The sequence below is a fragment of the Dermacentor albipictus genome, chromosome 5 (genome assembly GCF_038994185.2).
Source record: "Dermacentor albipictus isolate Rhodes 1998 colony chromosome 5, USDA_Dalb.pri_finalv2, whole genome shotgun sequence".
NCBI classification, from domain to species: Eukaryota; Metazoa; Arthropoda; class Arachnida; order Ixodida; family Ixodidae; genus Dermacentor; species Dermacentor albipictus.
This window is the reverse complement of record NC_091825.1, coordinates 65981145-66125323: the sequence shown is the minus strand read 5'-3', so window position 1 is coordinate 66125323 and position 144179 is coordinate 65981145. Positions and strand designations below refer to the sequence as shown.

The following is a 144179-nucleotide window of genomic DNA, read 5'->3' as shown; positions in this document are numbered from 1 at the left end:
ATATTAAATTTTAGAAGAGAGGGCTGCCATTTTTCTTACAATTGTTTTAAAAGTAGAAAATGTATAGCCTGAACGCTACTATAACAACCGACGCTAAGATTGATATTTGAAACATGGCAAAGACGAGATACCTTCAACGTGTTTGTCCTTTATAGCACCTGTTAACTTACTTCTAAGGAACACGCTGTTACACCCAGCGTGAAAAACAAAAGAGGTTACCTTTGCTGGCAAACACAAACTGCGCGATGAAGTTGTCTTTTCGAGTGAGGTATACGCAATATAACGCATATTTAATACCTCTCTTTTATTACGTTTCAAAAGAAAGTCATGTCTCCGACGCAGGCAATGGTACTGGCATTACTTTGACCGATGGTTAACAGCAAGCACACTGGCACACACCATCATCGGCTATCACGACCTGACAGTTTTCATCATCGCCACCCGAAAACCATAAAGCTGCCCCTAAGAGCTTCGATGTAATACACCGCAGTCCAACTCAAAGCGAATTTCTGCAGATGCACCGGCCGCTCGTGTCAGTCGGTTTCCTTCAAGTAACAGGGAAGGCGAGCTTCTTTCGAGTAAGCTTGTCTCGGAAACTACGCATTGTAGTGTGGATTTGCAGAAGTTAGATGCAGTGTAGTTTTGTGGGAAGCAAAAAATGGGCTACGCGCGGCGGAAGCGCCACCTCATTCATATCAATCAAGCTAGCCAGTGAAAACAGTCAAACGTGGGTCTCGAACCTCATTTATGGTTCTTTCCTGAGCGAGAGAGAGAGAGAGAGAGAGAAAGCAAGGACAGGAAGGGCAGGGAGGTCAACCAGAAGAGTATCCGGTTTGCTACCCTACACTGGGGGTGGGGGAAAGGGGAATAGAAAGAAGAAGAAAGGGAGAGAGTAAGCACAGAGTACGTGTGGGAGGGACACTATGCTCAGAGACACTATAAACGGTCTCTTAAACCGGTGTACCTCAAGTATTGCAGTAATGCACGATTCGCTTTTCTTGCCAGTGACGGGTGTGGCCACGGTCCGAGGATCTTTGACTCGGTGAAAGGTCGTAAGTCTAATCGGTGTAAAGTTTCCTGCAGAGAGAGGCGTTGTACATCGTAGTGGGGGCAAGTACACAATAGGTGCTCGATGGTCTCCTCGCACCCACAGGAATCGCACATCGGGCTCCCGGCCATTCCCAAACGAAAGGAATATGAGTGTGTGAATGCTACTCCCAGCCACAAGCGGTACAGCAAGGTTGCTTCACCGCGGGAAAGGCTAGATGGCACTTGAGCAATGGACGACATTAGAAAGGGGCCGATACCCTCAAGCGGCCGCCGGTTGCGCATTACGGGAACCTTGAGGGAAATGCGCTCCAAAGTCTGCTTCACTCGCACCCCCCCCCCCCCCGCATACTGTGTGCCTCGTCTAAATGAAGTCGACCCTTTCGTATCCCGCTTTAACTAAAAACAGCACAGCAGGGCACGTAGGAGAACAAAGATAAGCGCGATGCAAATGGCCACACAATGCAGTCCCGGTAGCGCAGCCATCACGTGTCCGCGCACTCGGTGCATCTAGTGCGTCCGCTTTCCGGCGCCCGCTTTTTGCCTGACGGGTAAATGCGTCGAAGTTTCGTTTACGAAAATGCAATTACGAAAACTTAATTACGAAAACTGCGGTAGCTCTCGATCTGATATGACGTGTGCACACTGATTATGCATAATTGGATTGAACAAACGAAAAATAGTTGCTTCTGACTCGACGCGTTTTCGGCATTAGCATTCCGATATTAGTCATAAGCTTTCGGGCTGCAACCACTTCACCTGCCTTTCACGCGACGTCACAAAACAGCGAAAACTCACCGCGTCAAAGTTACGTGTCCGCGTTAAACATGCATTATTATGCCGAACAAAACTGATTTTTTTGTATGAATAGCCGCAGGTTGCCCCGTTCCGAAAGGAACAAAATATGGCTGCCGCCAATCGCTCCGGCACTGGCTACTCGCACCTGCCGGAGAGCTTGGGTTTATTTGCGTACATTAAACCTTGTTGCGTGGCCGTGAGACGTCTTCAAGCACTTTCGCCACGTTTACGACCTCGCTCTGCCAACTCTTCTTTACTGAGGATCCGTTTTAGCGGCATTCTTAACCTTCCGTTGAACGCCGGCATGATTTTCGAACAGCCATGGCAAGCTAAGTAAGGGAAATATGACCAATCGCAGACGCCGGCATCACCTTCTGCATCTGGTTATCGTTTTTCAGTGCGCTGGCTTGGCCACATCGATATGCGTTCTACTTGAGCATGCTCCTCGCCTCCTGGCAGCCAATTCCAAGCGAAAAATCCCTCAATGTAAGCAATGTTATTGTGACCTGCATCAGGCACTGCTGCAGGTCACCGCCTGATGCTTGCAGTGGCGGCTATGCAAATTTGACGTCACGAGATTGGAATAAAAACACACTGGTATAGTTTTATGTTACAGGGCTCAAGAACTATGTTATGTTGGTAGCTAATGCTATTTCAGGGTTTTTGTTGTTTTAATTGGATGGTGATTTATATCATTGTTAGCGTTAACAATAATCTTTATACGTACCTAGTTAGTGCTAACAACTCCTGCTATAAGGAATTTTCTGAGCGGAAAATCCTGAAGTTATCCAAGCACGCTGAGCACTGATTAAATGACATGGTGCATTGATCATCATCCGCGTAATATTTTGTTCTGTGGGGAACACCCACGGAAACGACTTTTTATAACCTGTTCCTATTATAGACATGAAATATGCGCCAATGAAACACGACGCCTTCTTTCGACACGTGTAGTTAAGAGGCTGTCTGCACATATAGCTATGGTTTCCTTACTCCTAAATTTAATTACAATAGCCTATCTTTCTAACAGTTAGTAATTATCTAAGCCACCACGTATTTACTTGAAATGATCATGAGCCGTGAACCTTCACTGAATAGGGCAACGCCATTAACAGCAACACGAACATGAAGAAATATTGCAGGCTGAAAACTTATTTACAATACAGCGTAGACGGAGGTACAAAAATATTCGTCCTCAGATAAAAGTTTGCAATTATTGGGCTCCTTGCCATTCTTATTTCTTCCTAGTATGCAGCACTATACTATTTCTCAAGATTCGGGGTCACATGTCGGCGGCTATGCTTATTTTATGCACCGATCTTTCCTTAGACGTCTGCGTGGCCTAAAATGTATTGTCCTATAAAACCGTTTGTAGCTTTAGTCTGCGCTACCACAAGAGCAAGAAGCTACAAAAGATGGGAGGTACAAATGTGCGTGCTCTGCTTGTTTTCAATCTCCCACACACCTGTGAGGGGCAACAGCTGCTGCAGGCGTCCGAGGAACACTGGGTCCTATTCTCTCGTTGTGAACACAAGCGAAACGTACTGTCCGAAAGCGATCGAGCGTTGGTGCGCAAAATGGCCGAAAGCCTCTTCCGCGAGAATTTCCAAATCCTATTTCGGCCTTGGGGTAGTGGCCGTTTTCAAGAGAAAAAAAAAGCCGAAATAAGGTTTCTGCTACCAAACATCAATGTTTATCGGCAACGAAATACTTATTCAGCCCACTTTGCACCAGAAGGCACAAAACGCCTTTCAACGTCGCCTTCCATTCGTAAATGTGCTGCATGCGGCGGTGCTCTGATGGCCATGTACGCATCAATACCTCACGCACAAGTCATACATATGTGGCTAAATTACACTTGATTGATTCGCAACGTTTACTCCTATAGCACCAAATGTGTCTGGAATTTTCTCTTGAAGCCTCTATTCAGTAGGCCAGCAAAGAAACATTAAAGTTAGAGGTATTCAAAATAGTATTCCTGTTTTTTACTTATAACACTTCTCGCTTCTGATAGTGCCAGAACAACGAAATCACTCACATGCAGCTCCGTAGTCTCATGTTGAGCAAAAGCTTTAATATTAGTAAATCAGATTGCTCCATAGGTCTAAAACTGATCGAGCCCTCGTATGGTTCAAAAGTCGGGAACAATATTGTTTTGTCCGTACAACGAGAAATATGCTGTTCCTACATAACTTGTGTGCCTCCGGTGTATTGCGCTGTCATTTACACGACTGTCCAGTCTGTTCAAAAGAGCTCGTTCAATGTCGAATGGCAATTATTCCGTACCTTCAAATTTTGCACTTCAAAACTGGTTACAATAATCGTCGCTTCAGGTATGTTTCCCGGCTGGTTACTCGACCAGCAACTTCGGCATCCTTAGGCGGCGGCTACGGATTTCACGGAGACGCAGTCACTCGTAAACCATGGTCGAACAACCACCTTCACCCAAAGCAGTATTGAATGCTAAAGAGCAGTATAATGGATCTGCGTTAATATGAACGCTTTTCTACAGTCACCACCAACCCCGATAGGGGTTTGTAAGTACGGAACGAAGTAAAGCAATACGCATCATATCAATGGTGACCTCAATGACCGTGTTAAAAAAATAAAATATAAAAATAATCGGAGTCTGGTTAGGCCTGCCGGCTTGCCTTCAATTTTAAAGCAAGATTTTACTTGCCTCTTCCTCCCGCTTGTTGTATGCTGTCTCCTGGCTGATGAACCTGCCGCGGTGGTTTAGCGGCTTCGGTGGCGCACGGCTAGCCACGACGTTGGGGGTTCAAATTTCGGGTGAGGGCGAAATGCGGAAACGCCCGAGTCTCGTGCATTGGGTGCAGGTTAGAGATCCCTTGATAATCAAAAATTAATCCGGAATCCCCACTACGGCATGCCCCATAATCATATCGTGGTTTTGTCACGCAAAACCCCAGTATTCAACTATTCATTCCCTGACTGTTGGATTGCAGAAGCGACACATGCCTATTACCAATTTGCACAATGCCACCAAAAACTGTCAAAGTCCTAACTAGGACACTACCAAGTCAACCACTATCAACTGGGACACTGCTTACTGCACGTTTCCTGTGTGGCCTGTGGAAAGGCAAGACAAGAAGTGAATAAGTCAGCAACAGACGCAGGAGTATGCGCTACCCATAGTGGGAAAGCAATCAACTTGTTGCAGACGTCAACTGCAAAACTTGAAATCAAGACAGGTGCATTCTATCCATTGAGCGACCACAGTGTTCACGCTCAAGACATCAAACCGTGCGTCCTAGCACTGTCGATGACACACAGGAGGGATACGTGGTACGACTGCTGGGTTCCATGAAGTGGACGTGCACGTCTATTTCATGGATGCACGTCCCTTAATTGGACGAGCATAACATACCCGCTCTCGCTAATGTAGTGATCTGAAGAATGCCGACGATTTCCACAGGGTGTACCAGCTAACGTTAACGAACCTGTTATAAACAATTCTAGAAACGTGGTGCAAGATGGGATATTGAGACTTATGATGTTCGGTCTGACGGCCGAGCAACGTAAGTCTTATATTGATACCTTGCGCCGCACTTTTAACGTATTTTTGTTTTCTTGTTGTTGCTGTTTGTTTGAACAGCTTGCCTAACGTTAGCTGCAACATGCGGTTTACGGTACATCTACTTTGTTGCGAGAGTGCTTTGATATAAGATGTATCTACGAGAGACACTCATGACCTGCAAGCATGAGTTCCCAAGATGAAACCTCTGAATATGCTCTGAATATGAGTGCTGCTTATTCCTCTAAAATTGAAAGTAAACTTTTGTTGTTTCTACCACCTTCCACCACGCTTACCTTTTCACCAGGAAGCAACTATCGGCACGAACTGACGTACGACGGCCTGCATCGACTTAGCTACCTTGGTGTGACGCCTTAGAAGCATAGGCCAGCTGCTCCTTATAAGACTCTTAAGAGAGCGTACGATGAAGTCAACGGCGCGCAACAATGCAGCCGATCAACCAAGCCAGCCTAACTGAAAGGAAACATTTTACCCAATGTATAGTTCTTGTTCCGCATTCGTGTTTTATTCGTAAGTGTTATGCAATAGAAAGCAAGCGCTGACACATGTTATATCACACCATTAGATCAAGTTGGCCACCGGTGCACATGAAGTCTGTTTTACGGTAGATAAAACATGGCGCTTTGCTGAATCAAAAGGGGACACGTATACTATTATCACGTGCAACCTATTCAAGTCCCTCATTTGCTTAGAGCTTCTTCGGTGTATATTGTTTCAACAGATCCCAACAAATCATTGCTGTCTCCGCCAAACTACGATGGAGTGGAGGCAGCACAGGGTGCATACTATTCGAGGTATGGCACACTACTTCGCCCACTGTGACAAAGAGCGTTTGTAGTGGCGCTATAACAATATTTACTGTAGAATAAATATATATGATTCTTCTTTATACATTATTTTTCATTCGTCTCATGCCCTCCTTCGTTAACTTTTTGAAATCACTTATGATATTGGTATAATGAAGCCCCGCTAAGCATAAGCGCCGCCTTCGGATACAGTGATTTGAAGCCCTGACGTTTCAGTGGTTTTGTTGTGAGGCCGCTGGCTACAACACCAATTTTTTTCAGTTGTGTTACAGGCTGAGCTCCGTATTCTTCAATCTTTTGTCAATAATTTGTGTTTTGTTGTTACGATGTGGTGTGACTACTGGATATATATTACGCTCATTTTGCTCATGATGCTGTATATTCCGGGTTACATAACCAGCTCGGTAAGAACAGCAGCGACACCCCGTCACTCTTTCTTTGTCGACTGACTCTTCTTTAGCAATGGGCGTTGACTAGAAGCCTTATTGATTGTTAGAGGACAAAGTCAGCCAGCTCTTCCAGTTTCTCTCCTGCGCTTCGGCTGCGTGTCCTTGTCCCATTAGTTTTCCCGAAGTTTCTGCGCTTGATCGAAGACTAATGGCAAAATTTCTCCCAGGGTACACGATAGCAGGCGTCATCTGGCGGCGATTTTCGGTGTTCGTTGTAAAGAGCACCATCTGCGATGGGCGAGCCTAGCGTGTCGTTGTCCCAAGAAGTTTTGGTTCCTTAATGAAAACTGTCGTGACACGAACTGCACATGGCGATGCCTTCTTGGGCTCCCTCGTTTGAGCCTCCAAGAAAAAGCGAACATATATGTTGACTTTCTGGGTTCGGCCAGGGCACTCGCAAATATTGATGCGTGCTATGAATTCAGCTCTTCAACGTCTGCCAAACTAAATCTCGAGAAGGAAATGGCTGCAAGAAAAAAAAGAAGGTATTGTAGAGATCATTCCACCTTTTTACATCAAGCTCCCTGGATCCAACATTTTTCTTTAAAAAATTGGCCGCCGCAGCTTGTAAGCAGCTTGCAAGAACAAAGGCTGCCAAGTAGACTAAATGTCGACGCGAGCTATGCGTTTCATTATCGCACTGGCATGGAACAAAGGCTAGTGCGTCCGTCTCAGAAGAGAATATAAATCTGGAGTATATTTTCTTTTAACTGAATTTTTATTAAAGGCTAGTATGTTACGAGCATGTGAGACCTTCTTTTATTGTTTAAACACTTTGGTTAGATGAGAAAGAGTGTATCTGCACGTACGCACAGAAAGTGGCCAGCTAGCTGTGTTTATTGTAGTGTTACTTGTGCTTAACACAGAGGCTGTGTTCTAGTTGTGGCGAGTATTGGAGACCGTCTCAATTGACAGCTTTAGTAGACAGCTTCAAGCCCAAGTAAAGGAACGATTCAGGAACTCGTATTTACGACTTGACACCTCCTCCCGTCGACGAAAAAAGAAGCTAAGAAAAGCATATAACAACATGTCTTAGGTCTTTGTTTTTCTTTTTTTTTCATGTGCGAATCTTCGGAAAACGCCAGATATAATCCTCTAATGCCATAGAAAGCATGACCACAATTTATGGCGCACAGACAACCTTCTAAGCATTCCGCTGAGTCGGCATTTTGTTCTGACAGCAAAGCGGCCAGCACCAATTTTGACTGCCATGTTCTCTTCGCGAAGCTGTCTTCGCGAAGCTTCCCTTCTTACCAGCTTTGTTAAAATTATAATGATACTTAACATGGCCGCTCTCCACTTAGCCCTCTATTTAGGCGTCTACGGCTAGTATTTCTGCCCAACATGAAGCTGTACGATCCCGCGTTGATGCAACATCCTCGATATTTATTTAGGCTCGTTGTTTTCGAAGCAAATGCTGCGAGTCGCCTTTAGCGTCTGTGACGATTCAACGGTCAAGATAAAATCAGAGCCGACACTCTCAAAAGCTGCCGACTAGAAATAGTTGCCCCTTCGTTAAAGCTATATTGGATACGGCATGCGGCAGCACGTCGGCGAAAAGCTTTTATGCGTTGCATATTGCAATCACTCAGTTCACCCCTTGGGCGCGGCCGGGAAGCCACCATTGACCTTGAGCGCAACCACGTGACGTGACGTCACGACAGCCGGAGGAAAAGCTGCGCCCCAACTCGCGTGGCCGCAGCCACCACCTGACTCCCTCTACTCCCGCTAGGGGCGCTGCGCCGGCGCGTGACGTTACGGAGGAAAAGCTGGGCCCCCACTCGCGCGGTCGCGCGTTGCCGCAGCCACCACCTGACTCCCGCTCCTCCCGCTAGGGGCGCTGCGCCGGCGCGTGACGTCATGGAGGAAAAGCTGGGCCCCAACTGGCGCGGTCGCGCGCGGCCGCGTATTGCGCGGCCGCGCAATATGCAACGCATTCTTGGCTTAACCAAGCTAAGCCTGGCCATTTTTATTTCATTTTTCTAATTTACAAAAGCCAGTGGAAAAGACACACCTAATGGGATCATGAAACGATTTTGATAATATTGTACAAACGCACTGTGTTGGAATGGTAGGTACTTCTTATCCTTAAGTGACACATTTAAGCGCTCCATGTAAAGCGTGCAATTTATTTTAATGTTTTAAAAACTACATCGCTACCAATCACAGTGGTACCGCTAGTTTTCAGCATCCCCACCGGTGGGGCAGCTGAAAACTCAGCGGCCTTTTGACGCACGTTGTCCATGTGGCGTCAGTAGGGCGCACCTTATGCGATTGGCTTTCCAGGTTGCGTCTCGATAATTTTCGCAACTTTACAGTGAACAAATGCTGTTTGTAATGGTTGGAATGTTCGTTAACTTGTTTCTATCGAAAGCAACAGAAGGAGAATACTCAACGACAATTTGTACTACACTTTAAGCGCATCCGGCACACAGCAATTGTCGACTCCTTGGCTTACAACGGGCTCCGTGTACACGTGAGGTGCGCGGTCAATGTTGCTCTCGATCTTTCTTTTCGCGAGCACTATGGTTCGCCCTTGTTGCCTTGTGCGCTGCAAACATAGCGATCGGCGATACGTCAAGCTGTGACAACGTGTCCCTCTGCAAGCCAGCAGACGAGCTGAATAACTGCAGCTCACCGTACTGTCGCTATCCGATCGCCACCAGCGTCTGTACGCGTCTGCGCCGTCGGTTCACGTGGAAGGATTACCGCAACAACAAAGTGCCCGGTATTCAGATGAAGCGAGAAAAAGTGGACTGGGCGTCCTACGGGATGAGCGGAGGTGCAGACGGGAACAGCTTGCATGGTGCGGCCACCTGGGGGCGCAGAGCTGAACCAAACACAGAGCTGAGATAGCAGTAACTAAGTGTACTCAACTTCGCTGCCAGCGAAAATTTTGCTGAGGTTGCGTAATCCTCAACACGTTGTCTTTTTAAATGTTCAAAATGTTTTACGCTTCATTACAGGAACATTGGTGGTTCGTTCAGTTGTTTAAGCTTTGCGTTGGTCAGGCCGCTCACTTACGCCTACGCTAGCGCCTCTTGAACACAGCGGTAGTAGTACGCAGGGGCTTTAGTTAACTACTCCGCTCATTCACTAAAACGCCGCGGTCGCATATGATGACCGAAACACTGGACGCGCTCGTCGGTGTGGCAGAATGCTCGCAAGGCACGCTGCTTGAGTAGCTGTCACCGGGAATCGCCAGTCTGGCGGCTAGCGAAGAGATGAAGAGGATTCGCGCGCAGGCTCAGAAACAGCCAGAAGTAGCAGACACGACATCGCGTCATGACGCCAAGCCAGTGAAGGCGGAGCTTAGCCTGGATCACTCGGTCAACGAGTTGATGAAAAAAAGCATAACTGGAGAGGGGTGTGACAGGTAATCGTGTAATCATCCGTAGTTCTCTCGATATGATGCACTTCACTTAAATTGTAGCGCAAATGTTTGAGTGTTGCTGTACCCTGCGCGCCTACAAAATTTGTCCGATCCATTTGAGGGACCATTAAATTACTTCCGTAGATATCCTCACGCCTTCGCACTTATATAGCAGGCAAACAGTCTACCTAATCACTTCTAAAAAAATTGTCGGAATGATTCAAGGCAATTGACATAATAATGTGCCGCTCCTCTGAGTGCAATACATAGTGGCCGCATCGCTCTTAAAAATCCAAACGACGGATCAAGCTAGTATGGGTTGGCGGGAGTTCTGCGGATTACAAGCTCAGCGAGTTGATGTCGGAATAGAGTTCATATTTTCTTTTTGTACCTGAATCAGGGTGAACAGAATAATAGGAAATGAAGGAAGCGAGGCGTACTGCTCCGTGGAACAAAAATAATTACAGCAGCACTCAGCTCACGTTGGCAGTTGGCCGTAACGCCAAAAACATAGGAGCAATGTAGCGACATACTGTATTCCTGAAATGACGTTTAGTTAAGGTATGTACTGGTAATTATGAGACATTAGTTACTTCATGTATATCCCACAGGCTCTGATATCGTCACGATTTGCTATTGAAATCGCCTGCCAAGATCACCCATGAGCACGGCGGCATGCCGACGACTGTATGACGCCAACGCATTGACGATGGAATGACGAAAAAGTAATGATACCGATGGAACGACACCGGCGGTATAACGACACTGTTATGCCGACAGTGGGCGGTCGATTCTTACATTTTTACCGTGGTGTAACGACACAGGCACGATGACGTGAGTTGAGGACAGTGAATGGTGACGATGGCATGACGACAACAGGATGACAAAGCTGAATGCCAAAGATGGCCCGCCCATGGCGTCATGAAGGCGACGGTGGGAGAACGAATACATTGTGGCATCTGTCCGACAACGACACAATGACGACGATCGCATAACGATGGTATAATTACGATTGAAAGAAACCTGCATGATTACTATAGAACGATGAAGAAGGAATGACGCCGATGGATCAACGAAGGCTGTATGACGATGGCAGGATGGCGGCAATGGGCTGACTTCAATTAAATGATAACTACAGTGAAATGACTGTGACCAGAATGACATGACGACGACTGTGTGACGACGACGGCGTAAGACGATGGCACGACGAGAGTCGGATGTTCAAGTTCGAATACGATGCAGTGACCTCGATGGCATGATATCGGGTGGCATAAATCTGAAAACTTGACGACGACTGCGTTACGACCAAGGTGTGACAAAGGTGTGAGGACTACAGGATGATGGCTTGTGCGTGATGACGATGGAGGAATGATGTACGTATCGTGAAACCTGCATGACTGTGACCTGCGTGACCACGATGACATGACAATGATATGAGGACGACTGTGTGACAAGGATGGCTCACGACCATGGCCTGAGGAGAGTCACATGTCGAAGTCACGATGACAGTGATATAGCGACTAGACGACATCACTTTTTGACTTTAGACAAGAGGTTGCCATGACGACGACTGAAGGACCATGGTAACATTACGATGGTGGTATGACAAAGAATACACGTCGACTGTATGGCGACGATGATATGGCGACAACGGCATGACGAGAGTGTGATGACAAAGCTGGATTAACTAAAATACAGCAATAAAACTACCACGACGGCGTCACAGCCACGAACCCATACCTAGTTGCCCAAGGTACTAGACAACTTGCACCACTAGGTGCGGTGTAGAACGCGTGGCGAAGACGGCATGACGAGATGAAGATGACGAAGCTGGAACGACAATGATAGAGAGATCATGACGGCATAAGGACACATACCTAGGCACATACCTAGGCATGGAACATTACCTTATGTGCTGTACTCTGTATAATGCGGAAAGGAGTGTGTTATTCGGGTCCCTCGGAAAGATAGGAATTCCTCACAGTTCTCTTCGGGACATTGTTTTACCGTGCGGGAACCAGTTGTGTAGGAAGGAGGTTTCTCGCCTTCTTTTACATTACCTGCAGGACGCGGATTTGGCCTACACATGGTTACCTTTGGAGTGGCTATGTGTAGTTGTGAGGTCTGTGTCTAAATATATGATTTCTATATTTTAAGTGTCGCTACGGTGGAGCAATTGCCGGAAGCAACTGCAAGGCTAATCCCACCAGTAACCTACAACCACTCAAGTCAGCTCAACTCAACTAAGCCCCACGCACATGGATAATTTGGATGAGTGGGTCCGCGTAAGAGGCTAAACAGACAGAGCGCCAGACAGATCCACCCTCATGACTTTTACGATTAACTCATGGTCATCAGTGTACAGCGGCTGCGAAGCGCCTGATCGAGGCGGCGGTCAGAGTTGCGACGCAGCAGAGGATAAGAATCTCTGGATCTGGACAGGCCGCCTGTGTAAGCTGAACCTCGCAAGCATCAACACGTGACTCCTCTCGAGTGAGGCTTGCTTCGCAGAGCTCATTGAAGAATTATCACGCATTCCCATAAATATTATTAGCCTTAGTGAGGTTAGAAGAACTGGTGAGGCATATACAATGCTGTTTAACGGCCACGTCCTATGCTACAAGGTCTTCTGGATAAGAGAGAATGCGGGGTACTATTTTTAATCCATGAGGACAAAGTGAGGAACATAGATGGATTCTACAGCAATAATGAAAGTGTACCAGTCATCATAACAACGTTCAATAGGACGTAAAGAATAAAGGTTGTAGAAGTATACTCTCCAACCTGCAGTCACGATGATCAAGAAATAGAACAGTTTTATGAAGGTGTTTAATTAGCAATGGAAAATGTGTAAACTTGGTATAATGAAGTAATGCGTGATTTCAATGCAGAAGTGGGGAAGAAGCCGGCGGGAAAAAAAGCAATTGGCAAATACGGCATTGATTCTAGGAACACTTGTGAAATGTTGGTCGAATTTTCGGAAAAGAATAGGCTCCGAATAATTATTACCTTCTTCTTTAAGCTCCGTAACAGGAGGTGGACCTGGAAAAACGCCAATGGAGAAACAATTCATGAAATAGAAAACATACTCTTTGCCGAACCCAGCATGTGCAGGATGTAGAAGTGCTAGATAGGGTTAAGTGGAACGGCCGTGGGTTAGTGAGATGTAAAATTTATCTCAATCTGAAGAGAGAAAGAGTAAAATTAGTCAAGAAGAAACAAGCCTATCTAGATGCAGTATAGTAAAGCAGATAAATTCAGGTTGGTGCTCGCAAACAAATCTGCAGCTTTAGAACTTCAAGATAAACATAACATAGAGGTAATGAATGAAACCATAACTACCTTGATTTCAGACGAAGCAAATGAAGTGCGAGATAAAGCACAAAGACATCATGGTCCACATCATGGCGCTTTATACGCAATGTTTCGCGACTGCATGTGTGACAGAGAGCTGGAAGAATGATAACAATGTACTAATTTATAAGAAAGGAGACGTTAAATAACTGCGGAACTATATGCCCATGAGCTTGTTTTCAATATTGTATACAATATTTACTATAAAAATTCCTGATAGAAGCTACCAAGTTTAATCAACCAAGAAAGCAAGCTGGCGCCGGAAAGGGTTTACTAGAGTCAATCACACGTATATCATCAGCAAGGTAACTGAAGAATTTGCAGGGAACTCTTAATCTCTCTATGTGGCTTCCATAAATTAATAAAAGACATTTGATTCAGTTGAGATACCACTAGTCATAGAGGCATTACATAGTCAATGAGTACAGAAGGCATACGTGAGTACTTTGGGAAATCTCTAGAAAGATTTCCCGGCTACGTTGGTTCTCCACAAAAAAAGTAGAGTTGTCTATAGAAAAACGGTCAGTAAAGGAAGCACAATCTCTCCAATGCTATTCATTGCATGCTTGGAAGAAATATTCAAGCTATTGATCTAGGAAGGCTTAGGAGTGATGATCAACGACGAATATCTCAGCAACCTTCGCTTGCAGGTGGAATTGCCCAGTTCATCAAAACTAGGAACGAGTTACGACAAATGATTAAGGAACTTAACAGTGAGAGTGTAACAGTAGGGCAAAATATTAATATGCAGAAGATTAAATTAACGATCAATATCTTTTAAAGGGAACAATATTTCAGGATCACCAGTCATCCTCTAGAGTCTGTGAAGGAGTGCCTTTACATAGGTGAATTCCTCACAAACAACCCTGGTCATGAGAAGGAAGTTTACATAAGAATAAAAATTGGCTGGAGTGTATACGGCAGACATTGTCCAATCGTGACTGGAAGCTTACTTCTAGCATTGAAAAGAAAGGCGTACAATCAATTCATTCTACCGGTGCTAACATATGGGCAGAAACGTGTAGGTTCCCGTGCAAAGAGCGATGAAACGAAGAATGTTAGGCGTAACGTTAACAGACAGGAAGAGGTCGGTGTGAATCAGAGAGCAAACGGGTATATTCGATATTCTAATTGACATTAAGAGAAAATAATGGAGCTGGGCAGGCCATTTAATGCGTTAATTCGATAACCGTTGGAGCACTAAATTTATTGAATGGGTGCCAATAGAAGCGAAGCGCAGTCGAGGATGGCGGAAGACTAGGTGGAGTGATGAAATTAGGAAATACGCCGGCGCAAGTCGGAATCGGATGGCGCGGGGCAGGGGTGATTTTAGATCGCAGGAAGAGGCCTTTGTCCTACAGTGAACATGATATATACTGATGTTGATGATGACAACGATGTTGATGATTCAGCAAAGCTTATTATATGAATGTTTCAAAATATAGTGGCAGAAACCATCTCAAGAGGACTGTCGACGGTAATTCGTTAGCATTGAATCAATAGGGACTTTTAGCTTGTCTGCTATTCTAGCAAACGGGGGTTGTTTGGGCGGATTGCCGGATGAGCAGGGGCGTTAACGTGAGCGGCCGGAGTAGTGCAGTGGCCTGCTGACGTAGGGTTCAATCAGACAAGCACAGTGCTGAAATTTCAGTAACCTACTCTATTCTGCTTCGCTGGTGGTGTAAATTTGCGGCAGCAGAGTAATTGTGAACACGATTACGCCGCTGTAAAACATTTACACCAGCAGCTAACCAGAATATAGCAATTGGCTCTGTGTTTGTGTGGTTCAGCTTTGCACCACAAGTTGGCGCCTCCAATCTGGCCGCTCACGTTTACGCCTCCGCTCATCCGGCGAACCGCCCGCGCTTGCTTGAACACCTTTTTCGTGCTTCCCGAATAGCACTCGGCGCCATCTAGCGCTGCTATCGCGAAGCCTGAGCGTGGCCTCCGAAAGGCGCGTTGAACCAGTGCGTGCGAACGCTGAGAAACGTCTCGTGCGGGAACCGAGCTCCTGTCTCCCACTTCTTCCTAGACACCCTGCGCCCTCTAGTGGCAGTGCCGAAAAGTCTGCATGTGGGCTCTAAGAAGAGAAGCGTGGCGAACCGATGCGTGCGAACGCTGAGGAATATCACCTTGCTTGCCACATAGTCGGTGTAACATACTCAATCACTCAAGTTGAAGGGAAGTTCATTGAAGAGCGGCACATGCCCACTGTATTCATCGTACAACTAGCTAAAGTGCTGGATTGAAAGGAGCTCTTTGAGAATTGGTACAAAGCCAGTGCATTTGTAAAGCAGCCTGATAATGCGTGAGGTTCATGTTTTGAGGAACTTTTGTTAAATGGGTTCGATTTCGCTCGGCATCAGAGAAAATAAAGTGATCTTTTTCGTCATTGCAGAGTTGCACTTTAGAAGTGGTACAAAGCTGGTTGCCCAATTTTGCATCAAACACGTTCAGTGAAGCATGGCACAGAACATGCGGCACATAGCCAGGGCTCCTAATCACTGTCAAGGAGTTTCTTCAAACAGCGGTAGCAACCGAGTCCCGCATCTACAGTGGCCAATTTCGGCGGGAAAAGGCATTGTTTAAGAGAGGCACGTATGTTCACATAGGTGCCTCCTCAAGGACCCAAACTGGTCTGATTATTGGTTCCGAAACTTGTTAACACAGCATGGTAGCCCGACGGGATACCTATATAACCACGCACCATCCAGTATTCAAGGCAGGCAGGAAATGGCTTTGTTATGAACCATATATACTGCGGGGACGGTGGCTGCATGTCGGCACCACTGTGTCGTTATCATCACCATCTAGGCCTGGCTCGTCAGCCCCTGCCACGTGCAGGCAGCTTGGGGCCGGAGCGTGGGGAGCGGTGACCAGGAAGCACTGCAGTTGGTCCAGGATTTCGCGCAGTAAAGCTTCTCTCCTGAGCGGCTCTTGCATTGTGCGTCGTCTCCGATAGCCTCAGCAGGCAACTCGTTCTGAAGCCACAACTCTGAGCCCACAATCATCATCATCATCATCATCATCATCATCATCATCCACCTGGTCACGCGCACTGCAGGGCAAAGGCCTCTCCCATATTTCTCCAACAACCCCGGTCATCTACTAATTGTGGCCTTGCCGTCCCTGCAAACTTCTTAATCTCATCCGCCCACCTAACTTTCTGTCGCCCCCTGCTACGCTTCCCTTCCGTTGGAATCCAGTCCGTAACCCTTAATGACCAGCGGTTATCTTCCCTCCTCATTACATGTCCTGCCCATGCCCATTTCTTTTTCTTGATTTCAACTAAGATGTCATTAACTCGCGTTTGTTTCCTCACCCAATCTGCTCTTTTCCTATCCCTTAACGTTACACCTATCATTCTTCTTTCCATAGCTCGTTGCGTCGTCCTCAATTTGAGTAGAACTCTTTTCGTAAGCCTCCAGGTTTCTGCCCCGTAGGTGAGTACTGGTAAGACACACCTATTATAGACTTTTTTTCTTGAGGGATAATGTTAACCTGCTGTTCATGATCTGAGAATGCCTGCTAAACGCACCCCAGCCCATTCTTATTCTTCTGATTATTTCAGTCTCATGGTCCGGATCTGCCGTCACTACCTGCCCTAAGTAGATGTATTCCCTTACCACTTTCAGTGCCTCGCTACCTATTGTAAATTGCTGGTCTCTTCCGAGACTGTTAAACATTATTTTAGTTTTCTGCAGATTAACTTTTAGACCCACTCTTCTGCTTTGCCTCTCCAGGTCATTGAGCATGCTTTGCAATTGGTCCCCTGAGCTACTAAGCAAGGCAATATCATCAGCGAATCGCAAGTTACTAAGGTATTCTCCATAAACTTTTATCCCCAATTCTTCCCTATCCAGGTCTCTGAATACCTCCTGTAAACATGCTGTGAATAGCATTGGAGAGGTCATATCTCCCTGTCTGACGCCTTTCTTTATTGGAATTTTGTTGCTTTCTTTGTGGAGGACTACGGTGGCTATGGAGCCGCTATAGATATCTTTCAGTATTTTTACATACGGCTCATCTACACCCTGGTTCCGTAATGCCTCCATGACTGCTGAGGTTTCGACTGAATCAAACGCTTTCTCATAATCAATGAAAGCTATATATAAGGGTGGGTTATATTCCGCGCATTTCTCTATCACCTGATTGATAGTGTGAATATAATCTATTGTTGAGTAGGCTTTACGGAATTCTGCCTGTTCCTTTGCTTGACAGAAGTCTAAGGTGTTCCTGATTCTATTTGCGACTACCTTAGTAAATAGTTTGTAGGCAACGGACAGTAAGCTGATCGGTCTATAATTTTTCAAGTCTTTGGCGTCCCCTTTCTTATGGATTAGGATTATATTAGCGTTTTTCCAAGATTCTGGTACGCTCTACGTCACGAGGCATTGCATAGGTACATAGGTACATAGGCATAGGTACACCCGGCCGCAAAATAATACGGACCATGAAATGTGAGAAAAAGCTGAGTATCTCCGCAACCTCGCAACGTAGCCTGGTATTTGCATTTCAGGCCTCGACTATAATATGCTAACAACATTATCTTATACAGTTTTACTGGCTATTCTCGCACGTTGCTTTGTAATTAAACGTTTTCTGAGATGCTGTGGTCCGTAAACTTCTGTGGCCGGGTGTACATATCCACCAGGCGCGTATCCAGGATTCCCATGTTTGCTGCACAATAATACAACTATTACCTTGAGCATGCCCTTGGTCTGCCTGAAGGCGTGTATCACCTTGTACTTATTTGGGGCGGGTGCTCGAAGGACGTGCACCTGTGTTCATAGGCGACGTGCCAGGCATAAAAGGGAGCAGGGCGCCGGCTGGGAAAACTTCCGGGGGTACTGAAGCCTGGTTTCCCCTCCCACATTTGCCTACTCAACTGATATCCGCTAAAAGTGCGCGAAGTACCCTAAGATTGCTCGCACATTAAAAAGACGTGCTAGCAACGTCAGATATGATCAGGTTCAACAGCTGTCAGTCAACACTCCCGCGTAACCACGCCTTACTGCCGCTTCCACAACTTCGAAAGGATCCAGTGTCTTTCCCATTAAAAAAAAGGCGCAGACGTCGCCGATGTTTCTTCCAGTGCAAACAAAGCTCATGGGCACTCCGAAAGCTTTAATAAGCACTCAAACCGAACTGGCGACGTTAGCAAGCCCATTTTACTCAAGGGAATAAAACGACGTGCTTGGCACAACCATCCAGCCCACGCATTAGGGAGGAGCGTAAAGGTGTCTAAGAGAACGGTATAGTCAGTGGCAGTGCCTTCAGAAAAAGGGCGGATCAGAGAGAATGAACGGCATCAACGAGGAAGCTTTAACGACTTCCTTCGCCTCAAAAACGAGCATGCGTGTTGAAACGTTCCGCTGTAAGTATACGCTTTTTAACTCAAACACGAAGCTTTTATGGCGTCATATAGCGGTGATGAGTTTGTGTAATGAGGGCATACATTTAGCCATTCGGCTGGGCACTTAGGCGCTAGACTCTTGCCTTATTACGCCACCCGCGTCCTAAAGATCAACTAAATGAATCCTTCCATTTGCCGTGGGGCTTGTTTTGCAGATAGAGGGCTCCATTTTGCCATGTGGCGTTGGGCTCAGACGTCTTTTTTCGCAGAGATAACCAAACAAACAAGTGAAAAAGAAACATTGCGTGATTCTACTTGCTGTGGTAAACTATGGTGCCATTTATTCATGTTGCAATTCCATTTTGCCATATTTTCCTTTCTTTTCGCAACAATGCATTTTTTAAACAACCTGCCCCTTTAGCACACTCCTCAAGCCTCAGTATTAAAAACGCTGATTGCCACGGGATACACGCTTATTTTAGTTGGCGCCTTTCAGTTCTCCGACCTAATTACTACCTTCCTTGCATACATATAGAGCTGAGACAAAGCAAAGGAAATACAGTAGTAACGAATGTTATTTTGCAGTCTATGGTTGTTGAGAGAGACATGAAATACCTGTGCTATATTGCAGGACTTGATGAAATGTATTCTTTTGTGATCCCCCTTTCGGAGGAAAGGACATAAGCCATGCTTGTACTCTAATTAGTGCTAGCGGCAGAAGCTTATATGAATACAGCATGCATATACATTTAAATTGATCTGTATAGACAAATTTTGTCACGTAACTTGTGGCAATATTTAAGATGAGCAAGTACCACGTATTTGGACAGAACCAAGCAAGTGTAGTTTGCCGTCTCTTGGAGCAAGTCAGAATATTGTTATGCTTCGCGGCGGAGCCGAAGAATACGCTGCAGAAAATGCCTGACTGGCCATAGTGGGTAAGCACCAGTGTTTGAAAACACGACAAAAGGCTGTCTGCCTGCGCTCTCGTCTCTACCTCGCCTTGATCTCGTTTTAAATATATCCATCTCACAAGTAACAACTTTGGTGGACAGTGCTGCGTAATCTCTCTGGACAACCTTTTCCTACGTACCCTGCGATGAAGTCGGCGCTTCGCCGGACTACCGCCTGGAGACACGGACATGAACCAGCTGCAAGCAGCTGAAGGCAGCCACGGCAAAAGCATCCAAGATTACAGTGATCATCCAAGGCAAGTCATCTGCTGGATCCCTCAAAAAGAATCGCGCACCTTTTCTGGCAAAGCTGATGAAGATGTCAATGAGTGGCTGAAGTATTTATCAAAGGCTAAGCGGTCACAATTGGTGGATCTCAACGGTGCGACTTGCTGACGTCCTTTTGTTTCTCAAGGGAACCGCAATACTCTAGTTCGATAATAACGAGAGCACGATGACAACGTGGCAAAGCTTCGTTGAGGAAATCAGGAACTATTTCGGGGACTCACTTTCAAAAAAAAAAAGAATGCTGAGCATACGCTTTCGTCAGGAGTGCAGTTGCCTGCGGAAACATGCACAATTCACATCGAAGAGGTATGGAAATGGTGTAGGGTCTTGAACACAGGCATGTCGTATGAGCATAAGGTTGGACATCTCTGAAAGGCATCACTGAAAATGTCTATTATTTTCTTACTGTCACTGTCGTGCGTCACTGTCGGCGTCAATCTCGTGCTTTTGAAGTGCTGAAGGTACGAAGAGTATTGTCAAAGTTCGGTACACTCGACAACGTGACCACCGTCGCAAGCGTGGACATATCCACCTCCCACAACGTCGCCTTTTAGTACGTCAACTCGTTAAAGAAGAATTGGCGCACTTTCAAGCATAAGGTGGAAGAAGTGGAAGCGGAAGCTAGTACCACCAGTGCACAGTTGATGCGGGCTGTCCAGAACAGCTGGTACTTTGCCCATTACAAACTGACAACGAAAATTCGCCCTTCCATGATGAACGCTTATGCGTCGACACGGCAGAGTTCCAGCATCCTTCGTGTACCTCCGACCGCCGTCAGGCTACACCACCCCACTGCCTTTCTCTCTGATACAGCCAGACTCGGACCCTATTTTATGACTACGCTGTTTACCGCGAGCCACCTATTTGCTTTAGCTGCAGAAGTTGTGGAGATATCTCCAGGTATTGTCGCCGACGGCTCAGCAAGTTTAGGCCATTCCCGATTATCATTCTGGGTGCCAAGACAGCGGGCCGTGGCAGACCTCTGAGCCTCTTCGATGATATCAGTGTGAACGTGTATTGCGGCGTGAATCTCCAGCTTCCCACCACAGCGTTAATCCGCCTGCGACCGGCTATTGCCGCTCACCATCGCCTCGCTTAGAAACTAGCTAATGCGACCGATGCAGGTGAGGTCACGGAACGGTCCTCCGCCTGGCAGCATGCTAAAAAATAAAGTGTTCATTGCTTAAACATTATTACCTTAGTGAACACCGGTGCTACAGTTTTAGTAATGAGTGTTTTGTTTAAAAATCGTCTTGAACCTAAAGTAATGCTCGCGTGGGACCAAAGCACAACTTTTCTTGGAGTGGTACTCTCCCCGGCGCGTTGGTCTTTGCTCTGCTATTCGAAGTGTCGGTGGACAAGATTTTCATGCTGAATATGTTTTTTTGGAAAACACGACTGACATCATCATCCACTGGCAATCACGTGTTGTGGCGACGTAGCGCACAACACATGATTATCGGCATGTCACTGTCACTCGAAAGGCGTCGATGCGCCCGTGTCGACGACGGTGCTGAGGAGCGCGTAGTCCAACGACAAAGTATCGCAGCTGTCGTTTTAGATGGCTGCTGTGTCATCGATGATGTATCGAAGCCGCGGTTTCGCAAACGCGGTCGCCATCGAGAATCGCTAGAACACGTACTGTACCGCCATTTTGCAGCGACAGAAGCTGCTCCAGTCTCGAGTCTCTTGTTGGTAAAGCCTGAAAAAGGCGTGGCAAGTGACTCAAGGAAAGTGCGTAGTTAGACACCCGGCCAGTCATAGTATTGCTCAGCTGCGATAATATTTTGACAATAATACGCGGTTATGGCACATTTTCTCGCGCTGCCATGCATGCTTGAAACGCGGAAGCAGTGTGGCGGGCTAGGTGAGCTCATGTTGTCATACGCAGCTTTTTCTGTGTGTTTATTTGTCACCTACTCTTTTGGCACGTTCCATGCTATCCCCTTCACTGACTGCCACCGAGCAACCTCGGGTAAAGCTCATACGAACGTGCAACAGGGCGCATCCTGCATAGCACCCCAGGAATCATGCAGCCCCTGGGCAGCTCCAGTGATACTAGATGAGAAAAAGGTCAATTCTAGGTTCTGTGTGGATTATCGAAAACTTAACGCAGCCACAAAGAAGGACGAATACCCTCTGCCACGCATCGACGATGCTGTCGATTGCGTTCACGAAGCCTCCTACTGTATTATCTGGCAAGTTTTAAAGTGTAGAGTGCAGTGCCAGGCGCTTACGCAATCCTTGAAGTTATTTATTAATGTCATTCTTTTTCACTCTGAGCCGACAGGCGATATCGCAAGCGTAAATGAGTTGGCAGAGCGCAGTGCTATGTCGTCAGCTACCAAGATAGAGATAGAGAGAAGAATACAGGAAGGCATGGATGTTAACCAGTCAATAGTCTGGTTGGCTACCCTAAACTGGGGGAAGGGAGAACGGGAAGAGAAAGAAGGGAGAGAGAAGGTGTAGGTACGTGTATGGACAGCACTGCAGTTAAAGTCGCTCGAGCAAACCAGAAGTTCTGAGAAAACACAAAAGTGCCTTCACTGCCCTCCGAGCCGATGATCGGTCGGGACGGTGCTCTAATATTGTCTGTTCGCTCAGAGGACGATCGTCTAGTTTTCTCAATGTGTCGGACAAATACTGTCTTTGGGCTTGAAATATGTGGTCAATGTTCTCCTCGCATGCGCAAACATCACATGCAGGACTATCAGCCATTCCAATTAGTGCTGAGTAGGCATTCGTGAAGGCCACTCCAAGCCATAACCGACACAGAAGAGACGCTTCACGCCGGTGCACACCGGCTGGAGGTCTGAGTTGAAGTGATGGGTTTAGTCGGTGCAGTCTTGTGCGCCTTGTCAGCTACCTAGTCAGCTACCAAGACTTGGCACAATGCACGCACCATGAATGCGCTACCAGGGCTTCCTAAGTAGCGAGTGCAACGAAACCGTGAACTGGTTTTTAGGGCCACGTTTACTAACCGGCTGTATCGCCTTTCCTTCTTTTTTTCGCCCTTCGTCATCGGCTCGGACATCCATCACTCGCCGCTGCGCTGCCGCTATCGCTGCTATCTCCGTCGTAAAATAGAAAAAAAATAAAATAGGAAATCGAAGATTACAATATACGGGCCCTGCATTGCTTGCGCCAAGTAAAATCGAAAAGCCTTGTTCTGATGGTGCGCGCTGTACTGTGCCATTGAGGACGAAAGTGCGGAAGTCCTCGAAGTAGAGCAAAAATGACAGCCAAATAAGAGATCTCCACAATGTTCCCGTTCTGACTCCGCAGTTTTATAAGCCGAACAAAGGAACGCTGAAGCTTCCTGTGTTCAGGCCATCTGTTTACTGAATGGTGATGTGCGAGCTATGAACGCTGGCGACAGCACAGGTACTTCAAATTCGCCAGGTAAATACCTCTTTGGCGTTGGCTTTGACAGCGGGTGTCACAGCAAAACTGAACCAACCCTTCTACCCACCAACATAGTAAATACGAGAGAAACTTTGTGGACAGTGTCGGCAACAGAAACCTAGGCCATTCCCATTTTTACTTTCCTTCCAAAATACCTGCAGGCCAGTGGAGATAAATCGCAGCGCGCAATTATTTTGACCAGTGGTACGCTTACACCCGAGTCTCCTCCAGTTCTCAGCGTAGCCTGCGAAAGGTCTGCTTAGAAAGCCGACAGGGGTAGCGCAAATAATTTTTCGTCATCTCTTCTAACGCGTATCGTACTTCCAGCCGTGGTTGACACTCAAAGGGAAACGCCAAGCAAACAAGGGAAAGTAATCGCCTCCGAAGCAACCAATGGCACGGCACCGTGACACCCACGTGTCTCCGGTGTCGCGCTGCAGGCACGTGTGGCCAGGGTCGAAAGCCAACAGCCAATCCACGGCAACAGAACCCAAAGCGAACTACGTCTTCGCAGGTTCTGCTTTTAGCCGAAGATGGGTTCAGCCTTGACAATGACTCACAGATACGTGACGTGTTCATAATTTGCCGTATCGTACCACGGTCTCTGACAGCTCGTAACCAAACACTATTCTGACCAATCACATGAGTCCAAGTGAACCGTTCGCTTTCCTACATTTATAAGATTGCGGCCCTGGGGGCGAGGACGCGTTCCGTCAGCTTAAGTATCTGCTCACTTTTGGGCCAGTCTTGCGCCATTTCGGTCCTGCCGCCATGACTGAGCTACACACTGATGCTAGCGGAGCAAGTGTTAGTGCCGTCTTCGTTCTGCCTCATCATAGGCGCCATGACGTCGTTGCGTACACAAGTGGGACACCGACGAGAGCGGAGCGAAATTACACTGTCATTGAATTCCAATTCCTGGCGGTGGTCTTCCCCATTCAGAAGTTTAAGCCATATCTGTATGGTCGAAATTCCAAGACAGTGACGGATCTTTATTCCCTTTGCTGGCTTGTTGGACTGCGGGATCATTCTGGACGGCTGGCACGTTAGGCGTTACACCTTCATGAATACAACTATTTTGTCTGCTACAAGAGCGGTCGGTGTCATACCGATGCCGACTGCCCCTTGTCACCTCTCCCGTCGCCACACTCTAATGCTAACGAAGACGACGAGGACGACTATCGTGCCAGCATTAGCGAGTTTTCTGATGTCAGTTCCTTTTAATGTGAACAGCATGGCAATCCTAGACCGATACCGCTATTGGAGGCTGCCCGCACGTCAGGTCAGACCACGCCGTTCACGCTGTGTGACGGCCTGCTGACGGCGCTTCCTTGCTCCTAGTCGTTCCCGAACGCCTGCCTACTGCGATTATTCGTGCCATGCATGATGATATCGAACCACCTCGGCCTTGCTCGCAGGCTCCGCGGATTACACCGGCGCTTTTATTGGCCAACGCTACGGAAGCGCACAATGCAATGCCAGTTTCCCAGGTTGCGAATGTAATAAGAAGCTGGCGACGCGTCCTGCAGGCTTCTTGCAATCAGTGAAACTACCTACTTTATCACTTGAAAAAGTTTGCATCGACTTGCTCAGCCTTTTTGAAGAATTCTATCTGCCGTCGCTGGATTATTGTGTGCGCCGACTACTTGACGCGCTATACTGAGACTGCGGCCCTTTCCTCTACTACCGCCGCCAATGTGTCGTGCTTCCGGCTTCATTCTGTCGTCCTGCGCTACGGCACTCCATGCGTTCCTATAAGTGACCGTGAATGGCAATTCACCGTCGGTGTTGTTGAAGAACTGCTGCGCCTTTGCAGCTCTACTTATCACCAATTAACGCCGTACACGAACAAACAAACGGCCTCCCCAAGCGCACACATCGTACGCATACTAACGTGCTGTCACTGTGCCTCTCAGTTGATCAAAAGATTTGGGATGTCGTGCTATCCTTCGTCACGTACGCATACAATACAGCCAGGCACGAAGTAACCAGGACACAGAGGCGCTTCTATCACGCACAACGAACTTGCTAAATTCTTTTACCCATAGTGAAGGGATTTCCCGCCGCCTCACTCCAAGCTAAGCAGGCCGCAGGCGGTCACGCTCAGACTCTTGCAAAGGAACTCATACCGAAATCCGGCATCCCTTAACAGCATATGTCCCAAGACTTATCCGAAATAATTTCGGATAAGTCTTGGTAATTTCGGATAAGTCTTGGGATTTCGGATAAGTCTTTCGGTAATGAGTCGGATAAGCACGCTCCAACACGTCATTGGAGTATGCAATTTCATCAAGGCGATCCCCCCACCTCCTAACTGCCCCGCTACCCTACCCCATGCCTCATCCACCCTTACCGAGCGATGGGAGACCTTGCTAACCAGCACCGCCCTGGAAGACCAGCTCGTCCTGATCTCCAGGGGCCAGGCGGCTAGGGAAGCATATGGGTCCCGTGAAGAGGGAACCACTTCCATCGACGGCGTCTAAGAAGATGTCGAGCTCGGCTCAATAAAGTTGTTTCTCTCTCTCTCTCTCTTATCCGAAATGTTCTTGTGTGGCCTGGGGTGAGGTTGCTACTTTGCCTCATATGCTCTGGAAGGGAGGGTCGCTGGGCCTGAAGTTTACCAGAGAAGAGTGGCACGCGTTCCTGCGAAATCCCGTCTCTGGGAACCCATATCTGGCCCTTCAGCGCACCCGCGATCGGGCCGGCAGACTAGATCTGTCAGTCCCGTCATGGGATTAGCCGGGTGCGTGTTTTACCGCGTTTTGCTGGACCCAAAAAAAGTTTGTTCACTCACTCACTCACTCACTCACTCACTCACTCACTCACTCACTCACTCACTCACTCACTCACTCACTCACTCACTCACTCACTCACTCACTCACCAGGCATGAGCTTTCTATCTGTTGCACGCTTGCAGTTTCCAAACGTTCTTGGACACAATTTTGCCTTCACGTTAAACGTAGACACATCCATTTCACAGACACTACGTCGTACCTAACTACCACGTCGGCTTGCTCGCCTAAAAATGCTCTTTTCCCAAGTTTCAACAAAGGAACGTTATGAAGCCTGGCATATACATGTCACTTTAGCTCAGAGCGATCACATTTTACTGTAGACACCTCTAGGGAAGAAAGGTTTGTATCGCAAGTTTATCTCTACGTACAGCGGTCCATTCGTGATACCTAACCGAATAAGTGACATCAACTACGTCATAGTAAAACTGCCCTCCAATCATCACCGGTCGCGAAAGACTGAAATGGTTCATGTGGCCCTCTTGAAGCAGTCCCGTGACAGGATTCCCAAATTAATCGCCACCAATGATGTGGCTCCCTTACTCGTTCAGCCAGCTTCGTCCGCGTCGGAGGAACATGTTACACTGCGTGGTGGAGCGGAAGAGGAGGCAATTGAACACAGTGCGTGTTGAAAAAAATGCCTTGCTGACTGCGATCCCACGATTACTCCAGCCCCCACGATTACATTGTAAATAAATCAATTTCATCTATAACAATATATTCAATGCGAATAGCATTTTATGCCTACTTAAACCGTTTTGAGTTTATCTATCTATCTATCTATCTATCTATCTATCTATCTATCTATCTATCTATCTATCTATCTATCTATCTATCTATCTATCTATCTTTCACGCTGGCCAAATGGCCTATGTAGTCTGCGTGCTTGCATCATTAGGTATGTGCTCCTCGCCCTGATGCTGTCGCGGTCGTTCCATCGCCGTCATTCCAGCTGAGTGAACTTACGCTCATCATCACGTCGTCGCCGTGCGTTAAAACCTTGCACCCGGTGGTCGAACTTGTCTAGTAGCTTGGGCCACCAGGTATTGGCTCGTGGCCGTGATGCCATCGTTGTCATTGTATTGCCGTCATTTGAGCTTTGTCATAAGAATTTCATGACGCCATCGTCGTCCTACAGTTTTCATGTAATATTTGCCACACCGCTATCGCGATGTCGTCGTGGTCATTCAAACGTCATCAATCCAGCTTCCTGATCTTTCTCTCATCCTGATGTCGTCGTCATCCCAAAGCTCTAACCCATTGGTACAGGTTGTCTAATAGCTTTGGCTACAAAATGTGTGGCTGTGGCTGTGATGCCACCGTGGTTGTTGCGTCGTCCTCATTCCAGCTTTATCTTTCGACTTTCAATGTGCACCGTCATGGCATGACGGCACATCCCGGCATGACCACATCATCATGGCACCACAACGGCATGCGACACAGTCGTCGTCAAGCCGTCATTGTCACTCTGTCGTTTTATGATTGCCACCATTTGAATAACGTCATCACATTGTCGTTTTCCTGTGATAATATACCTCCATCATTGCATTGACGTGCATCTGTCTTCGTCACTATGTCGTAATTATAGCGTCGCCATTCAATCATGATTATGCCGCCCTTGCCATACAGTCATCTTCAGACTGTCGCTACTATGCATGCGTAGTAAGACCGTCGTCGTCATGGCGGCGCGTTGATTCCATAGAAGTCATACCAGCCTCATCATCCCACCATCGGAGTGCTGTCGTTATCATGCAAACGTCGTCATGCAGGTCATTATTATGCCATTGTCACCCTACGCAGCGTTATCATACCACTGTCGTCATGTCATTGTCAAACTATCGTCGACATTCCATCGTCGTCATACAGTCCCCTTCATGCATTGTTTGTCATATAGCCGCCGTGATGCCGTCGCAGTCATTACATGACTATCATCGTGACTTCGGCACAAGACTTTCGTCATGTCGCCGCCATGAACCATCGTCATCCTACAGCCATACAAGTTTCATGATGCCGTCTTCATTACTATTACTGCCATCGTCATCACACACGCGTCATCATTATTGTCCTCATACCGTTGTCACACCTTCGTCATCATTCAAGCGTCTTCATACAGTCGTCATCATGCATCATACTGCCGACATGCTGCCGTCGTCAATCGTCGTCAATCTAATTTTGACCTGCGGCTCCCGTCATTCCGTAGTCGTGAGCCATGGTCGTCACTGAGTCGTCGTCCTACCATTCTCACGCTGTCATTTTAGCATAGTTATCACTTCAGTGACGTCATCTTATTGTCGTCATCCTATCGTAGTCATACCACCTTCATTGATCCGTCCAGCTCGTTCATTGTCCGTCGTTTTAGTGTAATCACGAGGTCGTCATTCAATCATAACTATATCGCCGTTTCCATGTCATCGTCTTCGTTGTGTCGTTGGAGGGAGACGCTAGTGCGCATTTTTGTAACACGGTCGTCGTCATGCCACCGTCATTGTGCCATCGTCGTCATTTGGTTACTTCACTCGGCTCTCGCCACGCCATCGTCGTCATGTCATTGTCGTCATCTTGTCGTCGTCACGCTTTTTTGGCCGCCGTGGATGCTTGGTGGCTATGCTGTTGGGCTACTAAGCCCGAGGTCACGAGATCAAATCCCGGTCAAGGTGGCCGCATTTCGATGGGGGACAAGTGCGAAAACACCCATGTACTTAGATTTAGGTGCATGTTCTGTAGCTTCATGTCGCCCAGTTTTCCGGAGTCTCCAACTACGGCATGCCTCATAATCAGATCGTGGTTTTGTCATGTAAGGCATCATAGTTTAGTTTATTTCACGCTTTTATCTTTCACCATAATGATGGTAAAAGGGTCGAAATCTCATTGTCGTCATGTCCGTGAGGTCTTATGCAACAATTCCCATTGGGCACTATGGCGCTAGTGTCTACAGGAGCTGCCATCGGGGTGGTTCAGCCAGCATGGGAATGATGGTAAGTATGTGGTTCTGCCTAAGCTTGGTCCTTCTGGCTTGAAGCGGCTTTCTGACTTTGTAAATTTGTCATTTTCATCAAGGTACTGCATAATAAATGACTACATAAACATTACTAAAACTGTCGAATGACAGGATTCGAACACAGGACTTGTAGCACAGAAGCCCGATATCGAAACCATTACACCACGGATGCATGCATCTAAAAGCAACATAACGCCCTTAAGAATGTATGGTGGGCACACCATTTCCCTGCGGCGCATGGCGCGTTTCGATTTGACCACCTCGACAAGGTGACCCGTTGCAAATACTAGCGCTTGTGCGTGTTCGCAGCCTCTGCTCCACTTAAAAAAGTAGAGATTGCTATGAAATATACGGCAATGAAGATATGTAAAGCGCAATGAATAAAGTCACAAGAACATCTGAATCCGCAAGCATGAAGGTCGGACAAGTGCATGTATTTCCCATCATTCCCATGGTGGCCCTCTAACAATTATTATATAAAATTCTACAGTTATACCTTTGTCGTTTTAGCGCTTTTGTCGTCCGAACAATGTCATTCCTGTTTCCTCATTCCATCGGGGCTGCGTCGGTGTCATACAGTCGTCATGATGCCGCCATGCTCATAAGTGATCTTTTCAAGCCAGTGCCATAGCAAAGTATGATAACATTGCAGCATGCGGCCTATACAAGACACAACTAAAGTCTCATAATTACCACTACCGTGTTAAACGTGTAGTGGTAAACGTGATTCGGTGTGTCACTTCATTGTTCGAATGCTATTCGTATTACTGTCGACACTCATTGCGGGACGAGTTCTGCCGTACTTCATTTTATATTTCACCTAATTACATGAATGGGTACTAATGATTATTCAACTTCATTAAATTACATATTTAAGAACAAAATTATCAATGAAAGAATTGTAAATCAGTCCGCAATATACCGGATCCAGCTTTCTTCCACTCAAACCCGCGAAACACAAAAAAGCACCACGAGACTTGTTGCGCGGCACTTTTCACATGCTATAGCGGGCTTGTATTATGCTTCAAAAAACCTTTATCTAACATGTGCTGAAGAGGAAGATGGATCTGTAATTTGTGAGGATGGTCTTCAATTTTCTTGATAGTGTTGCTCTCCATATAATATTTAATGTAGTTGATGCATATTATTAAGTAATTATTTATTTAGGAGAACGACAAATATAGCCTGACTTTCTCGAACAAATGGCAAAGAATATTATCTTGAACTGCTATTCAGCCACCAACCATTTGGTTTAAGAAAAATAGACCCATTGAGCTATGACCTTATTCATTCCCCAGTGACCGTTGACTAGCAACGAGGTGATCTAGGGTCTATGAGTTCAACTGCCTTTTGAACAGATGCAAAAGTGTTGTCGTTAAAGGACGACAAAACCACTCTTAGCTCAAAATGTTGGTGCAATGTGGCAGCTGCGTACATTTCTATCGCAAACACACAGCCGCCGGAATTTTTTTGTGTGTGTGGGTTGCTGTAATAGCAATGCTACAGGTCAACGACTATGCCGCAACAGTAGCTTCTCGCTACCCTTCGACAGACTCCTCATCCGTGTCACTCGCCGCGTGCTCTCAGCAACTCCACGTTCTGCACCGAACGGCACGAGTCACAATAATACACCAGGATAAATTGTTCTGTATTAATCCCAGCGCAGGCCTTCTACATGACACCGATTAGGCCTTTACCCAAACATCTGAGAACAACAAAAATCTCTCTAAAGCTAGGCGTCTTAACTACACCTCCGTGCCTTGGGCGAGTTTGGTTCGTCCACGCCTATCAGATAAAAACGGCCAAGGACGAGGAATGCTCATCGATGGTACATTTCATTTCGCAGCGCTGCCTTGGACGAGTTGATTTCGTCGAAGTGATTTGTCGTTCTTCTGGTATTGCTGCGATTCTTTGGGGTGGTGTCGTCGTGCCATGTACCATTCGCCGTGCTTCTCGTAGGTGGCAAAACACAATTCGTTGAGCAGCGCAGGCAGTTTATTGTTGCTGAGGAAAAGAACCAATATTTGGGGTCTATAGAAATGGCATCAACACCAGCTCGCCATTGCTTGGCTTCGTCGCGAAAAAGAAAAGCTCACTTTAGCTAGGGCTCGAATTCCGGCGATGACGCGCATTTATCTTCCAGTGAAAGCAGACACCCAGGTTCTCCATGCACTAAGTTCGTCTTCAGAGAGCGAGTGTCATACGGTATACGGTATAGCGCCGTTTCAATCGGAGTATTACAATAACGCTTGAGATTTTGAATAAATAAGCCCTTAAAACATTGTCTGCAGTGTTTGACGCCAAAAAAAAGCCTGTATAGAAAGAATTTCTATTTTTCTTCATAATTCGTCATAATAGCATGGCACGGAAAGACCTAAGTATGTCTAGCTGGCTTAGACCGGCAGAGTTCCTGATGCTAAAGTCGGGGCATTTGCGTAGTTCAAGTTCCCCAACATCCTTTACTATGATGTACATAAAGGAAGTTGCGTACATCACAATAAAGAAAAAGGCACAACTTATTTGCGCACTTCCCAGTATTATAATACATATTTCATTGTTTTCATATTGTTACTTTCAATTATTAAGTTTTTATACGACCCTTACGACCCTCCCCTTTTATACGACCCTCCCCCTTACAAACCGCCCTATAACCACTGTGTGCAGTAAGGCCTGTTCGTTATCGGTGAACCAAATTATTAGAGGAAAAACAGGCAGCCGAACATAAAATTGTTCTATGCATAGCGAGAGAATGCTGCTGTCGCAATGAATTGACAATCACTGCATCATATGCCAAAGAGGGCGAAGGCGAAAGCCTTCGCGCTCTATAGACATTCACTAAATTACTTGACATTCTCATTCGAATGCGCTGTTACTTCTTATTACTTGTTTCCTCTCCACTAAGGTCGTGTGCTCGAGTGCCTTAACTGATGCTACACCAATTAATTGTGCCTAAGTTAACTTTGCCCTAATCAACACCAAATTTCGTGGGTGCGACTCCCACATAAGCATGAGGGTTCGACTCCCACCGAAGGTCATGCGTTCGAGTGCCTGAATTAACTGTACCCTAATTTACTTTATGGAGGAGGAGGAGGAGGAGGAGGAAAAACTTTAATCTGGTCCTGTACAAGGTGTTGCCACCTGCCTGGCTAGTTCCATGTTGGGACCGGGAGGTCAAGCCTCCTAGCCCTATCACGGGCGTACTGGACAGCCAGGACTTGAGAGATATGATCAGGAGATCTGATCATTCCTAAAAACCGATTCCGGGAAATGCCAGGGCCGAGCGACCCACACTCCCAGAGCAGATGTTCAAGCGTGCATATCTCCTGTTTGCATGCTTTGCATATAATATTCATGTCTGCAATGTTATACCATTTCTTTATTTGTGCAGGTGAATAATAAGACTCTGTCTGTAATTGTCTAAGTGTAACTGCTTGTGCTCTGTTTAGCCTATAGTGAGGGGGTGGAAACTCCCTCCTTCCCATGTAGTAATGTTTTGTAATTTCATTGTATGTAATGAGCGTATCTCTATGTAAGTTCTCCAATCCAGCAGAATCAAAACCATATGTAAAAGCGGCCCGGTCTGTAAGGTCGCGGGCGACGCTGTTGGCCGATTCATTTGGATTGACGGGAATGCCATCAAGTGAACCAAGGTGCGCCGGGAACCAATAAATGTAACGTGTAACATTTGTTTGCCTTTTGGTAATTATTCTCGCAGCCTGCGGGGCAATCTTTCCCCTATTGAAAGCTCTAATAGCCGTTTTCGAGTCGCTATATATTTCGATGAATCTATCGACTTTATCTTTTTTGGCATGATGAGCTGAATCCGAGGCAGCTGTGGAAGACAAACGATGGGGAACGCGTGAACAGTGGAACCAGCGCGTGTCCGCGCCAGGCGAGCTCAGGTGACTTTCTTTGCCGCACGCCGCGTTTTCCAGAAACATCGGTGGTATGAGCCACTTAAGGGTTTCACCTTAATAAATGAGTCCCGAGTCGAAAAAGAAATGGCTGAATGGCTTCTTGGCCGACCCCGATTGGCTATAGGTGCCATAAAGGGGCACTGTAATCGTCATCAACGTGCGTTGAGAATCTATAAAATATGGTTGGCGATGGCACGATAAGTACCACCCACTTTTTTGGCCGATTTCACGTTGTAGGCAGGTGACATGTTATCGATCACGATCATATTCAACACGTAGAGACCGTCTGAAAGAGCCAGTTCGTGTCTTCACGAGAAAAATGATGTCTTCGCCTGGAACCTAATTGTTCGAGCAAAGTTTCGCTTCAAAAAAGTAAAGCTTCGAACTGAGCTGTACGGCAGAGCAGTCTCCGCGTGACAGGGCTGCAGCAGGACAAAATACGAACTGGCGACGAATGTGGCAATAACAGGAGAACATTAGTAGAGGAAGATCAAGCGAGCATAGTGCTAATGAGGTGTAGAAACAAGGAAAAATAGCGATAACGTTGTTTTTCATATGAAATCGAGCGCAAAGCGCTTTAGTCACGCACGTTTCACCGTAGCAACTGGCTTCCCAGGAACTAACTGAGAACCTAAAGTAAGGCTGCCTTTTTTTACGCTGTGAACGCTGTGTCTGTGTGGGAGCAAAGATTTAGTTTAACGAACGGGTTAAAGCAAGTGGCTGTTCCGGCTGGCTTTACCGATAGCTGCGCAGTTCCGAAGCAGTTGACGCAACTATATCCAAAGTATCGGTATAAACAATTTCTAGCGCTTTCGGTCAATAGAGCTTATAGAAAATTTTGCAGTTTTCCCTCTGAACGGAACTTTTGCGAAGAAGCCCAATTATTTTCCTCATCTGCAGTGTCCACTTTGACCCGGCGAGGCTCTGCCCCATACAAAAATGCATCCTTACTTTCTTTAGACTTCTTTCCAACTTTCTATCAATTTTATTAAATTCCTGTGTACTTTTACTTCCCAGTAACACTTGTTACAAGAAAGTTGGGTAGGCTTTGTATTTACTTTTGTTTTAAGAAACTTTGTTAAAAGAAAGTTTAAACGATGTTGGTAGGCTCTGTTTTTAGTTTCGTTTGAAGAACGTTTGTTAAGTTTGTGAGGCAGAGACACTACCTCTGCTCCATTTAAACGGTGGCGCTATTGCACTTCTTCACGTATTGTAGCGCTGCTTACTTTTGTTAGCGACGCTTTTTTGCCTTTTTCTTTTTCTGACCTCGGCTTGTTAACAAACATTTCTTCTACTATTCTATATAAGTTATACACCGAACTTGGCTGTCTCACAAAAGCACGACCTGCGGCTTCTGTTATACGTGCCTTTCTTTTCATAAGTGCGGGTGATCGCTCTGTGGAGATTGGCGGTTGAAGAAAAGTACAGCAGCCCGAAACCCGTAAATGCTTAAGCTTGTCAGTTGGCTGAGTAGTGAAAGTTCTGCACCAAGTACGGCCGTATCTGTTTGTTTACACGTGCGTGCGAACAGTACACTTGTTGCATTTCGGCTGAAGCTCCAGCTGCTGTAGCATGCCAGCCATCGCCACGATTTGTCTTTATTCCTGACGCTAAGAGGTAATATGGTTTCGCTGATTAAAGAGGCGGGCACATATTCTCGAGAACACGACACTGGGCGCCATAGGAAGCCTGTATGTGGTCGGTGATCATGAATTTGTGCTCGGTAGCTATCAAAGAAGCCCGTAGAACACCCACCATTGCAAGCAGTCGGAGCTGCATGGACGGCGCGCTGATAGGCTCGTGTTCGCCAAATAAAGTTCGCTCATGGTTCGGCTTAAGTCCCTGTATGTGCTTCATAAAAAATAAGGAAGCCTACCTAGATACTGTAAGCCCACCAATAAGGGCCTAAATGACTCCCCTCCTCCAAGCTGCGGCTTCTTTTGAGTAACAAAATCTCACCTCGGAGGCGGTGCTCTTGAAATCTGCATGCGTTTAAAGCAAATGGGAATCTTGGAAGAAATATCCACTTCGTTTTTTTCTCGCATATATACATTTCGTTAAACTTCGTATATCACAAAGTGCTTACTTTTACCAGGTACACACTTTTGTACCCACCAAATTCGTTAAAGGGTCCTTACCGATTCTTACTACGAAAAAAACAAGCAATTTTATAATTTACGATACATTTTTCTAACAACCGCAGTGTGGCGCTACTGCAGTATTTGTTTGGTACACAGACCACGTTGGTTGTACTAAGTGCTCGTTGCTGTGTGATAGTAGAGCAATTATATTTTAGAAGTGCCTAGACAAAATGTGCTCCTTGTCGTGTGCATTGAACATCGCAAAACCTTCCGGACTCGTGTAATGCCATTAGTTCGCCGTGTGTTTCGTGCGACCCACCAGTGTCGACAGTGAATGTCCTACTACAACGCCCGTCCAAGCTGCCTTTGTTCTGCCGAGCTGCCTGCCCGCGCTCTCGTGAAAAGTCTGGTACTGGGGCTTCGAATCATAGTGTACGCAAGACTTTGTTGAAGGTTGTGATATTGTGGAGCTCGAGTTCATCGAAAGTTCAACAGTGCATGCGCCAGAAAAACGTCGGTGTCACGGTACGTGTGAGACGAAGGAGCATTTGCTCACTACGTCTTGAAAGGTAAGCAAGTTTGGCGCTTGAGCGCATTCTTAAAGCTTATGGTTTGTGTAATGAGCATCGTGTAACTAGCCAGAGCAGAGCGCTTTCTGATCTTAGGTTGAAGATGTTGCTGCGTTCATTTAGGGAGCAATTTAACGAACGCTTCCTCTAATGTTACAGCGTACTAGTATTCTCCTCTGAAGTATAAGCTACCCACCCTTAATTGCTATGACTGAACGGGCACAGAATTATGAAAACACTGAAAGTTGCTGTTCGCTCGGCAGTTTCCTGGCAAAACATTCTGCGTTCTATAGGCATTCCCACAAGTATAGCACATGTCTAATGAATATGTCGATGTGTCATGGGCTTCGCGCTTTGGCACATGACTGCTAAGTTTGACGACTAAGCAGATATAACCTTCTCTGCAGATTGTTGTACGTATACAGTTGGGTTTCAAGGTCCGGGACGCGAGAACCTGTCTGTATTGTTTATGTACGTGAGTGTCTTCGCGAATTTGTCTGTGTTCCAGAGCAGATATAGGCTGATATTTCAATAACAGGGTTATCAAGACATTGCAATGAGACACTGGTGATATATATATATATATATATATATATATTATATATATATATATTCATTTTAAGAACAGCATATCAGCTCTTGCAATCGTAGGTTAGGGCAGCGAGTAATAAAGTAAGGACTGCGATTTTGTAGCGATACTCACCGCTCGATTCTCTGCCGCTCTTGTCGCCCACCGCTGAAAGCCGGCTATTTTAGTACGTAACATGGGCCAGGGCGTCGGTCAGACCACTAACGAATGGTAGTCTGTTGTTGCAGCTTATTTGGTTCCTTCCTGAAATTTCGCTTGTTAAAAAATAGCAGTGCAACCTCCTGAGACATAACGAAGACAGATTTGTACAACCAGATGAAGATTGATGCAGCTGGCTGTGTGAGGCACTGTTTTCAATTCCACATGACACTGGTAAATCACAAATTTGCACCTATACAGTACAATAAACAAATATTTCTTACTGTTCAATGTTATGCGTATTCTGGAGGCATCCCTACACCCCGCAGGAACCTGCTGCACTGTTGAAAGCTGGGCACCACAAGGATAAAGCACCTCATCTGCATGCTTTCACAAAGGTGCGTACAAACCTGTCGCTACCTTGTGAGTTGTAGGACACGTTTGTGTCAAATGCAATCATTTGATTTGATACATACTGCCGGCCTGAGTGTCAGGCCTTGGGCAGGAGTGGGTATACATGAAACAATACAGAGTAAAGGAATACATTGGTACAAAAATTGCTTATCAGCACCATGCTAACATTGCGCGTAACAGCACTTGGGACTGCGCATAACAAAGTGAGCATTCGATATCACAGCTCACACATATAAAGCAAGAAAGAATACAAGTGAAACAATACAAAAAAAAAATTTCCGCATAAACAGCATCCAAACGTCGCGCATGACAGCACTCGGCACTGCGCATAACAAAGCGTATTCGATGTTACAACTCAGAGCGAACGCACATAAAAAACGCATGAACAAAAGATGCTTGATAAACAATGCAATTACTAATCGCAATTGGTCAAGCGCGCACATGAAAGACGAAATAGTGGGGCTTTCGACCACCTCAGCGGGCAGGTCGTTCCAATTACGGATTGTACGCGGAAAGAACGAGTATTTGAAAGCATTCGTTTTGGCAAAATATTCACAGACTTTCCTGGAGTGAAACGATCGAGTTTGCCATCGCTGTAATGGTTGAAAGTATAAATTCTTATCTATTCCTAATTTATCATGATACAGTAAATAGAAGAGTTTTAGTCTATCACGATACCGCCTTGCCTCCAAGCTCTCCAAATTGGCTGTCTGTAAGAGGGCTGTAGGGGATGTTGTCCAACTATAGGAGATATAAATAAATCTGACCGATTTCCTGTGTACTTTCTCGAGTTTGTGAAAGTTAGTTTTTGTATGGGGGTCCCACACTACTGCGGCGTATTCGAGGATCGGTCTTACATAAGTTTTGTAGGCCAAGAGTTTAACTTCTGTCGTTGATGTACCTAGAGATCTGCGTAAATATCCTAAGCGTTTCATAGCTTTCCTGGTTATGTAAGTAACGTGACTATTCCAACGAAGATCATGATTAATTAATAGTCCTAGGTACTTGTAACTCGATACTTCAGATAGACTGGTGCCATTGAGGACGTAAGTAAACTTGAAAGATTGAACCTTACGTGTTACCTGCATTGCCACTGTTTTCTTGATGTTAATACTCATTTGCCACGTCAAACACCATGTCTGTACGCAATTTAACGCATTGTTTAACAATTCCTGATCTGCCGGAGTACGGATTTCTTTATAAATAATGCAGTCATCTGCGAAAAGCCGTGCCACTACAGGAAGATCCCTAATCAAATCATTTATAAAAATCAAGAACAATAAGGGTCCTAGTACAGAGCCCTGAGGGATTCCAGATTGCACAGGGGCGGATGTAGAAGTTGCGTGGCCAACGGTGACTGCCTGGGACCTGTGGGATAAGTAGGCTGCAAACCATGCAAGTAACGAGTCATTCTTGAGTATTGGTCTTAATTTTGAGAGCAGTTTAGAATGAGACACGCGGTCAAAAGCTTTCTCGAAGTCTAAAAATATGATATCAATTTGACTGGACTTGTCGATGGCCAACGTAAGGTCATGAATAGTTTCGAGTAGCTGAGTAGTGGTAGACACACCCCGGCGAAAGCCATGCTGACGGTTGTCAATTATGTAGTTTTGTTCAAGGAATGTCGATAGGTGTTTGGACATGATATGCTCAAGTGTTTTAGCACAAATACAGAGCAAGGAAATGGGCCTATACGATGACACAAGTGACTTGTCGTCTGCCTTTGGAATGGGAGTAATGATGGCTTGTTTCCAATCGTGGGGTAGTTCAGCGCTGGCGAGCGATGTTCTAAATATGAGGCATAGGTATTTAGAGCACCATTCAGCGTATCGGTAGAGAAAAAGAGTAGGAATACCATCAATACCAGGTGACTTTTTAATATCCAAGTTAAGCAAGAGCGAAAAGACGCCCTCTTCGCTTATATGAACATCGTCAATAGGTGGTTTGTCGTCGAAACCAGGGAAGCATGGAACGATGTTGTCGTCACTGGTAAAAACCGAGCAAAAATAATCATTGAACGCATCAGCGATTCGCGCCTGATCAGTCACAGTTATCCCTTGCAAAAGAAGGCTGATGGGTGTTTTTTTCCTGGGAGATAGGTAACGCCAGAACTTCTGCGGCGAGGAAGCAAGAAACCCTTTTAAGCGAATGGTTTGATAGTGGTCTTTCGCCTTTTTAATGGCGTCTTTCAAGGTTACGCGGAGCCGAGACAGCATATCAACGGTAGACGATGAAGGGCGTAGCTGATGCTTTTTTCGAGCCTTTTTAACCCTGCGCTTTAGACGAAGAACCTCACGCGTCATCCAGGTGTTAGGACGTTTCATGTAGCGTTTTGTCGGAACAAAGTTGATCATTTTATTTGTATGTCACATTTTCCAGATTTATAGTGGCAGATCACTTGAATTTTGTCCGTTGGTGATCTGGAGTGCCCTCAGTTTAATGAACTTACCAAAGTAGCCTCCTCTGAGTTACATAAACAGGGGGGGGGGGAGTGGGTGGAGGGGGGCTTAAATAATTATGCATGATATACTTCATACAGGCTCTATAGTTATCTAGCCAAATTGCCTTCTATGAACCTCAGTGAGATGCCTGAGTTGCCCAGACGTGTATCATTTTTATCTTTTCATTATGCAGTCTTATGGAGTTAAATTCACACACTATTGCCTGCGTGCCTATATTATTCCCTCCAATCGGTCACACATGTATTGCATGCCATACTTCACCTCCTGACAAGATTTGCATAAAACAGCAGATTTTCTTCCTTTATTGGGCAGCTGTTGAATTCCTAGCCAGTACAAGAGTTCAATTCCTCAAACTTATAACAAATCACTACCATTTTAACGTTAGAAGCTCACTATGAGCCCCAAGTGCAAGTTCTTTCCAGGCTGGAAGCTGGTCTCCTTTATACATTACATATATTTGAGTTTGTAACGTCGCATAGGAAACTGCTGAATCATATAACCACCAGCCCAGTGCAGTAGTGGCAAGGCATGCCATGACAGCACAGCTGAATGCTGACAAATAACTGTTACACTGCCATATATTTTCACCGTTTCCTTGCCCTTTTTTTCAGTAGGTGTGGGATAAAGCTTGTTCTTTGCAATTACTTATGTATAATGCGAAAGATTGACTTTACTTTCCCTCGGATTCACCAAGATGTGGCAAAGAAGTTTGCTTCAAACTCAAGCTGCCCTGCGCTAGATTTTCCAACTGTTTACGTTTTGATATAGTGTAATTATTTGTTGCACTCTGAGCGAATTGAAGTTTCATACTGCGAATAATGCATTCTAGACCACATAGAAAAATGTTTTCTACCACATAAATACATTGTTTAGGCAAAAAGTGTCTTAACGCTTTCGCACAAAAGTTCTATCACCGAGAGTTTGATGGAACCCAGTCTGCTCGCGATGGCACATGACAAAGAAAGACATAGACTAGTTAAATAAAACTTTAAAAACTACACAGTTTGGCTTCCATTCGAAAGCCTTATTCACAATGGCGCAAAAAGTAGAAGTGCCTATTTAAGTTGGTTTTAGCACCTGAGGCAAGCACCGCGCTTAAGACGGAGAGGGTTCCTTCGTTTCGATAAGCGTGTGTCCTGTTAATTGTATCTCTAGGGACCGTGAAGGTACAGCCGCGGCTTCCAGTTTCGTTCCTGGCTAATAATACTAAAGTTCATGCAGTCACTGCAGTACTTAATCATTGCTGCGTGCTCTACCAAAGCATTTGACGCCACCAGTTGCCATTTGCTTCAAGCGTAGTGCTTTTCAGCTGCATGTCTGCCAAAGTTCAATCTAGCCCAGAAAATACAAATTTACATGCACATTATACTTTTGAGTATAGGGCAAGTCATTATGGAACCTTGCTGTAAATGTACATAGATTTGTTTCATGGTGCATTCCATGCATTTAATTTTTGCAGTCTACAAGCAAGAAGATATAGAATTTGGCAATTTCTGTTCTTTAAATTTGTTCATAACTCTATTCAATATGGAGAATTTCTTCTAAATACTTGTTCAGCAGTAATCTGTCAAATAGAATGTAGAATACCCTTTGTAAGACACTATGGTAAGGACGTTTTATGGCTGAGCAGTCCAGGCAGCTGTGCTTATTACTGATGAGTTCACTGTTGCTCAATGCAAGAAAATTGAAGTAACAAGGACTATTTCAAGGACCTTTCGAGTTTGTAAAGTTGTATACTGCATAATTGATGACATCGCATTTATTGACAGTTAGCCATGTCTGGCTGAAGCCATTCCTCGAAGCTTGAATATTCTTGTTGCAGTTGGTTTATGGCTGCTTCACACAATTGTATGATTCCTACATGTAACAGGTGCATATTCTGTGCAGCAGTGCCGCTTCATTGACTTTTTGGTTGGCGTTACAATGCCCACAATGCCATTCTTGCGCAGTTCCAGTCACTTTGAAACAGTAGTTTCTTGTATCTTTTTGCATACATAGGTTTTTCCGGCATGTCGTATACTATTGCGTATGACTAGCAGCCGGTTAGTCCATCGCTGTCTATGCACCAGGTCCCGCCCGCACACTATATCCAGAATACCATACTTGCCACCTCTCTGGATGTTGTCATAATGATTACGAATTCGGAGATCATTTCACGATTCTGTGACTTCAAGCTTTCAAAAGATTACATTATCTTCGCAAAAATATCTGAGAAGTCATGAAGAGTGGAGCGAGCAAGACTGCTGAAAAAAACTAAAAAGCTTGTGCAGATACCACCAACGATGAGCGTCAATTAAGCGAATACCATGAACGTATATTTTATGCGTTGCATATTGCAATCACTCAGTTCAGCCCTTGGGTGCGGCCGGGCAGCCACCATTGAGGATATGAGCCATTGTTCATTGCTGCGCGTCTCATATGTGGGTCTATTCTCTCCTAAGTTTGCTATGTTTGTTATTAAGTTGCTTCTATTTTTATGCGTTGCACATTGCAATCACTCAGTTCAGCCCTTGGGCGCGGCCGAGCAGCCACCATTGACCTTTAGCGCAACCACGTGACGTAACGTCACGACAGCTGGAGGAAAAGCTGGGCCCCAACTCGCGCAATATGCAACGCATTCTTGGCTTAACCAAGCTAAGCCTGGCCATTTTTTTCTTGTGGGGTACCACCGCCGACCATTGACTGCCAACTAACAACGAAACAGACAAATTAAACGAAGACAGCAATTCGCGTTCATAATGCACAAACAAAAGCAATTGCGATGGTACCTGCAGCGTTATTTTGTGTCAGTGAAAGACGCTATACAAACGGCTATCGCCTTCACGCAAGTTTATTATGACAACTTCCTGCAGCAGGCTAAAATATACAAGCAACGTTGCTTGAATTCTCACTGTGATCGAAAATTACCTGGGTTGCTTCTATGTTTTCTGCTGTTGCTAGCTTTCTGCCCTTTATGTGCTGCACCTAAGCGTAAATAATCCTACAAAAATGCGTGTGACGAAAAAAATGTGTTTGCGTAGGTCAAGAAATCAAAACTGCGTGCTGCTCCCTTACCTCCCGCCTTTACACTTCTATTTCTGTCATTTTTATGAGCATTTTCATCAATATTGAAATCTACATGATAACAGGTATGAAATAACTACGTGCCGGTTTCTGAGAAGTCTTGCGTGGTATGCATAGTACAGGCGATAGGATGGTAGACAGGGTGGAATGTTCTATGGAGGAGGAGCTCTGCATCTCTCTCGCTACAGAAAACGTCTCTGTGTGTGTAATGTTACCTTTAAGTGCCAAATAAGATGTTTAATCATGAGGTAGTCCACTGTGCCCATTTGTAAAGACGCCACTACTGCAACTATTTAAAGCTCTTTTACCCCTTTCGTCTCACGCAGAACTGCCTCCATACATCCAGAGGTCTCTTCCGTTTCTTTGCCTATATAATCCGGTGTACACTCATTCACTGATACAAAGTTCTTTCTTTTCCTGGTGAAAGCAGGTCACTAAATTGGTTCGCTGATCCGATGACGCGACGAGCAAGGCATGGCTTGTCGGCCGGCAAGGCTTGTCGGTAAGACATATTGAACATTTAGGCTCAAGATAGGATACACAGAAAGGCAGTGAGGCGCAAGCATGGACGAACTTCGAAGAAGAAGAAAATAAACTTTATTAAGAAGAATGGTCTGGCAGTTTTGTTTGTCGTGGCCTCAGGTCACGGCTCGAAGTCCTTGGAATAAATTATTTGAATGACTGCATATGTGTGCATAACAAGACTACAGATACTTACTAACAATTTAAGAAGCGGATGCTCATGGAAGGTTGCATTCATAAGGTACAATTTGTCACTTGTTCCTGATTTTCTCTAGTGCGCCGTCGTTCATCTTACGACAGACGTAGCTGCACGCAATTAGTTTCTCCAGGAAGATCCCACTGCGGGTAGCTTTGATCGGGGCAAGGATATTGCGCGGCATTGCTAAAGAAGCTCGGAAGCGATGCTTCGTTTCCTGGCTGGGCTCTGAATCTCTACCCTTAATGCAAATGTAATCGAAAGACAGGGATTAGTGCCGGGGACGCTTAAGAGGATCAGCAGAGCACCGCTCGCTAAGTCTTTGTGTAAGCTCGACCTCTCCTGCTGCGCCGATGTTCGTGAAGCCGTCTTTTGCATGTGCCTAAGGCACAATATGTTATACGTGGCTCGTCAAGATACATTAAAATTATGAGTATGGTACAAGGATATGGACTCTTTGAGAGGAATAGGCGTTCCTTTGATGGATGTGTCATTTGAGTAATTCATGTTCACGAGAAAGGCAGATCCTTTCAACAGGGCAAAATAATTTATGAGCTAATTTTCTAATTCTCGCATTGGCTGCAAGAATTGAGTGAAAGGCTGTTAACAGTGAGTACGAATCATATCCATATTTTCCCTTGAAAAGAGGAAGGTGAGATAAGAACAAATGTGGTTGTATTCCCTATTTTCAATAATCCTGCGGAAACAGGGCGTGAGGTTCCAAGTTATAAACTGACATGTGTATTTACAGACGACGAGAAAGCATTCTGGTGGTCAAACTGTCGAGTATGCACTAGGTACGTTACATTGAGCTTGCATTATAATCATCTTCCAGATGTCGTTGGCTTTTGTTGAGCCTAAATTTGTTAAGAGTGGACTTTTATGCTGTAGTCTGTCCCATGAGCATTTGTAGTCAGGTACCAAATAAAGTTTATTAAATTATTTGAATTTTTAAGTAGTTGCGAGGACAGGGACTTGATGATATTGCATTTCATTTGCCAGATGTTCAAACACGCCGACATATACATTAAGGTTGCATTCAGCGATAATTTAAAAGCCATTTTAAAGGGTCCCTGTAGTAGCTATCTTTACATGGCCGGACAGTATTTAGTAGAAAGGGGGTTCTACGCGGGAGCGTCTTACACTGAATAATCATTAACTCTCTCTTTACCACGCATATTCAAATCGATCACAGGCGATTGATGCTCTAGCTCGCCGATTTCGACATGTTGTAGCCGTTTCTTATCCACTTAAGGCCATCCAGCAGTTAGTACTGGCACTGCACTTTCAGAATCAGTTTAAATTTTCCCACTCCCGCGATGTGATTTTTGACGGACCTTTTTGCGAATTAATCTGCGTATGTTGTAGCTCAAGGAGGTGTGGCTGCGAACTTGTGCCAAGCTCGAGAAAAAAAGCATGCCGTTCAAAGTTACGCTGCGCTAGCATCAAAATTTTGTAATCAAGTGACTCTCAGCGAGTCAAGAATTAAAATATATTGCGGGCTTTGCCATCCGACCGTTCTCAGAGGCGATAAATAATCAAAAATGACGCCAGCTTTTCACTATAGTGAGCTTTGGCTCAAGTTTCTTTTTTCTAGAAAGACAAGCGAGGCTTTTCTTTGGAGGAACCTGTATGGGTTTTCTTTGTAGCAATTGCTAAGAATGGGTGAACGTCTCATTTCCCTTAATTAATTTCTTCTCTCCACCTTGCGGGTTTCCGCAGAACTATTACGTCAAACTATTGCCTTTGCTTCGAGTTGTTGACAAATTCGACTTCGCCCATGCATCAGCTAGCCGCCTGGTTAGCTCAGATGGTAGAGCGGCTGCCCCGGAAAGGCGGTGGTCCCGGGTTCGAGTCCCGGACCAGGACGAATTTTCTTTAACTTCGAGGATTTTCTTTCGAGGAACCCGTATGGGTTTCCTTCGCAGCAATTGCTACGAAGGGGTGGATGTCTCATTTCCCTAAATAATAACTCTGCCTTTAACGAAGAAAGTCCGTCACTCCCACCTTCCTGTCACCCCTTATGTTGCCAGAACAAACCCTTTATATTTTCCTTTATTCTCTCAATCTATTGAAGAACCGAACCTCGTACCATTCCATGATCTGAACTCCCCTGAATCAATTCAAACTAATACTATCAGAATTTCCTAAGTAACATTGCTGCTGTGCGGTATCTTGTTCGCTTTTCTAAGCTCTATATTTTGCAATTCTGCCTTTTCTAAGCCTAGATTTTGTTGTTACCATGTCGCTCCTGCTTGGGCCACACAGCTTGCACTATGATGTAATTAAATAAATAAAACTGATAAATAAATAAGTGAATAAATAAATAAATAAAATAGGGTTGGCGTATCTGGTAACGCTTAGACTTGTAATCATGTCAAAAAAGGGGGCCTTTCGCATCTTGAAAGCGTGATAGCGAGTCACCTCAGGTATCAAAAGTAGGTAGGTCTTAACATGACAACAAGCAAGAATTGGTCGCAGAGTACGTAGAATTTACGGCACGTGCGCAATTACCGTAACTGTAGCCGTAAAGCCGCCTCTGGGCCCTCAAGGCGAAGGGCAGATTGCGATGGCATATTAGCAGATAGTTATACTAAAAAGGATAGTATAGTGATTGGCAGTGTCAACTTGTATTCGCTTACTAATTAACAAGCATGGTGTCACACGCGCACAGGTAAGCATAAACACATCTCGCTCGATGACCGCGGAAACTCGCTGTAAGAACGCTGGAGTAAGGAATCGCGGCCGCACCAGCGGGAGAATTAACTTTCGTGCATCTCTCGCTTCAACGCGAAGGAAACGTCGAAAGCACAGCGCATACGAATCTACCGGCACTACACGCACTCTGCAAACATCGGAGATTGCTTTGAAGGCGGGGTCCGTGCGGGCGCGCACTTTGGCCACGTCGCAGACCGCTTTGAAGATACGGCGCCCGCACGGCCGTGCTATGAGGAGCTGCCACCGACGAAAAAGAACGCCTCACCCCCTCCCTCAAATCACCCTCCTGCCTCGCGCGCGAAAGAAGAGGACACGCTCACTCGCTCGCTCACGCGCCGCGTTCGCCGGCTCACATTCGCGCGCTTTCACTCGCACGTACAACATACGGCCCGTGTCGACGATTTTATCGCCCTTGGACGTTATGCGGAACCTCACGGCGACGGCGACGCCAACGGCATAGAAATGCTCCTAGAGTGTCCATATAACTGCAATTGCGATAATAGCTATTTTGCACTGTGGCCCTGTAAAGGGTGCACTGCCGTACATATTGGCATGTTGAGGCGAAGCCACCGCACTTGACACTTTAGGAAATGGAGCGAGTTCGCGCGCAATAAAATGCAGGTTTCACGCGAATTAATCTTGTCTGGAAGGTGGCTTTGCCGGTGCCCGCAAGCATCGAGAAATAATCGCAGAATAGATAAACTTAGCGGCACTTGTGTAATTAAAGCCAGTATAGTAGAAAATTGACAATACTGCACCAATATCAGGATCGGCACACCTAGGCACACCTATATGAATAAGATACAAAATTACTGAAAAAATGTACACGAAAGTGAGACTAATAAATATACAATATGCATATATAATCAGTTACGTGTTACGGGCACTGTTACGTGTAACAATGGTCCGGTCACAAAAAAACGACGACAACGCGCTCAGCACGCTGACGGTGCGCGATCAATGGAAAAGACAAAATCGGGCTTCCGCCTGATTGAGCAGGCTCGGCTAAATTATAATTTGTGTGGCACTAGGCACCAATGCCTTTCTGGTTTTTTTTTCGCCCACGAATTGGTGACTGCGGTACTTCCCGTCATCGCTCTCAACTCCGGGCGAGTCAGTTGCTTCGCTGGGCCTACTGCCGAAAGGAGCTCGAGCGCCGCTGCCTTCGCAGTCGGTCTTATATTCTAGTCAGCCATAGCTTCGGATTCTCCCGATAAAGTACTGCAGTAAGCGCACCTACCCCATGATCCGGAGCATCTCTGCTCTCAAGCTCCCGGAGTTCCGGTCGTCGGACTCGGATCATTCATTCATTACCATCCAAACTTTCTTCCATCACCACCACCTAAGTTCGCAGTTAACCATGGTCGTTAACCAGCTTCAGCCTACTACTACTGCAACTGTTTACGATGTTTTACGCTCCCTGCCCGTCGACCACCCCTATGACCGCCTTAAGACGACTCTCATGCAGCGCACCATTAAAAGTGAGCAGCATAGATTACAGAAAGTTCTTACATTAAAGGACATGACTGACATTCAACTGATAGCGCGCTTTTCCTGGAACGTTTCCTGCAGCGCCTTCTACCGCAGCTGCACATGATCCTGACCGCGTCGTTATTCTCAACGTTAGGATCTCTGGCCCAGTTGGCCCACAAGATTATGCATGTCGGGTTTTCCTCCGTGGCCACAGTTAATCGCCCTCCTGATCCTTCGTACCACAGCGCAGCAACTTGGAACAGCTATGCGCGTGTTCTGGAAGCTAATGAGGAGCTCACACGGCAAGTAGCCCGACTCACAGCTGAGGTCGCTGCCATCCGAACAGGATTGCCGCATTCTTGGTCACGACCTCACCGCCCCAACCCCAGTCACTCTGAACGCCTTTATGCTCCTACCGTTACGCTTTGCTGTTGCTAACACCGCTATGGCTCCCATGCAACCAATGCCGCCAGCACTGCTCCTATGCCGGAAACGATTGGGCCGAACACTGACGGGGACCATTGTTGTCCAGTTGTCTTTTCCAGTTGTCTTTTCCACGTCACCAACTGTGTCATCAACATCCGCTAGCTCGTAGACACTGGCGCCGAGATTTGCATCCTTCATCTTACACGTTGGCTGCGCGCCGCCATCCGCCCGACTCGCCTTCTCTTACCGCGGTCAACGGATCGACCATCCTGACCTACCGACAAAAGCCGGTGACTTGACATTGCCATCAGACTACCTTTCGCTACATCTTTGTCATCGCTGCCGTGAGCCAGCCCATCATCGGAGCCAACTTTCCGTGGCACTACAAGTTCGTTGTTGACGTGCGGCGCAACCACATCTTGGGCTCTAAGACGAACGTGACCTTCAAGACGATGAGCAAAACGTGAACAAGGTGAATGCAGGATGCATTCACCTTGTTTACGTTTTGCTCAACGTCTTGAATTTCTATCTCCCGCATTCCCCGTCTTTTAACCGTTCAAGGTGTTTCCTGGCGCGCTCTACCGCTTCGGCTTCTCCAAGCGCAGATGGCCTTTCCCGAGACCTACTCGGCCGTCTTTCCCGAGTTTCAGGACGTCTTGCGACCACCTTCATTTCAGCCATCGGTCGCTCACAGCGTGACTCATCATATCGTCCCGACTGGCTCCCCCGTGTTTGCTCGGACTCGTCGCCTCACGTCGGATCGTCTAGCTGTCGCCAAAAAGAAGTTTCAACATATGCTTGACTTTGGCTTCATTCGTCCCTCCTCCAGTCCTCGGGCCTCGCCGCTCCATATGATGTTCAAGAAGACCGGTAATTGGCACCCTTGCGGTTGTTACACTGCTCTCAGCAAGGCCGCTGTCCCTAACTGGTACCCGATACCTAACATTCAGGACTTTACGTCGGCACTCCATGACTGCAGCACTCTTAGCAAAGTCGACCTTGCGAAAGCCTGCCACCACATTCCTGTGTCAACCTCAGATATTCTCAAGACCGCCGTTATAACACCCTTCGGCCTGTTCGATGTCTGCGCATGTCTTTCGGTCTTCGTAATGTGGCCCAGACCTTTCAGCGTTTCGTTGACCAGGTATTACGTGGCTCGACATGCTGATTTGCCTATCTTGACGACATCCACGCCTACAGCACAACCGCCGAAGCTCACAAACTCCATCTACGTTAACTGCTCGCAAGACTGAACAAGTTTTGTATTGTCGTTAACGGTCCGAAGAGCGAGTTATGCATGATGGAATTGGATTTCCTCGGCTGTAGCGTCAACGCACACGTCATTCGCCCACTCCCTACCCGCGTCACAGTCATCCGTCAGTTTCTTCAGCGATCCACCACCAGGCAACCTCGCGAATTTCCTGGCCTCGCCAACCATTACCACCGCTCCATTCCTCGCTGTGCCCCAATATACTGCAGCCTCTACTAGACCTTATCTCGCGGCCCAAGACACCGAATACTCCCATGGCCTGTAATGACACCACTGAGTTCACGTTTAGACGTGTCAAGGAAGCCATTGCCGGCGTGACGCTCCACGTCTACAAGAAATGCGACGCCCCAACGTCTGCCATGGTTGACGCATCGGACACCGTTCACGGTGCGGTCTTGTAGCAGTTCGTTTCTGGTCTTTTGCAGCCCACTGTCTTCCTATCCAGGAAGCTTGTGCCCCCTGAGCGCTGCTGCAGGACGTTCGGCCGAGAGCTGCTCGTCATCTATTTGGCTGTGAAGCACTTTCCACATTTTCTCTAGGGACGCTGCTTTCATGACCTTACCGACCATAAACCACTGGCATCCACCCTAGTGTCCAGCAGCACCTCCTATGTCCCCCGCAAAATCAGGCAGCTCGCCTACATTTCTGGATTCACCGGCTGCATTCGTAACAACTGCGGAAAATGTCTCGCGCCGACATCCATGCAACGGACCACGACCGACCGGCCATCGACTTCACTGCCATGGCTACCGCCTACAGTGTCGATGCCGAGCTCCAGCTGCTTCGAGATTGAGCTGCCGAACGTGGCTCAATGTGGCGTGCACGAACGTGGAAAGTGGGGCGGAAGCACGCCTTCTTATGTCGCGCTCAAGGAAGTGCAGAGTAAGGCGAGGGTATCCAAAGGGGAACGGGGGGGGGGGGGTGTCTACTTCGGCGGCTGCTGCTTACGCCAAAGTCGTGCGGACGCCCTATCGTGAAAGCAACATGCGACGAGGACAAAGTGCCCTCCCGCGATTGCCTCATCTTAAAGGCGACCTGCGATGTCCGCGCTGTACTGACAGCTTCGTATGCGCTGTGCTTTCAACGTTTCGTTCGCATTGAAGTGAGAAACACAGGAAGGTGAACTCTCGCTGATGGTGCTGCGATTCCTCACTCCAGCGTTATTATAGCAGCGAGTTTCCGTGGTCACCGAGCGAGATGTGTTTAGGTTTATCTGTGTGCGCGTGACATCGTGCTTGTGAATCTAGTTGGTAAGCAAATATGTACAAATTTAAGCAGCGATAAAGCTGCTATTCTTACAAGTTTAAGCGGCGATAAAGCTGCTATCTTTATTTCGTATAGCGTCTACTAATTTGCTATCGCAATCGGTGCTTCATCTTCCGGGTGAAACTGCGTATTTTTTTACCTATTTTTGACCATGTAAGATTAGGTGTGATACTGAACTAGGTGCAACATAGAATTTACTTTCATATTGAGAAAAGACAAAAAATTATTTCTTTTTTTCAGAATTGTCGCTCACTCTGCCTTAAAGGCTGCAGGAAATGGCGCCGCTTCTTTTTCACAATCCCTCTCAATGTCTTGCCTTCGTGCGAAGCTGCGAATTTTTCCTCTCTGTTTCATTTCGGCACTTCCGTTTCTCATTTCCTACTTCCGGTCCTAATTTAATCCACAGAAGTGCTTGCCAGCGGCGTCTTGTTGAAAAACTTCGTGGGTGCATGCGCCAGTGCTTAAGTGGGTCTATTTTGGCTTACTTGAAGCTTCTGGACTTTGTTGTTGACGCCAAATGACTAAAGAAACAACAGCAGACGTGCCACTTGATTTATGCTGTAGTACCGAGTTATAAAATTCGAATCATTCCTTAATTCGCCGTATCTCAAGCATTTCAGACAGCATAAATAAATAAAAAGTGTTGAAACGAGATGTTTCATATTGCTTATCAATCCTACACATAAAAAAATGTACCCTTGAGGTTCAATTGGATCTATAAAGGTCACTTCTGTTGCTTTGCTCTTTAGCAACACCCCATTATGGCCTCCTCTTACTAACTTTAGGTTACTTAAAGGGTGTTTAAAACACGTAAAATGTCATACGGGTTGATTTCCCAGCGCTGTGCGCCAAGCCAATTTTCGAGCATGTCAAATGGTTGCAATAGGCAATCAATGTCACCCCGATACTTAATGTATATGACACCCTCGGTGATGAAGTAGAGAGACAGAGCTGTTCTATTTTCTATTCTGCGCTTCGTTTGTTAGCCCTAGTTATTTAGACGTCAGCTGCCAAGCGTAAGCAAATAGCGCGTCAGCCAACTAGAGTACTTCAAGACCATGTTCTTTCTGGTGCAGCGTGGACGCCGGTGCAATATGCTTAGCAAGTCCTGCTCATTTCACGCAGTAACAGGGCTTGCGCATCGTGTCAAGCGCAAGCCCTGGGCACGTGCATCGTCCGATCGGCTGCTGACGCGGCCGGTATCAGTGTTGGAACGTTTTCCTGAGACAACCTCGAACCTGGATGACATGGAACCACGACTGCTGTCTGGGACACGCCTATAAAGTTGGACCTTCGGGAGTCGCTTGAGTGGGCACGGCAGCAGCGCAACCGCCATACTGTCTAATCACCAATTTTTGTTGCTCGAGCACGTCAGTTACTATACCAAATTCGGTTACAGTAATGACAACTGTTTCGTTGTAGTGCTACCGTGCCCGAATGTGCTTTTTTCCAAGTTTGCATCTATGTGCCTTTTGTTGTCGGGTGATGTAGAGCTAAATCCTGGGCCTGACACTAAGGCTTTGTCGAAGGAGCTTTGCGATGGACAAAAAGCAATTCAAAAGGATCTAGATACCTTGGGAAAGCGACTCGAGCATCTAGAAAAGAGCCTTCAAATCGTTAAGGATCAAGCAAATAGCATAGTCAACAAAAACTCTTAAAGAACTAAACGAGACCATTGTAAAGCAACAGGAGAGGTTGATAAATTTAGAGGACAGAAGCCGGCGAAACAAGCTCATGGTCTTTGGAGTGACAGAAAGCAAAAAAGAATCCACTGAATAACTTAAAACAAAATTCTAAGCGAACCTTTCGAAGAAAAACTTGGTGTGGTGTTGACAAGAGTGGAAAGAATCCACAGAGTTGGCAGAAAGATAGAAAGCAACCTTGACCAGTGATCTTGCGACGTTATGACTAGAGAAAAAAAAATCGGAACAGTACCAAAGCTCTAAGAAACTTAAAGGACGCAGCATTTCGATTGGCGATGACTTTTTCAAGGAAAGACTGGCAAAACGCAAGCTGCTCTGGAATGCGGCAAAACAGGAACGTGTTGATGGTCAACGAGTTCACCTTAATTATGCCAAGTTAATAATAAACAGCGATGTGTTTGCCTGGGATTACTCTAAAAACCGCCGAGTACGAATTCGCGGTAATAACCCTCCACCGGCCGAAGACTCGGAGTGAAGCCATGTGAGCCTAATGTGTTCTGACTTTCGATTAACTAACTTGAATGCTAGGAGGGTTACGAATAAAATTACTGATCTAGAACACTTACTAGCTAACTACGATCCACATATTGTCACTGTCAGTGAAACATGGCTTCGGCCTGAAATAAAAGATCATAAAATTATACCCTCCGGCTGCAAAATATTTCTCAATGATCGATAATCGCGAGGAGGAGGTGCAGCCATCATAGTGAAAGAAAATATTGACTGCCTTTTGATGCAAGGAATTCTGAATCACGAAAGGTTTGGTGCCAAATAAACTTTGAAAATTCGTCATGTATTATTCGAGCATTGTACGGTCCACCAAGCGTGCACATATGGTATTTAGAAGATTTACAACGCCTCTTGGAGGGACTCAAACCCTCGAAATGTAAGTTTATTCTTGCGGGAGATTTTAACGTCGGGGGTATTTGAATGGAATACTTTGTGTGAATTTGTGTGAATAATTGATGTGAAAGAACGCGCTTCCTGTGAAGTTCTTCTCGATATCGCCTTTAGTCATGATTTGACGCAGGTTGTTCGTGAAAGTCGTGAAAGCATTGTAGCGTTCCTAACTAGAACGGCAACAGAAATGACATCATCTAAGTGAGACGGGTGTCGTCCGCCATTTTATTCCAACTTCTTCCTCCTCACTTCTCCCCTAGCACCTTCCTTCGTCTTCTTTCATGCGTCCAGCGCAGACCGCTTCACTCTTCCGGATTTCTTTTAATTACACCTCCTGGGGTAATACTTGAATACGTTTCCAATAGCGGCGCACTCTGTTTGGCCCGAGGCTCCGGCGTACCAGACATTCTTCAATATTCCACGCTGGCATGCAGTCTTAATAACTTGAAATGGTCCGCAATATTTTGAATTTGAGGGCACAGCTCCTTTCCTTACAAGGACATAGTCTCCAGGCTGTATGTCCGGTATCTCGCTACTGTGCCTTTTATCAAAGTTTCGCTTCATGCGGCGCTTGTAGATCTCCTGTTCTTTGACAGTTTTCCTTACTTCCGCAAGTTCGAGGTTCTCTAGGAGACCTAGCTCACGATCTGCAGGAAGTATGGGCGCTGTACCTGAAGTTACAAAATGAGGGCTGCAGCCTAAACTCGTGGTGTATGATCTGTTGTGATGCTTCACAGCGGCCTCGAGACAGCACTTCCAGCCACCGGCAAAGTCTGGATACATCTTCAGATACTGTTTGATGTCTCGTATGGCACGTTCCGCTAGGCCGTTTGCTGCCGGGTGGTATGGAGAAGAATACTTTATCATGATGCCGTGCTCCTGGGCCCACTTTGATAATTTGGCACTCCGAAAAGCCGGCCCGTTGTCGCAGACGAGCGTCTTTGTGTGTTTAAAACACTCAGCTTTGAGGAGGTCTATTACGCTGTTTGCGTCTTCTTTGCCAGCTTTAGCCGCAATCGTCCGTGTGCACTCATCTATGGAGAGCAAGAAAGCTTGCGTTCGCTTGACTCCTTCCCCCTTCTTTTTGAGCTCCGCGAAGTCCAAATGAATTACTTCGAACGGGATGCTTGAATATTCAGGGTTTGTCATAACGTCTGTCGATTGCTTGAATTTAACTTTGTTCACCTGGCAGAGGTGGCATGTGCGGATGTAATGGCTGATGTCGTTTTTCATGCCCGGCCATGTGAATCTCATGAGCAATTTCTTATAAGTGCGCCAGAAGCCATCATGTCCACCCGATTCAGGGGTGTCGTGGTATAGATGAAGAATCCTTGGAATCATAGTTGGTGGTACGTGATACCTTCCATTGATAAACTGGAGCTCTTCTGTACCTTCCCATAGCTTAATATGATTGATTGTATCTGGATTATTGCTTGATTCCTGTACAAGTAATCTTGATAGTGCGTCAGCGTCAGTGAGGAGTGGGCCAGGACGGTGCGAAATTACGAAATCAAATTGTTGCAGATAGTTCACCCATCTAGCAATGCGGCCTCTTGGCTGGGCCATGCTCAGAAGTTGAGTCAATGCTTGATGGTCCGTGAAAAGTATGAATTTGGCACCTTCCAGGTAAGTACGAAAGTACTGCACAGCTTTTAAGACGGCCAGAGCTTCCTTTTCTGTGGTACAGTAATTGATTTCGGCGGGTTTCAGGGTATAGCTGTAGTACCCCACGACGTAGTGTTTGGTTTGATCAGCTTGTTTGGATGGCTTCTGGTATAGAACTGCACCGGTAGCATAATGTGATGCGTCCGTGTTCAGCACGAAAGGCAAGGAAAAATCCGGTATTCGCAAGATGGGGTCCGACGATATTAGTTTTACAAGCTCACGATAGACAGCTTCGCACTTCTCGTCCCATTGAAAAGGCACGTCTTTCTGAGTTAAACGTGTGAGGCACCTTGTTCTCAGTGCGTAGTCTTTGATAAACGCCCGGAAGTGTCCTGCAAGGCCAAGAAAAACGCGCAGGGAGTGCACATCATAAGGCTTTACCAGCTTGGAGATTCTCTCTACCGATTCTTGCTTGGTGCTTTTAGTCTGTCCATCAAACACCCTGCCAAGAAATACTACGGTATCTTGAAAGAACGCACTTTTCTTGAAGTTGACTTTGAGTTGGGCAAGACTGAGGGCATGAAGAACTTTTGAAAGATGACTACGGTGTTCGTCCTTTGTCTTTGAGTAGATGATGATGTCGTCGATGTACACATTGCAAAATGTGCCCAGGTAAGGTTTCAGAATGTCCGTCATAATCTTCTGAAACCACGCAGGGGAGTTTTTCCAACCAAATGGTAGGCGGTTGTACTCAAACAAGTCAAATGGGGTTATGAACGCGGTGTACTTCTTCGTTTCTTCACTTAGTGGAATCTGCCAAAAGCCCTTGCAGAGATATATTCGTGAAAACCAATGGCAACCACCGGTTTCGTCAATGATGTCGTCGATTCTCGGCATTGGATAAGGTATCAATTCAGTTTGACGATTGAGAGCCCGGTAGTCTGTGCAGAGGCGGAATGTCCCGTCTTCTTTAGGTGCAATAGTGATAGGAGAAGCAAATGGGGATACAGAAGGCCGGATGATACCTGCGTCTAACATTTCTTGCAACTCCTTTTTCAGCCACACCTTTTTATCTCTGGACATATTATAGGGGGTTCTACGAACCACTGTTTTATCTGCGAGCTCGAAAGGAACGACATGGGATTTCATTGCTGGAGGGTAGCTTCCTATGCATATAAGCTCTGGGTATTTAGTCTTGATGTCTTCGTGGTGAAAAATTAGCCTTGATACACTAGGTTCTTCACCAGGGTCTTCTGTTCTTATCGTGTCTTCGGCCATTACCTTGTCATCCCAATAGAGGTTCATCTTAAGTTTTTTCATGTCTGGACGGGACAAAAGAAAATCGTAGGTGACATTGGGAATGGCCAATACGTCACTGGTAATAGCATTTCCTTGAAATTCAATAGCCAGGGTTACCCATTCGCTATGCATGGTCACTGACCCATCGTAGGCTTGGACACGCAATGTTCTACCAGCGTGCAGACGACTGGCATCCACTCGAGTCTTGTTGATAATAGATACCGAAGCTCCACTGTCAACGAGAGCCTTCACTTCAATGCCATCTACCTTAATGGGGGCGTACAATAAGCTTGACGACACCAAATATACTGTCTCACTGAAGCTCTTTTTCTGGGGCTTGTGATGCACGGTAGACAGATTATGTGGAAGTAGGTTGCCGTGAACTGCGGTAATTGGTTCTTCACCATCCTCACAGTCATGATTTACGCTTCCCAGAGATTTGTTTATGAAGCTGTGTTCACATTCAGTTGACGGCAACGACTCTAGATTGGAATCAAGTTGCTCTGTTCTACCATCTGGCTGTCTTCTCGAGGTAATTCTTGGCACTGAGGTCTGTAGAAAGTTCACAAGGTCATCAAACGTTCTTGGACCTTTGAGCTGGACATGACAACGGATCTCGATACACAACCCTTGCGTTATCAAAGCTACAACAGCAGAAGACGACAGCTTCGGTTCTGCAGAATACAACAGGCGACGCTTCTCAAGACAGTACTCAAGCAGAGAGCCACCTGTATAACTGAACCGCAGTGCCGCATCCCATCTTTCTACTGCGTTGCCTTCGAAAGCCCCTAAAAAGTTGCTTTTCCACAGTTCCCAACACGTTGTTCCATAATCCATGAGTTGCACGTCATACCATTTTCTGGCTATACCGCCCAAATAGCGGCGCATATGCAAAATCTTTGTGTCGTCGGAGTGCCACAGATTCTTGTCACAGGCGTACTCGAAAAAACACAGCCAGTAGTGTGCATTTTGCGATTTTCCTTCAAAAACATCTGGTTCAACAATACTTCGTGCTGACTGCTCTCGACTAAGCGCTTGGACGAAAGTTCTCATTATTTCGATCTGTTGTATAATGTTCCTTTGCAGTTCCATAACACTCAAGTCTAGGCTCACCTTCCCGGCAGGCGTTTCCTCTTTGAGGGTGCCACGTCGTATGGGTTCCAGAACGAGTTCGCTCAGTGTCTGCAGTTGTAGATTCACTGTCACCGATCCTGTTTGCACGAGGGCTTGGCGGCTGATTGCAGCTTGTTGCAGTACCACGTTGATCAGCGCGGTAGAACTAACTTCAAGAGGAAGGTCCGTCGCTGGCTCACCGTGCACTTGGTATCGGGTGAACACAACAGACTCTGATGACGCCTGGTCGACGAAAAACGTCACCCGCATCGCTGGTCTTCGAAAACTGTCGGCTGCGCCAAAATGTAGCGTTCCTAACTAGAACGGCAACAGAAATGACATCATCTAAGTGAGACGGGTGTCGTCCGCCATTTTATTCCAACTTCTTCCTCCTCACTTCTCCCCTAGCACCTTCCTTCGTCTTCTTTCATGCGTCCAGCGCAGACCGCTTCAAGCATACGTGTAGCAGGATCAGCACAGTCTACGCTTGACTTAGTCCTTGATGCGCGTTTGCGTAATTACAAAGTACACATTCAAAACGGACTATCTGATCACAAACTTATTTCTGTTGAACTTAGAACCGATCTTACTTCTGCCCGAACCAAAGAAAAGACCACATTTGTTCGCCAGTACGAGAGAGCCGATAACACGATCATTATCGACTACTTATCATTTACGTTGGACAGTTTCAGAGCGGAAAGTGACGTCAATGACTTGTGGCAGCGGTTTAAAGAAATTGTCTCACATTGTATCTCAAGATTTGTACCGTTGCAAAAACAAAGATAAAAGAAACAAAATCCATGGGCAACCCGAGAAATAATTCACTTAAAGAGACAGATCGCCCGCCAAAGACGGAAGAGAAAAAGGAACCACGAAAAATTAGCCCTGTTATCACGGCAGTTATGAACTAAAATTAAGACAGCCAAAGAGAAGTATTACACCTAAAGCTTGTCCAACTTTATGGTTTCCTCCCAACACCGCTTTTGGCGCCACTTATCGCAGGATGAAAATAACCCACATAGCTTTATCATCAACGGTTCGGTTCTGCACGATCACGAAACGATAGCGTCACATTATAACACATTTTTCAATCTGTTTTCCCCGCGGTTGGGCGGTGAAGCATCGCAAAATCAGATGCCTGCTCATCATTCTTCGAAAATGTCGGACGTAACCAAAACGTACGAAGGCGTCATTTCCCTCCTGGTAAACATTAACGTAAAAAATGTAATAGCCCTGACGATATACCAAATGGTGTTTTACATAGACATGCGCAATGCATTGGACACTATCTTACGATTATTTTTAAAGCCTCACTTGAACAAAAGCGCGTCCCGAATGACTTGTTAGTGGCCAAGGTTGTTCCAGTTTTCAAATTTGGAGACCCGCAATAAATTGAAAGTTACCGCCCCATTTCCTCATCTTTTGTATGCTGTACACTTCTTGAGCATGTAATATCGAAATCAATATACACCTGACTGGAAGACAAAAAGCTTCTATATTCAAATCAACATGGTTTTTCGCGGAATCTTTCAACAGTGACTCAACTGGTAGAAACAATTGATGATTTGCGAGGGCTTTGGACAACGAGGGCAAATTGACTGTATTTCTCTTGACATGTCCAAAGCCTTCGACAGAGTTCCTCATTCAGAGCTAATTGATAAGTTGGTTCATCTTGGCATAACTACAACCTAACACAATGTATTCGTGCATACCTAACAGTCAGAACTCAGCACGTAGAAATTATGGGCTCCAAATCAGAATTATTAGACGCCACATCCGTGTTCTACAAGGGTTTGTGTTGAGTCCAGTGTTATTTGTTGTCTGTGTTAATGATATTGCGCAATATATTAACAAAGACATAAGGGTGCGACTTTTCGCAGATGATTGCCTCCTTTGTAAAGAAATAAACAAGCAGGACAATTCGAAAATTCCTAATGACGCTCTCCAAGTGGTTGAGCAGTGGTGCGAAATATCAGAAATGAAAATTAACAGAGATATAACTGTTGTATTTCATGTCACAAACAAGACAAAACATGTTGACTTTAACTACACCCTGGGTTCTTTTACACTTGCCAGTGTTGATAGCCTTAAATATTTAGGCGTAACCATTTCCAAGAATCTGAGTTGAAAGAAACATGTTAAAACCATATCTTCGACAGCAGAGATGAAGCTGGTTTTGCGTAGGAAGCTCAAGCTTGCTTCGAAAGGTGCCAACTGCCAACTTATATCTGGTAAGACCAACACTGGAATATGCGAATATTTTATGGGACCCTTATGAAACAGGATTGATCAACATGATTGAAAGAGTCCAACGAAGAGCTACTCGAATTATTTTGTCGCGTTACTCGCAAACTGAGTCTGTTACAGAACTGTTGCAGTTACTTAAATTACCCTCCTTTGCCGAACGACGCCACGTAGCCAGCCTTAGGTTTGTTTTCTTGCTATAGAAATGGCATTTTAACGTAAATACTACTCACTACTTAGTGCCACAACAAGGTAGAACCTCAAGAGGTACACATGAACATAACTTCCGGATATCTCAACTGTAGAGTAATGCATACGCCAATTCTTTTTCCCCGGAGCAATTAATGAATGGAACAGACTACCAACAACCATTATTCAAAGGGATACATAACACAACTTGAAAACAAGCTGAAGCAATTCGCCTCCTAAAGAAAATTTTCTACATTATGTTACATATAATACAGACTGTTCTTATTCTCTCTGTATATTGCGTGTGTATTTGTACTGTTACTAGTTTCCCGGTGTTTTTATGAATGCACGCTCGAAAACGACCACCCCTGTAACGACCTCCGGGCCAAGAGTATTACTAAACAAATAAATGAAATAAAAAACAAACATTCGCAGGTGGCTGCGGAGCATACTACCACCGATATGAACGCATCATTTATGGTGAAGGTGACGTGCCCCGTTGGTTAAGTGGAGCGACGCGATCCTTTTGTCCACCTCTCTCTTTCTGGCCTTTCATATGATGCTACTAGCTTCGCTTAAATTGTTTAGTCTTAGTGCTGGGGGGCTATTCTGTAGGAGTTCACCTAGTGGACTGTCGATTTCGGCCGCTGCTGATTGGCTGGGGCCGCTCGTCTCCTCCTCACTCGTACAGCTGCGTCCAATCAGCAGCGGCTGAAATGGAGTCCACCAGGTGCACTCTTGCAGAATACCCCCTCCCCTCCCCCCCTCCCTGTTCTATAGATAAACTAAAGGGGCATGGCGTGGGCCTGTTGAAGCAGCTAGAAACGCCGCTGCACTTTCTAGGCGCACTTCTATTCTTCTTGGCAGTACCTTCTCTTGGCAGTTTTTTGTCCGTCGTCTATGTATGCGCTGTAAGTGACGATTGATACCATGGAATACCAACTAGCCCATACCCAAAGCTTGCTCCGGTATAGCGGCAGAAAGGGAACATTTTCGATGGGCAACCTCTATAGGTCCGCATTTCGAAGCGCTGGGAAACAGCGGCGCTGCTTCTGTTTTTGTTTGCTTATACAAAACTGCTTGTTTGCCTAGTTGCTAAAAAACATGTTTTTTCCGCAATTGAACACACACAAAAGGAAGACACATAGAGACAACAAGGCCGCCCGTGTTGTCTTTATGTGTCTTCCTTTTGTGTGTGTTCAATTTCTGCAAAAACATGTCTTGTTTGTTTGTTTTCAGTTAACGTTTCAGAAAACACTTCTGTATTACTTCGCAGTGCATCTTAAGTACTACGGTAGGATTCCAGTACAATATATCGCTCTAAAATGAAAAGGGAGTATGCATATCTCCAAAAGAACCATTGCAGGGAAAGGCTGGCATTTTAAAAAAATTAGTCATTCATGCAGGTGTATTAGTTCGCTCAAACACCCGTTTATATTGGAGTAAAGAGGTGAGTTATAGGCACACCCTTAAGGGTGGAAATTTCCTCAGTGCGCACCTATTACTACTCCATGCTTAATACGAAGGTGTCCAAGACCAAATCACTGGGCTTGATGTGGTTGCACCTCCCTCGTTTTTTTTTTTGCGCGCGATGTGACGTATTTGTTTAAAACTGTAGTAATAGCCTTGAGAACTGGTGAAGGAGGGCGACCCCAACTCCTCTCCCCCCCCCTCTCTACCATCTCCCGCCAGAACCATCCCAGACCAAGTAGCCAAGAAGAATTGAACATCCCCTCCTCGATCCCCCTCTCTCGCCGGACCACTAAAGCTAAAAAGTTGCGCCTCGACATCTTCGTCGTCATCCCCCCCTGAAGAAGCAGCTGAGATGGTACCGAAACGTCGGGAAAATAAACTTTCTGTTTGGTTGGAGCCACCTGAAAATAGTAGCTACGACACACTTTCTTTCCGGGATTGTACATGTTCCGATAAACTGCAAGACAAATTAAACCGGCTGTGCTTGTCAAGCCACGTATTATCTGCGCGAATGTCTCTCTGATAGCCTCCACACATATACGGGGATTCGCAAGACGCCGTACGCGAACTAAGGCAAACTGACGCACACCCACTGGCAACCACCATCCTCGAAGAAGCGACAGAAATGTGGCACAAAGGACCTGAGCTGCAAATTCATTGGACACCGAATCATATGGGCCCAGGAAGGAATGGGTGAGCGGACGCGCTTGCGCGGGAAGCAAATTTATGCACCCCCCCCCCATTCTTCTTGCCCCGCTTCCGCTGCAGCCCGATCGACAGATGTAGACGCTGCAGTTGCTCACCTATAGCTCCGACAGCATATAAAGCTTGATCTGCAAGTGCTTCTGCCCGAAGGCCATGTCCGCCTGCCTCCTGGACTTCCATGCCGGAGAAGCATGGCACTCCGGCGTCTGAGCACCGGCACAGCAATCACGCTTGCCTTCAAAGCCCAATACCTTGACAAATGATAAGAAGCCAACAAAGTCTGACACCAAAGACCACATAGGGTAAATTACTTGTGCTTAATTAATAAAATAAATAAATGATAAAATAATGGGAATGAAACTGGATGAAAAACCAACTTGGCACAGGTGGGAACGAAAATAAAGAAACACTAGTCGTTCTGCACCCTTACGCCCAATGCCGACGCAATACCATTTTCGCATTAATCCATGCACTTTGCACCACTCGCACGACACTCCTAGGAGATGAGGGAGAGCGCTATCATATGCTGCCAGCTTTCGGATCGATGCAGTGGCTTACGTAATGTTTAATTATGGCGCCCGCTTCCTTGAGCAACTTTGAAGAAAATATGGACAATCACAGTGCGAGCGAGAGCACTTCTAAGTAGCGCGCACTTATACTGCAAAAAGGTCGTCGCTTTCCTTAGGCATGATTGTCATCGTGATCCATGGGGGCGTGGGGGACACAAAGAGAGATAGATGAACAGAACAGACGCACAAATGCAGGAAAAGATGCGAACGGCCTAAACGAACATGGTTTCGAACTCTCAACTGAAGTTCTTTTTCGTTATGATTAAGTGTGGCTGTTATTGATAATGATTTCAATAGTTGAATCACAAATTCATCATGGATTTTGAGATTCTCTAGCGGGGCTATTACGATCAGTCGAAAAAGGATCGTGAGCAATGGGTCGTTCACGAGCCTTTCTCGAAAGTTAGAAGCCTCCTCCTTCGCCCCCCCCCCCAAAAAAAATAAAAGCGCTGGGCATTCTGTTCAAAATAACTTTCATTAACGACGCTGCATCTAAACTGAGAATTCCCTTTAAAGTACCCCGAAACACAAGATTCACCTTAGCCACTTCAACAGGGAACGAAGTGTGGTCCAGCTCTACGACCTGGCGGCACCGTCGACTTGGAGAAAGGAAAGAGCCACCGCGAAGGACTTCTTGTAAAGTGGGGGTATATTAGCAAAAAAAGGGGAAAGATCAGTCACATGTTGGTATCTCTTCCCGCCGCCTATTTCCAAGGATTGCGCCAGGTCTCGACACGCCTCTGTAACCACCGGAAACACGTATAAACGCGTTTACGCTTCCCGCCGCCTCACTCGCCCTACCAAAAGGAGTCGGACCGGCTTGTTAACGTTGTTTTTTAAAATAAATCTTTGTTGGAGTGTTCCAGTTGCTCGTGCCCACCAGAGAAGTCTATCAGGAAGGTTTACCTTAGAAAAAAGATCAACTGCCCCAGTTCTCACTGATAGTGCGCGTCAACGATTTTTTCTAAGCAGACGTTTCATTAGAGTGAGTTCAATGATGAGACAAACAGCCAGAAAGATATATATAGTACGTAGTTGTTGGGAACCCAAAAGCAAAACGCAATGATGCAGCAACGCTGCGTCGTGTACGTGTTCAACACCGTAGATGGTAGTGATATACCCCGTGACGCTTCACGTCTACGTCGGAAGGCGGCTGAGAAATTCGTGTTGCCGCAGCCCCCCTCAACCACAGTCTCGGGTATAGTGACGTTTTTTGGGGACGCCACTCTCTCCGCGTAATTTAAAGAGAGAGCAACATAAGAGCATTCTTTTCTCTCAAGGAGCCTGCATTTCAAGGGCACTGTGACCGGGGCTTCGTAAAAATTAGCACCCCAATTAATATTTCCCTTCCCCCTTCTTATCCCGCATTCATGATACACAACTGTAGTGAGACATGAAATCCGGGCCTAACAGAATAGGCACACAAGTGCGACAATGGCATCCGAACTCCACAAAAAAAATAACACAATATTGTGGGTTGTCATTTATTATCGCTGACAGAATGACGGCTGCTAGGCGGCTCCCTCTAGCGGAAGTCATTTGAAAGGCTATAGGGAACATAAGTCAAGAGAAAAGAGCTTTCACCGGCCGGCGCTAGAGGTGCCAGACGTTCCAGCCATTACACTATTAGAGGAGTTCCTTTAATCAATACAAAAACAAGAAGCGCTCCCGGAAATGATTATTCGTATCGCGGCGACAAAGTGTCATTGATTTTCACGAGCCAGGCGAACTCTATTACTGTGCCTGAAAACAACAGAAAGAAAGAAAGAAAGAAAGAAAGAAAGAAAGAAAGAAAGAAAGAAAGAAAGAAAGAAAGAAAGAAAGAAAGAAAGAAAGAAAGAAAGAAAGAAAGAAAGAATAATGGTTCATTTAACGCGCTCCGTCAGTCTGTCCACGTTTATTCTCGTTTTTTTTTTTGTGTCGTCACAGGAAGGTTTAGCTCGGCGGCTGCTATCTAAATGCATGGGAACAAAACAATTGTGTTTTTCAACAATCCTTGCAAAGATATCGGTGTGTTTGTTACAATGAAGAAAAAAAACAAGAGCAAAGATCTAGCAACTGTGCGAAGCAGGTTTTTAATTTAGGCCGTAAACTTTAATATTGTCACGTGGTAGTGACGGTGAAGAAAGAGCACAGTAGCAGTACTGTGAAAGACAAAACTAGCTTTTATTGGGCGAACCTGTGCCCACAAAACAGGATACACTTAAAGCACAACGATAGCGGCGAACACAGTCGGCGATCGTCGAAAAGCTGATCAGCGGGTCAAGCGCGTCGGCTTTTATAGATCAGTCGTCGAATGTTCCAGATTAACTGATGGGACCCGCGTGTCTTCCACAAAGTTCTACACCATTCGTGTCACGCGATGAAATCTGATAACACAAGGTTCGGCGACAACAGACACGCGGATAGAAGCGTCGATAACTTTCCAGAAACGTCGGATACATGCAAGCGCGTCCCGCGCTCTGCGATAACATTTGTTAGGCGGCTAAACGTGGTCGCCCGATAAAGATAAGTACACGTGTCATTACCCTCCTCTTAAAAAGCATCGACCCGATGCTGCAAACAAACGAAAGTAATAAATAAGCACTCGTAGCAATGAAAACAACAAAATAAGGGAAGTTCGTTAGCGTCCGTAAAACGGTTTAAGACGCACCACGTGGACCACTTCAGGTCGTACGCGGCGTCGCTGTGAATGCGAGATGCGATCTGGCACGACCTCATAGTCCAGTGCGCCAATACGTCGAATGACCTTGTAAGGACCGAAATAGCGGCGCAATAGCTTCTCGCTCAGTCCTCGTCGGCGTATAGGGGTCCATACCCAAACACGGTCGCCGGGCTGGTACTCGACGAAGCGTCGTCGGAGGTTGTAGTGTCGGCTGTCCGTACGCTGCTGGTTTTTGATCCGTAGGCGGGCGAGTTGTCGGGCTTCTTCGGCGCGCTGGAGATAGCTAGCGACGTCAACATTCTCTTCGTCAGTTACGTGCGGCAGCATGGCGTCAAGCGTCGTCGTCGGGTTCCTGCCGTAAACCAGCTTAAACGGCGTGATCTGTGTTCTTTCCTGCACCGCCGTGTTGTACGCAAAGGTTACGTACGGCAGGACGGCGTCCCACGTCTTGTGTTCGACGTCGACGTACATTGCTAGCATGTCGGCGAGGGTCTTGTTCAGGCGCTCCGTGAGACCATTCGTCTGCGGATGGTAGGCAGTTGTCCTCCTGTGGCTTGTCTGGCTGTACTGCAGAATGGCTTGGGTGAGCTCTGCTGTAAAAGCCGTTCCTCTGTCGGTGATGAGGACTTCTGGAGCACCATGTCGCAACAGGATGTTCTCGACGAAAAATTTAGCCACTTCGGCTGCGCTGCCTTTCGGTAGAGCTTTAGTTTCAGCGAAGCGGGTGAGATAGTCCGTCGCCACGACAATCCACTTATTTCCGGAAGCTGATGTCGGAAACGGTCCCAACAAGTCCATCCCGATCTGCTGAAAAGGTCGGTAAGGAGGCTGGATCGGCTGTAGTAATCCCGCTGGTCTTGTCGGCGGTGTCTTGCGTCGCTGACAGTCGCGGCATGTCTTGACGTAACGGGCGACATCGGCGGTTAGGCGCGGCCAGTAATACTTTTCCTGTATTCTCGACAGCGTCCGGGAGAATCCGAGGTGCCCAGCGGTTGGATCGTCGTGTAGGGCGTGCAGTATTTCTGGACGCAGCGCTGACGGTACAACAAGAAGGTAGCTGGCGCGGACTGGCGAGAAGTTCTTCTTCACGAGCAGGTTGTTTTGAAGCGTGAACGAAGATAATCCACGCTTAAATGCCCTTGGGACTATGTCGGTGTGCCCTTCCAAATACTCGACTAGGGCTTTAAGCTCCGAGTCTCCTCGTTGCTGTTCGGCGAAGTCTTCCGCGCTTATTATTCCAAGGAAAGCGTCGTCATCTTCGTCATCTTGCGGCGGCGGGTCAATGGGGGCGCGGGATAGGCAATCGGCATCTGAGTGTTTTCGTCCGGACTTGTAAGTTACAGTGATGTATTCTTGTAGCCTGAGGCTCCACCGTGCCAGCCGTCCTGAAGGGTATTTTAGGTTAGCTAGCCAACACAACGCGTGATGATCGCTGACCACCTTGAATGGCCTGCCATATAGGTAAGGGCGAAATTTCGCTGTGGCCCAAACGATGGCGAGGCATTCCTTTTCGGTTGTAGAATAATTGCCTTCTGCTTTTGACAATGATCGGCTAGCGTAAGCTATCACGTGTTCATGTCCATCTTTTCTCTGGACTAGGACGGCACCGAGGCCTAGGCTACTGGCGTCAGTGTGTATTTCGGTATCGGCGTGCTCGTCGAAGTGCGCAAGTACGGGCGGCGACTGCATGCGTCGTTTGAGTTCTTGAAATGCGTCGGCCTGTGGCGTTTCCCACTTGAACTCGACGTCACATTTAGTTAGCTGTGTCAGCGGCTCAGCGATGCGTGAAAAGTCCTTGACAAATCGCCTGTAGTAGGCACACATGCCAAGAAATCTACGCACTGCCTTCTTGTCGGTGGGCTGCGGGAACTTTGCGATGGCAGCTGTTTTCTGCGGGTCGGGGCGTACTCCGGATTTGCTGATGACGTGGCCTAGGAATAGAAGCTCATCGTAAGCGAAGCGGCACTTTTCTGGCTTCAGAGTGAGCCCAGATGACTTGATGGCCTCTAGTACTGTGGCAAGCCGCCTAAGGTGATCGTCAAAACTTTCGGCGAATACAACGACGTCATCCAAGTAAACGAGACAGGTCTGCCACTTCAATCCTGCTAAAACCGTGTCCATCACGCGCTGGAACGTTGCAGGCGCCGAGCACAGTCCGAATGGCATAACCTTGAACTCGTAGAGGCCGTCTGGGGTGATGAAGGCGGTCTTTTCACGATCTCTTTCGTCGACTTCTATTTGCCAATAGCCAGACTTGAGGTCCATCGACGAGAAGTATTTAGCGTTGCAGAGCCGATCCAATGCGTCGTCTATCCGTGGGAGAGGGTATACGTCTTTCTTCGTGATCTTGTTCAGACGACGATAATCGACGCAGAAACGAAGGGTTCCGTCCTTTTTCTTCACCAGGACAACAGGGGATGCCCACGGGCTTTTCGACGGCTGGATGATGTCGTCGCGCAGCATTTCGTCGACTTGTTCTCTTATAGCTTCACGTTCTCGCGGCGAAACTCGGTAAGGGCTCTGGCGAAGTGGTCGAGCGTACTCCTCGGTGATTATGCGATGCTTGGCGACTGGTGTTTGTCGAAGCCTCGATGACGTCGAAAAGCAGCTTTTGTATCGCCAGAGCAGACTTCTGAGCTGCTGTTGCTTAATCACGGGGAGACTTGGATTAATGTCGTAGTCTGGTTCGGCAACCATGGTCGTCGGGGTAGATGCGGCGGAATCCGAGTGGACAAACGCATTGCTGTTTTCCAGAATTTCCTCGATGTATGCGATCGTCGTACCCTTGTTGATGTGCTTGAACTCCTGGCTGAAATTTGTCAGCAACACTTTCGTGTTTCCTCCGTGCAGTCGAGCGATCCCTCTTGCGACGCAAATTTCACGGTCTAGCAGTAGACGTTGGTCGCCTTCCATGACACCTTCTACGTCAGCGGGTGTTTCGGTGCCGACGGAAATAACAACGCTGGAGCGAGGCGGGATGCTCACTTGATCTTCGAGCACACTCAAGGCGTGGTGACTACGAGGGTTCTCCGACGGTATCGCATGGTCTTCCGACAGAGTTATTGACTTCGACTTCAGGTCGATGACTGCGCCGTGTTGGTTGAGGAAGTCCATGCCGAGAATGATGTCTCGTGAACACTGTTGGAGGATAACGAAGGTGACAGGGTAAGTCCGGTCGTGAATGGTAATTCTTGCCGTGCACATTCCAGTCGGCGTTATGAGGTGTCCTCCGGCGGTACGAATTTGAGGGCCTTGCCACGTAGTCTTAACTTTCTTCAACTGGGCGGCGATGTGTCCACTCATGACGGAGTAATCAGCCCCTGTGTCGACTAAGGCGGTGACTGCGTGGCCGTCGAGAAGCACGTCGAGGTCGGTGGCTCTTTGTCTTGCATTACAGTTCGGTCTTGGCGTCGGATCACGACTGCGTCGCGTTGACCTGTGGCTGGTATGTGACGTCGTCAGGTCGTCTTTCGTCGTGGCATTCTTTCCTTCCAGACTTCGTCGGGACGGCGGCGTGTCGTTATGTCGTCGAGGTAGTTTCTTCGGCGTCTTCGTCGGCGGCGGAGGATCTTCGACAGTTTGACGGACAGCAACCGCACCTCCATCGGTTGCTGCTTTTAGTTTTCCGGATATGGGCTCGCTGACCGGCCCCGAGCTGCGCCAGTGTATGGTCGGCGCTGCGGCGACGGGTAGCGGCCTGGTGATGGTGAACGCGACGGTCGTCGAGAGCTCCACTGAGTAGCGGCGAGGTAGTCGGCGATATCGCGAGGGCGTTCACCTCGCTGCGGCCGCGGAGCATTGACGGCGAAACCTCGCAGTTCCATTTCCCGGTATGGGCATCGTCGGTAGACGTGACCCGCTTCCCCGCAGTGGTAGCAGAGCGGGCGGTGGTCAGGAGCGCGCCAAACGTCGGTCTTCCTCGGGTAGCTCCGCTGGGCGACGGGTGGGCGCGCTGTCGGCGGCGGCGGCGGACGACGGAATTGCGTCGTTGCAGGGCCCTGGCGTGGTCGCTGAGGAGGGCCTTGACGGCGTACGACGTCGGCGTAGGTCATCGCTTCGGGTTGGGGTTGCGGTAATTGAGGTTGCACCTCCGGAACTCCAAGCGACCGCTGAACCTCATCTTTGATGATGTCAGCGATCGAGGCCACTTGAGGCTGCGACGACGGGAAGATCTTCTGAAGCTCCTCTCGTACGACTGCCCTGATAGCCTCGCGCAGGTCTTCGGAGGCCAGTGATTGAACTCCGGCATAGTTTGTAGCGTTGGTCCGGCGGTCGAATTGCCGGTTTCGCATCTCGAGTGTCTTCTCGATGCTAGTGGCCTCGCGAAGAAACTCGTCGACAGTCTTCGGTGGGTTTCGTACCATACCGGCGAAAAGTTCCTCCTTAACACCACGCATTAGTAGCCGGACTTTCTTTTCCTCGGACATTTCCGGGTCGGCGTGGCGGAATAGGCGGCGCATTTCTTCTGTAAAAATCGTGGTGGTCTCGTTGGGCAGCTGCACTCGGGTTTCCAGTAGTGCTTGGGCTCGTTCTCGTCGTACGACGCTTGTGAATAATAATAATAATAATAATAATAATAATAATAATAATGTATGCAGGAAGCCGCTTCGGAAAAGGTCCCAGGTCGTTAACGTGGCTTCTCTGTTCTCGAACCAGAAAGAACACAGTAGAAGTACTGTGAAAGACAAAACTAGCTTTTATTGAGCGAACCTGTGCCCACAAAACAGGATACACTTAAAGCACAACGATAGCGGCGAACACAGTCGGCGATTGTCGAAAAGCTGATCAGCGGGTCAAGCGCGTCGGCTTTTATAGATCAGTCGTCGAATGTTCCAGATTAACTGATGGGACCCGCGTGTCTTCCACAAAGTTCTACACCATTCGTGTCACGCGATGAAATCTGATAACACAAGGTTCGGCGACAACAGACACGCGGATAGAAGCGTCGATAACTTTCCAGAAACGTCGGATACATGCAAGCGCGTCCCGCGCTCTGCGATAAGATTTGTTAGGCGGCTAAACGTGGTCGCCCGATAAAGATAAGTACACGTGTCAATATGATTTGTTGAAACTTGCAAAACTTGGGCAAGCGTTACCGTCACGTTTACAATCGTGTGACTCAGAAATGAAAACTTATATAAGAATTATGTAAACTACATTTATTATAAATCTAAATCTGAAAAAAAAACTGATCTTATATACAACGCTTTGAACAATATCATTTTTATGTTTATTGGACTTTTGTGAAACTCTCATAAACATTGTCACATGTTGATATAAACTGTAATTTCACTTACCACATTCGTCAGCTTTAGTTTATCTAACCGGTGCATATTTTAGACATACAATATTTATTTTTGGTGTCGAGTCCATCATCATCATCAGCCTAGTTACTACCACTGCAGGGCAAAGGCCTCTCCCATACTTCTCCAACTACCCCGGTCATGTACTAATTGTGGCCATGTTGTCCCTGCGAACGTCTTAATGTCATCCGCCCACCTAACTTTCTTCCGCCCCTTGCTACGCTTCCCTTCCTTTGCAATCAAGTCCGCAACCCTTAGTGACCATCGGTTATCTTCCCTCCTCATTACATGTCCGGCCCATGCCCATTTCTTTTTCTTGATTTCAACTAAGATGTCGTTTACCCGCGTTTGTTGCCTCACCAACTCTGCTCTTTTCTTATCCCTTAACGTTACACCCATCATTCTTCTTTCCATAGCTCGTTGCGTCGTCCTCAATTTCAGCAGAACCCTTTTCGTAAGCCTCCAGGTTTCTGCCCCATATGTGAGTACTGGTAACAGACTGTTGTTATACACTTACCTTTTGATGGATAGTGGCAACCTGCTGTTCATGATTTGGGAATGCCTGCCAAACGCACCCCAGCCCATTCTTATTCTTCAGATTATTTCCGTCTCATGATCCGGATCCGCCGTCACTACCTGCCCTAAGTAGATGTATTCCCTTACGACTTCCAGTGCCTCGCTGCCTATTGTAAATTGCTGCTCTCTCCCGAGACTGTTAAGCATTACTTTAGTTTTCTGCAGATTAATTTTCAGACCCACCCTTCTGCTTTGCCTCTCCAGGTCAGTGAGCATGCATTGCAATTGGTCTCCTGAGTTACTAAGCAAGGCAATATCATCAGTGAATCGCAAGTTGCTAAGGTATTCTCCATCAACTTTTATCCCCCATTCTTCCCACTCCAGGTCTCTGAATACCTCCTGTAAACATGCGGTGAATAGCATTGGAGAGATCGTATCTCCCTGTCTGACGCCTTTCTTTATTGGGATTTTGTTGCTTTCTTTGTGGAGGACTACGGTGGCTGTCGAGTGGCTACGGTGGCTGTCGACTACGGTGGCACCCTGATTCCGTAATGCCTCCATGACTGCTGAGGTTTCGACTGAATCAAACGCTTTCTCGTAATCAATGAAAGCTACATATAAGGGTTGGTTATATTCTGCACAGTTCTCTATCACTTGATTGATAGTGTGAATATGGTCTATTGTTGAGTAGCCTTTATGGAATCCTGCCTGGTCCTTTGGTTGACAGAAGTCTAAGGTGTTCCTGATTCTATTTGCGATTACCTTAGTAAATACTTTGTACGCAACGTACAGTAAGCTGATCGGTCTATAATTTTTCAAGTCTTTGGCGTCCCCTTTCTTATGGATTAGGATTATGTTAGCGTTCTTCCAAGATTCCGGTACACTCGAGGTTATGAGGCATTGCGTATACAGGGTGGCCAGTTTCTCTAGAACAATCTGACCACCATCCTTCAACAAATCTGCTGTTACCTGATCCTCCCCAGCTGCCTTCCCCCTTTGCATAGCTCCTAAGGTTTTCTTTACTTCTTCTGGCGTTACCTGTGGGATTTCGAATTTCTCTAGGCTATTCTCTCTTCCACTATCGTCGTGGGTGCCACTGGTACTGTATAAATCTCTATAGAACTCCTCAGCCACTCTAACTATCTCATCCATATTAGTAACGATATTGCCGGCTTTGTCTCTTAACGCACAGATCTGATTCTTGCCTATTCCTAGTTTCTTCTTCAGTGTTTTTAGGCTTCCTCCGTTCCTGAGAGCCTGTTCAATTCTATTGATATTATAGTTCCTGATGTCCGCTGTCTTACGCTTGTTGATTAACTTAGAAAGTTCTGCCAGTTCTATTCTAGCTGTAGGGTTAGAGGCTTTCATACATTGGCGTTTCTTGATCAGATCTTTCGTCTCCTGCGATAGCTTACTGATTTCCTGTCTAACAGCGTTACCACCGACTTCTATTACTAACATATAAATTTCATCCTGCTGTGTTTTCAAACTTACCCATTTTCAGAAATTCTTGGCAAGTATATTCGGACCCTCAGACCAACATTTTTCTTATTACAGTCAATATGTTTAAACGTTTCCTCTTAAATTCAATAAATTTATTGCAGATAGGTCCAGCGGTTGTCTCATAAAAGCACTCCTTAATTTACACATGCATTTCAATAGGAAAATAAGACTTGGCCAATCGCTAAAGCATACTCTTATTAATATGGAGAAGTAGCTCAGGGGCTCATATATAAGTACATGGGAAAAGGGAACTGGTTTTTGTCGACAACCACTGCACCAAATTTGACCAGGCGTGCTGCATTTAAAAAAAAAAGATAAAATATAGTAATTGGTGGTAGTCAATTTTTCGATATAGCTGGAAATCGCAAATTTCCCGAAAAGAAAATTATCAAGTCTGCTCGGTAACTGAGAAATGAAAAGCACTATCTCAATTTCGTCATTGCATCTAATAGTACGTACGCAGCGGACAAATTTGGTGTAATATACATTGTTCTTAAGCACACCACTCATATGTAAGTTGTACTTTTTACAAAATTATTGAAAAAATTGTAACAAATTCACGTAAGGTGTAAATAAGTATATCAAATTTGTCCACTCTGGTTGGTCTAACGGATGCGTTGCACAGAACTGTTCCAGAGGAGGAATCACGGATTTCTAAACTTCGTGCTCATACTTTCTTTTTGAACGTTACCAATTTTAGCCCATTTATGTAAATAAATTCAGGCCTTCAATCAAAATTTACCTTGCAGCAGACACTAGAATTTACCCTTTTCTCACAAGGACTGCAAACTCTTTTAAAATCAGACAAGCAGTTATCTAACTAAAGCATTTCTGTGCTTTACGCGTCTTTGAGTGGGCGGCTTCGGAGTTGGGGCTGAGCTAAAGCTTACTTTTAAGGTCATTCTGTGGTGTGCCAGAAGCGAGGGTTATAAGTTTTTGCCTCATTCGCTTTGATTTAGTTATTGATTTGAAAGCGTCAAATGACCCATTGAGCGAAACATCTGTCGTCTGTCGTCTGTGCCAGCGAAGCGGCACCCTAAAATTGCTTTTTTTCACTCGCGTTTTTCCGACATGGTTTTACGAGGGAGGAAATACCACAAATCTTATTTATTGTTATAGCTATTACGCGGAAATTCGAGGCGCATTCCCACTGCCCACGCCGTCGTGCTGTCGGGCTGTCAATGGTGCGTGCCCGGTTCCTGCGTCACGACACACGGAGTGTACTTTGCTGAAAAAAATAAAAAAAATACACAGTGACGAACAGAAGTTAGCACATCGACTGCTGGCACGAGCGGGGTGCGGACGGACGATTTAAGCAAACTTGCCCTCCGGTTCCGCTGCTCAGCGTATCCACCGGTCTGAGTGAAACGGGCGACAAACAGAAGAATCTGACGCCATGCACAGTTTGTGCGTCGAAGCGAAGCGCCTGCAGTTGCTGAATTTTTCAACAATACGCCGTAAAATTTAGAAGCGATTGTGCCATTCTATGATGTGATGCAGGGGCATGTTGAGGCACAATAACAATAACAAAGGTAGCTGGAAATTAGTTGCGCGTGAAAGCTGTGGTTTGGTTCTGGGGGAGGGCGAATATGCCTGCTCCGGAATAATAATCATCAGCCGGCATCCTCGGTTCCCCTTTGAAGTAAAATATAGGAACGCTCTTGCATTCGGAACTTCTTTGAATGCCAGAAGAACACTGCCCGCTCCTGCTACTTGACGGAGTACCAGCTTTTCCTAAGACTCAATGCCACCTCAGCCAAGTACAAACATTATGCGGCATGAAAACCTACAAGTAACGCAAGTACACTCATCCCAGTAAAACCGCAAAGGAAACGGCAGCCACACATGATCACAAGAATGACAGTTGTATGTTCGTGCTTGCATTGTATTCTCCGTTAATAAAGAGGACAGAGATGCCGAACGCTTTTCAAGTTAAATGTATGTGCACCTCAACAGCTTTAGTCTCTTAGAATCAACCAGGCACTCTCTATGACGTGTTTTCCATAGCACTCGTGTTGCTTTGGTATTTGGAGCATCGTAAACTGCTTAATCCATGCGCTCCTATCTCGATATGAACAACTTTCACTACGCTCTAAGACTGAGTGCTTTGTAGCTTCTTATTGCCTGTGCTCTGTTCGTTAATGGGATTGACAGGACCATTGTATTCCAGTGAGCCTGAATAAATAATAAACCATTTCTTTTGTAAGATAGTTCATTTAGCGTTTTAATTTAACTGTAGGCTATCACATAATAATCGCCTAGATCATTTCCTGACCACCTTGTTGATTGCTACAACCATAATAGGCATCACGCAGATGACGCTTCCTTCCGCTCTGGCTAACATACCTGCTATACTGCATTCTGTCGCAGTTTCTGACATTCACTTCCAGCAAAACCAGGCAGCGAAACTCCAAGCTTTGGTCGCGCACCATTAGTCGTTACTGGTTACTCCAGGGGCTCAGAATCTAAGGCTCCCCTGACGCCACTCGGCCATTGTGTACCGACGCCATCCGCACAGAAAGGGAGACAAATTCGCTTTGCTGTTGCGGCTCCTTTCTTCTCGAACTTCTTTTCTCTTCCTCGCCACTCTGCCTCTTTTCTGCCGCGTGGAGAACAGGAATAGTGCGAAATAAAGTTAGTGAGAAAAAGTGAAAGAAAAAAACGGAGTGTCAAGGGTATGACAACAATGCCAGAAGCAATCCTGGAACAACAAGAAAGGAAAGAAAAGATTTTGTGCAACGAAGTGGTGAAAGTAGGAGTTGTTTCTACCACATTTTGGTGACAGTTCTACCATCAAGTGCTCAATCTTAGTAATATACGAGAGCGGAGTGTGCCACCCACCCTCAGTGATGTTGCCCTATTTCAGTACGGAGGACATCGACCCCACCTCTGAGCCCGGAAGTAACAGGCGTGGCTTTTCTTTGAACCTCGACGTCTCCAATATTTTCCGGGTGTTACTATACTTGCGCGACAAGGAAGCTATGAGAACTAATGCATTGCGGTGTGAAAGAAAGTCAACGTGAAATTTCGCTTCTTTTGAGAGTAACAACAGGAAAACTCACAGTGCATATTTTTTGTTGTTACGTGGAAATCGTCTATTTTTCTTTTTACATCCGCGCGGATCTGTTGGCCCTGCTTTTCCATCTTGCAAACATCTGTGTCGCCGTCTATTACATCTGCCTCGTTTCTTTATAAAGCGCCACTATTCCCTGTTTTTCTTTCGAGAGTTTGATAGAACCTTGTCTGGTCGGAATAAAACATGACAAATAAAGACTTAGACTAACCAAATAAACAATAAAGCTAGACTTGTTGGCTTCCATACGAAAGCCTTATTCACAATGGGGCAAAAAAATGTAGAAATGCCTATTTAAGTAGGTTTTAGCATGTGACGCAAGCACCACGCATAAGATGGGGAGAGGGTTCCTTCGTTTCGATAAGCGTGTATCCTGTTGATTGTATCTCTAAGGAACCCACAGGTGCAGGCGCGGCTTCCAGTTTCTTTCCTGCCAATTATACCTGAGTTCATCCAGTCACTGTTGCACTTAATTATTTCTGGGTGTTCTGCCAAAGCATTGGACGCCACGAATTGCCATTTGCTTCAAGCAAATTGCTTTTCGGCTGCCTGTCTGCTATAGTTCAAGCAAGCCGAGCAAAACACAAATTTACATGCACCTTTTAGTATAGAGCGTAGGGCAAGTAATTGTGGATCGTTGCTGTAACAGTACACATATAGTTCTTTCATGGCGCATTCTGTGCATTATATTTTTGCATTCTACATGAAAAAAAAAGATATACAATTGGACAATTACTCTTTTTGAAATTTGTTCATAACGCTATTCCTTATGGAGCATTTCTTCTAAATACTTGTTCAGAAGTAATAGGTCAAACACAATGTAGAGTACTCTTTGTCAGACACTATGGTTATAGACATTCTATGCCTGAGCAGTCCAGGCAGGTGCGTTTATTACTGATGAGTTTGCTCTTGCAAATTAAAAGAACATTTTAGTAACAAAGGATGTTTTAAGGACCTTTCAAGTTAGTCTGTAATGTTCTGTACTGCATAGGTAATGTCATCGCATTCATTGACTGTAAGGCATGTCTGGCTGAATCCTTTCTAAGAAATTTGCATGCCCTTGCTGCAACTTATTTATGGCTACTTTACACAATTGTATGATTTTTCCATGTACAAGCTGTATATGCTGTGCAGCAGTGCCACTTCATTCGCTTTTTGTGCGGTATTCCAATGCCCGCAAGTACGTCGCCGAAAAGAGGCCTTAAGCCCCAGATGTGTGAATGTCATCATAAGCATGTGCGGCAAGGCAGTAAGATAAAATATTTGCTTTCATTGTAGGTAATGTAAAGTTCTTGTGCATGAATGCTACATGCTGTCCCGTGCAAATACACTGACACAATGCATCAGGCTATTCTGGCCATTTTTGCATTGTTCCTCACTTAGGCTCACAGCAAGGCACCCTAATTTCACAACGGGGACATTAAGAATGCATTATCATCGCTGCCAACTTGTGGCTTCAAAATACATGTATGAAAGGGTGGCAAAATAACTATTAGTGTTTGAAAGGATTGCTGTGTTTTGCTAACAGATGCATTTATATCCTACGCATGTGCAAGGCTACATCAAAACAGTACCAGAACACTTCAAAAAAATCTGGTGAATGTGGTAAATGTCACCAGGGTGTTTCTGAAACGTTTAAGAAAGTTGCAAGAATGTTTCTAAGGTGAGCAACAGAAAGTTGGAAAAATCTTACTACGACTTTTCTCGTCGGGGAAATAAAAAGGTGGTAGAACGTTACTATGAAGTTTCTAAAAATCATGAAGACGATCAGTAAATTCTGCTTTTAATATTTGAAGCACGTTCATTCATCGTTTAAAGGATGTTTGTAAATAAATTTTTTATTCAATATCTGTGGCCAATAGTAGACAGGATATTGGTATGAAGTATGTAGGAAGTTTAAAAACGGTATGAGGAAAACATTCAATAAGCCGTTGGTAGTTTCTAGTATCATATGTCTAAAAAACTTTATTCAACTGTTAGTACAAATGTTTGTAAGAGAAATCAGCACGAGCATCAAAAAATGTGTTGCTGCGTCGCTTAAGATGGACTAGAGTCTGCAACAAAGTGCGAGTGTGCGACACTCTGCACTGTCTGACCGCGTTCATAAATGCTCTTGTTCGAATAAATGCTATCGTACGTCAGTAAAAGCAAATGTGTTTCGCAAGTAACGCTTTAACCAGAATATACTTTTTACGAAGAAGAATCGGTTAGTTGGATATTGCTATTCAGCTGGCGGGAACACCGCTAAGAGGGCGAAGGTTGTAGGGTCGTGGAAAACGGCAGCTTTCACTGACTTACAACTTATTTATTACTGCGCCAGACGAAGACTTACGCACTCTGAAACACATCGTCAAAGGCATAAAAACATCAAAAGCATAAAAAGAGAGGGATCCTTGGGTCACACATACTGAATGTTTGCATGCGCGCGGTAAGTACGCTTGGTTATAGCTTCGGAAACGCCAATCTGACATTAGAAAACAAGTGAGTTGACATTCGTGTGCACATTATAAACACTTCAGTTGCTGGACCGAATATGATAATTGCGATGTCTTAGCAGAAAGAGAGAGAAACAACTTTATTGAAATAATGATTGTGATTGGTTACTGCGGGTGGATCTCTCTTTCCAGGGCCCCGTGGTGATTGTGGGTTGCTGGGCCTGGTCGACAGTCGCCAATTGGCTTCCAAAATCCCGTTCGGAGAATCGCGCCTTCGACGACCAATAGCTGAGTGTATCGTTAAGTAGCGCAGAGACGGCGTCTGCCGGACGCTGCATGCATTGGTAAGGGTTCGAGTGTCGTGGCGGAGTCGCACCACGGACATCAGTCGCTGTGTTTGCCGGGAAACAATTTTGTGCAGTCCATGTAAGTGTTGGTGGGTGTTTGTCTGTATTCGACGCCAGTCCCTCGCTTGTCGCCTGCTGAGCTTGGGGTTAGGTGAAGTTTTGGTTCGTCTACCCAGTCGTTGTGTTTCAAGTATGTCCCTAGGTCTTCTGCCGAGTGTTGGAGAGGTGTCCGTACGAGCGGTATATGTCGCGGCTCGGCCTGTTAGAGGTCGAACCAGGTGATCTGCCCGATCGTTGCCTTCCTCTCCGGTGTACGCCGGACAGCAGATTATCCCATGGTCCATTTGGAGGCTTGGTTCCACTGTGCGAAGGACTTCCCGAACGTAGAGTCGGAGGCGTTTGCGAGGCTATGAGTATATAAGGCCTCAGCGTCTCGGATGGCAAGGCTACAGCCACGGAGTCCGCCATGGCGCTTTATGTCGTATGTAGGGACGATGCTATGATCTGTCTCCCCCACTTCGATGCGACCCCCGAGTAAGTGGGAGTCGTCGTCTCACCTATGCTTAAAGAACTGTTGAAAGGCCAGAAAGATCTCATAAAAGATGTGAGCCAAATTAAGGCAAACCAACACGCGTTTCAGGAGGAACTAGGTACTGTCAAACTAGAAATCAAGGAGCTGCGAAATACCCTAATGAGCTTGCAGGAAAGTAGAACAGAACTTCAAGAAATGGCGCAGGAGATGAAATTAACGATTCAGCAGCAGCAACAAAAACTTATGGACTTGGAGGACCGACAACGCCGAAATAATTTAGTCGTATTTGGAATCACGGAAAACGCGAGCGAGACTACAGATGAACCTAAACAAAGAGTTCTGTGTGATGTTTTCGAAAAGCGACTCGGTGTGAAGGTTAGCTCTGTAGAAAGAATCCACAGACTCGTCAAGAAAACCAGGAACAGAGCACGAGCAGTGATAATAAAATTTTTTGACTATAACGAAAAGATGGCAGTACTAAAGAATTGCAAGAAGCTAAAGGGAACAAAAATTTCTGTATCGAATGATTACTCACAAGCAACGTCGCAAAAACGCAGAAACTTGTGGGCGAGCACAAAAATTGAAAGGGAAAGAGGGGTAAAGGTACGGCTCGTGCACGATAGGGTTTTTATTGATAACGAGGCGTTTGCATGGAACAATGAGAGAGGGTGCAGAGTGAAACTTGACCGGCAGCATGCAAGTGAAGACGAGTCTGCTTGACGTTACAAAGCAGATACAGATAATTTTATCCTGATCAATGTAAATGCGCGAAGCCTAGCAAATAAAACAGTTGAGCTTGAGCCCCTTCTGATGCAGCACAATCCCTATGTTGTCGTTGTCACGGAGACTTGGTTGCGCACCGAAATTGCTGATTCTGAAATAGTTCCCCCTGGTTATGGGATTATCCGCAAAGATCGTGACACGCGGGGCGGTGGTGTGGCTATCATCTTTAAAGAAGGATTTGACGTCGTACGATTGAAAGAGTGTCCTGAAACCGAAAGTATTTGGTGCAAGCTTAAACTTAATGGAATTTGCTGCGTACTTGGGGCAGTATGTAGACCCCCAAATGCCCCTCTAACATATTGGAAATCAATCCAAGACTACCTGTGCCGTAATGTAGCTGCCAGCGCGCGCTTGATAATTGCGGGAGACTTTAATCTTCCGGGTATACAATGGCTCAGTCTCGAAAGTGGTTCTTCCGACGTTGCAAACTGTGACATCCTGTTGGACATCGCATTTAGTCAAAACTTAACACAAGTTGTGAAGGAGATAACTAGAAGTGGACCGACGACAGAAACATTACTAGACTTGGTGTTCGTAAATGAAAAAATACATGAATATGAGGTGAATATTGAAGAAGGACTTTCAGACCACAAGCTTGTTATACTTTGCGTAAAAACGGTCTACCATGTAAAAATAAGGGCCAGACAATGAAATCTTCCTTACCTCAGTAAGGAAGCCTTCATTGCAGTGAGGCTACCTTATGTCACTCTGAAAGGTTCCTTACTGAGGCGCCCTCGGTGAAGGCTTCCTTGGTGCTTCCTTGGTACTTCCTCAGCATAAGAAGCCAAACAATGAAACCTTCCTTACCTCACTAAGGAAGCCTTCATTGGGGTGAGGCTACCTTATGTCACTCTGAAAGCTTCCTTACTGAGGGGCCCTCGGTGAAGGCTTCCTTGGTGCTTCCTCAGCATAAGGTAGCTCCAAAGCTACCTTCATGCGTCCTTACGCCGCTCCTGGCCCTGAACGAGCGCTTCACCTCACTGCTTAACCACGTAGCATTCGCTTGCGCATGCGCACTGTCGCCCACCTGCGGAGAAGCGCGAGCACGGTATGTCTTGCCAGGCATGTTCGTTTCAGTCACGCGTGCGGCATGCAAGCATTGCTAGGCGTTGCTAGGTGTTGCAAGACGCCGGCGTGCCAGCGTTGCTGGAGCACATCAAGTTTTGCACTGTAATGCGCAACTTTTTTTTAACTTTAGTAAACGAAACTAGAAGAAAGCGTCCACGCTTCTCTATATTAGCTATTCAATTTAAAGATTGTGCGACGATACAACATTTTTTAATAGAATAATGGTGTTCGCGGAAAGATTTGAAGAGATAATCTCGAACCCAGGCACGCGGCAACTGCTCCTTAGGTGAGGACGGGTGAAGGGAGCTCTCAGAGTACGCTTGCTTCCTCCATCGGTCCTTCGCTGTAAGGAGGCCTCACGTAAGGTTAGGAAGCGCTCGAAGGAAAGGAACTAGGGGTGCGCGAATATTCGGAATTTCGAATACGAATCGAATATTTTCCATATTCGAAGCGTATTCGATTCGAGAAATGCATGTTCGGAAATTCACGAATATCCGAGGACGGCCGAATAACGGTGGAAACGGCGAATATTCGGATAGACTGCGAATAATTGAGCAATTAACCAATTGTATGCTTGCTCCGCATTCTCCTAAGAACATGTTTATTAACTGAGAACTTCGCATGATCCGCTCATTATCTGTATGCTCTGTTTCAGTCTATCTGCTTCAGGCATTTGAGACATGATCAGTTTCGGTTTCTTTTTCACCAAGCTTTATAATTCCAATTATTTTGGAATTCCCCATTGCTTTGAAGGTTGCAAAGGCAACTCAGGGTTGCCTTTGCAACCCTGAGTTGCCATTATCTGTATGCTCTGTTTCAGTCTATCTGCTTCAGGCATTTGAGACATGATCAGTTTCGGTTTCTTTTTCACCAAGCTTTATAATTCCAATTATTTTTGGAATGCCCCATTGCCTTGAAGGTTGCAAAGGCAACTCAGGGTTTGCTAACATTGATTCAAAATGTATCAAGGCTCTTTGTGCGGAGTGGAAATTTGATGAAGTGGCCAGCCTAGGCATGTTTCTTGATCCGCGCTTTATGGCCACAGTTCATCAGGCATCTGTTCAGATGATCTGGCTGAAAAACCTTGTGACAAGGGAGCTCCAGGAAGCCGTCGTGGAACACCGTGGGGACACCGCCGTGCCAGCGTCGACTTCGTGTCCACTGGTGGCATCGAGTGTATGGAATGCTTTTTACGATCTAGTGATGAACAGAGAGAAGACACATTTGGCATCTACCCCTGAGGGGGAAGTTACAGACTACGCGCAAAAGCCTCTTCTGGAAAGGGGCATGATTCCTTGTGAGTGGTGGCAGTCCATTGGCCGCTTCAGGTACCCGCTTTTAAGTGCACTCGCCCGGAAGTACTTGGCGATCCCTGCCACTTCAGTTCCTAGTGAAAGAGTCTTTTCTACCGGTAGAAATGTGACAGTGCATAGAGAGCGTTTACTTTCTGGCCATATTGAGCAGTTAATTTTCCTTCACGACAATCTGTAACAAGTGTTTTACCTGACTGAGGGCATTACCTGAGTCCATTATCTATAATTGAGTACCTCTTTAATTTGAAGCAACCTTGTAAAATGCAATGTTATTTTTAAAAGGGTAATAAAGCTATTGTTACCTCTCTTGCAATTTTTAATACTACACATGTATTCGATATTCGATTCGATATTCGAAGAGAGTTCTTCGCCTTATTCGTATTCGATTCGTAATCGAAAATTTCAATATTCGCACACACCTAAAAGGAACGTTTTATTGTTTGGACCAAGCTACGTTCATGCGTCCTTACGCTGCTCCTGGCCCTGAACGAGCGCTTCGCCTCACTGCTTAACCACGTGACGTTTGCTTGCGCGTGCGTGCTGTCGCCCACCTTCGGAGAAGCGCGAGCACGGTACGTTTTGCCAGGCACGTTCGTTTCAGTCACGCGTGCGGCATGGAAGCGTTGCTAGGCGTTGCACGACGCCGGCGTACCAGCGTTGCTGGATCACATCAAGTTTTGCACCGTAATACGCTACTTCTTTAGGTTTAATAAACAAAACTAGAAAAAAGCGTCCACGCTTCTCTATATTAGCTCATCAACTTAAAGATTGTGTGACGATACAACCTTTTTTATTGAATAGTGGTGTTCTGGTGTTCGCCTAAAGCTTTTAAGAGATAATCTCGAACCCAGGCATGGCGGCAACCGCTCCTTACGTGAGGACGGGTGAAGGGAGCTTTCAGAGTATGCTTGCTTCCTCCATCGGTCCTTCGCTGTAAGGAGGCCTCACGTAAGGTTAGGAAGCGCTCGAAGGAAAGGAACGTTTCATTGTTTGGGCCTAAGAAAAGGAAACAAATCCTCATTAGAGATTTCAACAAGGCCGACGACGTCAGCATTTTAGACTACTTAGAAAAGCAGCTGTACTCTTTCGACGGATCGGATGACGTTGATATGTTGTTGACGGAATTTAAAAGAATAATCAAGTATTGTGTAGAAAATTTTGTGCCTCAACGAAAAAAAACAGTCAGAAAGCGTAACCCATGGGTTAATCGGGAAATAATTCAGTTAAAACGCAAATTGAAACGCATGAAAAGAAACAACCTAAGACAACAACATGACATTTCACAAGTATCATCTCTGCTTAAGCGCAAATTAATCTCAGCAAAAGAAAAATATTTTTCTGAGACCTTACCTTCTTTTATGAAATCCTCACCACAGCGTTTCTGGCGTCATATCGCTCCGATGAAAGACAGCATTCAGTACCTCGATTCCGGAGGCTACATCATAACCGACCCCACAGAAATTGCTGAAAAATGTAACGAGTTCTTCCACTCTGTATTCGTGCCTCCTGAAGTTCAAAGCGCAGACCTCTGCGCAGAAACCATCCACGAACAGGAAGGCATGCCGGATATCACTATATCTGAGCAAGGAATATTATCGCTTTTGCTAAACATTGACACAAAAAAGTCTGTTGGTCCTGACAACATCCCGAATGAGTTTCTAAAACGTTATGCAGAATGGGTGTCTAAATACTTAAACATTATTTTCAGCTTGTCCCTGGATAAGCGAAAATTGCCCTCCGACTGGTTAAGAGCGAAAGTTATACCTGTCCACAAAACCGGAAACAAACATTGTGTTGAAAACTACAGGCCAATTTCAATCACGTCCGCATGCTGCAAAATACTTGAACATATAATATCAGCAAGTTTATTTGATTACCTTGAGGGCCAACATCTGCTTAATCCTAATCAACACGACTTTAGACGAAAATTGTCAACGATCACCCAGCTCGTAGAAACAGTCCACGAGTTAGCAAAAGCAATCAACGATAAACATCAGGTAGATGCAATTTGTCTTGATATGTCGAAAGCATTCGATCGGGTCCCACACATAGAACTTATAAGGAAACTAAAGAATTTTGGAATTAATAGTACTATTGTCGCTTGGATTAAATCGTACCTTAAAAATAGAACGCAGTATGTGGAAATCAACAATGCGAAATCCGGCATTCTGAGTGTTTCATCAGGTGTTCCCCAGGGCTCCGTGCTCGGTCCCGTCTTATTTCTGTGTTATATCAACGATATTGCAGAAGCAGTTTCCTCAGGTGTTAAGGTTCGGCTATTCGCAGACGATTGCCTGCTTTACTCACATATAACATCCAAAGAAGATCAAATTACCTTAAGCTCGGCATTAAGTAGTATCCATGACTGGTGCTCAAAATGGAAAATGAAAATAAATCACAGCAAAACGTCATTTATAAGAATAACAAACAAAATAAAAGACATTCTTCCATTTGAATACGAAATTGAAGGACACAAATTACAGAAAGTAAGCTACTTCAAGTATCTAGGCATAACAATCAGTGAAAATTTAAATTGGGATAGGCACATTCATAGCTTATGTAGTGCAGCCGAGAGAAAACTGTGGACTTTACGCCGGAAACTAGGGAAGGCAACCACGAAAGCGAAACTAACCGCCTATTTGACACTTGCTAGACCAACTTTGGAATATGGCTGTATCGTGTGGGACCCCTACACAAAAAACCAGATAGCAAGGATTGAAAAAGTACAAAGAAGGGCAGCTAGATTTATTCTGTCTAGATATAAGTCCACGGACTCAGTCTCGGGGATGTTGTCAGAACTTAAATTACCCCAACTGCTAGAGCGGCGAAGAGTTGCTAGACTTAAGTTCCTCTATCTTTTGCGGGGTAACTTCTTTAACGTAAACACCGAACTGTACATAACGAAGCGCTCGGCCCGAACATTAAGAAACAGCCACAACGAACAACTAACAACTCTTCAAGCTCGGATCAACAAATTCAAATATTCATTCTTCCCACGAACAATTGAAGAATGGAACTCGTTGCCACAACACATAACGCAAAGAGACTCTGTCAGTTTGTTTGAAAAATCAATACACCTTTACTTTGACCTACCAGATTAACCACGACAGCTCGTTTATAGCGAATTTCACCTACTTGGAAATATGAATGTTGCTGTATGTGCTTCTACTACCGCACTTGTACTTTGTTGTGAACCGCAGGTTGTGCGCAATTAATTTATTTTGTATTTGCATGTCTGCAAGGCTGTGATTGCCAATGCATTTACTGCATGCAACAAATATTTTCCACCCTGTAACGGCCCAAAAATGGGCTAACAGTATTAATAAATGAATGAAATGAAATGAAATGAAATAAGCCCGCGTCAGGAAAGTAGGTGTGTGCGTCCTCCTGCCTTTTGCGCAGGATGTGTTAGCAAAAGGACAGCAACCAAGTGACGCGAGAAATAATCGGACTCCATTGATTATCAATAGTGAAAGAAAATTAGTTAAATAAATTCGGGAGTGTTACGGGCGAAAAGCACCATCTCATTGTTAGGTACGCCGTAGTGGGTGGCTCTAGGTTAATGTTCGCCACCTGGGGCTCATTAAAGTGTATCCAATGCATGACACACAAGCGTTTTTGCATTCCGCCCCCATCGGAAGAGCGGTATCAATATGAACCATCTGTTTTGTTATCTGAAAGCAAAATTACGCACTTGTCTGTGAGCCTATGACTTCGCACATTTATCACGCACATGCACCATTGTCTAGGTGTGACGGACGGTCCTTTTATTTACTTTAGGCGAAAGCTTTAAGTGCCTCATGGGTCGAATAATCCACTGCCCAGCGTTGTCGAAAAATTGACCATCCGGCATAATGGCACCAAAATTCAATGGCATCAAAATTGATGGTGCAACCCACGACCATTGGTAACACTCGAACCCACGACCTTTGGCGAAAGTGAAACCCACCAACTTTGTTTTAATTAAGGCAAAGCCAATTCAAGCACACGAGCGCAAGAAATTTGGTGCGACCAAATTCAGTAGCACAAAAATTGATGGTGCCAACCGCGACCATTCGTGGAATTCGAACCCACGACCTTTGGTGTTAAGTAGGGAGTAGTTAATTAAAATATTTTGAGGACGCTTAAGTTTCCCCTTTAAGAGTGGAACGCGATAGCATCCAAAGTTCCCTGACTGCTTCTCACTTTTCCCCGCAGCTGCAGCTTATGTAACCGCCATGTTTACCGGGAAACGTTGACGGTGAACACTATGCACGAAGGCGAACTTTCTGGCAGAAACACCGCCTCTTGCATAGGTCGATCCTGGATGTAGAGCTCAGCTAGGCCAAAAAGCTACATCATTTTCATGTTTATATTTTAGTTTCGTACTTCTAATATTTCTGTTTGAGAAGATTGAACATCAAAGGCATGCGCTGTCGGTGTTTGCTTTCATGACTGTTTGTAGGCTGTGCTCAAATTTCCTAGGAATCCCCTTGTCAAGAATCTAAGACAAGGTAAGAGTAGCATTAGCGACAATAATATATATGGCAATATAACCCGCATAAACCGCTTGACATATCACAAGTTGTGGCATATAAATATATGTAGATACATATCACAGTTTTCGCTCACCGGGCGTAAACGCCGGCTATGGCGCCAGACGCCCACACCGGGTTTACAGTGACACGGGGCCCTGTATCCCATTAATTGGGTTAATTAGGCCACTCGAATCCACGACCTTCGGTGGGAGCCATGGATTCGACATATATGCTGTGGGTCGAAAGCCCCGACCTTTGGTATTAATTCAGGCACTCGAACCCACGGCCTTTGGTGGGACCTAATTTAATGGCACGAAAATTTATGGTGTCCCCATTGATGGTCGAACCAGCGACATTTCGAGTCAATTAAGGCGAAAATAACTAAGTCAGTTAATTAAGGTAATGTTAATTGATTCACTCTAACCCACGACCTTTGGTGGGAGAAGAAACTTATAGGTAGCAACAACGCAGTCGAGTGAGATTGTCCGGTAGTTTATTGAATGTCTCATGAGGGCGCATGGTTTAGTCTTCAACCTCTTTAGCGAAAGCTAACGTCACTGCCAACTCTTTGAAAATGATTTTTTTTTCTTTTACGATGGGTTCGTACGTATAAATGCTTGTTTTTAACAGTAATGAATAAATTGTCATTCAGCGCACGGTGCCTTTGTCTGCATGTATACACATGTCCGAGCATGGTTTTGATCAAAATACAGTAGATTCTACTTTGATTTTGTTATCAATGCCAGTGAAAACGATTCCACATCGACTGCGTTAACAGATTGTGTCCGAACTGGTAGGTAAACACATACACACTGCTCTGGTTCTCAGAGGTGTTGTTCGCCGAATAGCGAATAAAAAAAAACTTGTTCTTAAACATACTAACAAGACAACGGCAGTACGTCGCCTTCATTATAAAATAAACTAAGCGAATGCTGATTTTCCCCTTTATTTTTTTTGGTCACGGCACTGAAGAAGTGAAAAGAGCTAATTAAGGTCTCAGTGGGCGGCATTGGTGCTTGCGACTTCTGCACAAGATGTAAATAGCCAGATGTGACAGACAACACTGACGCTTGCAAGGCAGCCGCTTGTCGAAGCCGCTTGACGATCTAGAGGTTATGGTTGACCGTTAGAGCTCGTTATCTTTTAAGACTGCTTCCTGTGCTCGTAAAAATACAAATGCTGCTGAGGAATGAACTACAGGCTGCACTAGAAGCTGTACCACAGGTTCATTGTTTCATTAGACGCGTTAATGGACCAGACGCAATTGTCCCCAGCACACATTTTTGATACTGAAGATGGCGCCATCCATTTCATTCCATGAGAAACGCGCATTGCTAGTTAAATAAATGCACGGTGGTACTTTGTGAACACAAAATACCCACTAGCCGACAAGAATGGACGCCCTATTGCTTTCCCGATTTATTGCACAATTCCGTCACCGTCAAAGGAACATTCCGATTTTAAATTTTCTTTTGTCACTTTTCATTCCTCACAGGGTACTGCATCCGAAGGTGACATTGTCGGAGGCACACAAGAATAAATATATCAAAACTTGAAATGTTCTCCTGAAGTACAGAAAGCATCAAAGAACAAGTGCAGAACCGCGATCACAGAATGCGCGTTTACCCGCGTCAAACGGCGCGCAAAACAAATGACCCCGCTCGAGCGAATCAGTCCAAACGGATTACATTGGGCTTCAATTCACGCTCGACTACTTTCGCGAGCTATATATCACTCCCACTACTGGCCTGTAAAACAAGGGTGTGTATCGCAACAAAACACCGTACAAATGGGTTGCATTCTGACAGAGTAAAAGAAAATCGACATGCATTTCTGAGCCTAGCAAAAACTTCAACGCCAGCAGTGACTGTTTCCTACAGGCGACAGCATTACCGGCAGCGTAGCCGTGATAAATTGCCAGAGAAGGCGCTCCAAACTATTCGTCAGCCTATCGCTTTCCAAACCTTGCTTTTTCTTTCGAATGGTCCCGGTTCCTTGTCACGCACATTTCTTTCTTTGCTAAATATTCAGGTTTGCTCACTGCCAGCTTACTGTTTCCATAAACTTAACGCGCGAAATAAATCGGAGCGGGATCACACTGCCACTTCTTGCATCAGGTATCACAGCAGAGGTTGAAGATTTCGACATATAATCAACCAGCTCCTGCACAGAATACACGCATACAATATGACAACGCACGTGAAAGTGCTGAAATACGTTTGTTTTCAATTATTAAAATGATTTGCTGTAATTCCTGCGAATAAGTGAGCCAGCAGCACCCATTAGTGGCGACTGAAAAGCTCAATGTCCAGTATATTCATTGGTGTTGCGCCAAAGCAGATATTGACTGTTGCTTTCGCAATCGCACATCATATCATTGCCAAAGTATTATTACACCTGCGTGATTGTTTTCGGTAATGTCGATAGTTACCGTTCCAGTTCTCTTGTCTGCAGCTTTCACCTGGAGTTATTTTACGCAGCGCCTCCAATAACAGAGCATAACTACATAAACACATTTGACGTGTAAGTATTCGCTAGAGCTCTTTAGTTGTAATGTCAGAGTACACTTACTCTGAAAATACAGCTGTGCGTCACAACAAAACGCGAAATGCACACGGGAACAGTACGTATTTGATTTCAGTGTCTAGGGCAGAGCACTACAGCGCGCTGCCGAAGGACTCTATCGAGTGCTCCGCTAGATTCGGCGTTGGTATCACAAACGCCTCTGCAAAAGCTCCAAGTGCCTGGTGTACAGTGCTGTTGGTGAATACGTGGACACCTTTCGCAGAATAGTTGGAGAATAATAGCAATAAATTTTGCTCCCGCCTGAGATAACATCAACAAGCATGAAACAGCAACGACAAAAGTCTTTATTTTAAGCCAGCAACATTATAGACCAAGTAATGTGACCTCACAGTGTATCGTGTAGGGTTTGTTAGTTCGATTCATTATCGTCCATTTACGCGTAGGATACAAGGCCACCAAAATGCTAGTACATGCCGTAAATGTGAACTATTAGTATATCTTTACATCTTTACGCTTGGCAGCCCTTAACGCTTTTGTTAAGCTTTTAGAGTAACGAAAGGCGTTGTACGAACACTTAGGTGAATTCTACTTACAATTGTCTCATTTGAGTGGCTGCACGACTGGATGAAAACTTAACGAGGGAAATAAGGAGAAACCTGAGGCAGACCTGCGAATAACCCAATTGTTCGCTGCTCTCTACACAATACCAGCGACTCTTGTGAGGTTTTTCCTCTCTAGACCTATGATGACGAAAATGATGGTTTGGCGTTTTGTGGCGCAAGGACAACATATGACCCCGCAATGCACCAGTGATCGCAATGCAATTCGTACGGCGACTATAACGGTAGCTAAAGATGTGCGACAAAAAAAAAATGCGGAGTGAACCAGAACAGTGTCTAGAACGATGGATACCAAAACAATATCGGGAAGTAGAAATAGAATAAAAAGGCTGGGTAGGTAGCACGAATTTATGCTGCGCCCAAGAGAAACGTCACGTTTTCTGTGGAAACCACAAAGGCCCGTTGATTCTAGAGTACAAGGGTCACGGCTTGTGAACATCGCAAATCTGCAATTGAATAAGACAAATGTATGCAGCTTCAATTAGTGATTTCGCACGCAATCATTAACCATGAATGCCGCCATAAAGTGGCGTAAACTCCGGCACGTGCCCTGGAAGCTCCGGACTCAAATGACAAAAAAAGAAAGAAACTCCAGCATGCATTTCTTTAATTTACGTCCTTCCAATACTAAAATTTTCTGATCGCTAATTACAATTGCTTGAACAGCTTTTCATGTAGTACATGTTTACTTGTGCCTTCTGTGGGACTATCGCTGCATGACGCCTAATTCTAAAAATTTTTTGTTAGTGTATTCTGATTTAAAGTTATGATAATGATGACAATCTGCGGGCTTATGAACTGTTCTGAATCACCGGCATTCCTACATTTTGCGTTTTATTTTTATAAGTGCGCAAGGACTCTTTCATGTTTGACCTTCACTTCTGTTTATCTTTCTCCATGAAACTCGAGTAGCAAGCGCATAATTCCAGTTCATTTCACATCACAATTTATAATTCAGAACCGCTGTAATATCGGCAGACGAAGAGCTTGGCGCAAATGGCTTGACTATTCGCTCGTTATTTCACTTCGCTTCTTTTATTTTTACCAATACTGCTGTATGTTTAGGTTTTTTGTAAATACTGAGGCACCACCACTAAGTAACTTTAGGCGTCGGGTAGGTATTAAAATCGCGATAAATAAGACATAGCTCTATATTTGCTAAGGGGCTACTTACTCAACTAATAAAAGTGGTTCAAGAGTCTATACCTTTTAGAAAAACTAAATTTTTTCGTAGTATAGTCTCTTCTTTTTGTTCGCGTCTGGTACATTTCTTGAAAATGTTGCAACTGTTGACCGAAAGCGCGTTCGTATTCTGTCGTTCTATTTTATGCGTCCAGACAAACTTTCGAGTTAATCTATTGCATAATGGGCAATGAGAATGTTGCAGCGCGAGTGTCACCTCCAGAGCCGGCGAAAAAGTGGCCTCGCAGGAATGTTGCGCCAGAAAAAATGGCTGTGGCTTAGCTAAGGTTAAGCCCAGGATGCGAAGCATACTAGCCTTTATATTAGTTGTTGAACCACTGTTTAGCCCGGTGAACTGCTGTTGCTTGGCTATATTTGGTTCGGCTAGACGAAGAAACAACTCATGCGTTACTCTGCTTCGCCCTCAAGAGTGGAACGCAACAGCGTTCCCGTCGACCCGCCAAGGGGTGTAAGACAATGGGCTACGGCGCAGCGACTTCGCGCCCCGCATTGGACGCGGTGAGCGTCGAGCAACGCAGCGTTCGGCGCGGCAACGAAATGTGCGCCTGAGCAAGCGACGCACGAGAACAGCACGTTTCTAAGGAAACACCGCATTCACTAGAGGCGCTTTTGTACCGCTTTGAAGCATCGTACTCGAGGCTCAGTGGTAGCGTCTCCGTCTCACACTCCGGAGACCCTGGTTCGATTCCCACCCAGCCCATCTTGCAAGAGTTGAGCCAAAGCCACCTAGAAATTTCGTTGTCGCGCCGAACGCTGCGTTGCTCGACGCTCACCGCGTCCGATCAAAGCCATCTAGAAAATGTCTAGAAGAGGCAAGCGCAGCTGCTTATATACCGCCGCGACGCCGCGAGCGACGGCGCGAGTTGGAGCCCCGTTTCTCCTCTGTCGTGACTTCACGGTGTCACGTGGTATGGCATGGGGTCAAAGGTCATTGAAGGCAACACCGCCGCGCCTGAGGAGCTGGGTTGTGCTCTCGTAATATGCTTCGCATAAAAGAACACGCTAGCGCACTCGCCCTGAGCGGCCGCGGTATCGGCCGCTCCCAAGATCCTGCGGAAACCTGGCTGGCCAGCCTAAATAGAACGTGGCCGCTGCGGCCACCTCTCCGCTCCGACTCCCGCTAATTGGCGACATCGGGCGAACAAGCCAAGCCATACTAGCGTCAACGTACCGTCTAAACAAAGGCGCGTGCTGCGAACGCACGCGGTCCGGTAGATGTCCCGCGGTTGTAGGAGATCCGGGAATTTTATGTCGACGTACCCAACATCTGCTTCATGCAGCTGGACCGTCTCAACTATGTTTCAGGCTCCGGCTGCGTACCAGGCTCCGGTTCCCACCCTACGGCCCCGGCGTCTACGAGGACTTGCGGGCAGCCGTGCTTACTACGTCACCTCGTGCGCTCAGTCTCCTCCATCTGGCACTCCGTCAAAACAGCTCTCGCAATCTCAACCATCGCGTCATTCCGTGTCATACAGTCCCACATCACCTGCCTCCACCCATGGCGATTGTCAGCACGCGTCGGCTTCAGCCTCAAATCTGTGCTTGGTGCGTGAGCATCCTCCCCAGCTCAAAGGCGGCTGTGCGACAATTCTTTCTACGGGAATCACTGGGCAAAACGTAAGCGCTTTTAGCTACTCTACGGCGCGCCACGCTCCTTCCTTGGATGTTCCCGCAAGCGGTCCGCTTTCTGTTCGTGAGCAACTCACTAATAACCGATACAGAGGCTTTCTCACAGGCTCCACTTCGCGCAATTTCGCTCTTATAAGGATGGTCACGCCACAAGCACAACCTTCGCGATGCCTTCAGCGACCACTGCAACCCTGATGATATCGAGATTAGAGATTACACCACAAGCAGAAGCTGGCAAGCTTACCGATGCCTACCGAAAGTGCTCGCGTCTTCCGCAGATGAATGACCTACCGAAGTTTTGCACTAGCGCACTTATCGAAAACCTCCCACAGGAGGTTTTCTCTTGTTTTATTTTTTTTAGAAAAGAAAACCTGACCACTGTCAAGCTTGCATTGTGTGGTGCTGCTAATCTTTTTAGAGCCCAACAAAAGTGCTGGTGCCGCGCTTTTGCGCTTGTAGACCGCGAAGCCTCGCCGCCAACTGGCGCCAGTTTAGTAAAGGAATCCCCGGGAGACTGACAAGTACGGCATTTCTTTGTCAACCAAACACCCGGAGAATCGCAGCCGCCTCTGTCAACCTCGTTACTGCCGATATCCATCACCGAACATCCAGCAGTACAATAAAAGACAAATGTTGCCTCAGCTCTATGCCTATGGTTCCCACTCCATCCTCACAAAGAGGGCTAACTCGATTACTGCTTGAGATGGGACATCCTAAGTGGCTTCCAAGGTCTTGTGTACGTTAGTTTCGCTCAGCGTATAAGCACGCACTCCATTCTCTGACATTCTTCTAATCACACGTGATCTTGCTGTTTCAGGAGTACATAACATCACATATAGAAGACGTCCCCTACAGCGTTCATCGCAATAAAGGTTGGGTGCTGGCAAATAGGGTATGATGCATCTCATCATTGTGTAAAGCCGACCCAAACACAAGTATAGGATAGAACGCAAGATGCAACGTCCACTTTGTTTTGTTAAGTCAAGAAAAATGAGGCTAAGGTAAGTCTTAGTCCCATCAAGCGTATGCCTAAAGTTTCATTTGCTGGGTGCATTGCAAAGATTTCCGAAGGTTTCTTCAGCTAGGGTAGCGAGATTGCAGGGCAGTATGGGTCTTAATAGCATTTTTCTAAAATTGAGAAATTTAGGCCACCTGAGCATGGCTGGGAAAGATATTGCGCATTTTTTTTCTTTACAAAAACCTTAGTATGACGTTTAAGTAGCTCAGGAAACCAAGCGGGAAAATGACGTCGGCTGCTGACATATTCGGACATCTCCCAAATGAGCATACCAACACTTTATACAGGCTTAATAAGGATGTATTGTGGCATTTGCATAAGTGCGTCAGTGTGCCCATGGGCTTGTACAATCTCTTCACAGAAAGGGTGCCCAAGACAGCGTGGCATATGGGCTGTTCAAGAAATATTGAGATGCAGCGAAATCTCCATTTTTGACAGTTATTACTCGGCACTTTTATCCTTTCTAATAGGTTCCCCCGTAAGTGTCCCACCGTTTCTACAACGAATAAATGACATGAGTGAAGCCATCGTTGTAATCCTACATGAAAATCACATCCAATGCATTTCTACATCTCAGTCAAAATTCTATGTCAAATCAATCTGTTTTTTGTTGTTTTTGTGTGTGCGTTCCCCAAAGCATTGCATCAATCGATTTGCCCGTTTTACGGTCCACATGCGGCACTCTTGGACTTCTGCACCGCACGGTAAAAGGGAACATTGCTCTGGCATGAAATGAGGTGCAGTTAACAACACTGGGTGTGATCTTGAAATAGATGCCATGGATGGCCTGAGTCGTGCTATCTAAGCTTGGTAGAAAGGGCGCAACGTGTGCATCTCACTTACTGGGAAGCATGCAAAAATTAATAAAATTCCTGATGAATAAGGTTTAGAAATAACAATTTCAGAGCATCAATCTCAGTCTTTATTCCACAACGCACGCACATTTCTTACATTGAATTCACTTAACTTGAAAACGACGATGTTACAGAGATGTCTTCCTGAGCACATCACTTGTGTCTCACGATACGAAGGCAGTTGTACAAACATGAGAAGAGGGTCGATAGCATACAGACTTGCCAGATTTCCGTTACTGCATCCTGGAATCGAATGTCGGTCGCCTTAGGAAACCTTGCTGAATACAAAATTCTATTAAGTGAATTTCTAATCTGGCCTTTTGGAAAGTTGATAGCCTGAACAGTGTCGTTATACGGCGAGCTCTTCCGCGAATTATATGCTTGAGGAGGCGCTCATAGGGCAGGGCTTCTGAGACCCGTCATGACAGTTTTGACTTCCCCGAGCAATTTCTGCAATGAGTGAATTACTCAGAGAAGTAGCTGTACACTTTTTCTTTTCAGCGGCAGTTGGACGCAAACATTTTTCTTTCACATTCCAACCAAAAAAATTGTAGCTTGTAGGTCAAAATATCAGCCGCTACACACGTGGCGGCTGTTTCCTGGGAATAAAAGGATATGTGAACCCCGCAGTTCACAACGCAAACACACTGACATGGGGAAAATACGGCATCGAGCTATGGGAATTTCAGTTCCAGCCATCCAATAGAAACGTCACTAACTACGTGCAACTCCGTAATTATAAAAACGGGGTAAGCGACCAGCGTGAGATGCCGCCCTCGTTCTGTCACCACTCACGGCCTGGGCGGCTGACGTGTAACAACTGCCATTTAATTATCAGTTCCTTCGTTCCAATAATAAGTACGAGTACATTTCTGTGCGGCAGAAAAGATGTTTCAAATCCGTCGCCAAGGCCGTGAGTGGTGGCACCGGTTAACACTCTTGCGTTTTGTTCTAGTAGATAAACATAAGTACCATAAAAGTGGATAGGAAAATGGCGCCGTGGTAGATAAATTGGCAAGAGCATCGCACGCGTAATGCGAAAATGTGGGTTCGTATCACACCTACGGCCATTTGTTTTTTCACTATCCTTCATTTTCAATTTATTTATTATTTATTGAATTTCAATTCATTTAAGAACTGCAAGTAATTGTCAATATATATAGCATAATGGCTGTCTTTGAAAACGAACGTGGCCGGACCATCTAATACGACAGTTGCGTGTGCATCGTTCCTAAGTGCTATTGCATCCTCTACGTACACATGGGCCGCTTTTCCTGGTTCAGAAGTAGCGACAAAGCAAAGGTTGCCACCTCTCATGCGCTTCATGTCATCAAGAGCACCTTGCTGAATTTCTAAAATTATCCATAATTTAAATTATTTCATTTCTTTACGTTTACCTATTTGATCGGAATTCCTAAGAATATTTCATTACACTTCTAAATTACAGTACTAACGTCCCACGCTCCACTGTACAAATCTAGTTTCTCTCTACTTCTAACCATACGGAAAACCGCCTGCTTCTTGGCCGATCCCCCATAGTGGCTACTTGCCACTGTCTGGGACACAAGACAAGACAAGAAGGAAGAAGACGAAGCTTTCGCTGGCCCCAGGTCTGCCGATTTGTCTCTCAGTGATGGAAACAGGTAAATATTTTTTTTTTACGTCAACAAAACCAACCGCTGTCGGAAATGTCATTTAACACTCTCTAACGTTCGCCACCCGGTCAGGTCTTTCTCTCCTTTAAAGCTGAACGCCATGTCATTCATGATAATTCGGCATCCATTAAAAATTGCAAATGTGAAAAGAATGTTATTGGCTCACGGCCGAAAATTTTGAAAACACGTGAAGAAGCTTTGCTTAAAGAAGTCATCTCACCGGAGGCCACTTACACGTGGTGCTGAACATGACCGCATAAGTATAAAACAAAACTCGATCGTGGATAACCGAAAAGGTAAGTGAACCGACATGTGCTGTAATCTTGTCATAAGATCTATGATGTCCACGTATTCTTTCAGAACTAAGTTACGTGCCGAAAAAAAACGCTTTGTCCAGTCCGTTAAGTAACTCATGACGTCTCCTAGCTGTCATGTGAAAATCATGTTCTTCTTATAGATCACAGTGTAATTTGGCAACAGGACAGCGAAACTGTTTAGCTGTTCATCTTAATTTATTTTATGTTCATCTCTCTCGCTATAACGGTAAACCATTGCATGTTGCATGTGCAGGGGCAATACATATTGTTCTGTAGAAATATCCTTGCCTGGCCAGAAAGCTCAGATTGCTTTATTCTTTGCATAACTGTTATTAATTAAGAAGGAAGTGTCGAAATTGCATCGAGCAAATAAATTCATACGAATGCATAACTGTTATTAAATAAGAAGGAAGTGTCGGAATTGCATCGAGCAAATAAATTCATACGAAGTGCTAATTGTCTTGTGCATAATTTAGACTTCCCTAGTTTCGTGACACGACAGGGAAGGTAGCTGAACCCCTAAAATATAGGGGGTTTTGTAGACGCGGAGGAGTTGAAATGGTGAAGCGAGTGGCAGGACGAAATGTTCGCTTTGGGACAGACTGGCACGCTCCACGGTGCTGGCGCGCATCATCCCGGCTACGTTGTGAAAGCAAATGCTTGTGGTCATCGAATCACATACACTCATGGTTTTCTGTACACGCGTTATGCCATGCTTGGTTAGTCATTAGGTGAATGTGTGTTGCAATTTTTTGCGGTCTCATGAACTATTATTCTCAGTTTGCCTGATTGTCTAATACTTGGCTATCGCTTTCGGGCAACATTTCCACATTGTGACTGTCACATATGTTACGGGGGTTAAATATTCGGCGAAATTTCTTCGTGGATATCATTGTGAATCTTCTGTTACATGCGCTACCATTCGGCGCCTCACGCAGAGCTTTCCGAGCTGTCGTCGTCCTCAGGATACAGCAGGGCGGCCAAGGGTCCTGACTCAACGGGCTCGTCCATATACCCATCCCCCTTCGATGACGCGCGTGAGTACCTAGTGTAGGCTGTATGCTTCGATTAGTTTAACTGTGCGTGCCTTACCAGACAAAGCAAGAAGTCGCGGATTCCATTGCTCGCCGTCGCCATCGCTTGTGCCGTCGCTTGTAACATGCACCGTGCTTTCGGTACGTGTTAAGGAGCCTTAGTTGGTATAAAGCTTACCACTACGAGTATCCTCTTATTTCACGTGCTTCTTGTATATGCATTTGCATCATCTTAAACAGGACGCAAAATCAGACAAATTGCCGTTAGGTTGGAAGAAATCATACAATTAATTTTGAAGAGAACCCGATAGAAGATGAAAGCAATGAGCGTTGAGGCTCAAAAAAGAAGACCACGCAATCAGTTATCATGAAAGATCGCAGCTCTTTTGCTCAGAATTGTGAAGATATTGGAAGTGCGCTGCATCGTTATTCCACCAGAATCAAACACACTTATGGAATGAGCCCTCGGAAAATTCAGAAATACCTACATGACCTACACAGTTTCCACTTTGTATACCTACTAACCTCACTTGCAATTACTGCGCATCTTTCCTTTTTAGAAATGGTGACACATGGCACCGTCTTCTGGCACTGCAATTTTCCTCCTCCTCCGTAATTCATTCTATAAAGCTACAAAACCACAGTCCGCACGACAATATATTGGCTCAAAGCCTATATTTTCCTTTCCTCTAAACAACACGACGTCCACTGAAGTAACGAACACGTATATTGTTATGAAATCTGAAGCAGCAGAAGCTTGATTTGGGAGAGTTGGTTTTGCATATTTGAAGAAAAGAGCGCTACGAAGACGCGGACTAAAAGAAGAACCGCCCGTCGTACATGTTCTTCTTTTATTCCGCGTTTTCGTAGCGCTCTTTTCTTCAAGTATTGTTATGAAAATAACTTTGACATGACAGTAATATAACGCCTGCCTAACAATTACTACCAGAACGTAAATTTTGGCGTATTTCTAAGAATTCATATTGCGCCTAAAGCGCCAAATATAGGAACCAGGATGGTAAACCCCACAGGACGAGCGCTACTTGAAACTAAACTTTATTCTTGAAAAAACGTTCATTTGTCAGTGGACACGGATATCAAAAGAAAAGTACATTTTTGTCCAAGCGCACCCCCAAACTCCAGGAGAAGTGTTGGGTAGGTATTCCAAGATAATCGACATGGCTATGCTCATTAAAAAACACCGAAACGGAAAGATCAACCGTAAATCTTATAAAAACGAGCTCTGACTCAGGCATTTATCATGCGGCCACTGGTAATTTTGCATATGCAGCGAAAAACGACTTACCGGGATATGCTAGTTCACTTGGGTGAAGCTTTCTGGAAGGCTAGCCGACACGCGTAGAACCACTATTTTAAAGGCAGAAAGCCTCTAATATCTCCTTTTATAGCTGTCCTATCTCGGTATCGGTAAAGCACTGATGTGCCTTGCAGAACGAGTTCGCATGCAAATAATCGTAAGTGTATGGCAAGATGTGAATACGATGACCCTTTCAGGGAGCTGTGGTGCTCTCTAAGTCCTATGTTTAAGCAGCGGTCTGTCTGCCCGATGTATTTTCGTCCACATGAAAAAATTAAACTGGTGCACAACACCACAGGCACCAGGAGCGAAGGTTATGCCTTGTCTCGTGCTACACTAAGCTTGTTTCGGCATCCGCTTCCTGCGTATGAGCTATAAAAGTGCTGGACAAATAGCGCCTAGCCTGCTCTTAGCAGTCGAAAGAACAACATTGGAACGGGAGGCCACTTTTTTCTGACGATTAGAAAGACACGGTACTACCACATACTAATTTTCGTTCTCTACCCTTTCCTTTGGTGCACATTCCGCTCCTACGTTGGTGACCTTGAGGCACTTCAAGCTGGCTGTTGTAATAACAGCTTCGGGATAGCCAACTTCGCGAAGTTTTATTACCTGACCATTCACGGGGGGGAGATTTGTTCTATTAGTTGTTGGCAAGACTTATAAGCTTTTTGTGGACGTAGCTAAAACAACGAGTTCGCTTAAGCAAGCATGTTGCGGGGCTAGTTTGTGAGGCATTTTTGTTTGTTTGTTAAGAAAAAAAAACAAGGAACGAAAAAAGAAAGCACCACGTGCGAAGTGGTGTTCCCGCACTTGAGGACACATGCATTCCTGGAGTACTAATGAACGTGAGCCAACACTTTCCTTGACAATGTAAGCAGCTATGCTACTGGCGTGGTCAGCAATAGAAATCTAAAATACAAGTTTAGAAGTCTCATGCAATAGAAGTCTACAATACAATAGCCCTTTTTACTAGACATCAAACCTGCAGGAACTAAAACCGGTGCTCATCTGGAAGAATACATACCTGATCAAAGTGCAAAAAACGAGGCTTATACCCCAATTCCGCCGCTGTGTTCTCACTGATCGCAATCTGCAAAGACGCAAGAATGAAATTGTCTGATCTTGAAGTGAATCACCAATTTGGGATATAGAACAATGCGACAGCCGCACCTCTCATTTCGTTCAATCCAGCTTTCTTTATTTTTCAGGAAAATTAAACAACTTCGAGGAAGCCTAGCACGAAGCTCTCGGCAAACGCGGGAATTGAAGGAGAGCACGTTAATTGAATAGAAGCAGAAGCAGAAGCGAGACAATCAGAAAGACGCACCTACAGTACTGTTTTATTAGCAAAAAAATTGAATATATTAAATATCACTCTTGCAGTGCATTGTAATGTACTCTTTTCATCGTGAGAGCATAGTTCCAGAACATTTCAAAGAAACAGCGACGTAATCGTACAACGCATGGATACACTATGAACTGTGCAAGAAAATTAACATTATCAAAAAGCAGACTACCAAACTTTCCATAGATAAAGAAAGCCAAACTGTACAAAGTAAAAGAAAAAGATAAGCTAGTGGTAAAATGTCTGCGAAATTCATCTCAGCCGCTTCAACTTCATTGCTGCCTAGTTATTTTACGATTGTTGGCGCTGAACCTCGAAGAGGCCAAGTTTAAGCTATTGCGCTCTCGCAATGATGCGATGCACTTGTTGCCAACTTTTTCTTTAGTTGATAAGACTTTACAGGAGAGGTTAGCGCCTTTGGTGGCGCTAGAAACTCGTTTTCACAGATCAACCATTGCCTAAAAGAACAACATACAATGAAAAGGCTGGGGACAGTCAAATATCACGGGCATTTGCAAAGTTCCATGGACAGAACAGTGTAAAAAAACACTCAGAGACAGACAGAGCTACGCCAACAAATAACGTACACAAATAAAAGTCGAGAAGCACGCCCCAAAATAAGTTTTGATGAAAAGACGGCCCTGGTGTCTACACATAGCTGGGTAGCAGAAGGCATAGTTACAAAACTATATATAAGAAATTCAAACATTAACAACACAACTTCAAAAATCGTTATCAGGTCGTTCAAATTCAATATGTAGACAGCGAGTTATTATGCATAAATTATGGAGTCCCACAAAGATCCGTACTAGGCCCACTACTTTTTAATTTGTATGTGAACGATTTAGCCCATCTAGCACTGCACTCAAAGTTATACCAATTTGCGTATGATACTGCTTTAATATTACCCCATGGAAATATTCATGAATGCGTTACTTTGACCCGCCCTGGTTACTCAGTGGCTATGGTGTTAGGCTGCTGAGCACGAGGTCGCGGGATCGAATCCCGGCCACGGCGGCCGCATTTCGATGGGGGCGAAATGCGAAAACACCCGTGTTCTTAGATTTAGGGGCACGTTAAAGAACCTCAGGTGGTCAAAATTTCCGGAGTCCTCCACTACGGCGTGCCTCATAATAAGAAAGTAGTTTTGGCACGTAAAACCCCATAATTTTTTACATTACTTTGTTACAGGACGATATATACAAAATAATGGCATGGTTTGAGAACAACTGCATATTTGTGAACAAAGCAAAAACACGGGTGATCTGCTTTCACAGTCCGCACAAAGAAGAGCAGCTAATTGCACATCTATGCCTGCATAGTGAATACTGCATTGGATCCTCTTGACAAAGTATGCACTGCGCCACAAAAAATAAAGTACCTTGGTGTTATTCTCGATGAATATTTCTCATTTGTCCATCACAAACAACATGTAGCTAAAAGACTCCGAGCAGTATGTGCAGTCATGTATAAAATCAGATGAGTATGTGACGTTCGGTTAAGAACACTCACATGAAGCTCTAGGGGAAACCGTATTACGATATGGCAGTACGCTCTACGGACTAGCTTCACCATATAGCCTAAACGTGTTAAATAGAATAGTACAAAAAATAACGAATAATATAGCATAGGGAACAAACAGCAATTCCATCGTCCACAGTGAGCTGATGGCAGAGCATGGTATATTTGATGTTAAACAACTTTTTCTCTCCGTTATATTTACGAAGCATTATTTTGATGAATCCTTTAAAACAAAAACGTCAAAATCCGTGACCTGCGCAAGACTGAAACATTCGTTCGGGCTAAAGAATTCATGAACTACGGTAAAAGAACGAGATCATTTTATCTACCGTTCTACTTCAATAAAATACCAATTCAAAAAGTATCGTCATTCAGGAAAATAAGATTGTGTACGTCACACGGTTCTGACAAGTGGCTGGGAATAGCAGAAGTAAACCATGTGGCAGGAATTTGCTGATGAACTTTCGCTAACAATTGTACAAAACAGACTAGAGTTTTGTGTTCTTTCTATGTGTACTTTGTTCTTTTTACTGTCCAATAGTGATTGATGACTGCTACTTTTCCAACACATTGACAACTGTATATGATGAAATTGAGGGATGTGCTGTACATATATTTTGCTGTTGTAATATGTCTTTGCTTAAACTATGGCTCGGCAAGGAACAAATACAAGAAATTAGACGATCGATGGAGGAAAAGGGTGAGGGAATGGAAGGGAGGACGGATCGAAATTGTGTACTTCTATTATGCGTTGTTGAAGGCAAATACACAGTGCACCGCATAAAAGTATCGTTGCTTTCGCGGACTACAGGTTACTCTTTGTGGCACATACAAGAAATTTAGTTTTGTTAATGTACTTTTTATTTTTCTCTCTTCCTATTGTTTCCTCTGTTCTTACAGCACAAGACTGTGCGATTTGGGCCAGAACACTGCCCAGTCCCACTCAAAAGCATCATTGCTTGGGCGGGCTGACAAAACATTTGACTGTAGGTTTCGTGTTCTAATAAAGAAAGAAAGAAAGAAAGAAAGAAAGGAAGGAAGAAAGAAAGAAAGAAAGAAAGAAAGAAGGAGAGAAAGAAAGAAAGAAAGAAAGAAAGAAAGAAAGAAAGAAAGAAAGAAAGAAAGAAAGAAAGAAAGAAAGAAAGAAAGAAAGAAAGAAAGAAAGAAAGATGTAGAACCTATGACATCTTAGGGAATGTAACAGTTGGCTAATGCACAAACACTTCGTATGGACCTAAGCTATTTTTCCCAAAAAGTCTAAAGCCATGAATTCCTTTTTCTGTAACCCGCTAATGACCATGGACCAAGTTCTTTTTCTGTTAAAGTTAGTGGCGGATGGTCGAACAACATTAATTCAACTACGAAACAAGACGGCCTCACGAAAGTAACTGGCCACATCAGAAATCACTGTCGCTTGAGGACGTGCTGTGACCTGCACCTACAGAGACGCAGAGGCTCATTCAAATGCGAAGAATCACCTTCGTCAGCCCGCCTAACGAAACCGACGCAGTATTCAAGCCACTCGCACGTAAGAGGTCCATGGTCCCGTAGTCCCAAAGAAGTTTGTACGCTAAATCGGTTCGTAAGAAAAGACGCCAGTGAACCGCAGCACCGACCACGTAATCATCGCGAGCCATCAGCTTTCAAACAAATTGTTTTCGTCAAAAAATAATATGCTCAATCCAGCCTTAGGTTTTTTATTACTGGAGCCGCAGGCCCTACAAGATGCGAACAAAGTGGTCAGTGCTTTGAACAACGTTGAAGAACGACTTGCACATCTAGACTGCCTCCACAAGCGCTTCGAAGCAGCTGAAATACGTCGCCAAAACATTACTTATTTCTCTGTAAGAGATACAGAGAGTGACTTTAGTGGCCTTCTACTTACAACACTAAAGTCCATTGAGTGGACAGACCTGTTCAAAGCTTCTATAATTATCTAGCAAGTAAGATCACTAGCTATACTTCTTTATCTGTATTCCCTCTCTGATTCACATAATTATTTTAACCACCACTTCAACCTCGTTGCCCGAAAACTTCTTCAGCGATGGTATACGCGCGCTCTAATCACCGCGTGTGTATGTTCCCTTCACCGTAATCTCCCTCTGTTATCTGAAGTCTATCTGCAGAGTCTTCAGATCGGGGCGGCTCATGCAGGTTCCGTCACCTAAGCCTGAGCTTGAGCAACTCAATTCCTTCTTAACTGCCCAAGTGCGTTGCACACCGTAGTTCTGCCTCCACGTTTGCCATACATGCTTATTATCTGCCATGGCTATGTACGGGAATAAGTGCCGAAGCTAAGTGTGCTAAGCATGTCTATGTGTTCTAAACTTCTATTCTCAGATCCCGCTATTCGATCCTCGCTGATCGCAAGCTACATCTGCCACGGAAGAACAGCTTCATCGTATGCTAAGGCTCCTTTGTATTTGCCAGAAGTAGAACTTCCTTGTGGCGTGTTGCCCCTTTCCGCGGGTCACTCAAGGAGGACATGCCGGGTGTTCAATGCCAAGTTAGGGAGCCAAGCACGTTTCTTCAAGAATTTCTCACATGTGATTTGCAGACCTGACATGGGCGAAATGAGATCACACGAAAGCTATGAAATTTGGATAAAGGCGTCCAGCCAAACTATTAAATTGCTCTGGTGCCAGACATGCCTCTGTTTGCCTTCGAAAAAGCCAGGCACAACGCATGGTTGGATATTTATTCTGAATGGCCAGCCCGTCCTTCCAGAGAGTGAAAAATTGCTGTGTCCTGGACGTATCTATTACCTAACGCCATGACTTCCACCAGCATAGTTGCTGACGTTGTCAAGGAAAGTTCAGGCTCGCGTTTCTGAGGATTACAGGAGTACATGCGCCGCCTAGAGCGTGACTGCCGTTTCAATGCTTGGCGAACAGTCATCTCGTACCGGGAGCACCGGTTCACTCATGGTCATGGTTCACTCATGGGAGTGTCTTAGCTACGTTCGGTCTTGTGGCCGTCGTATCAGACAGAGAGGGGTTTGTCGTCATCATGAAGGACGACGCCGCCCACTTTCCAAAAATTGGACGGCGGGTGTGAACAAGAACTTCCGACAGGTGTTTACGTAGGCAACGAAGGTGAGAGTCTCTACTGTAGAAGTGCCCGAGAATCTTTCGCTAGAGAAACTAGCAAGTGGTGTGAGACAATTTATGGTAGTGGTCATCTACACCAAGAAACACAAACCTTAGGTTCCGTTTGGAGCAATAGCAATGGAAAGGAACACTTGATTGCACTCGGTGTCAGGGTTCCTTCAGAAACATTTAGAATCTTTGTGCATTAAAGACACTTTTTTTTGCTCCTTGTTCTACTTCTCATGTAGATTTTTGGTCCCATGAGAGCACTGTAGGTTTCAGTGCCTTTAGTATTGACATAGAGGAATTATATTATGCTATGCCACTCTACGCATTTGACGCATACCGCAAAAGAATGAATTTGCGAACCCAACTTTATGGCGGCTTCTACCTCCCGAAGCGCTGTTTCGATAGAAGCTTCCCTTGAAATTGCTGTGCTTTTATCTGCACTCTCCATTAATTTCCTAGAAAAGCGGCGTCTATGCTCAATGTTCAAGTGTACGTAAAGGATATCGAGTAGCGCCTTGTCTGAGTCCCCTTTTTTCGCTAAGCTGGACCGATTCATAGATCGAAACCTGTGTGGTTTGGCTAATAAAGTTATGAGGTGCGTGGTTCATTACGTATTCTTTGTTAGTGGAATAAATCGCAGCCGCAAGGTGCTTAAAGTGCTAAACCTCTCCAAGAAGCAAGGACTAATGCTTTTTACTTTCCTTTTGAGACTACGAAAGACCGCATCTTGTTCTGAGACCTGCAGCTTGTGTTTGGTGGATCACATGTGAGTTCTCGAAATACACTCCCCGATCTGTAAATGCCCTCATAAGCTTTCGTTCATGCCAGTCCAAACTCGTCGAAAATGGCATCGCATTCCCAACACATTTGGACACATATGTGTTGGAAACACATATGGGGATGGACAGGTCGGCAAATTTCGGTCAAGCTGGCTAACCCTAAGCTGTTATTACAACAGCCAGCTTCAAGTGCCTCTAGGCGACCAAGGTAGGAGCGGAGTGTGCACCAAAGCAAAAAAAAAAAACAGGCAAGAAGAAATAAGTATACGGCAATACCATATATTTATTGACATAGCATTTCACCCATAGCCTTTCACTCTCTCACTACTATTCGGAAGTTCTAAACTACATACGCAGGAAGTGGGCGCGAAAACAAACACACTGTACCACAAAACACTGAATAACCTTCGTTTCTTTTTCCTGTAGTGCTCTATGCCACAATCCTTTTCATTTGGACGAAAATGCATGGGGTTGACAGGCCGCTGCCTGGAGATGAGACTTAGAGAGCACCACAAAGGTCACCATATTCGCATATTACAGTACACTGCCGACAATGCACATACGTGCCCGCTTCGAAAGGCACATCAGTCCTTTTCTGGCACAAAAATAGGAGAACTAGGGACGTTTTAGAGGCTCTCTATACACTGAAAAAAGATGGTTCCACATGTGTCAGCCATCCCTCGAGAAACCTTCGCACGAGTGAAATAGCATATGACGATACGTCGTTTTTCGCTGCAAATGCAACTTTATCAGTGGCCACATGACAAAGGCTGGAGTGAGAGCGCGTCTATATAAGTCCTACGTTCTTTGAGCACTGGTTTTTGTGTTTTTTTTATGAGCAGAGCTGTGTCACAGTTATCTTGGTATATCTACCTTACACTTTGTGAGGCGTTTGGGGGCACGCTTGCAAAATACTGCACTTTGTTTTTGATATCCGCGTCCACTGATAAATAAGCGTGGTCTTCCATGAACAAAATTTAGTTTGAAGTAGCGCTCGTCGTGTCATGCTTTCCTTCTTATGTCCTGTTTTTTTTTACACTTTTGGCAATTATAAGAAATAGGATACAACAGCTCTTCCTGCCGTCATAAGAAGAGTTTCTACGTTACACTTGTGGCAGAACCATAGGCGAATCCGAATTTGCACCAATCAAATTCCCAAATATGATCATATGCAATATTGCATTTGTTTGTTCCTCCTTTACAGCAGCACCGTAAGTCTTTTCTTTCCGTAACACTTCCACAACCATCAATATTGTAGCATGAGTAGCGTCGCCTCGGTAACCAAACAAAAAAGCATTCTCAGAATTCGCAATAAGCACGGACTATGAAGCGGTAAGTATTTGTTGCTATTGTTGAGCTATACAAAGAAAACAATTTGCATCCTTAAGGGTGCCTGTTTGTCCCCTTGCTAACACCCTTACCAGAAAGGCTATAAACCTTTGTTGTCGTACGTTGCTGCTAGATAGCTGGGAAAAGCTTATAAGTGAAGATAATCTCAGTGTCGTTAATTCCGCCATAACTAAATTATGTTATAATTGCTCGCGAGCGAAGCTTTCTTTGATGGTAACTAAAATGGCCTGAGTTCTCGTTCTACACTTCTAGGTATGTCAGCGCACCTCGCGAAATGCGCACTCTGGTCGCATTCTGTTCCCTTCACGTGTTTCCCCACGATCGGCTGCTTCCTTTGGCGACTTCATCACTTCTCTGTAGCGGACTTCTTCAATTTTTCGTTACCGACTTGCTCGTAGCTGTTCTAATAGAGTGCCACATTGTCATTAACAGCCCCCAGCCGATCTGACAGACTTAAGAGGAACTTTCACATGCCTAGCGCTCCATGGTGCCTAGTTGCACGAAACAGTGGCGCAAGTCCTGTATTTGGACGAAGCTGAACAGTCGGCAAGAGATCATCAGCCTGCATCAGCAAGGAGGGAGGGGTGGGGAGAGGCAAATCAAGTTTTCTTTTTTTTTTAATCGGTGTTTATTCTCAGCACCGGATCACAGCCTGACGCGAAAGGTTGACAATGATGAATGTTATCAATAATTACCTGCATTTTTCTTGTGTGTCATCTGTCACGAATATACATGCAATCTAGTTTACATGCCACAGGAAGTACTACCAGAAAGTAACTCTTATTTATTCCTATGAACGATTCATTCTTAAAGCTTAGGAGCAAGAAGTTATTCCTGATACAAAGAAGCACACCGAAGGGTGCAAAGTTTTTGCTATAAGCAGTGGAGGGCGGAACAAAGCCGCTAGTCGCACCAGTGGAAATTTAGCCGGTCGCCTCCTCACTTACACATGAACAACGGGAGCAGTATTCACAAAGCTTGCCCCTCGTAAGTCATGTTTGCCGTTCGCTGGCCACCTTCGATTACATGTTCAGTATTATGATTTGCTAGACATTTCTTTTACGAACAATGACTGAATTAAGGGTTTTCTTATGAATATGAAGCTGGCTTATTGGCACACAATGTGCACTCTGTGCAGCTGAGCACGGCGTGTCACTCTCCTGCTAAGAAAATGTTTTTTTTTTGTCAGAAGAATGAGGAAGGAGCGCCATCATTGCGCACAGGGCCGGCGTTACGAGAGTAATTATTCACAGTTGAAACGGTTATTACAAAGCATCCTACATAGTTTACGAATTATGGTCTGTATTCACAAATTCATCGTGAGGGCAAATTACAGCCAATTCTCTTTCTGGACGCATCATGAGCGAAGGTAGCCGATCAATTGAAAAAACATTTGCGAACGAGAGGCTATAGTTCTGCCCCATAAATTTCTATCTCTTGTTGCAAACACCTCAGAGATTCACATAAAATGGCAGCTCTAAAAAAAGTGACAATAGTAATTTATCCCAGAAGTTCACCACAGTGAACCTTTTATAAGGCCCTTTGCCCAGAATTGGTCTTTGCGCCATTAAAATCATTTATTCAGTCAATCAATGAACAATTTCTTCCAAACGTGTAAAGAACTGTCTTTTATTGATGTCACATGCCTAGCTTGAACAGGTCCAGAAAACTTAAAGCACTTGCGGCAGGTTTGGTATGTCCAGAAACCTATTGAAGTTATGCCAAAGAGAAGAGGGCGATTTTCGTTCATCTTCGATGACGAAGAAAAGAGAACGAATTGTCATGCTGTTCTTGCGAAGACTATATTTCATCGGGCGGAGAGAGCTAACCTTGTAAGAAAAGCATGGATTGTTTCGTCTTCATAGTATAAGTGACGTTGCGTTGACAAAAAGTGAGAAGGCCCAAGTTAACTTTTCTTTCGCTATACCGGCTGCTTTTATTAGAGGGCATACATCATTCTTAAAAATCGCCTGTGGCAGACAACCTAACTCTAATCACTCAGCTGGATTATCTAAATTATCACAATGCTTGCACTGGAAATCAAAATACATTTCCGCTAAATAACAAAACCGCAATTATTAATTAAAACTTTATGCCGGGCTAGTTATTCAAATTTCAAGGTTAAGAATACATGGACATGAAGTGACGGGACAACGCACTGGTTCCATCACTTCATGTCTGTGCATATTGTGGCGCGCCATTCCTAATCTGGAACAATGCACTAAATACCTTTTCAGTTACTTACTTCACGGCACATACTCCAATTTACGAATTGTAGTTGGTGAGTTTCTAAGGCGTATCGGCTTGGAAGTTATCTTCAGGATGACACCGGTTTCTAGATACTCATTCCAAAACTTTACGGTGAAATACATGGGCGCTCAACTTACGTTTGTGCTTCATTGCAAAAAAGGATGGTTTCTTAAACAAGTAGATGGAAGAAGAGCGCATTTTCGCTCCAACTTCCATGGCGCATATATCAAAGCCCATTCAGTCCATAGAAATCGTTCCACTGGCTTCGCAAACACACCGGTTACAATTCTTAGATTGCAATATTTGCTGTAAACTTATTATTCCGAAAGACAATGCATGGCTTTTTGGTAATTTGGCAATTACGCATTTCAATTTCTCATGTGAGTATTGTCTGCTCCGTACAATGATTTAGCTCAAGGACTATACGCTGTCTCCAGCATGCAATTAACAAAATTCTGCATGATCTAAAAATCGCATATGGCAGAAATTTCTACCATGACTACACCTAATGTCGCCTAAAATGCGTCAGAAAGATCGTCAATCTAAGTGAAACATTTTATTTCTAAACATTCATGTTTTAGTCTGCAAAAAAAGCATGTACCTCCTCTATGGTCTACGTCGTCCGTTTCCTACAGGTCAAAAGCAAAGGTGTACGTGGTAGGAGCCGTCCTGTTTGTGCTGATGATGTCCATCGCGGTTTTGCTACTCATGGAAAGGCAGAGTGCCGGTAATATGTCCGTTTTGATTTGTTTTATTTTTATTTAGGTAGCAAACTTTATTTTTTTATGTACACGGGCAGAAAGACGCGAGCGCAGCGCGTGCTTTCTGGTCGATACAGTAAAGATAATTAGATATGTTGTAACTTTTTGCTTGCAAATTTGTACTTACCATCGGTACGTAATAACGATAGCAAACATAACACATCCATTGCAAGGAATTAGTTCTAGAACAAGGTACTATTGGGTATTAACAAGCATCATCATGACGCGTTGTGATGGCATAGTGGCTTTGGCACTGCGCTGCTAAGCCTGAGCGTACGGAACCAAATCCGGATAGCCGCGGCCACATTTCGATCAGCATGAAATGCAATAACGCCCGTGTACCGTGTATTGGGTGCACGTTAAAGAACCCCAGGTCAAAATTTATCCGTAGTCCCCCACTACGGCGTGCCTCAAAATCATATAGTGGTTTTAGCACGTAAAAGCTGAGATGTATAAAAAATATTTAGATCATCATTATCGCGGCTTAAACAAAAGCACTTTGTTTTTGTTTGCTGTCTACTAGGACCTAAGGATTTTGTTATCAAAATATGTTCAATTTTCTGTGTGCCCATTATTATCCTTGTGCCCTTCGTTACTTGATCCCTTGTATAATGTTTATTTCGTCAGTATATGCTATGCATTCATTTTATTGTCAATTTATCTTGCATACTATGCCATTAGGTGGCACCGTATTCTTCGAGCAAGTTCTTGTATTGTGTAGAAAGATTTCCTTAAGCCTCGTCCTATATAGGTCTCGTTCAATTATAAATGAATATTTCATTGAAAAAAGCATATTGCCATGTTGTAGTGGCGCTATGAAAGCAGAAATAGTGTCGAAAGTTTCAGTTAAACATCGAGTGCTTTCCTGAACAAATTCGTGCTCAGCTAGACAAGCTAAAGTCGAATCATTACAATTATCGCCGAGCGCAGTCGTTTTTCGGAAAAATCAAGTCACGAGTCACGTCCTTCTAATATTTAAACGTTATTATCGCACACTCCAGAGTAATCGCAGGTCCGCGCACATTCGATAGCGTACAACACTATTCGCGTCCCGTGCTATTTCATTAGATAAGACTATTGTTCAGGCACCGGGCCCTGCCAGACGGCGCTGAGGCTGCTTGGTCTTCCTATAAGATATGTCGATACCACCCACTTGGGGTACGACCGAAACGAGCCACTGTTCTGAACAGCAACAGAAATGCGAACGCTTAATGCTAGCTTGAAGTTGACAAGCGAATTTGCTTATCACTGTAGCTTTCGAACACATACGATACGCCTAGGTGGACACGTATAGACAAGCATATATATATATATATATATATATATATATATGATGTGCAGAATGTGGAAACGCCTTCCATGATATCGGCGGTGGCTTGAGGGCGTCGCGAACGCGGAATGTTCCCTGCAATATATTCTTCATCGGCTCACTAGGTTAGGTGATCTCGCACTGCTGCCAGTATGAAGATGCTTCTGCGTCCGGTTCCCTATCGCATTCATGATACTTCAGATCAAGGTGCACAACTTGCGCCCGGCGAAAAATTGGATAGAACGATATTCCGGTGAAGAATGATCATCCGCCAAAAGGGAAAAAAATCAATGCATGGTCGTATTACGTTTAACAACGGGAGTGAAAACCGCATTGAAAGATGGCAGGAGGTTACTGAAAGTTTTTCCAAAGGAGCCTTCCCTCTCAGACGCAGCTGTGTTTTCTGCGTTAGACTGAACCCAGTAAGCGCTTTCATCGAAGCAGCTGTCACACATGCGATCTTGCAGGCAATCGTCAAAAGACTGCAACTTCTTCGGTACCGTCTCTCAATAATAATTTCCACATATTTGGCGGGTCTCACGCGCTTTGCAAACGTGTACGTGTAATTGGTTACGGAATACTAACGCCGAAACAGCACCGCACATTCCGGCTTATTATTCTCTGGACGCTGCAGCTGTAATACCCACGGGCGATCCTTAAAGTTCACTTGTTGACAGCGAGAAGAACGTCTAGATTTAATATCGTGTATTTTAAGTAAACGGTGGAAATCGACGAAATCAGCAGATACATGAGAATGTAACACGTGTTCAAGCGAAGTGAGGCGAACAAACTCAGCCTCCGTATTTCTCCTTGGACAAAAATATCCATGAAGCTTCTTATAAAGCAGCTCAATATAGACCAGAAAGCGCCGCCATATCTGTTGACTTGTGAAGCAACAAGCAGAAATGCCCGATTTCAATTCCTTATTCGAAATTAACAAGCCATACTGCGTGACAGCCTTCAGAAAAATAGACAGGGAACGATGATTGTGGAAGGTTAAAAAAGCTTCTTAAAACCGTGCATGCATCCTTCAGAGCTATACGGAGATTTTAAATTGCTCACATGTAAGATGCGCGTCTAATTTCGCGTCGACAAGTAAAATGTGGCACTGTTAAATATTGTAACGCTGCAAAGCAACATGCGATTTGGTGACGTCACTTTCACCCTCAGTTTCTTAACTCGTAAATTGTCACACAACATAGCTGCGTTGATATCATTTTCACATATATCGTTCGGCTATCTGTCAGCGGAGCGAAAATCCGAACAAGACGCCGCCACCACGGAGACCGAGGAGGAAGTCTGGTTCCACACGTTACCCGGAACTAAGAAGGTATGAAAGAATAAGTTCTATTTACAAGCTGTATGCTCCGAAAGAAGTAAAATAGAAGCATGGTTCAGGAATGGTAGTAGAATAAATTATATACAAAATGCGAGTCAACGGCAAACTCGTGACTTAAACCCACCACTATATTGCCTTTTTGGCGCTGTGGGTATCGAGTAAAACAATAATAGTAGGCACACCCCAGTGCTTTCTGTGCCCTAATTTCATGTATTTATGTCCTTTTCAAGCGCACCGCTTTAATTGAAGTGTGAGTGCTGTGGAGTAAAAGCTGGATCCCCACGTCTGGCTGCATTAACACAGCTTTTTGTTCTGACGAAGGCTATGAGTGTTTTCTCATAGCGCTGCTACCTTCGCTAAGGATATGTCCAGAATCAAAATTGCCTGGAATTTACTTCTAGCAATACGTTAGTGTAAGTGCTTTTTGTGAATGCGGTCCCAAGGCTTGCGAATTCAGCCCTTTGTGTAGGCTGACAAGTAGTAGATAAAAACTGGAGTTGAGGTCTCAGGTTCATGCATTTAACTGCGACAGCATGTTTTTACCAGCAAGAATTAGACCTTTCCCGCTTGAGCTTTGTGGCACACGAACATTTCTTTTTCATACGTGGAGCCTACAGTACGTTGAACGCCCAATTTCTGCGAAGCAGCCAGACAGGGCGTGATAACAGTAAAGCTAAGCCATCCGTGTAATGAGAGCAGGCTAATTGAGAGCAAAATGCCGGATGCTTGTTGCTCATTACTCTAGTCTCTCACCTTTCCAAATATTTCCTTGCAACGATCAAGCTAATTTCAAGTTTATTCGAAGAAACTTTGATTCCGAAGAACTACGAAACTACAGCTGATTGGCAAGTGCTTTATCACTGGCACATACTAAGATTTCTTGGAAGATGTTCACTAACTAGACGTACGGAGCAAAGAAAGCGATTTGTGCTGAGTGAAAGGTGACGCAACCGATGAGAAAAAAAATGGGTGAAGGCTAGTAGGGGTACATGTCTATAACGCAAGCGATATTTGAGAAATACTATAAATAAACATTTAATTATTTTTTTTTACTTTTAAATGCATCGTCATTTTGTCCCCCCTTACTCCCGAAAATCGCGTAAAGACAGTGTAACGGCGGCCTTTATTCGCTCTATAGCGTAATTATCGACGTATAACTGTTGCTCCTTCTTTTCACTAAAACAAAACACCCTGATATATGGTCGCCATACTCACAGGCAGCGTCGGGCCGTGCGGCGACCTTGCCTCCCAAAAAGATATCGACTGCGCACAACAAGACCAACGCGTCTACAGCGCTGCCCAAGCCTCCAGCTGCATCGTCGCGGCGCCCCTCCACATCAACCCCCGAGGTGGCACCAAAAGGAAGCACTAATCCGACATCGCAAAGCCTACATTCCTCCACTGTGAGGCGACAACCGAAATCGGTGTCTAGTTCACCGCACCCTCACACGACGGAAACGTCCTTTTCGAAAAGAAAGACGCCGCAAATATCCCAAGTGCTGTCCTCCACAGCCATCGTAAAGGGTGAGTAAAAGCTTGCGAAAGAAGACATGCATATTTTCTCTGCGTACTCTCCCGATATAGTCCCACATTTGGCGTTTCCTTTTCGTCTAATATAAGGTTTGCGAATTAAGTTTCAGGGAGGATCTTGGTGTACTCTCTTACGGCTAATAGGTTACAAGCGTTTAATGCGTCATAATAAAGCTATAAGATGTGGCAATATAATATTTATCTTTTGCAGGACGTGTAAAGATTTGCTAAAGGAAGTAACTGTGCGTTAGATCACTAATCGAAGGCGTGCTTCTCCCCGTTGTCATAAATTATCAAGTTAAAGAAACTGTGAACATGAAGTCTTTCACTGTGGGAAAATCAGTGACACAGACTTCCGAAACGAGCAGAACTGTTTATAGCAAGAGTCTTTTGGTCTTGCGCTTAAATGGCGAGTCCTTTTTCTGATGGACTTAATATGACTGTGATGACTATTCTTGACCGCAAAGGCACGATTCCTATGAACCTGATTTGCAACGGTAGAAAATTCACCGGCTTCTTTGACTACTGCATTCATTGTTGACTAATGGAACGCGTTCATCGCAGTGATCAGACTTTCGAGAACAGGGCAGCTCGTCGCTCCTCGATGGCAACATTTATGCGGAAATAAACTAAACATGGACAAAGTTCTTAAAAAAACAAGGATTCACCAGGCTCACCCGTCTACCTTCTGTGCAGATTTGGCATCCCACGAAAGATTTGGCATCCAAACTCAAAGTGGAAATCATAGGACAGCTTTTTAGTATTGTTCACGATTTGCATCAATTCGTCGCAGCATAAGCCCGGAGGGCTCCAGGAAATGACTTTAAAGGTCATCGTTGAAACATCAGGAAGTGGGTAAAGCTGTGCATTTAATATGCTAAAGACTACATTAAACATACGTCCACACGGTTTCCTGCAGTGACTTCCACTCGGCAGGTACTATTATCAGTAAAAAACTTTCATTGCCAGATTTTCTAGTTCTGATGAGGCAGTACCTAGCAAATTTGATGTATAGTGAAGCTAAGGATCACCCGATACCGCTCTGTGAACTTTACGACACTCTGAATGATCATCGAGCACATGCGCTGACTATCGTGGGTACCACCTGCAAAAACCTTCGGAGTATTTCGGAAATCCATAATGTCCATCCTGTGAACGTTCCCAACTTGCTGCTTTTTAGTGACATTTTAGTAAATAATTATTAGAACATAAATAGAAAATAAGCATCGAGCTCTCTGTCAAGCTTTGCTAAATACACACAGGGTTTTCCAACTATCATGCCCAAAGATTTAAATATACGCAAATGCCACATATCTTAACCGAACTAAGGTAATGTTGGTTGCCGTCGCTTGGAGAAACTCAGATATTTTGTTTGCATTCCGCGGAACTACATAATTGTTCTTAATTATTTATTCAACTTCTCGAATATTATAATTAGATTAAAACTGTCAATGAGAATATTGTAGAATAAAGTGAAATACTCCCGATACAGCTTTCTGTTGCTCAATACGTGCTACATGAAAGTGTTTTTCCGAGCGGGAAAGAAGCCCGCGAATACACGCAAAGTGCCTCCAGCGGCTAGTCAGAATGCAAAAAAGAAATCCGAATATATTCAAATGATGGCAAACAACATTACCCTGGTTCTGTTCAGCAATGTTGCATATGAATATCTTTATATCTTGGTGATGACGTAGTTGGGACACCCTGTATATATATTGGTAGCCTGTGCGAATAATATACCATCATGTGGACAACATAACAACCATTTGCTTCATCCTGAGAACACAAGTTAGGAGATTATGGGCGTGTTACGTACTGTTAGAACAGTAGATATTTATTACGAAGTCCACCGTAATTGTAATGAAGTGTTAAAGAGAAACGTTCATCGGAAAGAACCATCTTGAGCCAGAAGTGCTACATTACTCACATGTACAACAGAATACATAAATTCACACACCTGGCTATTAAAAGGAAAAGAAATCATTTTCTTCTAAATGTGCTTTTTAACCACAGACCCTACAACATCGTACATACATAAAATCGTTTGAAGCCGCTTCTTTTTGTCAAAACGTCTCTAACAATTCTGAGAAAGTAGCTCCTTGGTCAAGTCGCACGGGCAAATGATCGCCTCGGTACTTCCTTAAGTGTGAAACCAGAGTACATCTTTCGCTTCGTTCATATGAATGCAAATATTGTTTTTCTAAACACACAGATACAGGTTTTTAACATAACATGGCTGCTCGTCTCCTGTGCTTTTAATCCAAGATTATCTTGTTACCTAGTAGAATTTAAAAGCGTCTGCACCTACAATTTTCGTCGTCGTTTACATTTCGGTAGCACGTATCACAAACAGCATCAATTTTCTCCAAAAGCAATGAGTCAAATCTATTACGCGCTTCCCATATAGTGCCACCAGAGATGCAGCTTTATTTTACACCAGATGATTTGAACTCATCACTCTCGAAATAAATTTGAAAATGATGAATGCTGTTTGCGATGCTGGTGTCACAGGATCTGAAGCGGTCATTACAAGCAACTGTAGTGAACAATCTAGGGAGTTTACAATTATTGCACCTGTTTTTCCCCTCACGCAGCTACTTCTGTACATCCACATGCCGGACGTCCACTGGTCGTCTGCGTAGTAGGGGGCCAGCTTCGTACCACCATGCCTCCGCCGGATGGCCTGTGCGCGTTCATGATTTTCGAGCACGTTCGAGTTGCAAGGCAATCTCATGACTTCATTGCCTCTTCCAACCGTGAGTTGATGTGTTGAATTCTCGAAACGTATCCCGTTTGCAGTGGCCCTTTACTGTTCGCCAATCAGCGAGGACTCTGTAGTTGACACGCAAAACCACAGCCTACAAAATGCTGGAGTCGGTTTTTCTTTCTCGCCCCTAATTGAGGGCATCCGCAAAAGCTGTTCGGGCAGAGTTCTGTGGCCCAAGAAAATAATTGAGTTTGGCATTTGGCATGCTTGAGTCATTGCCTTATTTGGTGATATATATATATATATATATATATATATATATATATATAAATTCGTCAGAAAGCTGTAGAGTCTATGAAAAATATTCGATTTGACAGTTTGTAACTTTATATCTATTAACTATTCGTGTGTTTCAGCTTACTGCAGATGTCCGCGAAATAGCAGAAAAATACCACGTGACATACCCGCTTCCGCGCCATGATTGCAGCGCTCCCAAACTGTCCGCGTACAAAGCAACATAGCATCGAGCACGGCGTGCTGCCGCCTAAAAGGCGACAGGGCGGTGACGAAGGCGTTGGCTGTGCGATTTACATTAGCAATAAGCTTTCCTTACGCCGGTTCATGATAGCGATAAGTAGGCGCTGCGGCAGCACGCCAGGCTAAATGCTGCGTTCGTTTCTGCCCGGAACGCTTGGGAGCAGTGCAATAACAACGTGCAAGTGGGCTTGTGAGGTGGTGCTTTTTCTATTTCGCAGGCATCCGCAGTAAGCTGAAAAACACTAATACTTAATAGATAGTAAGACAGGAACTGTTCGTTCGTAGGTTTTGCAAACCACTTTGCAACTTTCTCATTGTAATTTTTCCCTAGCTTCGTTGCTTCAGAAGTTGGTTTATTAACCTTGACTGATTGTATAATTAGGCAAAGTACAAAAAAAATGGCGTGACATATTACATACAAAATTGAGCCACATGCGTTTGGTCGCGCTGTCTTAGAGTGCATCGGCATATTTTTTAACTCTGGCTAAAGTTAGCTGAAACACCCTCGTGTAAGGATCGCATTCTTTTTTCACAATTTTATCAAGCTGTGGTTCCTAAACGGGACGAAACCTTTTAGTCAAAATTGCGCACAACCCGAATTACCGGATGTACCATTGCATCCGAGGTCAACGCGCTGCTCCCGCCATCTAGTGGCGGCACACGGAAGTACGCAGCGCGCGAAAGTTCACCGATGCGAGCGCATGGCGTCGGTGGCACCTAACGCGATTGCTTCTCCGTTGTAAATATTTTTCCCGAGTTTTGGGCCGCCAAGTGGCGGGTGCGGCCCTTGCCCGGATGCGGCCGTTACGCCGCGAGTCTATACGCTATACATCAGTGAAGTATTGTATCACAGGATCCGGCTGCGAAACAGTTGAAAGAATACAAGCACGTAGGAAAAACTAACGCGACTCTATGGATGTTTGGGCCGAGGTAACGGCCTTCGCCCTAGTCCTGCCCCAAGCATAAGGTCTGCGCTTGAGCGTATAGACATGTGGTACTTCTCTTAAATGTCGCGCGCTTTCTTTGCGCCCAGAAAAAAATTAAACTATGAAGCCATCATCATAGAAATAAACTATTCCGATATTTCTGAATGGGTTCTACAGCTTTTACATTAAAGGTTTTGCGTTTGAATCAGTGCTTTAAAAGTTGGTTAATTTTTCCGAAATAGTTACCTGAGCTCAAAATAAAGAATACTTTTAGTTGCCCAAGTAGACCACGAACATTGGGTTTGTTCTATTTTAGTAACGTGAACAAGGACTTTTTAATGCTCGAGCATTAAGGGCCTCGTGTCGCGAAATATCTGGTGTCGTCGTCCCGCGTCCAGCGTCAACCATCGTTTCGACAAGATATCATTTTTACCGACGCGGGCCCTCCATGTAGGGCAAGCAAATTACTGAACTAATTCAATTTCTCGAGGTAAAATACGCCAGAAAAACCGTTACGTACTACGCACACACAACCTGGAAACGTGATAACATTGGATTGTACGTACATTGGATGTAGGGGAAAACACAATTTTGTTACGCGGGAGCTCAAACACAAACCCGTTTTTCATATCATAAGAAGACAACAAACACCGCCCCCCAGGACAACATAGGGGAAATTGTGCGTAATAAGTGAAATAAAGAAACGATGAATTAATAGAAACGAAAGTACATGAAAAAACAACGTGCAGCAAGTGGGGAACGATACCACAGCCTTCGCATTTCCCGTACGATGCTCTACCAATGGAGCTACTGCGGCGCCGTTTCCCCATCCGCTTTCTTGGATATTTCTGTCTCCTAGTAGAACCCTGGGAGTGCTAGCCAGCGCCACCACACACAGACCTTGGTGGCGGATGTGAAACATCCTTCCTGCCGCAGGCATCACGAAAACGTGATCTTTTTGGGTGAAGGCAGCCGGTCAATAAACCCACACATGCTACCCGGAGGCATCAATGTTGCCGGATTCGAGACCCTCGTTATGTGATAAACGAGAAGAAAGGAGGTTAACCGAGGGGCCCAATTTTTTATTAGTCATATCATGAGATGCCAAAAAACACTGACACGAAGGACAACATAGGGGAATTACTTCTGCCTAATAAATGAAATGAGCAAACAATAAATCAATGGAAATGAAAGTGGATGAAAAAACAACTTGCCGTAGGTGGGAACGATCCCACAACCTTCGCATTTCGCAATTGGTAGCGCATCGCACGTGAAATGCAAAGGATGTGGGATCGTTGCCCACCTGCGGCAAGTTGTTTTTTCATCCATTTTCATTTCCATTAATTTATCGTTTCTTTATTTCTCTTATTAAGCACAATTTCCTCGTTGTTCTCATTGGTATCAGTGTTTGTTGGCTTCTTATGATATTACTAATAAAAATGAAGCCCTTCGGTTAACCTGCTTCCTTCTCGTTTAAACCCCTTTTCCAGAGTTTGTATCATTTATAGAGCGGCCACATCCTCCGAAACTAGCGCGCCCCGGCGCACTTAAACCTCGAAGGCCCTAACGCGGTGGGCCTGGTTCCTTGCGACACCTCCAGACGGCACTCGCCTCGGCCGCATCGCTGCTCACGCCTGAGGTTGCGCTTCTACCAGAATAGGCCTCACCGCCAGCGTTTCCCGATAGACAATACGGTTGCATGCACTGCAGTTGCCGGGAAGCGTAAGAAGCCATGAAGCATCTTTGAAAGCTATCGCGTTCCAGTCTTAAAGGCGAAGCTTAAGCGTCCTCCAATTTTTTTTTAAAGTTTATTTCTAGTTAGCTGAAATCACGCGTAAACCTCAGTGTTTATTGAAAGAAAAAAAAATGTCGCATGATAGCAAAATCCAGGGCGTTGAGAACGAGACAAAATGAAAGATGAAAGGTAGGGACGAAAACCCAATGTCAAACGTATTGTTTGTAGCGCTTCACTCTGGAAAGAGTACGAGGAGGCGGAAAGACGAAAAGGAAAAGCAAGCGCACAGAATGGAGGGAAAAAACCTATGCATGCACTCGCATAAGAAAAAACGCGGGAGTGGTCAATTCATTCAACCAGGTCACCTCAACGAAGTAACAAAGTAGCGTTCTGTCACCTTCTGGTGAGGGGACCGCATTAGCTGGTATTCCAAGATCCCCTGCTCAGAAAGCATCCGGTCTTCGAGGCCTACCATTGCTGTGAGGAGCTGCTGTGTTAAAAAAGAGATCAAAAAACAAAGGCGTGGTCTATGTATGCATATGTGCTGAAAGTGTGGGCGATAAAGATGATGCAATGTTGCAGAATTCCGTGATATCTGTACATTGTCAGCATTATTTTCTATGTTCAATTGTGAGACGCTACATTTTCTTGCCGGACCCTTTATTTTCATATTCCTGTCACGATTTTTCATTCGTTTCTTAATTTAAGCACGTGAAAATCAGTCTTGTCCTCTTTTGCGTCAACTTTGGTTAGTACACCTTTCCTTTTTTTTACCAGAAGACCAGGTGGGACGATGCCAGAGGTAGCGAAGTCTATGGTGCAATGTGCTTATTTTCGACTATACTGATAATAATTACGCCCTTGTCTTTAGTTTTACCAACTCCGCGAATAATTCTTGCTTCTTGTCTCATTGATGCCATCGTTTGCGTACCTTTTGCAACTCGCTACAAGGCTCTATAGGCGCGCAAGGGCCATTTTTTTACCACAAGCCCATATAAATGGCCAAATCCCACGTACGCCAAACCCTTTTGAAGTCATTAGACACCTGGTTTTCAACAACGTCGAAATATATGTACTAAATTGCCCAACAGCATACTCTCCGAAAGGACAGTATGTTTGGCCGTTTTCAGTATGGGCTACCAACATCAGCGTACCTCTCGGATATATCTGCACCTGTAGCGAGAATGATAACAAAGGTCGTGTTCGTTTACTTTATACTGTTTTTAACGGTGTAAGAAGAGGCACAGCAGGAAAAAAAAACATGACACACACTGACACCACTACCTAGGGAAAAGAAGGCGTCAGAAAACAGCTGGTTCCACGCAGACAAAGTTATTAAACGTGAAATCGCCTCGCTTTTCATAGACTCGGCTAAGCGGAAATAATTACCCCACACTATGTAGGGAAGTTTCTCCGAATACGTAACTAGACTTATAAAAAACGGGGTTTCGTCAGTCGCTGGCAGGTGCTGTCACCTAGTCCCTTCTTCAGAAGGGGAAAATTATGGAAAAGAAATATGCAGTAATGTTAAAGATGCAATGGAGAGAAGTAAAACGAGGAATGGTGCCTTATCTACACGATATTAGCCGTAACATCGAGGAAGTGACGAACAGGAACGGTATTTCTTTGGTCTTTTCACTCCCCGTCAAGTCGGTAAGACTATGCCCTTGCATTATGTGTGATGAGAAGTGATGATCCACAAATAAGCGTACAAAGCTTCACGAGCCTTGCCCTGTTGTGGTGACGAACAAAATCACCCTCAGATGCGGAAAATCCTACATGAGACCAAAGAGACAAATGCACGCAGGGAGCGCTTAAACATTTTTAGAAATTGTGACGGTACGCATCTTGACACGCACTGCAAATCCTACTGTGGCGATGCTTGCTTTTCTTATTTCATGATTCTGTGAAAGAGTAGGGGGCAAAGAGAACGAGCACTGTTATAAGCTGTGTACTTAAAAAGAAGGGTCATGCTCATGCTATTGATACGTCAGTAACTCCTCGGTATTCTACAGACTAAGTTTTTTTTTTCTTCACACGTACGCATGATGAGCATAGTGGAGGAAAGCATGACCCGACATTTAATAATAATATCTGGGGTTTTACGTGCCAAAACCACTTTCTGATTATGAGGCACGCCGTAGTGGAGGACTCCGGAAATTTTGACCACCTGGGGTTCTTTAACGTGCGCCTAAATCTAAGCACACGGGCGTTTTCGCATTTCGCCCCCAGTGAAATGCGGCCGCCGTGGCCGGGATTCGATCCCGTGACCTCGTGCTCAGCAGCCCAACACCATAGCCACTGAGCAACCACGGCGGGTAACCCGACATTTACACTGTCAATGTATCGTGCATGCGCGAAAAGGTATTTTTTTAACCTTCCCTTCATTACACAGTTGGTAGTGGTGCTTGTGTGTGTCATGTTCTCTGTGTGCTATCTATTTTCGCGCAGTTAAAAAGAATGTATAAAAATTGCTCGCTCTCCCGTTATTGAAAGTGGATGTAGGCATGAAATGGCAAACGGCAAAGCTACATGGTTTGGAGGTTATACTAGCCACGATTTTAAAAGGGGGGTAGGGCATGTTCGCAACGACACACACCACCCCACCACACCCCACCTCACCACGCCATACTGTCCACTGGTTCATATGGACGCTGCCCAGTTCGAAGAAGAAAACTGTTTGAAGGCGGCACAACAGGCAGCGAAAGACGCCATGGAGGCGGCGCACTGCCCAACCAGAAAAGGAAAATAGCCTGAAGGAGGCGCCACGCAGCGTGGCGCCATCTCTCGAGACGACGCAAAAGCCACGCCGCGGAACTCACGGACCGCTGGCATTCAAAAGAGAATAGGCAGCCCTATCTCAGCGCCGAAAGGTGGCAATGAAGTCTATGGTGCCCAGTATACGCCTTTTGAACGTCCCCTATTTGAAATGACAAAAAGAACTTCAGGATACCAGAAGTTACAGCTTGAGTGAACAAACAATAGGTAGTACTCGGATGCAATATTTTTTGTAACTTCTTTGGCCTCTAACTAGCGTATCTAATGCAGTCCTGTACGTAGGGTTGGGGGCTAGAAACCTCATTTTCATAAGTTTTGTCAGATTTCCCGTATGATCTCACTTCTCGCAACTTGCGCGGATGTTCTCCTTTGAGACCCCGGATAACGGCTCTGGCTTTTGGCTCAAGGTAACAGAAGGTCGCCGGCAACGGGAGCTAAAACAATTTAATGCTTAAGAAACCGCACCAGGCAAGCTGGTGCGGTTTTGATGGCGCAGAAGAGATGGCAATGCTATATACCGGCTTGGAGCAAAGCAAGACAAGTCGGCAATCGGATTCACTATTTTACGCGCGGAAATATAATTAACTTGCCTGCTTAGCTTCAATGAAAAATTATAGTAGGACCTATCAGCCCGAAATAGTGTGGTAGGAAAACCACTGGATGGTCACGAAAACAATATTTCTGGTCAAAGCCGCAAGTATCCCGCAACCTCCATGAAATCGTGCGTCGTTTGACAAGTGCACCTTTCCTCCCCTCTTCACATCTCAGAGGTGGCCTTTGACAACTTCATGAAGATGGCGGCAGGTAACACAAAGGAACAGTTTCTGCTTTCCCTAAGCACTGCCCTGGAGTACGATGAGAGCCTCGAGGTTCGCTACCGGGCTTTGGACATCATGCGGAGGTACCGCGACCAGAACGTGCGGGGTTACGGGTTCGCACACTACCAGGTGGCCAGCACGGGTATCGACAGCGGCAAGCTCTGGAAGCACCACAGCATGCTCGCCGTAAGCTCACGGCTAGCTCATTTGACGCGGATATTTTGTAGTCCACAAAGTAGCACACTCATGAAACTTTTTAACATGACATCATTCTGCTTTGTTTTGTAATGGAAGCTTGGGTGGCCTTCCTTTAACGTATTTTTTTAATTATTCACGCGCATACGAAAGCGAAAGAACATCAAATACTTCTCGTTGCATTACCACTGGTGGCCAGCACAGGAACCGGCAGTGCTGGGAAGCATCACAGCGTGCTCTGTGCAAATGGACATATTTTTTTGGTTATGGGTCTGATTGCTTTGCTGATTTGATTTCGCCTACTGTTTCGCTTTTTTCTGATAGTTCATATGACTGCTGCGTCTTCACTTTCGTGTAATTTAACCTGTTGTGAGAAGACTAACGCTGAAAATACGTGCTAAGAAGCTTTGGTGATCGTACCTTTGAAAAAGTATGATAATTGAGAACCATTTTATCAATTCGTAGCCAAAATCCTTTCCCTCCTCTTTCTTCAAGCAGCCCACTGGCTCGTAAACTGTGCTATTGACTACACATTGATAATAATGTAAACATGTGAAGAACTGCTTAAGGTTTCTGACTGCAAACACTGATGTTCACAGCCCTAACGTTTTAGAGTTTGTTGAATGTACACGTCACGCACATGTATATTTTTTTTACATTTAGACTGTTGCTTATAGCGTTTATTCTGATATATAGCTTGTATATTGTGCATTAGGTTACCTTTTCTTGTTGCCACTAATCTATTGAATTGCTACTACCACTATTTTATTTCACTAATGTGTTAACATTTTATGTACATCCCTCCTTTGCGCAATGCCTCTAGAGGCTTATAAGTTATTTATAAATGCATATAAAATAACAATTTCTTTCGAATTTCATGCGGACGCAAACATCTAAGCTAATGTGTTACTCAGTAACTCTTTTCACGTGTTTTCGTGTCAGTTTATTAATACATTATCCCCGCAATCAACTTCTAAGAGTACAGAACCATTTTGAATTGTCAAATAATTTGACAACAAATAGACTGGTTTCCTTATTAGGAAATATTTGTAGAAGGATGTTTTTTTCAGCTTCGTGAGGTCTTTATTGCTATGCATCTCAAAAACGGGAGAAGTCTTAAGCATAAGAAGTACTGCCATGGGAGCAGCTGAATTGTTTCGTGTCGCACTTTTCGGATTTTCTTCTTGCAGCCAATTTTTATAAGCTTAGCCAATTTTACAGCCAATCTTACAGCCAGTCTTACAGCGTAGTTTACAGTTTATTACTGCATCACATTGCATATGTAATGATTAGTTAAAGTGTGGCAAGGCAATTATTGAAGGCCCTTTATTTAAAGTACGATTGGCCTATATGCATTAGGAGTATTCGTGTTCTCAAACCACATTTTCCCTATGTTGGAGAAAACATTATTCCTCGCGGCTAAATTTTAAGGAGGGTTCCAATTATAAAGCTGGTTCCAATTATCCCACCTACGTAGTATTCATCTATTGCTTTCTTTCTTGCCACCGACAAAAATGAGAATGCTGTTGTCTGATATTCAATCATTACAGCGAAAGACGTTACATTAAATCTGTATAAATAGAAAACCAATTTAAATATGTTATGAACATTTTTAATAATTAGACATGTCTCATGCACGCTTAAATTATAAATTGCTATGTAAGTTGAACGAAGCACAAAACGACCGAAAAGATCCATATTTCTCCGCAATACCAGATCAGCCATGGCATAGAAATAAGGCCACGCCCATTGGGAAAGCAGAGGCGGGGCCCCATTTCACGATAAGTCAGGAACTTAAACAACTATCTCGCCAAGCAAATCATGCAACAGTACAAGGCACAGAATTGACGGTCATTGTAAGAAATGCCATCGTTATGCTGTGTGTTTTAACCGCCATGGAAACAGTGTGCGCATGCTTTACTCTTGAACACCTCCATAAATTGTAAAATTTACTCGTCTTCTCAATATGTCACAATATATCTCAATATATCTCAATATATCAGCACCACGTGCGTTCGCCAGCCCGATACAAATGTCCTTCCCCGTCAAGAGCCGAAATCTTAAGTCACATACTTGAATTGTACGAAGACCTCCAAAACAAACAAGAATTGACACTAAAATAACAACTTTGTCATGAGAATGCTACATGTGCCTGCGTAAATTTTCATTTCACCATTAAAAACAATAGTTTTACGTTTTCAGAAATTCCAAACTATATCAGGCCATTTAGGAGCTGCACCGAGTTTTGCTCCCAACAGTCCCCTGCAGTGTACATCATAAAGTGCACCATGCGAATGGCTGAACTAACAGAGCCCCAGTCGTAAAAATTTAACGGCACAGTTACAGTGGAAAAATACCATTGGTAACAATAAAATCAATAAAATCGGCCACGTTGACTTTTAGGAAGCCTAATGTGTGAATTTTTTTTTTTAGCATTTGACTAAACGCTGGATTTCACCCTTCGCATCAGTGCGACAAGAAAACGACCCAGCGCGTGACAGCGCGTGATTTTTTTTACGTGCTGCCGCGGGTCCAATCTCCGTGTCGGCAACAAAGCCACACCGCTCCGCCGAACTTAGTCTTCTGAGAATAAGTGATGAATGACGTTTGGCATTCAGCCCCTTACTTATATATTATAAATCACATTTGCAAGTGCTTGCTTGGAATGTGTCATTAAAAATGACGCCGCGAAGGGCAGACGTGACGGAAACAATGGATGAGCTGATGTTATTGCTTTGAGCCGCTAAATATTATTGAAGCATGTCCTTTGCGCTAATAGTTCCGACCAGATATCCATCATATTGTTTTGTTTTCAAATGTCTGTCCGCTCCTGGTAGAGTAAGTGCGCATATAACTTGATATTCAAAACTTTTTTTCAATTATAGTTTTTTATCTGTAAGACAATAAAGCATAAAAAATAAATATTTGATTGAACAAATGTGGCTGTTGTATGTGCCCTAGTAGGAGAATATTCCTAAATACCGCGTATTTTCAGTTGCTCTGGGCAACGCAAATCTATGCATATCCATATATGTGTTTTCATTCGACCTGTTCATAGGAGAGCTGCTAAAAGCGCGGAAAACGTCACGCTTTTCCAGCGCGCCAGGGTGCGTTCGGCCATGATGAACATGTCATGCTGGGGACACCAGAAATGCGGCAACTTTGCTCTCTTTATAGTTTAGCGTGCCTGTTCATGGCCCGCAACAGTGACGCGATCAGCTGTCGCCGGATCACAGGCGCGCACATGATAGGCGATTGAGCCGTTTTCAGCTTAGCGTAGGCACAAACTCAGCGCACCCACTTCAGTGCACCCTAGCTCTAGGCCAGCGTGCTGCCGGCCGGCCAAGGCAGCATGAGGTACGTGGCGGTCTACCGGTTCTGGCGCGAGAGAATACTTGTGTTCCATGCTGGCGCCGGCTGCACCGAAGCACGCCGAACGCCGCTGGTCAAGACGGTTTCACCGTGACGCGGGACTGTAGATAGATTGGACAACTTATTCAACGTGGCCCCCTGGCCGGGGCTCATTTACTGCATAGCGCCCATTTTCCGCCTGCTTCCGTTACCGAGCTGCGCATGGTCGCGCGCACGCATTACGCTTGACTATATCAGCACCTAAAAAGATGCTTATAAGTATACCGCAGTGAAGTAACCAACATTACGTAATAGTATGCTGACGTGTGCATGAATAAAATGAACAATGCATTGTTGTAATTTGCGCGAACATAATTCGGGATTCGCGGATACTATACCTGAAACGGCACGGCACATTAAAGTTTATCGGAAAGCCGCCTAGTGAACAGCGCTCCCACTTGGAGGGACAAGCCTATACGAATCAGGAACAGCAACAACAAGCATCGCTAGCAGCTGCTGGCACAAAACAAATCGATTTTTTTTTTTTACAAGTAAGATGGCCAGGAAGAAATCCGACGTGTACCGAGGAACATGCTTCCGGGGGTCAAGCTGCGCGTGATACGGTTGGGGTCACTCGTGTTGTGCTTGCAATGTTCCAGACCTGCCGCGATAGCCCAGTGGCTTTGGAGTTACTCCACTTAGCATGAGATAGCGAGTTCAGTTTGCGGTCCCGGCAAGCGTATTTCGATGATGGCGGATTCTTCAGAGCGCGTGCACGTTGTTTAAGCATGTGGTACTGAACCCTTAGATGGTCGAAACCCACCTGAAGATCACCAGTACAGCGTCACTCAGAGCGCATGAGTTGCTTTATGGGGTTAAACCCTTGATTTGCCTTGATATTTAACGTTCCAGAAGTTTTAGAACGTTGAAAACCATTGTTTTGAGCTAGTTCCAGCCGTGCCACCTAAAAACGATTGAAGGAAAAGTCCTTTCTTTTGGCGTGCCTTGTTAACACTGCCGTAAACTTCAACAGGTAAATTAGGATTATAAGGGTGCTTTTTGAAGAGCCACACGTTCATTGCGAAAATGGTTGAGTAGTTTAAACTAGGAAACCTAAACTTATCAATAACTTCAACATGAGCTTGCTTACTCGATTTCGGTGCAAGGACACTGTTTGATTCGCTGCGACACTGCTTCGTTCAGTGGTTTCTTGTTCATGTCTGTGTGTGCGTAATCGTAGGAAAATTAAACCACAAATTCCACGGTGCTCCGCGTGAATGTGGATTCAAAAAAGTCCCTTCTAATATAATGGTCCAAATTCCTGACTCTGTGCGCTGTAAAACGTGATCACATTGCTCTTACACCTGTGTGACTGTTGTGCTGCGGTAAATCCGGTAGGGTGAAAGTCACGATTGCAAACTTGGCGGGCTCAAAGGACCAATCAGTGTCTCCTGTGAGTTCAGTAGCTGTCTGTAGTATGCTAAGCAACGCCATCGTTCGCTGTTACACATCTTCATTCAAATGTTTTCACTCGTCAACTTATGCGCAGAATCTGAAGCATTGGTCAAAGGATCCGGTCATCCTGTTCCTAGGACTCGAACTCTATCACCAGCGAAGCTACTCGGACGTCTACATCACTGGACTTATAGCTGAAGCAGCTGCGTAAGCTGGTTAACCTCACAGTCCAAAGTTAATCGCAGAGCGGGGATATTTTCGCGGGAAGCAGTTCATTCCATGCTTCACAACAGATGGCACGCTGGTTGTTAATCTCAGTGAACCGAAACATGGCAACTTTCAGCTACATTGGTTTTGATACATAGTTCGCTGAGCTATTATGAGCGTTGAACGCTAACGTGTAATTTTAAGCATTCACCGTTTTACTTTCTGGAGAAGACTTGGATGTGTTCTGCATATCACAATAGAGCAACCTATGACTCCACGTTGTACCCTTCCTTGTGGATAAATGTTAGGCTCGGGAAGCTGGAATATTCGGCTCAAAGCAATAGGTAATCGTATACTATACTTAAAAATTAGGTTTGGCTCGTGAAGTCCACGAAGTTTTTGCAATACCTAGAGAGGGCATTTCAAAACCCTTTAGTTATCAGGAAGTGATTGAACAGGTCGTTGAAAGTGCTACTTCGGCATATTACCCGCTTTCATTATTTCTCTCGGGTGCCTCTCGCTTTTTAGAGCGCAGGTTTTTTTATTCAATATTTTGAAAGGCCAATATACAGGCACACCCTCGCCGTATTAGAGCCTCTATGCTTGAAAGCAATTGCATCCGTTGTAACACAGGGCAAGGACAGTTCCCTAAAACATTGCGTTCGGTATTAGTAAAACATGAATTTAAATCGTCCATACCACCAAAGGAAAAGCCCCCCTTAATGCAATCCTAAGTATTTCCATTTCATGAATCGACATTGATGTATTTTCAGTATACTATACGACAACCGTCGAGTGTTACCCACTCTTTGGATGCTCGATGGAATTGGTTCGTTCCAGGGCTGATTATACGAGATCACTTTTATTTGATATTCGAGCGCAATATATATCATGATTCGTTTAATAAAGCCTTCCGGCGTTCTTCCACAGATCCATGGACTTCCTTATTCTCCGGACGCACTTAACCACGCCACCAAGCCTGGCGTCGAATCAGTGTCACGTGGAGCTCATCGGCAGCTGGACGAAAGATTCCCTGAATGACAAGCTGCTCTTGAGCATGGTGCGTGCTGCTTGGTTTTGCTAATTAGTATTGCCTAATATATACGGAATATTTTGAGTAACTATAAGTCTGGGTAGCAAATGTACGTTTTTATACAATGTGAAAGTAATCTTTCACGTATAGCAACAACAGTGAAATGCAATAGGAGTGGTTTCAAAGCAGCAGTAGGATTAGAAATGCTCAAGCAATTGTGTTTCTAATCGATGAAAGCCTTATTTTCTTCGTTAACTGCTTAAGCAAACTGCAAGTTGGAATTTGTCCGCGGTTTTTTAACCTCGCCAAATTACCAGGAGAACTTGAAATAAAACAACTGACGCAACATCAACAAAATAACACCAACAATCGATGATAAGGATAACAATATTAGTTCACATTTGGCACTGTGCGCAGAATGTGTTTAGGACGGAAAGAAAATAGTTATTCACTGTTCTGCAAAATATGTTTTACACGTTGAGTCAGGAAAGTTTTACACAGCATTTCGGAATCGTCTATTCAAAAAATTGAGGAGCCATTCCGCTCTGTGAAGGTGGATGACCAGCGACGCTGTAGCACATCCCACAGGGTCACACAAGGGCAAATGTATTTAGTTTCATCATTTGATAATGGCAGTAAGAATATCTTTGAGAATACTGCGATATACACTGATTAATGCGGTTACCACCTTAGACAGAATCATGGTCAAAGTTTCATCTATAGACGATCGTTCTTAAGTAGATGAGCGACTTGGATTGGCGTCGCACTTTAAACCAAACTTTTGTGGCACGAATTGAGTGAACCATTTCTTGTGTTGCTTTGAAGTGTCCACATTGAAGTCTCCAATGATGATCATTGGGGTAGTGTCATCATGGATCCCCCATACAAAGTGCGTGGACATGAACTTCCCGATATCACACTTGGGTACGCCTAAACTAGAAGAAAAGGGGTTGACCGAGAATCCCGATATTTATTATTTATAGCATAAGAAGCCAACAAACAAAGACACCAAGGACAACACAGGGGAAATTACCAGTACTTAGTAGTTGAATTTAAAAAATCATAAATTAATGGAAATGAAAGTGGATGAAGAAACAAGTTGCCGCCGCTGGGGAACGATCCCACGCCTTCGAATTACGCGTGCGATGCTCTACCAATTGAGCTACCGCGGCGCGGTTATCCCATCCACTTTCAGGGGTAATCATGTGTTACTACTAGAACTAACCATGGGAGTGTTAGCCAGCGCCACCACTCACAAACCTTGAGGGCGGATGTGAAACATCATCTCTGCCACAGGCGTCACGAGTACGTGATCTTTTTGGGTGAAGCCAACTGGTCAATAAGCCCACACATGCCACCTGAAGGCATCAATGTTGCCGGATTCGAGACCCTCGCTATGTAATGAACGGGAAGAAAGTTCATTAACTGAGGGTTCCAATGTTTATTAATCATAGCATAAGAAGCCAACCCCCCAGAGAGCGGATGGGATAACCCCGCTGCGTTTATCCCATCCAGCACAGTCAACCAGCGTAACCCCTGCAGGGAAGGTGCCAATTTGCAAGTATGCTTTTAATGCCAAGTCTCCAAAAATTCTAGAGTAGTGGTACATCTACGCCCTAATTTGTTGATTTTATCATGAGAAGCCAACAAACGCGGACAGCAAGGACAACATAGGGGAAATTACATGTGCTTAATAAATGAAATAAAAAAATCGATAAATTAATGCAAATGAAAGTGGATGAAAAAACAATTTACCGCCGTTGGGGAACGATTACATATCCTTCGCAGAACGATTCCACAACCTTCGCATGCGAAGGTTGTGGCTCAAGTAATTGAGCCACAAGGTTACGTAAGGTTACTTAAGGCCATAAGGTTACTTGTGCTCACAACCTTCGCATGCGAAGGTTGTGAGCACAAGTAATTTCCCCTATGTTGTGCTTGATGTCAGTGTTTGTTGGCTTCTCATGATATGACTAATCAAAATCAGGCCCCTCGCTAATGTGTTGACGTGTTTTGAATAATACTTTAAGTTAGAGACTGTCAACTGGTAGGTGGATGCTAATGAACAGTGGGTAACGTTTTGCTCGGCGAAACAAACTTCAACTGTGCAGGAAGACGCAGCTCGTTTCTTGAATTCATCGAGGCTCGAACGTGACGTGACTGTGCCTCTGCTGCTGTCCCACTCGCTGGCCGTGGTCGAGTATGAGGTGGATAAGGACTCCCAGGCACAGGAACCTCGACTACAGAATCTCAGATGCACCAAACGTTCCCTCCAGCCATTCCGCACGGTATGGCATTGCGAGCGCTTTACACAGCATATCTATGGTACTATAATATTCCACATTCTGAAAATATCACCGGCATATTTTTCATTATGACACGTATCGTTGGTGGCAAACAATTCATTCATAAACCCACTTTGCGCCACAATTATCTCAATTAAATATCCGAGTCATCTTGTGCAAATGGTATGCTCAACCTCAAGTCTTTCTTCTTCGACGTGAACCTAGTTTTTTCTACGCAACTGGATAACAAGCTCTTTCGCGGGAGGACTCAAGAGAAAAGTCTGCCAAAAAACTGGTTCCTTTGTTTGGACCGTCATTGTTCGCATTATTATTCTCGTAACATTGTGATATTAGCTGTTGAGACATATGCAATTAATTCCTAAGTGATAATACTGAAAATCATTCAGGCAGGTTCTTCTATACTTTTCCCAAGTATAGGCGCTACCCGTTGTGCCTTTCATCATGCGCGAGGGCTCAATGAGCATTAAGTTCACATGTGCGATATATGTGAATTTTGAAACACTCAACGAGTAGCAGCGTGTTTACAGTGCTAATGCCCGCTACCACTGCTACTGCTATTCTTCGCAATTTCTACTTCCGGACTCGTTAGGTGGTCGCAGGTGGCAGAGTGTGACATATTGCACATGTTTCACCGACACGCTTCCACGCTTATGGCGGGAGTAATCTTGCGATTGGGGCAATCATTAACCTCAATGGCGAATATGGCTCTCAGGTCCATAGCATAAGATAGGGGGGATTGATTTTCGGCCATCGATACCGCCTGCCAATCGGAACGCATTGGGAAAATAGCCACGTTGTCGCAGTTTCACGGATCTTCCGACTGCCACCTCTATTATAGTGCTTGCGTTTTGACATGGCAAACCAATATAATTAGATGTTTAGTTTAGATGTTCGTCTTTAGCGCAAAAATAAAAGCTACTTGTTGCTGCATACAGAACGACGTACGGAAGCTGCAGAAATCGTTCAAGACTTCATATAAAAAGTGATAGAACAAATAAAACGCCTGCAGTGGAGACAACGCGGAAATTACGGAATCCGAAGAACATTCAGAAGCGCACCTATCGCTTAGCGGCAATTGAACCCGGATACAAAAACGTGTGGTTACCTGACGGAAACATGGAAAGCTCGTTCAACACCTTCCGGTAGTTTAGGAGCGTTTAAGGAGCCAGTGCTTTCCTGCTATCAAAGTGAGAATTGCTGATTTGGAACAACATGCACTTTAAAGAGATCTTATTTTTCTCATTAATTCAAGAGGGCACATGTACTACGAGCCTTAATTAGAGCACGGCTCAGCCTTTCCACATCACAACCATTATTCGGCCATCATCCATGTTACTTCGCTGGCGAAATAGTGAGCCCAACTCGCACGTGACTGCACGTTCACTGGTCCCCTAAATCGATTATGTTTGCAGCACTGACTGCAGGTTGAAGCAGAGGGAATTGATGGTGCAGATGTACTCGCACTCGATAGACACCCCTTTAGGAAGAAAAATAAGTCGGGTGGACTGGAACGCACAAGAGCACAAGCGCTTCCAGTAGAACGTTTAATCTTTCCCTTGCCACTTTATTACTACGCACTAATTGCACAAGTGCCCCTCTCGTCCCTCGTATGCAGTTGTGGTTAAGGTTGACACGATGCGAGTCGCAGTAAGTGGGAAAATACGAGCTGATAATTTTTTTTTTAGTTTTATGGAATTTTCGAAAATCGCCTGCGGCAGGTAGCGTTATTCTTGCACTATTCAGACAGGCGGACATTACAGGTACGAGAAATTGAAACACATATTTACCTAATTAACATAGGTTCCCTGAATAGCTTCCTATTTAATTACTTTTGATGCACATCATAATTAACAAGTTCTAGCCGATGAGTTTGCAAGACGTATGCAATACAAATACATTTCCATGAGAACGCAACTTTCGAGATAATATTTCCAAAATGCGTGACAAAACACATTGGTGGTCCAGTTATTTTTTGTGCTTTAATGCATAGAAGAGCGTTTTGTTAATAAAGTAAGTGGAACAACAGTGCATATTTAAGGGGGGTTGATGGCACTTATCTCCAAGTGGTGTCTTTCCGGAAATTTATTCGAAGTGAATACTCCTTGGAAACTTATCGGCAATACTTCGTCAAGTGTAATATGCGTCTTGAAGTAATTAGAAAGTAAATTAGGGAATTTTTGCTGATTGGCTGATATGTATTTCGATTTCGCTAGCAAGTAATGTCCACCACTGTGAGTAATCCAGATCAAGGACTCGAGTTTGCCTATCTACAGCAGGCAATTTTTTAAAAATTCCGTGAATCTTAGAACGATCACACCGCATATCGATAGTGCGAGATGAGATACGGTAATGTTTAATCCTTTGAGCATCTCTGTTTTCAATTTGACAAAATAGGGGCTGCTTTGGTCATTTTGTGCACGTGCTGCCTTTGGTCCAACTTGCGCTGCGGCATAAACAAGGACTATCACTATTACAGTAATGCTCCAGTCAGTAACTTAGTAAGATTGCGTCCTTGCCATTAACTTAACAAGCGACGTCAAAAGCTGTGTAGTGAAGGCCAAGTTTAGAGTGGAAACTATTATTGAATATAAATTTCTCGTTGCTTCTCAAATACCACCAACTAAAGAATTAGAAGCATATACAGGTAATCTACCTACCTAGACTTACCTAATGTTTATTATGTCTCCCTCAGTAACTTATCCACACCTCGGTTGATCCAAGCGCTACATGGAGAACGCACAATGCAGAAGCTAAAGCATCTGATGCACTCGGGATTGTATAAAAAAATTATTGTGGCCCTAAACGTGCCTTCTTGTCTCGGCTATGATTTGTGTCTGCTGATTCCAATATGCATTGCTTATGAAACAAGGTATAATGTTGTGGCATTGTAGCGACGGGGAAGAACGACACAACGTCAAAACTGTGTGTCATACATTTGACTCTTTATTGACCGAACTTGTGCCTAGCAGAGCAAGTAACACCCAAGCACAACGATGGCGGCGAGCCAAGTCGACTATCGTCGAAAATCTGGCCTGCGGGTCAATCGCGTCGGCTTTTATGCGTGACCTGCCGAAAGCTCCAGCGTAATCACGGGCGCACGTGTGCCTTCCAGGAAATACTATACTAATCATGTCGCCCGTACAATCAGATTGCACGAGGCCAAGGGAGAACATAAGTGACACTTAGAATCAACGATAACATTCGAGTAAGTTCCAAATACCGCCGCCGCGTCTTGCGATGGGTATAACACCAAGTTGTCAACGGGTGAAGCGCAGTTCCGGGAAAAAGAAGGTAAATAAGAATCCGTGTCAATATATTGGTTACAAAACAGGACATCTGTGCCATGTAAGGACGGCTTTCTTTCGTATACATAGCATTGCCTAAAACACGGTAGTTAAAGGAAATTTACAGCGTAAAGGGCAAACATTTTATTGCATCTCATAACATGCTATGAGGGGTATGATTTCACATGTTCCACATGAGACATCAAGAGAGATAGCCAAAGGAATTTCATATTCCAGCGTAGACATTGCATTTAGTGATTTAAAGATACATGAAGACCTTGAGAAGCCCATGGCTTTCCTTTGAATGTGGCAAATGTGATACTACGTATTCGGAAGCTTGAGACATGGACAATTGTTTTAGTGCAGGTTTCGTAGGCACTATCACAGTGGTGACCCGAAGCAGGAGAATGGTGACTTCTTGAGTCGCACTGATTGTTTAAAAGCTGTACCTGTGTTTTTCCCTTCCACTTGCAATGATAACAGTAGTAGCTGCGGTAATATGCAGTTTAACGGATCTTCTGATGACGGAAGACCAATGTTTTCCCGAACGTTGTAGTTTATCCCTGATGTGAAACATGGTCTCAATATCCTGGGCTCCATTTTACACTTCTAATCGATACGAAGAAATTAACTAATATGTGCGTTATTTTCTATTTACTGCAAAGGTTTGCCATTCGAACTCGACGTACCTGAAAGGCGGACAGACGAAACCAACATTCTGCCACTACGATGACGACCCTGTGAACGGGCGCTGGCGAACCTACAAGACAGCATTAGACATGGTGAACGAAGTGAGTGTTTTTTAACAAATTACACCACGCTCAATTCAGGTATTTGCGAGCGCTCTTATCATTGAATAGCGTGACGTTGCTAGCTAAGTAGTAGTTAGAGAAAATATGGCGCTTCATTCAACGGGACGAAAAAAATGGAAAATAGTGTACGATTTCTTTCTGTTAGAGAGTGATAATGAATAAGATATAATTCTATTCCGAGCGATCTCGAACCATTCATCTTTTACAGTCAGCTGTGAGAAGTAATGATTTTAAACTGAACTGAACGTCCCAGCAGGATAGTAGTCCTGCAAATGTTAAATGCATGGAAAGCCTGGCATTCATGACAGCAATGTGATTCCATAAGCGAACATGGCCATGTTCAGTCAGTGACATCTATGGGCACTTGCCGTTTTTTGTGACCTAATACCCCTGACACACGGGCAAAAGTAAAGTCCTTTCCAGTAAACCCCTTTTGCTACTCTGAAGGACCCTTTGCAGAAAGGAGTTGCGCCGATGACACACGGCACCACACTGAACTTCTTTAGGTAGTTCCTCAGATGAACGCCGCAAGAAAAATAGCGCTGGCTGTTAAAGCCACAAGAGAGAAAACATTCTTAAAAAGCTGCGTATTTAATTACACTTAGCTACTGTAGAACCTAAAAATATATTTTTTTCATTGTTGATGGCCAGTAATGCTTATAGTCGTTTATTTTATTCGCGTTTTTGCGTCGTTAGCAGCCATTTAATTTGGTCCAGCAACTAAGTGCAGCCGGTGTTTTGCTGTGCGTGCTGTTTATTCTGATGATGCCCACGTTTCTGTCATCCTTTTTCCCGTCTTTGTCGTCCCTTACTTTGCGCGCAGGCATAAAGCGTTTTATTCAACATGTTATTCCAACAACTGTGGTTTCTTCTGGGTATTTCCTGCGGGCGCTGATTGTGCAGTCTCCATCTCGCGACGTGAACACACCACATGCGCGCAGCAAACAACGACGACACTGCCGGAATTCAACATGGCGGCACTAGCGACGTTATGCGAGCGTTTGAGAGTATAGCTAGAGGAAATCTTCACTATTCGACAAATTGTATTACCGCTAACAATTAAAACATTTTCGCAAGGTAAAAAAATACCTATGGGCACCGTAGTTGTGTGGCAGGTTTCCTTCTATTGACGAGTTGTGCACGCCGTGTGCGAGGGTAACTCCTTTTCCGCTCGAAAAGTAGTTGCGCGATCTCCTTTCCCGAAAAGGAACTTTGCTGTAAAGGAGATACTCCTTTGTCGTGTGTCACTGCACTTGAACGCCTTTCCGGTAGATGTCCCCTTACCTAAAGGACTTTAGAGTGCCCGTGTGTCAGGGGTATAAAGTAGATTCACTGAATCACAGTCCGTTGCAACGAGCGTCCTGTCAATGAGCTCAATTATATAATTGATTCGTCACGAGCAATTTATATGGCTAAACCAATAAATGGGCACTGCAGGTGGCGTCACTGGAATCAACAGAAATTTATTTGCTGGGTTAGAAAGCAAGTTCGCCTTGTTCTCCTGTAGCCTGCATGGTCACATGACGTGGCAAGCGAATTGAAAATATTCAGCGAAATTTCGTGAAATTCAGAGCTAGCCTTCAGCGAACTCTTGTCACAAGATATGGTCAATGATTCACATTCATACCAACAATCATACTTTCATGACACCATTCTCTATGGCATTCTGTCGGGCGTATCAACTCCAGCTGGAGAGGAAAATTCGCACGAAAGGGATAACCTAAAAGAACTTCTAGCAATACGGGCACATGCCTCCTGATTTCCACTATGATAATCATAATGCCAGAGCACTATGTGCACATTGAAAGAAGCTGTACATATCGCTTGCAGTGGCGAATGTCGACGTGGATGCGCTGTGCGCCTTGACGGCAGGCATGTCCTACGATCCGAACATATATGACGAGAAAAAAACTTTACTGACATCGACGTTTGTTGAGGTTACAAATAGAACTTAAAGTCTTAGTTCTCCCCACTGCAACCATGTACCATGCAGCAAAGTGTACAAGCGGAAAATCCCTACCAAGAAATCAGTAAGGCGAAATAGGCTGAAGCTAGGACCTGCATATTTGTTAGTCACAATCACACTAAGTGACAACGGAGCCAGGGAAAGCATTGCACATGGTAATTGTTATGTTTAATTTAAGTGTAGAAATAATGACCTAAAGGTAAACCAGATTGGACGATAACATTACTTGCCACAGGCTGGCACCGAAGGCATATCTCCCGGTTAGGGTTGCAGTGCACTGGCTATTCAGCTACCGTGACGCCATTCCTCCGGCCAATTTCTTGGGTGTTTACGTACAATGCTAGTCCTGGGCGTGTGAGCCAATGCCGCACGCGATCAAAGCGGCAGAAGTGCTTTCCTTTCTATCGGCCGCCCGTTTGCCATGCTCTTCGGTTGTTTAATTTCGAAAAGGAGAGGGGAAGCGTTTTACCGGCAGGTTTTCGCATAATTCAGGTAAATTTGCGTAGTGATGGAACTAGGCACATTCGTTTGTCTGACCCTTGTGCAAGTATATCATAATATCTAGTTTCTTCAAACCCTCTAAACGTTTCTTATGTCCGCATATAATTACATTTATATAATTACATATAATTACATTTATTTATAATTACATATATAACGCTTATACGCATATAATTACATTTATTTATTTCCGTATACTTCATACAGAATATTTGTGAATTTCGTGTATATTCCTTGCCATTTCAATAATAATTCACGGAAAACATATAGAACTATCGAACTGCATATACGGGACGTTTATCGGGCAAGTTGTCCAATAACAGTAAATGAAAGTCACCATGTTGATCACGCTACTGATATATTGATAGCGTCGCTCGTATGGTAACACTGAAATGCGCAAGGAAAATACACATCGCGATATAAACCAAGTCTTCAAGCACACATATACCTGGGAAGATTTATTTGTCCCCACAACGTTAATTATATTCCTGACTAGAACTACATAAGTTTTCCTTCCTTGGCACTACGTGGATAAGGCAACATGCGCATTACAAACGTATGCATTGCACACGTGTAAGGCCTCCATCTTGACTGTAACTAGAAAAGCTTCCAATTCGTGCTTTTACACACTGTAAAAAACTGACGTTTCCTATTATGCTGTCAAGTGCCTCGGTGAAAATGCTTCAATATATAATCACATACGCAGATACAATCAGTGACGTACAGTGCGGATCCGTTGCTGACTGAGAGATTCGGTTGGGCCTTCTACGACGTGGACCTCGAGGACTATGGCGGCGACTGCGAAGCTTATTGGCACGTCAACGGTGGAACCTCCAAAGACAGCAAAGCTGCGGCCTACTACCGACTGAAGAACGCCGTGCGCCAACTGAACGCCCTCAGCAACAGAAAGCCGGCGGTTCCGAAAGTTACAGAGAACGCAGTCGTTTACGAAGCCGCACAAGAACACCTTGTTTCAGAAGATAGCAGCGTCGTGACAAGAAAATTGAGATGACTGCCCCTAAGTAAACCACTCGTGTTGTCGACTCTGGTTATTCGCCACTACAGGAAGCTTTCTTTTTCGTTTACATTTATAACGCTTTTTGTTAATCAGGCAGCCCATTAGTGTCACGCGTTTCGATTTGGCATTTCGATTTGGCATTAAATTGCACGCAGCTTCTTGAGAGCTTTGACTCAATCGTAAGAGGCAATGTTAGCGTTAACGATAGAGCGACTATCCATTGTATATAACCTGCTATTGAATATAATACCGGTGTCACACGTACCCTTCTGATCGCGATCGGGGATGATCCGGATCGGATTTCTCGATCACGATTAACATTGGTCGCTGCTACACGGTCCAACAATCCGAATCAAGTTCATATCGTCTACTGATCGTCAGAAGCTGTCAGAACTGCATAATCTATTAGGTACAAATTCACATTTGCAAAATATGGTTAAATGTGGACAATATTTGCATTTTACAGCTTATTATTGCTGGTAAAATATTTTTACACGTTTTTTATTCCGCTGGCTTTGCTTCTTGCTTTTAGCGCTTTCGGAATACTGCGCTTGAGGGCGCAGACGTCAGTCTGCAATCGCCATCGCCCATATCCGGATTCCACAGGATGCCGATAGCAAATTACCGTGTAACAACACTCCATCCAATCAAACTCGATCAGGATCAGTTCCGATCGCGATCGGAAATGTACGTGTGACACCGGTATAAAACTCTTTTCGACTTATATTGCTGATTGTGTGTAAAACTTGCGCCCAGTCTATCGACAGTATGCTGTAGCATCTACCTTGGCGACCCAATAGCACCAGCTTTTTTATCAAGTTTCCATATGGTACAATTTAATACGCGCGAACGCTTACGTATTCTGCACCTTAAGCTGGTGTTGCAGCTACCAAAATGAGCTTACCTTACCGTAGAGAAACGCACCATATGGACTAATCTGTTGTTCTCGTTCGCTCCCCAACCGCCACTCGTGTTGCATCCATCCCCAACTAGGCCTAGTGCTTGTCCACTCTCATTGGAAGCCTTCACCGACATCTTAAACGTACCACTGATTGTGCGGTCGGTGATATTAGCAATAAATGTCCACTCATCTTGCGAGCCCTGTAAACATACTTGGAGAGAAGGAAACTAAAAATCTTACGAGCCCCATCACTGGCACGGCTATACATTCTGTTAACACCAAACGTTTCTTTTGGCAATCTGCAGCGGGTGCTTCAACAAAGACGTATAAAAGCTACGTACCTATAACTCATTAGGTGACACTCATGAGCATAAGATCACGTAAGCCTTAAGTCATATAAGAGAACCCTGCTGCTTAGATTTCAGTCGAGACAAACAAACTGTGAAAGGATTTGAAGTCCCTCATGTGGTCAACGACCGCGCAGAAGAATATAGTACAGAAGAGACGAGTCCCTTCTTGCGTGCTTAAATAAGGCTAGCGACCTTATTGGAACGCATGCTAGCTAAAACGCTGATTATCAGCTCCCGTCACCGAAATTCTCTACTCAAGAGGTCTTGGCGACGCTTGAGTATCCCCGGCAGTATAGGGCAGCTAATGCAAGAACACTGTCCATGTTTGCCGCTGGGAAGCAGACAGGGTTTCTCTATATTTCTCTTTTTTTTTCGTTGTCGCAACACGATCAGAACTTCCTAACGTTATGTAGGTTGTCAAAAAACGCCTTGCTCGTTCTCATGACGTGGTTTTGCTGTCCCAAGAACTTCGGAGAAATAAGAGAGCGCTACAGCAAGCACCCCTCTCTACGTTCCCTAATCATTAGTCTCAACTTTCTTTGTTATTTAAGGCGACGGCCGAGCTTTTTGCAAACTCTGGCCTTAAGTTTCAACGACATTTTGCATGTGAAGTGCTTGCTTGCCTTTTTGATTGAGAACTCGTGCTTCATAGGTTTTATGTTGGTTCCCAAACTCTTTCTCTGGCACCACATACTTCTACCCCTTCTGAATAAAACTTGCGGCCAGTAATTGTTGAAAAAAACATGTCATCTTTGTTAGCATAGTAATCACTGCTGAAATTGAATTAGTTTTCCTGTACATAGCGGGTGTGATAAACGAATACAAAAATGTATCTTTTCTGTTGCGAAAGCAAACATTCTATGAAGGGAAGGCACACATAGTTGCTCGCGATTGAAATCACTGTTGCGAGACTAGCAGCAAGCGAGCTTAACATTTAAAGCTTCTAAGATAGCTATGAACTTAGCCATTCATTTCATAGTCGTCTCTTATAGCATAGTTTTACTCCTCAAAGCTATTTCTCTTTACGTATACGCGTACAGGAGAAATTATTTGCTAGGACACTCAAGTGGTGACCCAATAATAATGCAGAGTATCAACTATGCCTTGTCTTTGTGGGGATGACTGGCAAGGTTTAAACAAGTTCAAATGCCGTCTTTATCCATTTCTTCAACCACGTTGATACTCTCTCAGCATTTTGCTGCTTCAGTCATTTCTTTATACGTGTACCATGTGTAGGTTTCAAGCTTTCAAGTCAGTTCAGCCAAAGTACTTCTTTCGATTAAAGAAGGTGTACGTGAGAGTTGCCCTAATTTAGCTAACGTGCGTGGCATTCTCGTCAGTGTCAGTCAAGCTCATTTATAAATCCTAGAAGGAACGGAGACACAAAACTGCCACACCTTCCTTCACTGCATTCTATCACCCATTCACCATCCGTAGGTGTGGCAATTGCAGCAGCATCGTGGGGTATCAGGTAATATTTATTCCCGCATGGCTTTTCAAAGCGGCTCCACTGAAACCAGCTACAGCGTCCGGCGTCCAGGGCTGGACGTCGTTCTGGCAAGATTCTCTAACCACTCATACCCAGGCCCTCCATGTGGCGAAAGCAAGTGAATGGACTAATTGTATTGCCTAAGCTCAGATACGTAGAAAAATTATAAAGTACGACTCACGCACAACCTACAGACATGATAGCGTAGGACCATAATTTGAATATACCAAAAAACATAATTCTGTTACAGCAAATCTCAAGCAAACCCCTTTTCCAGCGTTTCTAGCATGCATAGACCGGCCACGGCGCACGCCATTTTCGCGCGGTGGCGCGTGAATATCTAAAAGTCCACGGAGCGGCGCGCCCGTTTCCTTGTAACACTTCCTGATGGCGCTCGCTTCCACCGCATCGCGGCCCAAGTGAGAGGCCCCGTTTCTACCATTATGTTCGTGCGTAGCGCTCACAGCGAGTGTTTCTCGGTATACATTATGGTTACATACGCTTCAGTTGCTGAGAAGCGTCAGAAGCAGTCAGGGATCTTTGAATGCCATCGCGTTCCACTGTTAAAGGCGAAGCTTAAGCATCCTCCGAATTTGTTCGCATTCACAAGAAAACAAAGACGGAGTTCACTAAGCTGCGCTGTTTGTGCGCAATATGTTAGCCACAAAGTTCTCACGCTGAGGTAAGGGTGCAACCGAAGTTTTAGCGAACTTAACTTGGGGCATCGTATGAGAGCGAGGAGGAAGCAAAGCTCAGATTAAACGACAATAAATGAAAGAGGTGTGGTCAACTCATCGCGCCATCGCACGTGATGCATAGGATAGGATAGGGGTAACTTTAATAAAGTGCCGGCAAACGACGATTTAACGAGTCGTGATGCTGGCCAAGCGTTGACCCGGGGTTATACTCTACTCTGTACTAGCTTAGTTGGGCCCGTTTCTAGTGGGTCATGAGGCTTGTGCTTTTCGAGCACACCCCGGGCCTGCTGGACGGCCCATAGTTGTGAGTCCTTGTCTGTAGACTGCAGTGCACTTTGAAGTTCTGGCGGGTAAGTCCTGGAGGTAGCTGCCGTCGGGAACCTGGCACAGTCCCACATGATGTGCCATTGGTCCGCCGGACCCGTGATGCATATTTGGTTCAGGCTATGTTTTTACAGCAAATCGCTGCACACCCTTATTTGACAGCTTTCCTTTAGGGGCGTCTGCTACTGAGCCGACAATCGCAACTGCACGCTCCCGTGCATCGCACCGTCGTAAAAATGGCACCGGAAGTGTTAGGCATTCTTCTCACATTTCTGCAGGAAACAGGCCTGGTATACACATGGTGACATATTTCAAGCAGGAAGAGACGCTCAGTCGAAACAATTGCCAGCCAGGTCCACCAGGCTAATGCCGCCTGTATACATATACAGAGGCAAAATGCGCAAAGGCGCGTACGCATCAATTTTGGAGACAGGTAATAAATTATCGGTTTTTGACGTCCGGTCCTGGAGACTCTAACTGCGCTGTCTGTCATAGTCCAAGTGACCCCTCATAGAAGTCAAGGCTAATCAGTCAACATGGACACGATGCTCAGCGCCAACATTGCCGTAAATGTGCCAGCCTCATAAGAACGCACAATCACGTGCACGTCAGAATACGGCAGAGAACAAGTACACGAAGCGCATAGTTGTTCAACCTTCTAGTCGGCTTAGGATCAAATCGGCTCAAGTCCTCGATCTTGCGACACTTACGCAATTTCTTGAAGGCAGTCACTGCACATAGAAAACGATGCAAAGGCGGGTGTCGTTGTATCCAATCTATGCCCGACGCCGTTCTGTAAACATGCGAATGCGGCGTCGCAGTACGAAGCGAAAGAGGAACAGTCTGGTTAAATTTCGGAAGCATCTTTTAAGTTGTGAAACGTTATCGGCGTATTTTTCTGTTTAATGCAGCACGAAGGCTTCTCCTAGCGATTTCTAATTGCTCCTGACTCCCTGATTCCAAATTATGCCTGCAAACTGCGGTCTCTAATTACTCCTCACTCCCTGATTGCAAATTATGCCTGCGAATTTCCTAATTTTCTGCCTTCCTACTATCCTTCCTTTCTGCTATTCAACATTACTTTTGTCTCCTGCATAATATTCTTCAACATACTCTTACACTTTCCTCGTGAAAATCTTCAATAAATTGTTTCCACGTGTGCCCAGCATTCCTGAACAGGGCGATGTCTTCTTCT

At 45.0% G+C, this 144179-nt stretch overlaps 1 protein-coding gene and 1 non-coding gene across 2 annotated transcripts; both read left to right on the top strand.

Moving 5' to 3' along the window:
• Positions 1 to 44921: 44921 nt before the first annotated feature.
• Positions 44922 to 44996, top strand: TRNAS-GGA (transfer RNA serine (anticodon GGA)). Its single transcript has one exon. It is a non-coding gene; the product is annotated as a tRNA-Ser (tRNA).
• Positions 44997 to 47087: 2091 nt separating this feature from the next.
• LOC139060295 (uncharacterized) lies at positions 47088 to 139394 on the top strand. The gene is made up of 12 exons (XM_070539396.1): positions 47088 to 47325; positions 47472 to 47619; positions 109290 to 109381; positions 111972 to 112054; positions 113281 to 113587; positions 116188 to 116349; positions 123045 to 123280; positions 128190 to 128302; positions 129233 to 129362; positions 131447 to 131623; positions 135591 to 135716; positions 138911 to 139394. The coding sequence occupies exons 1-12, from the start codon at positions 47088 to 47090 to the stop codon at positions 139214 to 139216; spliced, it is 2118 nt and encodes a 705-aa protein (XP_070395497.1). The 3' UTR covers positions 139217 to 139394.
• Positions 139395 to 144179: the final 4785 nt, after the last annotated feature.

What these genes read in the sequence shown, in the direction of transcription:
- LOC139060295 (XM_070539396.1), top strand. Translation starts at nt 47,088, where the DNA reads ATGATCCGGAGCATCTCTGCTCTCAAGCTCCCGGAGTTCCGGTCGTCG. An exon ending in AGCACCACAGCATGCTCGCC is followed by an intron (nt 123,281 to 128,189) that starts GTAAGCTCACGG and finishes ACTTATGCGCAG; the next exon opens with AATCTGAAGCATTGGTCAAA. An exon ending in ACAAGCTGCTCTTGAGCATG is followed by an intron (nt 129,363 to 131,446) that starts GTGCGTGCTGCT and finishes TCAACTGTGCAG; the next exon opens with GAAGACGCAGCTCGTTTCTT.